Source organism: Folsomia candida, unplaced genomic scaffold, assembly GCF_002217175.1.
Source record: "Folsomia candida strain VU population unplaced genomic scaffold, ASM221717v1 Fcan01_Sc004, whole genome shotgun sequence".
NCBI lineage: Eukaryota > Metazoa > Arthropoda > Collembola > Entomobryomorpha > Isotomidae > Folsomia > Folsomia candida.
This window is the reverse complement of record NW_019091196.1, coordinates 8,634,568-8,758,015: the sequence shown is the minus strand read 5'-3', so window position 1 is coordinate 8,758,015 and position 123,448 is coordinate 8,634,568. Positions and strand designations below refer to the sequence as shown.

At 37.6% G+C, this 123,448-nt stretch overlaps 17 protein-coding genes and 3 long non-coding RNA genes across 28 annotated transcripts; 12 read left to right on the top strand and 8 right to left on the bottom strand.

The window, feature by feature from the left end:
- The first annotated feature begins 3,359 nt into the window (after positions 1–3,359).
- LOC110849086 lies at positions 3,360–11,153 on the top strand. Its single transcript, XM_022096462.2, has 5 exons — positions 3,360–3,945; positions 4,061–4,096; positions 9,366–9,653; positions 9,736–9,823; positions 9,902–11,153. Exons 1-5 carry the CDS (start codon positions 3,822–3,824, stop codon positions 10,017–10,019), a joined length of 654 nt encoding a protein of 217 aa, XP_021952154.1. The 5' UTR covers positions 3,360–3,821; the 3' UTR covers positions 10,020–11,153.
- Positions 11,154–14,523: 3,370 nt separating this feature from the next.
- LOC110848595 (probable ATP-dependent RNA helicase DDX46) lies at positions 14,524–19,094 on the bottom strand. The gene is made up of 15 exons (XM_022095841.2): positions 18,922–19,094; positions 18,442–18,846; positions 18,051–18,361; positions 17,843–17,970; positions 17,618–17,780; positions 17,362–17,544; positions 16,897–17,268; positions 16,727–16,834; positions 16,315–16,639; positions 16,117–16,221; positions 15,754–16,016; positions 15,394–15,690; positions 15,176–15,261; positions 14,989–15,083; positions 14,524–14,904 (listed from the first exon to the last, which is right to left on the bottom strand). The coding sequence occupies exons 2-15, from the start codon at positions 18,819–18,821 to the stop codon at positions 14,640–14,642; spliced, it is 3,081 nt and encodes a 1,026-aa protein (XP_021951533.1). The 5' UTR covers positions 18,822–18,846; positions 18,922–19,094; the 3' UTR covers positions 14,524–14,639.
- Positions 19,095–19,241: 147 nt separating this feature from the next.
- Positions 19,242–22,490, top strand: LOC110848366 (DNA polymerase delta catalytic subunit). Its single transcript, XM_022095568.2, has 9 exons — positions 19,242–19,390; positions 19,459–19,908; positions 20,002–20,424; positions 20,506–20,672; positions 20,733–20,972; positions 21,036–21,211; positions 21,280–21,392; positions 21,478–21,949; positions 22,040–22,490. The coding sequence occupies exons 2-9, from the start codon at positions 19,511–19,513 to the stop codon at positions 22,238–22,240; spliced, it is 2,190 nt and encodes a 729-aa protein (XP_021951260.1). The 5' UTR covers positions 19,242–19,390; positions 19,459–19,510; the 3' UTR covers positions 22,241–22,490.
- A 165-nt stretch (positions 22,491–22,655) lies between these two features.
- LOC110848164 (SEC14-like protein 3) lies at positions 22,656–28,860 on the top strand. Of its 4 annotated transcripts, none has more exons than XM_035850640.1 (9): positions 22,656–22,922; positions 22,997–23,281; positions 23,459–23,826; positions 23,888–25,916; positions 26,002–26,077; positions 26,945–27,464; positions 27,543–27,736; positions 27,805–27,963; positions 28,033–28,860. In XM_035850640.1, the coding sequence occupies exons 6-9, from the start codon at positions 26,971–26,973 to the stop codon at positions 28,461–28,463; spliced, it is 1,278 nt and encodes a 425-aa protein (XP_035706533.1). In that variant the 5' UTR covers positions 22,656–22,922; positions 22,997–23,281; positions 23,459–23,826; positions 23,888–25,916; positions 26,002–26,077; positions 26,945–26,970; the 3' UTR covers positions 28,464–28,860. The 4 variants fall into 4 exon arrangements, with proteins under 4 accessions (XP_035706533.1, XP_021950997.1, XP_021950995.1 ...); XM_022095305.2 differs by having other exon boundaries at positions 22,997–23,320; XM_022095306.2 differs by lacking the exons at positions 22,656–22,922; positions 22,997–23,281; positions 23,459–23,826; positions 23,888–25,916; positions 26,002–26,077 and adding an exon at positions 26,533–26,682 and having other exon boundaries at positions 28,033–28,858.
- Positions 28,861–31,245: 2,385 nt separating this feature from the next.
- LOC118435216 lies at positions 31,246–31,632 on the bottom strand. The gene is made up of 2 exons (XR_004834614.1): positions 31,522–31,632; positions 31,246–31,460 (listed from the first exon to the last, which is right to left on the bottom strand). It is a non-coding gene; the product is annotated as an uncharacterized LOC118435216 (long non-coding RNA).
- A 121-nt stretch (positions 31,633–31,753) lies between these two features.
- Positions 31,754–58,356, top strand: LOC110848139 (mucin-5AC). The gene is made up of 8 exons (XM_022095275.2): positions 31,754–32,706; positions 47,878–48,381; positions 50,455–50,540; positions 50,619–50,656; positions 55,733–55,786; positions 55,861–55,890; positions 55,975–57,389; positions 57,463–58,356. Exons 2-8 carry the CDS (start codon positions 47,881–47,883, stop codon positions 57,742–57,744), a joined length of 2,406 nt encoding a protein of 801 aa, XP_021950967.2. The 5' UTR covers positions 31,754–32,706; positions 47,878–47,880; the 3' UTR covers positions 57,745–58,356.
- On the bottom strand, positions 54,695–55,414 carry LOC118435215. Its single transcript, XM_035850834.1, has 2 exons — positions 55,227–55,414; positions 54,695–55,163 (listed from the first exon to the last, which is right to left on the bottom strand). Exons 1-2 carry the CDS (start codon positions 55,296–55,298, stop codon positions 54,882–54,884), a joined length of 354 nt encoding a protein of 117 aa, XP_035706727.1. The 5' UTR covers positions 55,299–55,414; the 3' UTR covers positions 54,695–54,881.
- A 1-nt stretch (position 58,357) lies between the features above and the next one.
- On the bottom strand, positions 58,358–61,059 carry LOC110848140 (VIP36-like protein). The gene is made up of 10 exons (XM_022095278.2): positions 60,574–61,059; positions 60,388–60,472; positions 60,288–60,318; positions 59,995–60,219; positions 59,875–59,932; positions 59,723–59,800; positions 59,579–59,650; positions 59,476–59,512; positions 59,342–59,405; positions 58,358–59,263 (listed from the first exon to the last, which is right to left on the bottom strand). The coding sequence occupies exons 1-10, from the start codon at positions 60,776–60,778 to the stop codon at positions 59,063–59,065; spliced, it is 1,056 nt and encodes a 351-aa protein (XP_021950970.1). The 5' UTR covers positions 60,779–61,059; the 3' UTR covers positions 58,358–59,062.
- Positions 61,060–61,597: 538 nt separating this feature from the next.
- On the top strand, positions 61,598–62,885 carry LOC118435336. The gene is made up of 3 exons (XM_035851282.1): positions 61,598–62,356; positions 62,429–62,668; positions 62,746–62,885. Exons 1-3 carry the CDS (start codon positions 61,856–61,858, stop codon positions 62,773–62,775), a joined length of 771 nt encoding a protein of 256 aa, XP_035707175.1. The 5' UTR covers positions 61,598–61,855; the 3' UTR covers positions 62,776–62,885.
- Positions 62,886–63,002: 117 nt separating this feature from the next.
- LOC118435335 lies at positions 63,003–65,093 on the bottom strand. The gene is made up of 6 exons (XM_035851281.1): positions 64,169–65,093; positions 63,890–64,078; positions 63,708–63,818; positions 63,542–63,601; positions 63,235–63,450; positions 63,003–63,171 (listed from the first exon to the last, which is right to left on the bottom strand). Exons 1-6 carry the CDS (start codon positions 64,361–64,363, stop codon positions 63,010–63,012), a joined length of 933 nt encoding a protein of 310 aa, XP_035707174.1. The 5' UTR covers positions 64,364–65,093; the 3' UTR covers positions 63,003–63,009.
- A 5,013-nt stretch (positions 65,094–70,106) lies between these two features.
- On the top strand, positions 70,107–72,394 carry LOC110849085 (ATP-dependent DNA helicase PIF1). Its single transcript, XM_035851392.1, has 3 exons — positions 70,107–70,182; positions 70,305–70,441; positions 70,562–72,394. Exons 1-3 carry the CDS (start codon positions 70,107–70,109, stop codon positions 72,392–72,394), a joined length of 2,046 nt encoding a protein of 681 aa, XP_035707285.1.
- A 1,677-nt stretch (positions 72,395–74,071) lies between these two features.
- Positions 74,072–79,540, top strand: LOC110848679. Of its 4 annotated transcripts, none has more exons than XM_022095947.2 (11): positions 74,072–74,153; positions 74,696–74,834; positions 74,914–75,123; positions 75,189–75,234; positions 75,299–77,104; positions 77,196–77,321; positions 77,390–77,486; positions 77,577–77,690; positions 77,774–78,059; positions 78,164–78,382; positions 78,449–79,540. In XM_022095947.2, exons 3-11 carry the CDS (start codon positions 74,921–74,923, stop codon positions 79,284–79,286), a joined length of 3,735 nt encoding a protein of 1,244 aa, XP_021951639.1. In that variant the 5' UTR covers positions 74,072–74,153; positions 74,696–74,834; positions 74,914–74,920; the 3' UTR covers positions 79,287–79,540. The 4 variants fall into 4 exon arrangements, with proteins under 4 accessions (XP_021951639.1, XP_035706825.1, XP_035706826.1 ...); XM_035850932.1 differs by having other exon boundaries at positions 74,102–74,578; XM_035850933.1 differs by having other exon boundaries at positions 74,102–74,587.
- Positions 79,541–79,600: 60 nt separating this feature from the next.
- Positions 79,601–81,908, bottom strand: LOC110849495. The gene is made up of 6 exons (XM_022096907.2): positions 81,681–81,908; positions 81,396–81,593; positions 81,172–81,324; positions 80,281–81,095; positions 79,790–80,207; positions 79,601–79,716 (listed from the first exon to the last, which is right to left on the bottom strand). The coding sequence occupies exons 1-4, from the start codon at positions 81,876–81,878 to the stop codon at positions 80,691–80,693; spliced, it is 954 nt and encodes a 317-aa protein (XP_021952599.2). The 5' UTR covers positions 81,879–81,908; the 3' UTR covers positions 79,601–79,716; positions 79,790–80,207; positions 80,281–80,690.
- A 114-nt stretch (positions 81,909–82,022) lies between these two features.
- On the bottom strand, positions 82,023–85,447 carry LOC110848736 (casein kinase 1-like protein 6). 3 transcript variants are annotated; one of them, XM_035850936.1, is made up of 7 exons: positions 85,430–85,447; positions 83,298–83,447; positions 83,090–83,226; positions 82,775–83,030; positions 82,558–82,694; positions 82,330–82,486; positions 82,023–82,254 (listed from the first exon to the last, which is right to left on the bottom strand). In XM_035850936.1, exons 2-7 carry the CDS (start codon positions 83,421–83,423, stop codon positions 82,141–82,143), a joined length of 927 nt encoding a protein of 308 aa, XP_035706829.1. In that variant the 5' UTR covers positions 83,424–83,447; positions 85,430–85,447; the 3' UTR covers positions 82,023–82,140. The 3 variants fall into 3 exon arrangements, with proteins under 3 accessions (XP_035706829.1, XP_021951720.1, XP_021951722.1); XM_022096028.2 differs by lacking the exon at positions 85,430–85,447 and adding an exon at positions 83,528–83,589; XM_022096030.2 differs by lacking the exon at positions 85,430–85,447 and adding an exon at positions 83,528–83,589 and having other exon boundaries at positions 82,408–82,486.
- LOC110848738 lies at positions 84,538–85,239 on the top strand. Its single transcript, XR_002547762.2, has 2 exons — positions 84,538–84,803; positions 84,864–85,239. It is a non-coding gene; the product is annotated as an uncharacterized LOC110848738 (long non-coding RNA).
- A 6-nt stretch (positions 85,448–85,453) lies between the features above and the next one.
- On the top strand, positions 85,454–87,715 carry LOC118435240. The gene is made up of 4 exons (XM_035850935.1): positions 85,454–85,592; positions 85,659–86,147; positions 86,215–87,183; positions 87,259–87,715. The coding sequence occupies exons 1-4, from the start codon at positions 85,565–85,567 to the stop codon at positions 87,528–87,530; spliced, it is 1,758 nt and encodes a 585-aa protein (XP_035706828.1). The 5' UTR covers positions 85,454–85,564; the 3' UTR covers positions 87,531–87,715.
- Positions 87,716–96,198: 8,483 nt separating this feature from the next.
- On the top strand, positions 96,199–103,882 carry LOC110849084 (serine/threonine-protein kinase pakD). The gene is made up of 5 exons (XM_035851430.1): positions 96,199–96,659; positions 99,258–99,477; positions 100,597–100,730; positions 100,960–103,020; positions 103,330–103,882. The coding sequence occupies exons 1-5, from the start codon at positions 96,623–96,625 to the stop codon at positions 103,485–103,487; spliced, it is 2,610 nt and encodes an 869-aa protein (XP_035707323.1). The 5' UTR covers positions 96,199–96,622; the 3' UTR covers positions 103,488–103,882.
- Positions 103,883–108,744: 4,862 nt separating this feature from the next.
- Positions 108,745–110,107, bottom strand: LOC118435413. The gene is made up of 3 exons (XR_004834737.1): positions 109,608–110,107; positions 109,188–109,281; positions 108,745–109,105 (listed from the first exon to the last, which is right to left on the bottom strand). It is a non-coding gene; the product is annotated as an uncharacterized LOC118435413 (long non-coding RNA).
- A 549-nt stretch (positions 110,108–110,656) lies between these two features.
- Positions 110,657–112,678, top strand: LOC110848540. Its single transcript, XM_022095789.2, has 5 exons — positions 110,657–111,308; positions 111,367–111,644; positions 111,713–111,927; positions 111,989–112,171; positions 112,252–112,678. The coding sequence occupies exons 1-5, from the start codon at positions 110,700–110,702 to the stop codon at positions 112,638–112,640; spliced, it is 1,674 nt and encodes a 557-aa protein (XP_021951481.1). The 5' UTR covers positions 110,657–110,699; the 3' UTR covers positions 112,641–112,678.
- Positions 112,679–116,058: 3,380 nt separating this feature from the next.
- LOC110848871 lies at positions 116,059–119,050 on the top strand. Its single transcript, XM_022096209.2, has 4 exons — positions 116,059–116,436; positions 116,505–116,656; positions 116,739–116,882; positions 116,978–119,050. The coding sequence occupies exons 1-4, from the start codon at positions 116,316–116,318 to the stop codon at positions 118,574–118,576; spliced, it is 2,016 nt and encodes a 671-aa protein (XP_021951901.1). The 5' UTR covers positions 116,059–116,315; the 3' UTR covers positions 118,577–119,050.
- Positions 119,051–123,448: the final 4,398 nt, after the last annotated feature.

Genomic DNA, 123,448 nt, shown 5'->3' with positions numbered 1-123,448 from the left:
TTAATACTTGTTTAGTGTGCCACATACATATTATGCCACCTTTACAATTCGCCTGTCAGGCTGAATTATGAAAGAGTAGTAAATTGTGAAGGGACATGATTTATGCGAAGCTGAGTGAAAGCAAGGAAAATAAAGTTAGTTGTCTTCTCATTTTATATAATAAAATGCGAAACTTAATGAAATTAAGGAGTAGGAAAGACTATGTTGCTTGCTTCTGTGTCCTTATATGCACATACATACATATGTACATACGTGCTCTAATTTTATGTGCTCTAATTTTATGATCCTTCCTGCCCCAAAGAAATTGCCAACTAAGTAAGTTAATAGATTAGATTGGATTATAAGATTAGAATAAAATAAGTAGAAGAAAGCTGGACAGTGAAATGAATACAGATAGTGGTCGTTGGTGGTGGGTAACGTATTTCCTACGTAGATACACAAGTTAGTCGATATGGTGTAATTATTCTTGTTGGTCTTTTGGTATTACGCATCCAAGTCAGTCATTTAATCGTAAGATCAAAGATTCGATGTACATAAGGCTGAAATGGAGCTCGACTAATAAACAGAATGCGGCAATAACGGATTAATTTGTCGGTTGTAAACGCAAATCAAAAAGGTTGATCTGCGCAAATCTTGGGTAAACTTTATAGGTTTGACATTTACCTTAAATTCCTTCACCTTTAATTGGCAGCAGTACATATTTCGAGGACTTTTATTGCCGTTAGATGACCGTGGGTAAGATTAGAGGTAAAGATTAAGCCAGGCAAGTTTAATTGACGGACCCTCCATTACAAGTTATTTAGTGAAGGTTATATATGACAATACCGTTAATGCTGAAACATATTTCGGGAATATTCATTAAAGATTTCTATTTGTAAAGCAACATCCCATTTTATGAGCAAATACGACACTTTCCTATAAAAATTGTGTATGTAAAAGGTGCATGAGGGGAATTTGAGACAAATCGTGAATCCGTTCACATTCTGCTCGGATAAATTGAGATGAATATGTCTGCAAAAAAGTACATCCGACAACCTTCTACCCATAACAATTGTATACATGCCTCTATTGTTGTAAGATATTTCTATTGTTTTGTTTATTTATTTGCCAACTTGCTTTCATCTCCAGTCTGAATAACATACCATTGACCAGACCAAACCATCAGTGGGGGTTATTACGAAAGAGGGATGTTTGTTGTCTCTCAAATCCCATGACCGAATTGCCCTTGCCCTTTTTGCTACGTATTAACCACAACAATTTTGCAATTATTAAATCCGAGTTATACAAAAAAGCCATGGTACAGTCCTGCCAGCCAAGGGCACATGCTGGGGTTGGAATTTTTTCATTTCAGGAAGTGAACAGCACGTCATACTCACGAATGTGAGGCTGGTTTCTAGCGTAAGGATCTGCTTATTTATGGCTCAACAGATTTATGAAATCCTTATAGGAAACAACCCTTGAAAAATGGGCATGGTTTATTGCAGGAGAAAGATCTTGTGACATCATTGCTTTCTCCGGGCCGTCTCAATCTGCCTCGTGTCGCACTGCCCACGCCTATAAAAAAATGTCGTGCATCATTTCCCGTTCCGTAATTTATTAATAGCAATCTTCACCTGGGTTTGGTAAGCCGTGATCAAGAAGACGTTGAGCTATGGTGCATAGTGGTTTGATAGTAAGTGTGTTCAAATATGGTCGTCATTAATAAAGTGATGACATCATCGCCACCGGATCTTCATCGCCTACTATTGTGTATATACAAGTTTATATTTATGGGCTATTAAATCCCGAGATGAGATTGTAAATATGGCAAATCCTAAATCATGACGGCCGTTTGGGTGGATTTCGTCACTGTTTTGTTGCCATAAAAAATTGGGGAAGTGTGCAATTTTTACAATTTCATGGAAGAATACTCCCACTTTCTAGCCACACATAACACAATAATTTTTTGATGGGGGTGTGGGTCAAGGTGATTTGGCAAATTTGGTGTTACATAGCAAGAATTGAATTAGAGCTAGATATCATTTTATCAGTAAATTAACAATTTCTTTAGCAGTTTGAAATTGAAAAGAATATCAGACGAAATTTGAGCGTATATCCACGAATCCACTTTCACTCTAGTCTTTCAACACGTCTAGAGATATTATTTTTCCTGAATCAATTGATACAAAATTTTCAAAATTAAATCAACAAGTCAAACTTACCATTTCATTGACCTATTTAAAAGGCCAACAATAATTTCATTATCCGTCCACCTCTCTAAACTACGTAGTTGTTCATAACATTTCATAAGTTTTATTTACCAAATTTCTTATACATAATAAAAGCGAATAAATAAAGAGGCAATTCACGCCCTCCTTCGTAACTACGTAAACAGCGTAAAATCCGTAAACTTACAAACGTTTACAAACTTTTACAAAAATTGTCAAGGAAAATCAGTTTACAAACTTTTGTAAACTTACGCAGCTCACAGGCGTCTTTTAATTTTGTAAAGTATTTTGTAAACTCAATTTGGGGAAGAAAAAAAATTGTTCGATACAGAAATTTGGCATAGAGGTTGCTAATGGCTCCTAATGAAAGAATATGAAGTGAAATTGGAAAATTTTTCATCTGGAGGTACCCGAAGGGGTGACCCATACCGATTTTTCAAAATCATCCAATCGAGCTGAAATTTGGTATAGAGGCTGCTAAAGGCTCCTAATGGAAGAATATGAAGTGGAATTGGTAAAAAATCACATCCGGGACCCGTTGGGGTGACCCATACCGATTTTCATAACTTGTCTCAAAAAGCTAACTTGTCTCAAAAAGCTGACGGTGATAGCTTCTCATGAACGAATATGAAGTCAAAGATGAACAAAAAATAACCAGATGGGCAATAAGGGAGGGGCACCGATACCGATTTCTAAGAAGTTATATATTCAGCTAAGATTTAGTGTGATTTAGGATTAGAATTTAGGAGGGTTGAATTTCGAAATTTTTATAGGAACAGCCTTCGTGGTATTTATTATATCAATAAATGCAGCTCCACAAATTTCTTCCATTAATTTCCGTTTTCTGGAAATGATCGGCATTTTGTTTCAATTATCAGATAAATTTTTACGAAAATAATTGCGAAAGTGAATTCACGGGAAGCTGTTTGTAAACGTTTGTAAGTTTACGGATTTTACGCTGTTTACGTAGTTACCAAGGGTGCGTGAATACCCTCAAAGTTAGTTAAATACTTAAGTAAGTATATCATCGACGGAGAAAAACTTTTGCGTAAGAGAAGTTTTCCGTCGTAATAGTGAGAAAGTTGGCGTCGGTTGCAGTGGTGTTAGAGCTGTCAGCCTGTTGCACGTCCGGTCGGCGGAGCGGAGAGAGGGGAGAGGAGAGAAAGTGGATAAAAAGCTACAGCCTCAGATTCACCTTCAATCAGTGCTCGTCCGGAAGCATACCTGATCACGCCACGTCTCAAATTCACGTCAAACTCACCACGCCACGCCACGCCGTCATCCAACTTTTGTCGTCTTTGGTCCGATAGCTTTGTGTATCTTGCTTGGTAATCCGATCCTGTACAAACTTTAGGTAAAAAGGGTCGCAAAGAATTCAGAGTCATTTCCATATTCTGTCTGTGAAATTTGAAACCTTTTCACTAATTACGCGACGTTTTATATAATTGTTGACAAAGTACGGATATTTGCCTACGCAAATTCTTCTCACTTCCAGAAGCATAATTGCTATGCCTTGTTGTTGACGGTATTTTCCAGTGAAGTTGTTTCGTTTGCGGAGAAAATAAAATAAGATAAACGTTGAAAAGAGAAAGTTCTAGGAGGAAAATTTGGAAAATGAAGAACTTGAGACTTTCCCTGGTGAAAGGAGGTGGTGGTGGCACTCCTCGAGTCCTGGGCTGCCTGTTGCTCGTCGCGATGCTACTTTCTCTCCTTGCCACATTTACAGAAGCTAAACGAAGTAAGTGTAAATTTCTAGGTTCTAATTTTACCTGGGAAAGTATTGAATTTCATATTTTCTAATTAATTTTGAAACTTGCGTCATGAGTAAAATGTGACAATTTCGTTTTTTACAGGCGCTTGTTGGAGATATGGACATTCGTGTTGGGGAGGTAAGTACAAGTTTGATTGGATTAACTTACATGGCTTAATTTACATATGAAAGTATACCTTGATTGGTTGCGCAACTATTTTTCATGAATAAAATTCGATACTAATCAAAAATTTCGGTGGGGAATACATGTGGAAATGAAAAAGTAGATTTTTAAATTAATTCATGCCCAACAAAAAAGTTGATGATTCTAAGAATGGACCAAAATTTATTAGCATTTCGTTACCTATTGACCTTTCTTCTATTTCATCGTCTCACTTTGCCTCCCACTCACGAAACAAACTCACTGCTCACCACGCTTACTTTTTATGGATGTCAAAAATTTAGATGAAAAAACTAAAATTGTTACAATCGATTTAATAAGCAGGGAAAAGTTGTAAAGTAAATACAACTTGAGAAGCAAAGTATTTAGAGCAAAAAAGGAATAAGAAATCGCGATGAATTATTCATCATGAAGCTAGAAATGAGCCTTATTAAATGGTCCTTATTAAGATAAATAATTTCAACTGCAAATTTTTAGGTGGCTCATTTTCATTTAGTTCATACGGACCACAGTTTAAAAATTCTTCATAATATTAATTATTTCATTTATCGGAAACCAAAAAGCTATTTCTGAATAGCTATTTTTTTCAATAATCCATTTTTAAACAAACTTTCGCCCTTGTCGTCTGTCGAAATGCATCCTTGAGAACGTTCCTTGACGATACATACATTGTTATAAAACCACTCTGACCAGAAAGTACAGAATTATGAGACAACCAAACTGCACTAAAACCATAATTTTATTATTGTTCCTGTTCATGATTTGATTTTGTGCTCCTACGCAAATCTCGGTGGACGTTTCCTTCCTCTGTTATTATCCTGCGAGAGAAAGTATCCAAGTGAGGATGACGATGAGGTTTATCTGAAATGTGATTAAAACCCAAAGCACCACTCTTTAGCACTAAACTAATAAAGTGCCTCTGTAACCGTTCGATCGATCAAGTTTCTGGTGTGATGGCCATTATGCACACCGCCTTAAAAACCGTTATTAGCTCTGCTACTAACATTATTTATAAAACTATGTATATTTTGCCCCCTGAAATTTGGCTAATTTAATTGCAAGCTTTACGAGTAGTGCCCATTCAAAAACAAGCTATATTTAACTTTGATCTTTACACAATTCAATATTTACATATCTACAACGCAAAAAAAAGAACAATGTTCTTAAATCTTGTTACAAAGTACATTCACTTTCTCCGATTTCGGATGATGATCTGGTTATGCTCGAAAACTTTTAAAGGGTCAAAGTATCCCAGGGCAAAGTTCGAAATACATAAATTAGCCAAGAAGATTCTAAATTTGGACGAAAAAAGTCGATTGTGTGTTACATATTGTCTCATGTCATTGTTTTTGAGACTTTAAGCTCAGCTTTTGTCCCCATATTGTATTATCTGGCCTATGTACATACATATGTAGGTATGTGCGTAAATAAATCTCACTTTTTTCTCCAAGATGATGATTATGATCCCACTGCTGCTCCACATTTTTCATTCCTTATTCCTTCCATCCATCCACTCCATGCAACAAATCTAACCTTTAACAAGACTCATTTTTTATCTCTTTCTCTCCTCTCACGTCATCCGGCATTACTATTTAAAACCATGCCAAATCGTAAACCACAGTTTTATGGTGACAGTTAAAATTATATATGAAAATCTTTCGCCAGACACATATTTTTTTGTAAATCTGCCGATTTCACTTTAATATTTTAACGGATTTGGCAATAGTATAATCGCATTTCGCAAGAAAAACAGGGCAAGTGAAAGTAAACGCGTAGGTGGCGGGTGATTGTATTTCTTCGTATTTATTTCATGGCGTCGTGTCAATACGACTTTTAAATGTAATAATAATAATCCTTTTTTGGTCGGAATCCTTTGCATAATAAAATACATACATATCTTTCTTGGGGTATGAAACCGACCTGTTTTTGTCAGCCAGCTTTCTCCAGGATTTTGCCAAGGTTTTGTGGGGATGTGGTTGTGCAACCGTTTTATTTTCCGGTGGTGGTGGTGGTGGTTTTAGCCTGACTGGGATTGATTTACAGGTGGAGATATTGTTTTGTTGGCGTGCTGAGAGATGTGATTTATACCCCATTTCGCTCCCTTTATGGCGTCATCTTTAGTGTCCAGTACATGGGTGGAAATGTCAAAGTGGGTGCTTTCTCCTCCTCTTAAAAAATATCTTCACCATCATCGCCACCAAACCAGGGCTAGACTATAGACTGAAGGTTATTGTTGTTCATGGGTCGGTTTCTACCTACACACACCCTTTTACTTACTTTTACCTTTTCGACGAGATAAAAATTTAAGCTGAGCTGATCCCATTCATCCTTCGACAATGGAAAAAGTACATATTTATGATTTTCTTTTCTGGGGATAGTTTTGATGATGATACTTCGATGTTAAATAGACAGGCAAGTAGGCGTCTAAACTAAATGACATTTGGAAAAACCGATAATTTTGTAGTTGGCAACGTGCCGACGAATGATTTTAACATTTGAAACGTTGTATTTTTCCGTAAGACGTAACAAACTTGGCATGTTCGTCGAGAACGGTAATGAGTAAGCACCTACGACGTTACGAAACTATGCTGACCTACGGAAAAATTTAGCACAACGCAAAATTATCCAACGTTCCAGATACAATTACTTAACATGAACGTAACGTTTTTGATTTTGGCAATTAATAAGTATGGACACACAACACGGTGTGTCAGGTCAGAGAATATTAGTATACGATCAAAATGAGACGGGTAGGGTCATTCCAGTCATAATAACACAGCTCCAAAATAATAAGCACATTGGTGAAAGTACTTTAGTGTAAATATGGGAAGTACTACATACATGGGCGGAAGTGCAGGGTGACCATATACACGTACGACATGACTATTACTATACGGTTATGGGTGTACTTCACCCTTTGTTTCATGTTCATCATCATTTTATTTATGCCGCAACCCGACCTGTGTCTTCCTTTATAATGCGGAAAGCTAGACACCAGGCCAAAAGCTATGTACATACTTATTTCCAGTTATTAATGCACATTTACTCATTCGGTAAATATTTGGAAAGGGGAGGACGATGGACCTCAAAAAAATGTAGGACAGGCTAAAGCAGTGCAGTAGAACATGACAGAAGTAACAAAACATGTGTCTGTCGATCAAAATGTGACCCCATTTTAGGATACAAAATATGAAACAATTCCTGAATTTTAAGATTTATAATGCCAATCCTAATTTTTTGGATGGATTATTCGATGACAAGTACAAAGTATTACATAACTTTAACATGCTATCTACATATTTGCCTATATTACACTAAAGTTCCCCTCGGCCCCAAAACATCGGGACGTGTTTCACATAAATCATGATTTATTTGATCTCGTGACATTTACCTTCTTATTTACATACATATTTACCTCCCATTTCCGCCTCAAGGTAAAATTGACTTTATATAAACCAAAATCTTGAAATATTTAAAATTGATTTATACCCAAGAGTCTCATTTTTTCTCCGTATGAAGGACGCCTCATGTCCCTAAATACGCCTACATGGTCTAAAATACCACGAGCACAACCCACACAAAACTATTTACTTGTAATTCTTTATCGAATTATAAATTTCCAATGTAATAATTGATCACATTTGGACTACTTTAGGAATATATGTTTTTATATTAAAAATAGCGTAAATATTGAAAATCTTATTTAATATGTTGATTTATTAAACGAGAAGGTTCCCGAGAAAGAAAGTTTCTCTGTTTTGAGAATTTTAGTCTAGACCAGACCAAATTATGCAACGATAAAACTGATGTTGCTTTATGTACAGATGCAAAGAAAGGGTGGAATAAATAATACTGGTTAAAAACAACATTTTATAACGTACTAACGTACCCTACATTCTTAACCAAATTAACTATCTTTAGCAAGATATGAATTTATTAATGTTGAAAACATTGGAAAACATTGTTAGGAATAAATTCAATTATTTTTCCGTACATTTTAAACATCGTCTTAAAATAATTGGAAATATATTTATGCTGGAAAACACGAACAATAGTCATTCCTATTTCACCTTTATCCACCACCATAAGTAACTAACTGACACCAATTTAGTTTAAAAATAGCCCCAGCATGTCAAACTGTTACAAAATAGGTTGAACTTTCTTCCTAGAAGACTCATTAAATCCGACTAATAATATCCAACCATGTACTTACTTATTATTGACCCAGCTCCGCAACCCGCCTGCCCACCTGAAATAAGTGAAAGTAACGTCAAGTATTGTCTAATAAGTGGAAATCATTACGAGAAAGAGAGAGAGAGAAAGCATGTAAAGTGTTGTCACGCTATGAATCCATTGAACTAGTGACTTTCCATCCTTCCCTGTAATAATGTAAACGCGATAGGATCACACCCACCCAATTTACTCATCCATGTTAACAGTTGTGAAGTGATTCTGGGAAAAAGAGCTCATCCAATCCAATCCACCCAATTAGTCACGAGGAAAACGAATCAGCAAATTATTTCATAACTTCGTCATCACGATAGAACTTTGTTGTTGAGTCCATTCTTTCAGGAAAGAAGGTGGAAAAAGCCTGGGAGCAATGGGACATGAGACGGGTCACGAGTCCTGCACAAATTGATGATTGATGGATTTATTGATTAGAACGAATATGTCGACAGGAGATGCACGATTCAAGAGACATGTTGTCCTTAATTGGTGATAATACGCAAAATATTGGGGCAGGTTAACTAAAGAAATTGTGGAAAAAGTTGAGCAGAATATTTAGAGCGAGACGAAATGCCAATTCGTTTAATTTCCGTTGTCTCTATAATGTCAGGATGCATATCGTTTGTTCCTGTAACATGGCAGTGTGGGTGGGTTTGTCCGATTAGATTTGGTGAAAGTAAGCAAGCATCCCGTGAAAGTGAGAAAGATTACATAAAGGAAATAAGAAAGGGCAAATAAATTGAGACAAAATGTGCTCTTGATGATGCAACTACCTACTGAGTTGGTTGAGCTAAGTGAGACTCGTAATGATGTTCACACGACAAAATAATATACCCGGGTAGTAGTAGGACATAGATGATTATGATGTTTTTCTACCAGGGTGAAAGGTCGTTCTCATCTCATGAACGTTTTGTGAACCACTTTCACCTCTCTGGACAAAAGAATCTTTTGCATTTTTTGTCCAACTTTCTCTTTTCAAGTGTCACTTTTGTTTATGCAGGTCATGGAAAGCGGAATGGAGGTGGTGGTGCCATTGGACAAGAGTTTTCTTCCCTTTCGGGCGACGGTATCTCAAATGTCGACGTCACGGGGGGTCCCTCTTCACCCCCGGCGTGGTTGATGGGCCTCTTGGATCGCAATTCTGGTCGCATTCTCCCACTCAGAATGGTAACCCAACTGTTAAGGGGAAGAAATAGCAACTACGTCAACGGAAACAAGGTTTTGATGCGATCTTCTGCAATGCACAAGGTCAAACGGGAACAAGACGATGAGGGGGTGGAAGGGCTTGGTGGGTTGGAAAATTCTGGCGTTGCAATTAATTTTATTGTGGTAAATTCGCTAACTCTTTTGTTGAACTGATTTTTGCACAGGTCAGAAATTAAAAAGTGGAGAAAGTGAGTCAGAACTGGACAATTCGTTTTCAGCAGATAGCTCGGTTTTCGTGAGGGACAGAAGATCGTAAGATTTAATTTCTGTTATAATTCTGTTCATATATTATTTAAGTAATTTTAAATCTTTTAAATATTTCAAATGTAGATTGAATCCGGAAGATTTCTCAGCTTCTTCTTCTGCAGAGCAACAGCATCCTCCCTTACAATCAGTTCATGGAAAGGTTCTCTTCTCAAAGTTGAACGGAAATCAACACCAGGAATAATTTGGATTTTGGAGATATAACATTATTTCGAAATTTTTCCTATTTTGATGACATAATTAATTAGTTTTGAACTGACATAATAACTACCTTCAATAAATATAATAAAATATGTTGAGTTGATGAGAGAATTTTTCCCACATTTGACCCTACTTTAGTACTTCAATAAAAGAGAAAGTATTATTAGCATTATTAGACATTTAATGGAAAAATGGTCGTAAAGTTGTCAAAATTAAACTATCGTAAGAGTATAAAAGACAGAATTTAATGGTCCCATGTAGTAATTATTTAAATATAATAACTGTACGTGTAATTAATTATTTAGTTGCTTACAAATAATTATGGATGAGCATTTGTGTGATGATTAAATAATTAGGTGTATGTAAATATATTAGACTTAACATGTTGATCTGCTATGTATTTTGGCTGTCCTTTCTCCAATACTTTTACCATGTCATAAATTAGCAGATTGTAACAGATAAACCTGCCCTAGATCAGAGGTCAATGTATTACTTGGCATGTTCGAAAATCGAGGAAATTGCGAGTTTTTGTGCATACCTATTAATTCTTCACTGAGAATTGAGTTATGCCATAACATGTAATTATTTATAATGTAATAATTAATTAACTAGGAATAAGAAAGTTGTTTTGGGGAAGGCAAAAATACGTTAAGAAATTTACTCTCACAGTCGTTGATGATTGATGGTACGCTATTTGTGTTTTCTCTGTTGTAGGATGGTAGGAAATTTAATAAAATTGATTATTATCTTACAATCCTTGTTCTCCCTTTTAGTAAATGTAACCGATCTTCAGTAAATATAAAATAAAATTGTATTGAAGTTGAATTTTAGTTAAAATTGTTAAATATAGAATGGTAAGGAATTCAAGAATGACAAGAAATACGTAGCTTTATAAATAAATACATTGTAGTTTTAATTGAAAAGAAGAAAATTATTAATTGCTCTCCTGATATTTAATGTGATGTCTGAAGAACAAATCTGTAATCTACATACGTTAAATTTTGTTAAATTACTCCCTTGAAATTTTGAACCTATCTTAATTAAATGTAGTAGAGTTTGACTAGATTGAATAAGATTGGTTTGTAAAAAAATGTAAATAAAAATTTTGATTTTGTAATTGCAATGGACTAAATATGATTTTTGCCTTTACATGTCATCAATAATGAGAACTTGCACCACTTTATCGTATAAATAGCTAGGATTTTGACCAATTTTAAAAGCTCTCAATAAATAATTTATTTTTGTCGCGATTCTTCAATCATAATTTTGTTCAATGATAAATTCGAGTAATCATCTCGAATGTGAATCGTTGCGTAATTCTACATATAATTTTCTGTATGTTTTGACCTCCCAACAATCAATCTATGCTGATTTTTAGCGTATACGTTAAATGTCCTTCGTCATCCTCTACTGCCACCCATCTTGACCTTTTGGCATCAACGGCTTGAATGTCAATCACCCCATCGAGTATGAATCCGAGTTGAATATTGTTCAGGTTAGCATTTCCAGCCACGGGTCCCAACATCCCCAACATTTCTTGGAGATCATTCTCATTTTGAAGATTTAAAATGAGTTGAACATTATCTTGACCTCCCGCTGCGATTTGTGCCTCTGCAACCTGCTCAAGAACGTCCAAGTTCAATTCGTCCAGGTCGAGATCGTAGACACCCTCGTCGTCCGAGTCTATAAGGGAATAGGTAGCATCGGATTCGAGGTCTTCCCAATCTCCGTCCTCTCCCTCATCGTCTAACTCAGAAGCAGCGTCATCATCAGTCTCCCAGTCGTTCGTGCTGTCCGTGACGGGTTCAATTTGGCTGGTTGAATCGACGTTATCCAAATTGTCGTTCTCGTCAAAGGATGGTTGTGGTGGAGGAGGAGCGTCATCTTTATCAGTTGGAGGAGGAGGTGAGAGAGGTTGTAATTCGTTAACCGTTGTGACCCCACTACTTCCTGTGATTTTACTTTTCTCGTCAATTTCTGGAAGCAGGTTGGGTTCCACATTGGTAATTTCGGGAAATTGTTTGGCATCATCATTATTGGAAATAGGTCGAAGATTGTTGCTTCTCTGTTGAACCCAAGGGTCAAAGTTATTAGGGACCGTTTCATCAGCAGAAATGACGGTAGGTGAAGTTGCTTCATCCAATTTAGCATTCGAAATATCTTGCGTTGGTGTGGATGTACCAGGTTGAGCAGTAGCATCATCACTGTCTAAAATGGCCTCCCCTTTTGCGTCATCTTTAACTTTTTTGCTAAATGAAGACGAAGAAGCAGTCTCTTCTACTGAATTTAATGATGGCGACTCTATCAGAGGTGGGGGTTCATCATCAGCATCCCAGACTAGAAAATCATCTCCTTCCTGCACTGGTAACAGATGTCCAACCTCTCCTCCTACGTTCACTTCTCGGTGAATTTGACCATCGTTCATGGCTTGCAGAATGGCCTAGTCATGTATTAAACAATGGTTCCGTAAAATATATTAATGCACCATTACTTTCTACCAAATGATTTTGCAATCTCACCACTAATTCGGCAGCCTCGATGGGATTCGGGGCGACAAATCGTACCAAGAGGACTGACTCCAGGGTTCGGCATCTATATACATGTTCATATTCAGAAAGGGATAATTAATGGGATTTTTAAACATGTTATTCTATGTTTATGACAAATATAACATACGTAAAAATTAGTTTAAGGCATTCCACATTGAGTCCCGTTTCACCTGCATTATTTCCCGTCTTGAACAATACCAACGTTTTCAATTTCAACTTCCTCACAGCCGCAAGGATCTCATCCGACCGAGTTATTAACTAGGGATTCCAGCCCGTCCGGAATTGTTCCCATGTTGACTGCATGTAAATCCGTACTCATCGTTTGTTCATTCGGTTCAATATTGTGGAGGCAGATTTCTTTTAAATTGTGACAATCTTCAAGCCACCCAAAATCAAAGGAGGTCAGAAATTTCCCTCTGAGAATAAACTGACTAAGAGAATGGCGACTCGGACGAAACATATCAGCCCTGAAGATGCCCTCCACTAGATCCACCGTAAATGAGACGTGAACCAAGTGATGTTGACGTCGGAGAAACTCTTTCCACAAAATCATTCCACTGCTTTGCGTCGAAATCCCAAACTTTTGAACTTTCACGAGATCCCCAGCAATTCTGAGCTTCTCTTGAATAAATTCCTCCAGTTTTGCGTCTTTTTCAGAAATGGGGGAATCATCGTCAATCAAATGTTCGTAAATGACTCCGAAAAAGAAGGATTCTAGGTGAGACAATTGCTTAATATTGACAATCAGTTGTTGTACAAATAAAGTATTTGTTACCTATTCTGGGATTTCTTTCCAGAAATTCGGCCGCTGTCAGGGTCAGTCTTGAGACGGAGAAGCGTTCAGAAATCCAGCCTTGGATGACAGCACGTTGGAGGAATGGAGACCGAATAGACTTCATCAAGGACAAGACTGCTTCGCAATTCAGGTCTGACGACTCAGAAGAGTCTTGATTCAGTAAAAGCTTGACCCAGCGACATTTTTGTAGATAATATTTTTCTGGGGAAGTGGCTGACATGATGTCAATTTCGGGTAGGACGTGCCTTTTATGCTTGTTGGACTTTGAGGTTCCAGATTTTTTGGCAACAATATTGCTCCCAGGACAGAGTTCCAGAGATTTTAGGGCAACGCAGAATCTAATCAACTCATTGAAGAGGTTGACATCAATGTCACCTTTTATGGTGATTTCCTGTATGAATTGAGGGTACAAAAATATCTCGCCAAAGACGAGTGGTCTTTTGGATTTATGACACGTCAAATTTTGAATGAAAAGTTTTCTGATTGCGAGGCCGGATACGAAATCAAATTTTGTGGAGGCATCCTCCTTATCCAAGGTCACTTTGAACCCGATGTAATCATCGAACAAACCTCGAAAATAGGGATGCACCTCGCGGAGACGAAGTTTGTCTTGATGTGGAATATAGTTGTCCAATAAGTTCCCCAAGAGCTACGTTTACAACAGAATAATATTTACATGTTGCTTGAGAGGTTGACACAATTGGCATCAAAATGGATTAGCATATTATGAAACCTCTAACGGAATTTCAAAAATGGATGAGGTTTCATTTTCAGAATTTGGCATGCTGGTGGACAGGATCTTTTTGATGGTCACATTTTGTGGTGACTGTGTCATCGCTTCTGATTGTTGAGATTTCTGCATGACATAGAGAAAATTATATATATTTAGTAGTGTGTATTTATCTATGTACTTATCTAGCAAAACGACGTGTTAGAAAAATTCCAAATGTTTCCAAAGCAAATTTGAATTATTTTTGGAAGAATTTTGAGTTTTTAGCTGAGGCAGGGCTTATGGAAGCGTCGGATCTGTACGATTTTCTAATAATAATGCATAATAATGATGCCACTTTTCGAAAGTAAGACGCAAACAAAATTGTACCGTATTGAATATTAAATATTATTAAATAAGTAGCTTCAAATCATTTAAGTCACGACTCATATAAAACAGTACTTTATTCTTGTCTTGCAAACTTGATTGGAAAAATTTTAGTTATAAATTATGTCATAACATTAATACGTCATCTACAAAACTCGGACATTAGACAACCTTATATCTGCTCTTGCTTCCAATACTTTGATGAGCAGAGGCTTGAATTCGAAGCATTTCTTCCTTCAATATCCTCCTGACCTCATTGACAGCTTTACTCACGGCTAATTCTGACATTGACTCAATTGCAAGGTATAGTTTACGTTCTCCTTCGGGTGCTTGTTTTCCAGTTTGGACGAATGTACCTCGAACAGTGATGCCAGCTTCGGAGTATTCTCCTATTTGTGCTAAGGTTTCTTTGGATGTTATCCTCCATCTAGTTAAAAAAAATAAAGGATTTATTAGATGATTAAAATTAAAGGCAGATGGAAAAAGTATGGATAAATAACAAAAATTGTACCTGGCTTGTTGAGGAAAGTCGTTAATCTCGAGTTCTTCTTCATATTTCTTTTGTACTTGAGGATTCGTGGATTCAATGGAGAATGGGAGTCCGTCCTAGGGAACAAAGATTAGATAGTATAGAGCATTGTTGCATAAATCACCAAGTCTCAAACACTATAAAACTGTAACATAAAATAAATGTTTACCATTCCGACTCCAGATCCTTCCTCTGGCCTTTGATAATTCAATCTGTCATTCAATTTGGCAGCGAGCTGTTCAGCGACATTTTTAGCTGTAAAAAGTAAACCCCATTTATAAAATACTTTGTCAAATAAACCAACTATCGAAGATTAGCTTTTACTAAAATTTTGAAAAAGTATTCGATATAAAAATTGTGCAGAAAGGTTCGAAAGCGATAACCAACCTGTAACTTTGGGAGTCAAGTTCATAATTCCACCCTTCATTACTGCTTCGGCAGTCATTTGTGCTTTGGAATCAGCTCCCAAATTCTTGGAAGAAGTCAATTTGAGTGCCACCCTCTTGGCAAGTTCCAGCTTATCCGTTGATGGAACGCTGCTACCTGCAGCGCCAGGAGTAGCAATGGACGAAGGAGTAGGAGCTCCAGCAATGACCTCTTTAACAGACTTTTTCGATGCAATCAACATATCAATTTGTTGGTCAATTTCTCCCTCGATATCTTCATCATCGGAATCTTGAAGTCCTAAAAATAATGATTGACGAATATTATAAATTTGATTGAAATAAGAATCGTCGTTGGACTTACCTAAAGCGTGCTTTTGGAATTTTCTCATTTCAGTAGCTTGTTGAGCTTCTGACTCATCAAACTTGAATCCTTTACCAGAAAATCCTCCCCCAGTTTTAACCTTTTTCCCTTCTAATTCTTGCTGAGATTTATATGTGTCCCACAATTCGGTAAGTTCAGGAGGAACGTCGGCACCAGACAATTCCAATGCTCTGGTTATGTCTCCAGCATATCTGCCTTGCTCAGGTGTTAAAAATGTATAGGCCCACCCTTTATTTCCGGCTCTGCAAGAAACAAGCACCGCCATGATTAGTAACCTTTATTTTAGCTAGAAATACAGGACACTATATGATAAATGATAAAATGCTGTTAAAATTATAGTACCTGGCAGTTCTACCGCATCGATGAACGTAATCTTCATAATGGTTCGGACAGTCGTAATTAACCACCAAAATTAAATCCTTGACATCTAAACCCCTTGCCGCGACACTGCGTGATACCAGAAAATTATGGGATAATTATGGTTAAGTAGACAATAGCGTCAGAAATATCATAGGATATGATCTACGTATATTCACTTACCTCGTTGCTACAAGTAATCGTACTTTGCCACTTTTAAAATCTGTAATTGTAGAGTCACGATCATACTGATCTATTCCTCCATGTAGACTCATGCACGGATACCCCGCTTTCATCAAGTCTTTTAAAAGAGAATCTGCATTTTCCTGCTTGTCCACAAAAACAATAATACTGCCCTGTTCTTGATACACTCCCAGGACTTCTAAGAGTTTATAGAATTTCATGTCATCTTCCAGAACTACAATGTGCTGATCGATATCTTTACACACTACGGATCTTCCACCTACTTGAACTTCGATTGGTTTATTTAAAATTCGACGAGCAAGGGCTGAAAGTAAAGAAAATCAATTCATTAGCATGATCTGAGGAACTCTTACACAATAGTATAAACTGAATACAAATTTTTGCTATTCACCTTCCATTTGACGGGGGAAAGTTGCAGAGAACATAACGGTTTGTCGGTCAGGGCGGACGTTGTCAACTATTCGCATCACTTGTGGCTCAAAACCCATGTCGAACATTCCTAAAAAACAAGATATAAATCTAGTGAATGTGAAAAAAATAACGTTAACTTTTATAACTTACTGTCTGCCTCGTCCAGTACTATGTAAGTTACTCGTCGTAAATTAGTTACGCGTCCCGAATTTGCAGCCAACATGTCAATCATTCGTCCTGGTGTGCACACAATTATTTCCGCTCCTCTCTTTAATTCTGCAATTTGTTCCGATATTCCAGTTCCTCCATACACACAGACAACAGTAAGTCCCAAGGATTTGCTAAACTTTTTAGCATCACGTCCAATCTGCATGCAAAGTTCTCTGGTAGGAGCCATAATTATGGCAATTGGTCCATCTGTCTCTTCCAAGCTTGGCTGATCCAGAATATGTCTGAACATGGGGAGCAGAAACGCCAGCGTTTTCCCCGAACCAGTTTTAGCAATTCCAATTAAATCCCTTCCTGATTAAAATACACGAATACAAATAAAAATCACTATTTTTCAAAGCATCGAACATGGGAATTTCAAGTTACACAAATTTATTAAAAACTTACCCGACATTATAGCAGGAACAGCTTGAGCTTGAATAGGTGTCGGCTTTTCAAACGCTAGTTTTTGTAGGACGGACATTTCCTTCTTAGAAAGGCCTGCATGAGCCCAAACTTTGATAGGTTTTGGACAACCTTTACCCTTAACTCGAATTCCTTCTAGTTCACATCGATAAGCGTCTACTTCTCCTGCAGGCATAAAACAAATAAATATTGTTAAATTTAGCTACATGCCATGTAGTAATCATATGCTTTCAATTACCTGGAGTCAATCGTGCAAGTTCAGGTACCTCGACATAAAAGCTTTTCGTGAAGGATTCATACTCAATTGCATTGTGGTCAACTTTCATGAGATCTTTTTTGCCTTTGGCTGCAATGTTGGTAGAAATGGAATCCAAATCCTCAGTTTCTTCCTCGGAAGAGTACTAAGAGAAAACATAAATAACAATTAAATATTAAATCCAACCAAGCCATAACTTTATCTTACCTCCAATCCATCCTGATTCTGTTCCATAAGTTCACCCTTGTTTTTATTTTCTGCCGTTTTCTTTGCTGGAGCTGCTTTCACGATGACAATTTTCTGGACGATGGCTTTTCCATCTTGAGAAGTTGTGACTAATTAAAAATATATATATTTAATTAAGTTAGTGATAAATAGCGTATCAAAACAAAACAATTACAAAGAGCTTCCTCACCTCCATTGTTAACATTGACATTAACTTTTCTAACTTCAGCTTGCACACTCTTCATAAAAGCATCCAATGGGTCTTCCTCATCCTCATCCACCTCCATTTTTTTAGGTGGTGGTTCCTTTTCGACCTCATCGCCCACACCAGGAGGAGGATTATTAAGAGTCTCTTCGATGTCAGGTTCTGCTGGAGCGCTGGGTTCTTCGTCGTCATCCCCGTCTTCATCAAGTGTCCACTTTTTCCTGGAATTGGTCAAGAATTCTTTCTTGACTAATATTTCCTTTTTCAAATCGGCTTCTCGTCTTTCTGCTCTCCACCTGCAATCATAAAATAAAATGTTGGTTACATATTTCAATGTACGCAAGTAACATAACGTGAAGTTAACACTGAGTCTTACTTTTCAATTCGTTCTTTCCTTTTTTGCATCTCCATTTCCAGCTTCTTTTGGGCGGACTCCTTATCATCAACCTTATCACTGCTGCCCGCTGCGGCTGCAAATGCGGCAATATTGTCTCGAACCTTATCCTTTGCAGGTGGTGGGGACCGAGATCGTGACCTCCCAAGTGGTGATCGGTCACCTCTATCTTTTCGTGACGATTTACTGCTCCTCTTACTACCGATTTCCCTACTGTTATCAAAAGGACTTCGTGACCGGGAACGACTTCTTCTTGTGCGACGTTCTTGTCGTTCTCTGTCGCGGTCTCCTCCTCGCGATTCGCGTTCACCCCGATCGTCCTTAGATCGCGATCTGTAATTTCGCTTCTTTTCCTTTCCCATGATTTATTGCTTAATTAATGGTCACCTAAATTTAAAAGACCAATTCAGTGTAATTAAAGTACAACAATGACAAATTTATTAGTTTTAAATCTTTCTTTACCGACGAGGTAGTGACTCAAAGTGATGATAAACAAACGCAAAAACTATAAAACTATGTAAACTTCACATACACTGGACTTGATGGTTATCTAGCTTCATGAGATAAATGAGATAATGGCGAAATTGTTTTTGAAATTTTTTTAAAACGGTTAAAAATTAAACTGAATAAACCGACAGAAACTTTGTTGATTTTTAGACGAGATTTCCTTCTCCCGGCGGCCTCAACTGGCCCCAATGTACGATTTTGTATCCTAAATTCGTATGAGACCCATACGAATGATCTTGAGATCAACAAAAACAACGTTTAGAGTATTTCCTAGTTTATCTTAAATTAGTTAGTTAATTATCATGAATTTTACAATTTATTAAAATAGCTTTAGTAATAATAATCATGTGTTTCAAACTCACAATACACAATATATAATAATAATACACAAAAGTTAATTAAAATTTAAATCGCAATGTAAAAGGTAAATAAGTTTGTGTAGTTAGTTTAGAAAATTGCAATTTCTAATTATTTGTAAATTAATTTCTTTAGAATCGCCATGTTCTGGTAACTTAAAACAAGATCCAACCTCGACAAGGGTAGGATGGAGGTTCATAACCTGTCAATTGACGATAATGAAGCTGACACGTCTGGGGACGATTTTGACGACGAAGAACATGATTTGCTATTTGAAGCTTTCTTGAAGGAGGGTAACGAGAACGCACCAACCACGTCAGCGTCCCTTAGACCTGAGAAGGGCGTAAATTCAGCAACGACGACAATCTTCACAACTCCGAAAGACTTTCAACGTAAATTCTGCGCGTGGGAGAGACCTTCAGTCCCACTGGATACCTTTTTCTACTCATCATCTGTGCTGCAAGAACAGCCAGATCCGTTCCAGTTCTTTGTACTGGACGCCGTGTCAACCGTCAGTTCTGTTAAACATCCTATGATAAAGTTGGACTCATCTGTGCAGCAATTTCCTCTCCATAATGTGATGCGGTATGAATGAACAATACACAATAACACGATAAAGAAATGCACATGTTTAAAGTTTAATCAATGCCTGATCTTGTCTATTTATTCGTTGTGTAGACTATTTGGAGTGACGACCAAACCGAAAACTCTGGAATTATCTCATAACGATGATGAATGTGCAGAGTTTGACAAAACCAGCAGTATTTCAGTTTGTTGTAACGTCCATGGATTCTTGCCATATTTTTACATTCTTCCCATATCTACGACATTGGACGACGTAAACGAGGAAGAATATTGGAGGTCGGAGACGGAGAAGAAAGAATTTGAACAGTTGTTGAACGAAAAAATTAGGAACATTATTCTAGACGACATTTCTTGTATTGAGTACCACGATTTTGTATCAGAGTGCGGAAAATGTGTGGCACGCGTTGAAACGGTGACGGCTTCCGAAGAGGATGGAATTTATCATTTTTTCGAAAGCAAACTCCATGGAACAAAAGGAAATACGATACTATTGAAAGTTTACTGCTCACTGCCACGGTACGTGCAGAATAATAAAATTTGCATATGTAAACTGGTATAACTTTATACTTGATTGGTTAAAATAATTTTATTTTATAGATTTATTTGGCCTACAAATTCTACCGATTTGATACAAATGAGATTCAAAGACTGGAAATTCCAATACTTTGAAACAAATATAAACAACACTATTAGATTTTTGACGGACAGAAACATGACGGGGTCTTCGTGGTACGAATTAAAGGGAGCCCAATATTTTGTGAGAAGTATGAGATCATCGCAATGACTGTGCTACAGCAATATTTATGTAATGTCGTTTATTTCAGATTGTGTTGAATCCCCTCTGAAGGAGAGCTATTCACAGATTGAAATTGACGTTCATTATGACAACATTTTTCAACTTGAAGATTTTCATTCAAGATACAAGTTTAACCCAGCCGTGCGAGTATTATCTTTTGACATTGAAGTGATGACCTCGTCTAACGAAGATGCTTCACCTTCGTACAGTGGGAGTAGACAAGTTATCCAAATTGGTGCTGTATTAGGGAATTATTATGCTGGAGCAGGTACACATTAATATAAAAATCATTCTAGCGATGAAATGAAGAAATACAAATAACAACTTACAGATGCCAAAGATTGCATTATTGGAAAAGCAGTATTTGTCCTTGGGACTTGTGACGATATTCCAGATGCTCAAGTTGTTCAGTTTTATGTTAAAGAAGAACCTGAAGCAACGGGGGAGAAGTACTTGGAGGACGCGGAAGATATGCTACTGGGTGCATGGAGAGACTTTATTGTGCATGTATGGCAAATGTACCTCAAATTTTTCATAATTGAACCCCTAAATAAATTACCAACCTTATTTTACAGATGGACCCAGACATTATTACTGGATATAATATCAAGAAATTTGACTTTCCATATCTATTTGATAGAGCATTTGGGTTGGAAGGATTTGGTTATAATGCGTCCGCGGTGCTTCCGTAAGTTTCTCTAATTCTGATTTAGATTGACCTAAAGGCTAAGGTAATAAATATGTACTAATTTGATTACTCTCTTTGACCTTAGGTTCATGGGGCGTTTGAAGAAAATAAAATCGCAAATGCGAAATGTGCAAAGCGAGCTAAAGAAAGTTCACCAGTACGACGATAAGTATATAAGCATTCAAGGACGCATTGTTTTCGACCTATATCCAATAGTTGCCCGACATGATAAGTTGCACTATGGTCGAGGTTATTATAAACTTGCTAGCGTAGCGAAGCGTTACCTGAACAAGAAGGAGGAGAAACAGGACGTTCATTACACAGAGATTGAGAGCTTACAACATGGGACTTCCGCGACGAGAAATCGTATGGCTCGTTATTGTCTGCAAGATTCCATGATTCCGTACCTCCTTCTCTTCGAACCTGTGCCCTGTCGTCGCGAATCTGTCCGATATCTGGACCACTATTTTGCAAAGTCCCGTGATGGTGGTGCTCCCGTGAGATATCTGTTAAATAAGTCACTGCCGTATAATGAATACTTCAAGCAAATTCGTGTAGTAAGTGAACTTTGTTTCCAATAATCATCATGCAGAATTTTATACTGTAGTATAATGCTAAATGAATAATCAATTGTCTTATTCTATTAGCAAAAGAATCCAGGACGAGCGAAATATATACCGGAAACGCCAAGTCCAACAAAACCACTTTCACGGCTTCGAAGAAACATGAGTATGAGTCCTGGGAGTCCTAATTGCAAATATTACAATATGTCGACGCCACCCAGAAATCGAAACCAGTCACCAGTTGCAGTTGGGCGAAACCCAAGCAAAATACTCTTTGCAGATTAAAAATCTACAAATCTCATTATATAATTTATCATGACCACATCGTCTTATGACTGAAAACACAAAGTGATATCTTAATTGTTGATAACATATATATAGATAGAATTTTTATTATATTAAGTGTTTCACTTATTAACAGATGAATCTATGTAGAATAATATTCATTTACAGAACTTATACTATTTCCCGGTTGTTATTTATATAAATAGCTTTGAATTGTAACTTCAAATAAATTAATTGTGTAGTAAATGAGGATAATGTGGTTATTTTCGATCATTCATATTTGCATGGACGTGAAGGTGGTTGTAGAGAAAGGTGAGATGAGATTTTCATGGTGTTTCTCCATCAAGCACGACAAAGACAAAGATTTACCTACCACGTCTGACGTCACACGTGATATTTATTTGGTAGGCAAACACACGCAGGCAGGCAGACGACAAAAAAACAGCAAACTGAAAAAAATGATAAATTATTAAACGTAATTAATTAATTAGTCATTAGTAGAAATTCCTTTTTTCGCGATGTGGTAGAAATTGTATCATCGCTTTTCTCCTTTTATTTCGTAGTTGGGTTTTGATTTTTCATTTTAATTATTTGAATTTGATAAATTTGATAAATTTGATTGCTGAAAATAACAAAACTAAACTTGCCATTTGCCAATTCTTGGTTTTTGAAGTTTGATCAGGTATTACAAGTTCATAGCAAACGAGGAATTGAGAAAACTGTTTCTTATTCTTTTAAAATTTTAAATATTTCTAGGTTTGGTGTAAATTACAGCGTGTAATCAAAAATACAGCAAAATGTTGTCACCAAAACCAAACAAAGTCCCAGATGTTCGTCGAACCAGTAGCAGCAGCAGGGGAAAGAACGATGGTCGGAGAAATCGTAGCAGTGACCGCAGTCTTGATTCTAACCGTGGTCGTAGAAATCAAATAAGATCTCCACCTTCGCAATTACAGCGCAACCGGCCTGCAACTGTCCCATTCCATTCATCGACGAAATTAAAACGTCAACCGTTTCCAGCACTGAGGCGATTGAGCGGTGGTAATTCTACACCTGTGCAAAATCGGCGACAGGATTCGGGTTCGTCGTCAGCATCTTCTACTATGTTGATGTCGACAAGTGCTGCAGCATCTGCCGCTTTTGCACCACTACTGTCGAAATATGGTTCCCCAGGGCTCTTACCAACACCAACTGAGGTTCCTTGTATTACAATTACAGGAAGTGAGACGAAAACTGAGAAGGGTGGAATTTGGAAAAGACTTGGCGAAAGGCCCCGCCTTGGTTCAGATAGCAGCACTTCACCCACTTCTCCAAAAGATGTGAATGGGCATAACAGCAAGTTTTTAGAGTTTCGACAAAAATGGGAAGCAAATGTGACCAAGGAAAAGAATATGCCATCATCACGGCCTTCAGCAGTCGTGGCAGCAAAAGATAAGGTGGCGGAGAAGGTCTTGCGAGCAGGATCGGGGGGAACGGGATCGAAAATCCAGACATCAACCACAGCAACATGTTCAAAGGAAAAAGTAAAGACGGGTCAATTTGAGGATCCGATCAAGGTGGAAATTAAGCAAGTTTCTCGAATTTCGGTTAGTTATTTTGTATCTCAATCTATATGAACGTTGCCGTTAATAATTTTCATGTTTACAGGTGTCGACTCGGGAGTCATATCCACCAGTTTCAAGAGTTGCAAGGAGCAGGGTCGTAAACGAAACTTTTTTGAAACCTGAACGGAAACTATCACTACCTTTTCCTCCACACGTTGTGCCATTATCATGGAAGAAGAGTGTACAAAACCACACTGCAACTTCTAATAAGCCTCGCAACCCCATACAGAATGTTCCTTCACCACCTGTCCTAAACTTTACTACTTACAGTAACAACTCTACAGACCAGTACACGTCACTGGGTGCCTTTCCGATGACCTACCCTTTTGGCCATTCTGCTATTCAACCGCTAGAAAAATTAGCTTGGGATGCGAAAAAGCAATCGCAGTCTAGCTTTGGATGGTACAATCCAACGTCTTCGTTGCTGAATCCGATCCTTCCTGTGCTTCCACGACTGAAGAAACCGGATAACCTAAAAATTGTGGATGAACCATCTCTTCTTACTGTTGGAGATCTTACACCACACAAGATTGAAGATAATAGTGATAGCTTCTCGCTGACTTCACTAAGGTACATTTCAAACTCGACAATTGTCGAAGGAATTCTGTCCGATGATTCTGAAAATGAAGATGCATTTTTATGATTTTCAGCAATGTTCAATATTCTTAACTTTTACAGTTTCACGACATGTATTATGTATGTATTCAGAGAGGAGTAATCTTTATTTGTTAATTAATACTTCATTTATTATTAAGTAGCTGCATAATATTAATATTAGAGTTTGTTTAGTGAACGCCTGCCTCCTTCTTCTTCCTTCAACAACTACTTAGGTCTTGGCTTTGAGTTTCACATAGAGAAGTTTCAAGTTTAAATTTGTTCAATCTATTAGTTTATGTTGCTCTTATATAAGTCACTAATTTCTAATTTGTCATACATTTCTATTTATCCACCGTAGGAGAGAAATTATTTCAAGTAAGAGGTTTAGTTTTGATGACTCATACATCACGTACATAGGTCCGGTTTCAGCAGTGGCTCTTTGTTGGTCGACATTATGATTCACAAGTTTTTGAGTTTAGCAAAAAATAGCCTCGTGCTATGCAAGCTAAAGTTTTCTAACAGGTGGTAATTATATTAGGCAACATGTGATGTGGTGCATGTTTAGCCAACCACCTTACATTTAAGTAATTTAAGTTTCATTTAGACTTTTTTGTCCTTGGCTTTGAATTTAAATTCAGGATGCTGTGTAGTGTATTTATAGGAACATTTTATCTGCATGATGATTTAGTGGAATGACATGCAGAATAGATGATCATCATTATTCACTATTATTCGCTTTGTTGCGTTCATCTCTCTGTCCAGTATTATTATTACACATATTCAACTCTGCCAGTAACCAACAATCTGATGAAATACATAAATTGACAGTGCAGCTTTCCTCCCCGTAATTTTCCCAGAGGTAGTAAAAAATTAATGCCCACATACTTTTAAGGTCATCGGGCAGAACTCTATGCCAAGGTTGCCAACTGAATACGTGTTATTCAGCTCTATGTTATAAAGTTACATAAAGTTACTTTTACTCAACTGACATGAAGAGGCTGTTAGTTTATGGTATGTGGAAGTTGTTGAAAAGTTGAGAAAAATTGTAGCACTTGTCCAGTAATATACCATCCTTCCAATTTAACTGTTCATAAATTTTGGACTTTTATTCAGATAAGAATAAGTTTATTTTAAGTGATAAATGCTTGGTTATGTATTTAGCTTAATCAGACTGTGTTAAGTTGATCCTTGTTCTTGTTTAAAATAAATTGTCTTGCAGTCAATGCATCCTTGTTAAAAATGAAGTAATAAAAACAACCGTCAACACGGTTATTGTGTCGAATTTTAAGAAAAAAAGATACGCAGTTATCAAACTAACTTGTGGTCAAAGTCTTCCCATTATATTTCTCCAAGAGTGCTAAAGTGTGACGTTCTTACTTTATTAAATCACTAATTAAGGAAATAAATTCATACAAAACTGACATTAAGAGGATACCGCTCTCTCGATACTGGATTCATAAAAACAACAACAATCTGTAAGTTCATGTCTTAATATTGTACACATGATCATAAAGCATTGCCATTCAGACATCCTGTTAAACTCTGTTAATATTTATCTAGGGTCAAAGCTTCATAAAGCACCAGCAGCATTTTCTCTAGTGCACAATTCATACCCCACTTCAACAACAGTAAATAAGTAAGTGCATGTCAAATAATGAATCATATTCGTTTACAGATTCTGTCTGTTTGATATTGATGCTTGTATTTTAATTGTCCATTTTTTTACTGGATTTATATATCGTTCCTATTTGTGTAGGTATGTATCCTGTGATTTGATGAATATGTTATGATGACCTCTGGGATAGGGCTGTTTTTGTTGATGAAATTGCGCTGTGAATGGGACATGTGCGTCATCACCGCATGAAATTTTCTATTGCATTGCATCTTCTCTATCTTTTCGACGAACCAGTTCGTGAGTGGGTGAATCACTGCAAAGTGAAGCGGTCTGCGGTGGTACGGTCTGGTACAGCGCATCTACACATGCATGTAAATACATCTTCTGTACAATAATTGTGCACATGGAGTAGTGTTTTTGTTAAATAATTATACATACGTGTCAGACTTGCTGAACAAAACATTGCGAAAGCGATATATAGCTGTAGTCAGTTGCATTTTGCATAGTTGGAAACCAACAACAGGCGTCAAAATACATGCCTAAGTACGCAAATAATTGAGTAAACTTTGTGCACTTGGAATTGGAACTTTGGAATTTTTACTTACATTGATTTAGCGTAGTTTTTGGTGAGTACTCTTTTGTCCTGTATGCATTCATTTGGATGTACGAAAATGTATAGCACTTGAAACGTTGAGTTTGGTATTGATTTTCGAGTAACAAGTGTCGAGTTGAGCTGAGGCGATCCGGTTATGTGTACATACTACATTTTCACTTCTATTTATACATCTACCATCATGAAACACATGGTGAAAGTGTGAAGCATTTATCTCCATGCATTCGCGTATTTGCAATCATTTCATAATCCTAACCCGTCTTGTGAACTTTCAGATAAAGATTTAAAAACCGAACACATTATGGACGCCAGAAGAACCTCCACGCTACCGGCATCAGACGACTACTCGGACGTGGAAAAACAGAAACTTGCAGAATTTCGAAAAAAGGTTGACTATATTTTGGAAACAGAAGACCAAAAGGACGACTCATTCCTTATTCGATGGCTGAGAGCTAGAAATTTAGACGTGACCAAGGCTGAAGAAATGTTGAGATTTTCAATGAAGTGGCGCAAGGAAAATGACGTTGACACCATTTTGGAAAGACATGAAATGCCAGAAGATTTACGGTCCATGGCTCCAATTGCATATTGTGGGGTCTCAAAGGAAGGTTATGCCGTTTTTGTCGTTCCGTTTGGAAGACATGACGCGAGATATGGTATTGAAAAGTACGGAATGGAAGCAATGGAACGCTATCAAACGATGAATATGGAGGCGGTTACAAAATTATTGCACGACGAGGGCATAAAACACGGAAGGAAAGTTACACAAATGATTGAAATTGCGGATTGTGAAGGGTTAGTTAAATATCAAGATTCGTTATGTAAGATAAAAAATGTTCATCTAAAATACGTATGAATTATTATTTTTGACAGGTATTCATATCGACAAATGTCAAATAGACTATGTCGTGAATTTATGACAAAAATGCAGCACCAAATGGACCTGCACTATCCGGAATTTCTTCGATATGCAATGATAGTTAATGCTCCAAAAATCTTTGTCACGCTTTTCAACATGTTCAAACCACTCATCCCCAAAAACACATTGGAGAAGATCGAGATTTTTGGTAAATTGTTGCTGCAATGTTATTGTCTTCTGCCCTCTACTTAACTCTTTCAATACAATTTACTTCAGGACCTGACCCTGAAAAGTGGAAGGCTGTCGTCCGACAAAAGTTTCCTGTAGAAAATATTCCCGCTCACTGGGGTGGAACACTGGAAGGTGTGGACGAGTATTGTTCTGGGCACGAGATGTGGATGCAGGGACCTAAAGATATGAGAGCAGTTATGCGAGGTAACTAATAATTAGTAATTTTAGAGTTACATCACTTAAATATTATCTAAATCTCATAATTTGGCACAGGTCTCACCGAAGCAGACGCCGACTTTCACAAAACCATCGTTAACGCAAGGGACAAGTTTGTGAAAACAGTTGAAGTTACCGAGAAAAGTACAATTCTAGAGTGGAAATTCAAGACGGACAATCACGACATTGCATTTCAACTCAACGTTGCTCCTGATAATAATTCTAATAACAAAATCAATAATAATATTGCAAATGGAAAGAGTAAAGATCTTGATACAATTGACATCGTCCCGTACGCCCGAGTTGACGCTCACAATCAAGTACAGGAAGGATCCCACTGTTGCGAACTCACTGGAACGTATTCCTTCATTTTTGACAACTCGTTCAGTATGATGAAAACAAAGACTTTGCTCTATCAAGTTAACGCTGTTGATCCCGACCATCAAGATCATCCCGAAAAGTTTGAAGATTGTCCCGAAATATTATAACGAGATTATGCCCGAAATTATACAATATCTATTTTGTCACATTTCTATACACACAAATTTTAAAACTTTTACCATGTTTTAGCTAGAAGTTCAGGTTCAGGGTATCACCTTTCACTTTAAGATTTTAACAAAATCTATTCTTTTGATTGATGAACCGGCATGATGTAATTCCTACGGTTAAATGTGTCATGTTCTTAATTCCTTTATAATTATTGAGCATATTATTATAGATTAATAAAGGAAACGTTGCTCAACCAAATCGGCACGACTGGAAGAAGAATATCACATAAAACAATGAACAACATAGCAATTAAAATCTAATAAGCAACAACAAAACAATAGCTTCAAATTGGCAGAATAAATATGAATACTCACAGACCTTCATTTAATCCGTATACATACATAACTCCTCTTCTACCTTATTTTATTATCAGTCCTCGGAGCCATGTATTTATTATTAATCTGCGCTGCTGTACAGTCTCTCGGGCTATTTGTTACGTAACGTAAGCAGTAAGATTTCACGAATTATGAATCTCATCCACCACAATCCGACAATCTACGTATTGACCAACTTGCATTGTTCTAATCTTATTTGTGTAACCAATTACGTAGCTACCTCGTCGTATGTGGTGATTAATAACATTAATTACAGAATCAATATTCAATACTTCAATTATAATGTGATGTCTAATACGCAAGCGACCAATAATGTTCACCATGCAGGATTCAGATTCTGCATGGTGATGAACATGGTGATTTCCTGTGTATAACTATGAAAAGATAATATGCTTCGAATTAATCGACCACGAACCGTCGTTACATTTTCCAAGACAAATCTTTTCTCATCTCGAAAAAGAGTGAGCAAGAATTATTGGACTCGAATCCATAAAACAATGAAGAACAATCAGCTCATTTATTCAAAAGTGAAGGAAGATGCTCATTGCATTGCACACACTTGATGGTAATAATTTTTGTCTCCATTGTTCCCAGAGGAGGATGGATGATTCAACGGATATCGTATTACTCGACTCAATATTAAAAAGTACTCGTATGCATGTCATTAATAATCCGTTGAAATTTTCCAAATTTGTCGTATTACAAGTGGAAATTGCCTCCTCTTAATCAAATACTTTACGTAATGAAATTGAACAGTGTCGTTTTATTGGAGAGGCAAATTTTTTATGTTAACTTTCTAAATCAATCATGAAGAAATAAATTCGATAGTGATTTAAATTGATAAACTTTTACTTGCAAAATTGGATAAATTTGCCAAACTAAATGTCACACATTGCTTGACATACTTTACTCTATTTGTGAAAATATAATGTGCTTATTTGCTTATTTTTTTTAGTACGGACAAAAACTATAAAAAGACCCCTGACGAAAATGAGACTATTTTTCAACCCTACTATTTACTTATTAACGACGAACAAAACCTTGCCTAGTATTATCTGATCCTCTGTCATCTTCCGTATTACATATCCAACTGCTAACAACAAATACATTTGTATGAAAAAAAGTAGATAAAGCATCTCAAAAATACAACAAGAAGAGGTCGTCTCCTATTTATTATTGCTGGACTGGACTAAATAACTTTAACCCTTTTTTACACCTGGGTAAAAATATGAAAGCAACGATACGAAGGCAACAGGCAAGGTCACACCCATTGTGTGAGAACTCGTCGAAATTATGTAGTGCCTTTTTACTGTAATTATTGTCTTTCCTGTTGCATTTCATTACGTAGTATGTACTCGTCTCATGTTCAGTAGGGGCCACCGTGGAAGAAGAAGGGTAATGGATTTTGTTTATGCATTTTCTTGTTCATTACTTAACAAAATTGGTGAGTGTGAGACTTTTGTTCTTTTCTGCTAGCTGGCTGGCTTGGTGAACGTCTTCATCTCACATTTACTTTCAAGCCCTTTTAAGTACCAAACTGCTACCGTGTTACATAGCAATGTGTGACATTGCCATTACCATCACTCATTATTCTTCATAATATTGATGAGGTTGCTATATTTTTAATGGTGTAACACGTGGAGGCAAATTCATTCATGGTGACTGGCTGAATATGAATGTGGAAATTGCAAAAGTAGTAGAAATTGCATTGTTTGTATGTATGTACCATCTTCTCCTCTCTTGAAAAACTGGCTAGATCAGTCAGTGTGTGAAGGTTAATAAGTAAAAGGATAGAAAAAAGTTTAGCCCTAAAAATAAAACTGCATTTAAATTTGCAAAAATATTGATTGCTTTATATTGTGTAGTTTCGTGTCCTTGTCGGCTTGTTAAATTATCCACTGTTCTAAAAGATGCGATAATAGGGTCCCCCGGTAGTAGTGAAAATTGCCATATTATTAAGATTCGCATAAATAATTTATTGTAACGACTTATGCAAGACGACGACGACGCCGCAAATAAATTGATGAAGTCTTCGCACTTTTTTCTCCTAATTATCCGAGTTGACACTTGCATGACAAACCTTTCTTATGAATTTCGCTCCGCTTAATAATGACGCAAGATTGTTACAATTAAGATAATTGGAGACGATGGATTAAATAAGTAAAAGGCAGACATAATTCGTTACTGAATGAAGGAATGCATACAAAATTTGTGGCATTATTCTCATTCATGAGAATTCTGAAACGGCGGTGTCTCATATTTACCTCTAATTATATCAATTCCTAATTTAAATAAAAGAAATATAACGATTTAATTACCTGATTAAATACCTTGTTAGAAACTGGAGGACTGAAAATGAGTGCGAAAAAGTTGACATTGAATACAATTGTGTATACCTACATCGCCTAACATGTTTATTTAGCATTCTAGAATTCTACATTTTTACACGAATCGCGATAATAAATAACAATAAACAATTTTAATTAAGACAACACAACTAATAATCTCATTTAATATCGCTGGTTGCTTATCATCCTCTCCTCAATAGCAATGCCATACTCTGACATTTAATAGTTGCATTTAATCTTATGCCAGGCCAGTCTGTAAGAAATGCATAAAATCCTTTCAGTTCATCTCTCAATATTATTACTTACTTACTTACTACGAGTGCAACTATCCCGTCCGTCCATTTGCCCAGTGCAGTGCAGTTAAGGTAAAAATAATGGAAGAGTTAAGTGTAACGTGTATAATAAAATAACATGCAGCAGAACAACTTCAAACTTATACGACGACGACGGTATAAAGTTCCTTTCGATTTCTTGTAGAACTTTTGCTTTCCACAAAACAACTCAACTTACTCAACCACATCATTTGCTGTTGGGCTGTTGAACCATGCACGCATCTTCTGTCTGCGCAAACTATAACTGAACCCAGGCATGAAAATGCAGAAGGAATTTTCTTAGTGGTTCATCATGGAGTTTTTCAAGTTTTCAATTTTTCGAGTATTTTAAAATAGTGTAAATTGGACAAATTTAAGGGTAAAGTTGTTCTCAAAGTGCCAAGTAAAATTTCCTCTTGAACGAAGAAAAATTCAAATAAGAATCTGCATAATCTAATATAAATTTCAACATTCGAAAATTCTATTTATCGGGTACGTGACCTCGCCAAAATTATAATTATTGAAACTATAAACAACTTTCAAAGTAAGAGAATATTCCCAAATATCGTGCGTACTATTAACAGTGTCTGTTGAACTTGTCAAATCGAAGAAGTGAGAATTTTGTGAAGAAGACGAATCATAAAGAAAACTTTCATTTGTTGGGGTTATTTTTCTATTTACTTCTCTCTGCAGATTAGTTATACATAAGTTTATTTAAAAAGTTGTGGTAATTTGACTGACTTCAACACATAACGTATCTCGAGTAACCACATGTGAATTCGAAATAAAGAATTAAAAAGTTATTAAACGAAACTGCATTGAGTTCGCATAGCAGGAGGAATAAGTGCGAGGATGCCGATGGATGTATGTCTAATTAGTAATTGCCTGCATTTTACTCTATAATAATACGAACACTTAACTATTTGTATCTACTTATATGTAAGTAGAATTACTTATAAAAGCTTCTCGAGGAACAACCAACTCGTCAAGAATCAAAAGTGATGTCCATCATTATAAACTTTTTCGAGTAATTAGCGAAAACTTTTTTTAATTATGATGATGGCGTATTCATCTCCGAGATGATTGGATTCTGTCCACGGGAATAATAATGTAAAGAAATGCAAGCAATTATTGAACTGACCTCTGAGGAGTAGTTGAACTCTTATTAATTTGGAGTTGCGGATTCCGGTAAGATTTTTTATATAATAATTTTTTCTTCAATTTGTTGCCTGAAAATTATGTAAGTAACAAATTGACATTACTTACTTACTTTTCCACTATTGCATTATTTTTCATCAATCAACAGCACTTTATTCATGTGTATGTATGTACGTATCATGATAATGAATGACCACAGGTTGACTTGACATCTTTGGTGGTACATAAACTGATATGCATATGAGGGTAGAAAACATTTATATAACGCGTCATTCGTTTGGTATTAATTTGCACATTTTATTTTTAGTTTGCACCTTTTGCAGGCAATCTTAAATATTTACAAAGTTTCATTAAGTTCATAAGTATTAGTAAAATCGCGTGTCACATGACACGAGTTGATTAAAAATAACTGCATGCTAGATCTTCAGATATTGTCGTTATATTTGTCTATTAATGTTTTAACTTTTCTTTTCCAAAATAAATTTGCATATCATTAAATTACAATCATTATTGATTCGGCTACATTAGAGCTAAATTGTATGCTTTTTATTTTTACCCTATAATTAAATTATTCATGATCAAGACACAATTTGTGGGTAAAAGTGAATTGGCTAAATATTTGCAATTTTTGCACATGTAAAATCCTTGAGTCTAGATAAATCAATTTATTATTATTTGTTTTAATACAAATTTAGCAACAAATGAAAATATAAAAACTAGTCTATTAAATATTTGGAGAGAGAGAATATTTGATCTCGGGGTGCTAAGTGCTCACAAAAATAGCAATGTTTCAATTACTTGCATGGGAAACGATGCACTATTTTACATATGTACAATAGCGAAAAGGTGTCAAAAGTAGGGATGATATTTATGATCACGAAGAACAAAGTCTGATGCATTTGTTTTATATTTGGCTATTGGCTACGACGGCCAATAATGCATTCTCGATAACTAAATGAGGTTTATGTCCCTTTTGGCACAAACTCACAAAGTTGGAATGCATTCTCAAGTTGTAAAAATATTCGTCCATAAGTTGTCCCAATGTCGCAATGAAGTGCAACATGATGCAGTTTCTACAATTGGATTTGTTATCTATGCATATGTTTTTTTACGGCGAAATAATACAACTACAACCTGTGTGCAGATGCATGTACCTATTTTTAGAAGAATTTATCACTTACACTTCAACAATTATTCCTGACAGTTATTAAAACTGTTAATGAACAAAGTGTAAAAATATGCCTTCATTAAAGATATTTTTGGTCTAATTTCGTGCTGCAATTGTGCAATGTCAAACCATTTTGCAGGAGACATTGAGCATATGCAAATTCGGTCAGGAAATCCATAAAGTTGAGCGACATTGTTGTCATCATGCAATGCAATACTAATTATTCTAGTAAATCTTTTGCAGAACAATCCTTAAAACTTATTATTTACTGGTCCAGTCCATTGCCAAAAGGAGAGATAAAAATATAAAAATAGTTGACCCTGTTACTTAAAAAGGCCATGCAAAGTTCCATAATCATTTCTGGTTATTGGTCTACATCCAGTCAAACTTAATCATAATTACGAACATCAGTGAGCAAACGACCAAGTAGTCAATGAAAGAAAAACTGGATCATAAATTGCAATGCTCCAAATTTCTAGGAAGATGGTCAACTATCTTATGATGATTGGCAATGAAAATATTGGAGTACACTGAATCTTGCATTTATTAAGAAATGTGCGAGTTAGTTAACTCATCACATCTCAACAAAGGCAAATCCTTCACAATACACCTTGCTAGAGATTCAAGTTTGAAGACATGGATATGCCGTGGATTCATGCATATATACACTTTATGAAGAAGGGTTTTGACCACAAATTTCAAGAAACGACCAAAAACAACTTTCATGTCCTTCAAATGTATTAAACGAGGGGAACGAACATACACAAATGAAGAAGTGCTTTGCCTACTTATACAAGTTTGAGGAAGGGTTGAGCGATTGCTATATAGATTTAAGTCGAGTTAAGGGTTTTGTTGTTCGATCTCGACCTTTGCAACCTTCGCATTTATTTTTGTTCCTTCCCTTGGATTTGTCCAATACGAATTCATTCAGTCATAATAAATAAATAACATTGCCCATTTGTGATGATGAATCACATGCACACGTCACTTTGTTCAATAGATGTGTAGTAAATCGTATTTGCAAAGTTACAAAGTCACTTGCACAACACACTGAATTTTCTACATTCTTAAGCCCGACCCCGGCGTGCCGATTATTCCGCTGGGAGGGCAAGATATGTAAGTAGCCAGCAGGTATGTAGATTGGTGGTTTCTATTGCACTAAAGGTCAACCAGTTTAATGGCTGCATGACTCTTATTGAGAAAAAGGGGCATGTTTAATGATTCGGTTTGTTAGCCTATTGTGTTTGAGATGAATATCACGAGGTATTTGTCCTCCAAGGGTAAAGTTGGTTCAATCACCGAATCCATCCGCACTGGAGATGGTCATCATGTCTTCCTTCAGACGAGCACGATGTCACGGTGTGATCAGTCTCATTATTGTGGCATTGGAGGATAACAAATAAATAACAACTGTCGATCATATAATCCGATATCCCAAGAAGTACTAAATACTACCTTGAAAGAGAACTTCCTAAAAACATTGAAATTTACAATACAACTTGATTATGTACATAAGTATGCATGTAAGATCTTAATTGAGTAAAAATTTTACTTTTATATATTTATACATATATGGTGACAATAAATAAATGGCGACAATGCGACAATATTTTTTGTGTAACTTGAGACCAGACAGATTAAGTAGTTGAATTGGTGTGGTCAAAAAGAGGAATAGTGACCTTGCTCTGGATAATAGCTAACATTTCCTCCATATTTCACGACAAATTTAGTCATCGTAGAACTTTACAACTTTACGTAAATGCTAATTACTTGACAGATATTTACGAGCATTACACAAACTATTTAAAACCACGACGAGGAAATGCACTCAATTCAGCTATTGTACTTTACATGCATATGTAGTTATTTACGCAAGAAATGTCACAAGAAGTGCAGCTCAATTAATTGTACATTTGTAGTGCACAATTATGACATTTTTCAATTCTCATCAACACTTTATCCACAAAATTACTCCTTATTTTATTGCGCCCCGCTTTACTTGAAGAATTTATACATAACAATTAATGAATTATGATGCAACAGGATCATTTTTCAAATGCTTTTACAATGCATGTATACTCATACACAGACAGGGCAAATCTGCATATCTGACTTATACTTGGGTGTTTCCGGTTATCATACATTTTTGCACGACGCAAAAAAAACATTTCAATTCGAGATTTTACATCAAAGTGGTCCAACCAGACGCAAAAAGATATCACACCCAAGATCCATTAATTTTATAGCCGGCTGGGTGGTATCATTTACCAAAATCGTAAAAAATACCATACATTTCACCAAACCGACGACCTACCCACAATTTATGTTACACTGTACGGACGAAGGTAATTATTATTTTGTTTTAGCAAACATTGTCTTGCTTGAATAGATATGCAGAAAACATACGTCTAGTAAATATCTTGTGGAAGTTGTAACCAAGTTGTTTGACATTTGGAAGTTTACACTGCGACGAAGGAAGGAAGGAAGTTGTCTCTTTCGCTTAATGTTTCTTTCGTGGGTGTGTAAATTGTAACAATGAACTGAACATTAATTTCATTATGTCGAAGAAATGGTGCACAATCCAAAAAGAAATTGTTATACATGGCGCAACGATTATGAATTAAATATGAGCAGAGGTACCTTTATTTTAATTATGACACTGCTACTAGCAAAAACTACACAACCCACAACAAATATTATGACTACTGAATGACAAAATCGTACTACAAGCTAATAAAAATATGTATCTGTAAATGTAGTTACGCTGACAATTTATTTGTAAAGGAGATTCGACAAATAGTAAACAGAAAATCATTTACACATACATATTTTTATTAGCTTGTAGTACGATTTTGTCATTCAGTACTCATAATATTTGTTGTGGGTTGAATTCATATTTTAACGAGAAGATAGATCATGTAAATGGCAATTGACACTGACCAGCCCAGCAGACAAGTCAAGACCACTTCACCAGACCACCGACAATGAAACGGCCGATTGTCACTTACCAATACATAGCACACAAAGGGGAAATTAGGTGTTAATTAAACATCAAGGACTATGACACCATCCAAATGCCGAGTAATTTGGACTGATTGCCAGAACAGAAGTTGGAAGTCATGCTACATATTTTAAACGCGTTTCCTTAAAAGTCATTCTCCTCGACCGTTTCATACATAATTATGATTACTCATTCTATTTGACAACAATTCCGACCAACTTATCATAAGTAGTCGTCAACACCCCGTCATTATTGGTTTGATTGTTGACAATGGGAAACCTAATATGTCGCCCATCCTACCAAAACTTTAGACATGATATCTAATACTTTTTTTTGCAATTTTGTAAGACCACTACTACTTTCGGCAATAATTACTTGTCGCATTTTGCAAACACGAGACTTCATCCAACGCACTAAAAAATCAATCAATGTTACCGTTGTCCCTAAATCCCTGCCCACCTACATAATTAGAGAGAGAGACAACAAGAGGTTGATTTGTCAATGAAAATCGTGTCTGATTAAATTAGGCTGGATCGAAGGAGAGTATTATTTTAAGTGAAATGTAATTTAGTACAAGAAAGCAAAAAAGAATTCCTTGTTCGAGAATCTTTTATTTATTTATCTCAACAATCAGAGAGAGAGAAGAGCATTTAAACAACTTCCGTAATTAAAGTCAAGGTTTTAAAGCCCCAAATTTAGGTAGGGATCGAAGACTGTAACTGATCGAGCTCAATTAAGGTGTAGATTACTTACATTCCGTGGATAATGGATGAAGGAAAGAAGAATGTACCACAATTCTTGTAGAATTCTGAGCGATTAATAACAAAATATGTATTTGTGGTTATAATTTGTACCTGATTGTTTCTGGAATTGCCTTTTTTCTCCGTCTTTGAAAAAAATTTGTGGTACTTGTTCGAGCATTTCATTGATTTGTGAACTCGTTGATTTGCCTCTCTCTGGGAATGTGGTTGAGTTGATTGCATTGCATTGCACCCAATTATTTAGCCAGGATTGTATAGTTTTTTTGTCAAAAGTGCATCAAAATTATCAGACTGAAAAATTGGATTGCATCGATTTTTGTATTCCAAGACAAACAAAAAATACTTTTAAAAATCCACTTGTACTAAATTTCATTTCCTTCGTATTTATTTATTTACTTAGGAAAATTAGGCATTGAACACTTTACAACCTTACATAGAGATTCAGATAATATAAAAATCTCAACTTTTCGTGAACTTCTACTTGCCTCGAGTCAAGACCTAGCTCTTTAAAATCGGATCATCATCCTTGAGTATTAAAATTTAGTAATTGCATAAATATCTCTGTTCAATTTATCTCCCCATTTAATTTCAAGTCGTTGTTATCAAGTGATATACAAAATTTAAGCTTATTTCACTCATTGGCTGCAAGTAAAATATCATTTACATACAATCGACATGAGAATCCATCTACGATACACACACTCAATCGTTTTTCTTCACTTATACGCGACCTTCCCTTCCGAAGTGGTGAATGAAAATTATGTAGGTGATGGTTTAAAGTCAGGCAAGTATTTAAATATGGTATGTGCATTAAAATTAAAGACACTTCTGCGTAAGAAATATGTACAAAAATTTGTTTAATTTTAATGCATAGACCATAGCTGTTTGCATGACTGACTGGATGACTCAGGGAAATTTTTGAAATTGAAAATGATTTGAAGGGCGAAAAACTCATGTCATTCTTGAACCAAAGTAGGCGTTGGTTTATTAGTTAGTTTTATTAACCGTATGAAAATATGATGAATGATTGATACTCATGTTTAATAATTAATTGTCTCGTATATATTAAAATTGTGCAACCTGTATATTTTAATGAAATGGCACATGCTTCCCGAATGGTAGAAAAAAAAACTTGCAAAAAATAAATGCAATTTCATAGAATAAATTCCTATTCAGCTTTGGAAGATATTTCGTAGAATTAAATATTTTATTGGAAAATTAAATAATTAGCAACCTTCTTAATTAACATTATTAATTATTTATTAGCCACGCTTGGTTGAGAAGAAGTGTTTTAATTTTCAATTTTTCATCATTTTCATCCTTCGAAAGTAGTAAGTATTACAAACAATTACGGTAGTAAATGTCAATGTGATTTATTGTTCATTTTCATTTTGTGAGCTCTGACGTGCATCTTTCTGATATTTTTGATGTGTGGTATGGTAAAAACTGGGTTGTAAAATTAGTGAGGAAATGGAAATTTACCAAATTTTTCTATTAGTTTAGTGAACTTGGTTAGATAACTAAAAAATATGTTATTGCAAGCCAAGTTTGCTGCACTGCACTTTTTCATCCATTTCACATTATCAGATTATAATTTTAGTTTATTCTACCTTAATTTAATATCATTTGGTGCAAAATTTTGTTAATTGTTGCCTTTTACCCACGATGTACATATTTAAGCAACACTTCATCACACCCCCACCACAAGGAATCATTCGCTCATCCAACTGTATATGTAACAGTTACCAAGGATTAGTTCAGTTAGTGCTAAACACATTATGAAGTACGCAGAGAAGAGTGAGTAATACGAGGGCAATGTGCAGTATAAAGGAAATAAAGGCGATTTCTAATTCTAATTTTTCATAATCTTTTAAAATCTCTTATCCAATCTGAATATCAAATCTGAGAAAAGAAATCGAATTTGTTTCATTTCATTTTGTAGGCTTAGGTTTAACTTTATTGTGGAGGGTGGCTTTTTAAACTCGTATATCCAACAAATAACAACAACTCTCCTTAATCACGTATGTATAGGAATGCTTGCACTTTACGTTGGTGGAAGGAGAATATCTTTTATTTTATCGAGATAGCACAGAAACTATTACACATTTTGTCATGTAGCATTAAAATTTATGATTATTGCTGGCTGGCAAGTAATTTACACTTTCATAGCATTTTGCGGTATAGATAAAAGCCGATCGACAAGGACCGACCGCCGGAAACAATGTGTTATCCAATCTTGTACCTGCGTACTACATGAATTTCGTTGTTACTCTCGCATGCCAATTTATGTGCTACGTATGCATGCAGGACCTTGCTTATGGCTTTTGTTAATGTGTGGTTTATATTATTCATCTTAACACTTTTTTATGCACGTATTTATGCACACGTATTTAAACACCTTCAAGATTTCAATTTCAATTTCGTCAATAAACAAAAAATTGACTTGCAATCTTGCATTAACTTTTTCTCTGCATGCAAGTATAAGCTTGAATAACGCCAAAAGCTACGTACGTACATATATGCATTTAAAAAGAGCGTTTTGCTCACTGCAGATAATCACAGCGGTATCAGAAGCGCGGAGGCAAAAGTAAAGTGAGAATGTCGAATGTGTTGCAAATTGTGAAATTCTACCCATCTTTATTCAGCCAAGATTTCAGATTAGCTTCCGATATGCTCTACTTGCTTCGTGCAATCACGGATTTACTATAATTTAGCAATTCTTCCAAAATGACTTTGTGTGAGAATTTGTACATAAATACACAAGTCAACAATTTTATTTTTGTTAAAAAATTATTTGCAGATTGAAATTCTGTCACAAAATCTATATGTACATCTTCTTATCTGTGACTTGAAAGTTTATTGCTCACAGGTAGATGGTTTCGCGTCGTAAAAAAATCTCTGCTTGTGTTTCTATTAGAAGAATGTTTTCCGACTTGTTCGTGGTGGTTGAGAATGTGAAATTTCTTCACATTCTTACCCCTCGTACAGACCTTGACATGAAACTGAGCAAGTAAAAATTATAGTTTGCATGGCATTTGCAGCAGAGGATATTGAGACATCGACGTGAGAGTTCACCTGACACTAGGTCATCTTTTTGTGTCTAAGAGTGATAATTAGTTTAGTGAAACAATGATATCGTCGTCGTCGTCATCGCCCATCTCATCCTCAAAAAACACGTATGTACACATAACATAACTCGTAAATACAAATTTATAGAGCGATTATTGTTCAATAACTATTGAATAACCTATTACTGACCGTAATGGGTGATCGATATTAAACTTATTAATGGGAATATTAACGTTGATGATGCAGCCGAGTCAGTTTTTTTGTGATTTTACAAGAGCAATTTATGTATTGTTGATGTTGCAGGAAAGTTTTATGCGTCAAGATGGACAAAGCTTTGCAATCTGATTTTCACTGAAATAATATCTAACACGAGATCTATTCTCTATTAGTGCCAATTTAATTTAAGAGCAGCCACCTCTCGGTCCGCCTCTACCTCGTAAAATTACAAATTAGCCGAAATATGGTTTAAATGAGACCAGTTTTTGTAGCAAAGATTTCAATTTCATTCAACTTATTTGCCTTGATCCTTCCATAAATCAGCAGTCTCATCTTGTCTCATCCGACGACGGACTCGCATCGTCCACTTTCCATTTACGCACAATAAAAGGTTAATAAATTCGCATGTTCAACATTTTACGTAGAGTTTTTGTACAAATTTCTTCTTCCTTTTTCACAACATTCTCTCCCATGGGATCGGCCATTATAAGTATTATAAATATAAATATAAGTGTGGTTGTGTGCAGGGCTCAGCACTTGGGTTGATAATGATTTGACGCAATGTATGCAACAATTACGCAGCGTAATAATACTTCGTCTGCCACAAAGTCATAAAGTAATCGTCCAATTATCTATGTCAAGAAGAAGTGCAAATGGAAAAGTTAACGAGAACAGGAACACATGTACATCCATCCACCAAGTGTCACGATCTTTTCAATCCTGCAGTAAATAAATATAAGATTTTCGACTTTTACAATTTATGCAATTTTATATAACATCATAATAACTTGGGAAGAAGAAGAATGCATCTCTTCAGTTAAAGTTCTCTATTGAATTTTTGCCCATTTTCCTTTACACACAAATTGGTAATTGAGCAAATGCAATCTTATGACTTGAATGGCATCACTTGAACATCACACCACTTGACTCAACGTAAAGTAAAATGTGTTCTATTACACGGGTCAGAGATCAATAATATGAGTGAGTGCATTTTGCAGTATTATTGCATTATTTTACAAACTTGCCTGCACCGTAATTTGCAATTAAATTATACCCCTAACAATAATCCATATGAGTGAATGCGATGCAAGTATACCTAAATATGTAGCTGCATGAAATTAAACAAGTTATTTATGTATTAGAAATTATATAATTGTCCAACTTTTTAAGGCACGAGTGCTGCTCAAATCAAAAGATGGGATTGGTCCATGCTCAAATTTGAATTTAGTAATAGTAATAATTGTTGTGAAATATAATACAGCGTTATCCGATAACAAGGCGATGCACACAAGCGCCTTCCTTATATTGCATCTTTCCAATCGAATCAGAGCTATTTATGGAGCAATGGAAAGATAATCTCAATTCTCATGAGATTACTGATTCTGTATCATTTTTATGTATATGGGCAACACTGCACCACCAGCAATACTTATTTATTACGGAACAGTCTAATTAGTGGTTTGGCCAATTTTCATAATTTCACAAATCTATTGTTGTCCTCTCATCTTCACTCGCTGACCTAAAATCTATTTAAGTGAACATATTTTTATTAGTACTTTTATGACAGTTCAAATGTCATGAGGCAGTGTCAACTCGAATGTTCGTATAATTAACGTCAAGTAGGCAGGCATGATAATGTACAATAGGAATTGTTTTGTTGGGGATGACCTGAAATTAAATAGTAGAAAAAAATAGTGAATGTCAGTGATTGTTGGCTGACTACGGGTCGAATTTTTTTAACTTCAGTTTTTCTAATCGTTTGTAAGATTTTAAACAGAAAAAACGAAAGCATTTTTAGCAATTTTCGAAATGACAAGAACACTCTAAACATGTCATACACCAAAATATTTACGTAAATCAACCTTCACAAACCATAGCACACAATGAAACGTCACGAACGCAGCAATTCTTTTCATTTCATATTTTTGATTGTCACTAAAACAACCAATCGCAATTACTCGTAATAATTATTATGTATTGATATCTGATAAAGATTATTGTACGTAAAGGTTGGAATGCCGTCCAGGTCTGCTTTTGCTTCATTAAAAATTGCAACCTGTACTGTCATTCTGTTGCATGATTAATTACGACGTGGCTCATTAGCCGTCTATTAACAATGCCTTCGTGTTCGTATGTTGCACCTTCTTCAGAGCTAATTACCATGTTACGCAATGCCTACATATTTTTATACACGGTGTATAAGCTCCATTGTAAAGTTTGGAATTTTGACGGGGTGACAATAATGCAAAAAAATCTTTTACTACCACTTTTTTTCTATTTGTCAACTGGAAATTCAATTGAATATTATTCTTCGATATTAACTTTGTCGGCCGTAGGCTTAAAAAACTTTTTTTTCCTACAAAATTATTACAATTTTCGATTCGTTGCAATGATTAATCTCTTCCTGATTCTTCCAAGTTAATGATAACGTAAAATTGCATCAGTTTTGTGTTTAACAATCCAACCAACAACTTCTTCTGCACAGTTTAATAGGTTTTATGCGACACGATTTTCCATAATATGGTTCGCGATCTCTGCTGTTACTGATGATGATCTCTTCCTCTCTGTTGTCCCCAGACGTTACATGCGTGCGTAGAAGTACTTGGATATAAATATTCTTGGCTTGGGTGAATTGCAGTCTACTAAACTGTTGTTTTGTTTATGGGATAAAAATGCCTAATTTTTCAATGAATATTACTTATATGAATGGACCATTTCCATTATGAACGAGTCTTCTTAATGGCATGTTTACCCATGTCGTGAGTCGAGTGGCAAGTCCCATTGCACTTTTTAGTTTTGGCTTCACATAACACGGCCAATGTTTCAATTTGTGTAGAGAAGAATTGCATAATGTTGCTCATTTTTGTTGCATATCATATGAAGCATATGTACATATGTAGGTATGATAAGATGCAAAATGAAGACGAAGGGGCTGCATATGTATGTATGTACATATGCAAATTGCTGCCAGTTTGAGCTATAGGCTGCGAGTAATGATAGCAACAAGGGAGATATTTCAATTGTTTTTTATTGGACGTGGGCATGCGAATATTTAAATTATTAGGTATGTATGGCACTCCATTTTATGAATTATGCTGCTAGAAAAACATAAAGGTTAACACGATTCCTTTATTTATATGCAATGCAGCAGTGTTGTAATACGACAATAATTTTGTAGTTGATCTATTTGCCGTTGAACAATATTTTCTCACCCTGATTCTCTCCTACTCCATGACTAAAATATAAATCCACTAAAAAAACCCAGCGACAATTTCTACCCAATACATATTTGTTTAATTAAATCTTGATGCGAATCGGCAACCAATTTGAACCATACAAAGAGATCTCTCCCCATGACTGATTTTGTCGAATGACGAAATAAGAAAATATGTACAGTCTCCTGGATTGGATTTGAAACGCAGTGTTGTTATTTTTACGGCACATACAAGAACCAAACCAAATTCGTCAACTTACTTGTATCTAGCTGCCTGAGTGAGTAATGACTTTGTGAATTTTTCAATTGTGTCGATGGGAATCGATTGAAGCATGAATAAAAATTGCGTGTATGTGTGTGTGTACATGGTCATATTAAAAGTTGCGTATGTCATTAATTCGAGGAACGAAGGGAAGAAGAAGAGGCGGCGGTGGAGGAGATGATGAGAGCATAATCCATCCCAAATAGGAGAGACGATAAAAAGTAATTAATGACAAAACTTTTAAACACATGACAATCACTTGCAGCGAGCTGTACATAAGGTATGCACATAAATATGCTACATGCTTAGGTACACACATGATAATCATGTGTCGTGACTTTGCACCATTATCCAAAATGAAACAGAGAGTGATTATTGTCAACGTGTAGTATTATTTTGTCTAAACAATTCAAGTGTCTCTTTTTCTCTGTATGTATTTGTTTTTAGGTCCCATAATAGTAATTTTGTGTGATAAACTAGTCGTGACTTTGGAATCGATTACCTTTGGGAACTTTGGGTGATGACACATGAGATGACACATTAGGAAAGAGGAGGCTTTGTTTTGAAAGTTTTTTTTGGACAGACAGGCACTTATCTTTTCAGACGGATGGTTTAGTCGGGGACGTTATTTACTTTTGTGCGTCCTTATATGTAAAGTCGTGATTTAGGTTAAGACGTGGATTTTCTGAGAGGGTAGGTAAAATTAGGACTAAAATTGTCAAAATTTGGCAACAATTACCATCTTCTTCGTAAAGAATATTGCTAAATTACTAATAAGTGGACATGTGTACATACTTCCTGTCGTCGTTGTCCTGCGACATACAGAAAAATTAGTATCTTGATTATTAAAAGCAAATGTATAACACCTTATCATCATGACTCATTCTTCTTCTTCTTCGCCGCTACTAAATAAATATCTGTAATCATGATTCATTTCATAGAATAACAGACAAGGAACTGTTGGTTGCTTGGTAGGATTGGGCAATCGCGAAATTATCGATAGGGAATTTGGGATAGGCTGATGCCCTGCACAACATCATTTGCAGATTGTGATCAAGTTACTCTGACGAATAGCAAAATAATAATAGCACATTATTTATGCGTACCACTAACTAAAAGAAGGCAGTAATATCTTCTCATAAACTCGGACATGGTGTGAAATACACCTTTGTCTTTTATTATTGTGATGATGATGCGATCCATCCATCTCATCTTGCCTCCTTCCTCTGCGTTCATACATAAGCTATGTTGGAGGAATAAGTTGGTTCGTTGTTGTTACGAGAATTGATTGTTGATTGCTTTGTTAAATAATATAATGACGAGAAGAACGCAGCATGGTTGGTCGAATTGAATGGCATAAATAGAGTTGCAGCTGGTTTCTTCTTGTTAATAAATTAGAATACAAATTACACTCTGCTCTGCTATCAGAAAGAGGATCACTATTGCGTTGTGTTGCATTATGCTTCGTCTAAATTGGCAATATATCTTTTCAAAATGGATCATCGTGATGGAAATTAGGCTGGAATTATTGGCTGACCAGAACTTTTGAAGTCAGAGATCAGGAAACTGTATCAAATGTCTAATTGGATGATTTGCCAACGAAATTGGCACAGAAATAAATATTTTCCCGTCAATAAATATGTACAAGTTTAACATATTTTATTTGGCAGCGATCCACACCACCACAAATTCGAGTGATATATATTTTTCAATTTTACTCTCCTCTTAATCTTAAATTATGGCTGTAGCTGCATAAGCTTGGAGTAATTTGAGCATATATTTATGGCTACATAGGAATATAAATATACGATTCCAAGCCAAGTGTATTATTCAAATACAATACGAGTCAATCCCGAGTGCCACACATAAGTTGTAAGCCAAATGTTAAACGCAGACCGTAAAATTGTGATTGTCTTACTTCCATTTTAAATGTTGATCTGGTTGTTCGAGGTGCACTTTTTTCCTAATGATGCCCAAATATATTATTAAACCGACTAATTTGCTGTTGATCCCGTTCCCCTTAATTTTATTAATAGAGATATTTTGCACCACCATAGAGATATTTGGCAAGAGATGAATCAAAGTAGTTTAAAAGTATGTACAACTGTCTGACCTGGCAGAAGGAATTAAAAATTATATACATTTTATCCGCCAGAAAGTTGGATGCAGGTACTTACATCAACTAAAAGATGATTCTTCCAACAATCAAGGAATGAATGGGATACTGATATTGTATAATGATACGTAAATGTGGCTAATAAATATTTTATGAGAAAAAACCTTGATGAACTGACTGCTCTAATTTTGAAGATGATCGGCAGAAGTTGCCTAATTTTACCTGTTATTTATGTATATGGGCGAATAATCGAGATCTGGTGACACTACTTAAATATGCATAAGATTTTTTAAATAAATGAGTCAATCAGTAATGTTTCTTCTTCTTTTTTTGCAAGTAATTAAAGATGAGAGAAGACCACTAAAATGTGACATTCTTGCAGTGCCACAATTACAACTAATCGATCAATAAGTTGTAGAAAGTCGAACTAATTACAAATTGTTGAGAATCTTTGATCCACAATCTTATTAAACAAGTTGTCCATTGTAGATTGGGGCAGATTCGAGATAATAAATAATTTGCAATTCAACACATGTGCCACATTAATGACTAGCCGAGTATCAATGTCCACTTGCATACAGACATCTTCAACTCAACTACTTATGCTAACATTATGTAGTATTGCTTCAGATTAATTAAGTAATTATTATGTAGTCAATCTCTGCCAGATGACCGTGACTATTAAGTATGGGACCATGGTTTGGTTCTAATAAGTTTATACACTTATAATAATTGGAAAAAAGGATTCAAGTATGTATCAAAAAACTTGAGTAATTTAGTAATTTAATTTGCGCATCAATCTAAACAATGAAACATATTATCCATTATGACAATCCTGTATTGAATATTAATTTTAAAATGGTCAATTTCCAATATAGTACGATATAAATAATGACATTATAATAATGTGCATGTACAACCTCATAAATTGTAAAATCTCCTCTCGAATGAAAAGGTCATGATGTTGTTAAACTTGTTGTCATAATTGGTAAATTGTGGTATGAAAACAACCCACCTGTCCGCCAAGATTGTATCATTATGTCAATACTTTAATTATATCGAGTAATGTAGAGTTAGTTATTAGGTGGACGTGAGCAAAATGTAATCATAAAATTGAATTAAGCAGCTTAAAACCATCCGTCGGTGCACTATTAGGAATGCATTGTTACAAATTTGATACATAATCGTGTAATGCGAGAAGATTTGCACTACATTTTTACAACTTTGACTTTTACCATCGTTTCTTAATTGATCACCATTTAAGGACAGTTTTATGGTCGATTTGGTTCAAAAAATTGCACCTTTGTAATAAAGATTTCACATAATGTTGAACAATAATTTTGGTCCTATTATGTGCAAACATGCAATTTATGAGGCTATTTTAATTTTTACAGAAAATGTACCACCCTCATCACCACCACAAAATAAAGAAGAAAAGGGGTCGCAGAATTTTACAGAAGAAAGAAGAACTCTCCGAAGTGCAAGGGGATACTTGTAAAAACTTTATGGGATCATTGTCAGATGGAGAAAATTTATCGCACCGTGATCAAGAAGACCTAGTGAAAAACTGTATTAATCAAGAAGAAAATAGTTGCAGTGAATCTGATATTAGTGAAAAAAGATCTCCAGCAAAGTGGGAGTATTTTTTCCAAAACTCGATAAATTATGCCTTCACCGAGATGACGCGAAAATGTGGCTGCACCTTTGCCAATTTTAGGAGGTGCACTGGACAAAAAACGTTGTTAAACATGTCGACGCAAAAAAAATTGCCAAATAAGAAAACCATCGCATCTTGTCTAAATAATGTAATTTTGTTAGGCATATTTTTAACTGTTTTCTTCTCATCGTCGCCACTCCTTGTACAAGGACAACCACCACCTCCACTCCCTCCCGCAGGGGTAAGATCGCATCTTCCATTTTCCTACCAAAAGCATAATTTCATACTTATTTGTACTCGAATTTCTAAATTACAGGGTTGCAAATTATTAGAAATTATTACGAGCTTGGAGCCAATAATTATTACATTTTTTAAGCGTTATATTACTTACACGGCAGACTGCGGATGCTGACTGGAATTAAAATGAACTAATTATGTACTGGACACTGCAGAATATAATTTTCACTTGCATCATGCATGATCAACTCGTTTTGTATTCAAAAGGTTGACCATGTTGCTCAAATATTGAACGTTGGACTTGATCCAGAATGCATTTTTTCTTCCTCTGTTGATAATCAATTTTGCCTTTTATCATCACCCCACCGCATAATAATCAGTGTGGCTTAGCTGGAGGCGATTCATGTAAATATGAAACCGATACTTGGTAGGTAGGATACCTACCTTACGACATTGATACTTCAATCAAAACGGAATTTCTGTGTGCGAGTCTCTTGAATTAATTAAGTCTGAATAGACATGGAACAATTATTTATTTATTATAGGGTTAATTTCGATTAATTTTCATACTCACTCACTGACTGTCACTTCCTATTGGAGAGAAGTAGTGCATTAATTGTTGGTTGGTGTTGCTAAATCTGTCTGTACAAAAAAAGTTTGCATGTTTACCAGTTGTTATCAATCAGTCGAGTCAAAATCAATTAAAATATATTAAACGGTAGCAATTAAGTTTGTAGGTGCAATTTAAGTGTAATTTTTAATATCGACCAGCAAACTGATTGATTTTCTGCATGTCCACGCAAAGAGTTTTATCAACTATCGTGTCCACGTCACAATTTCCATGAAAAATTTTGTATTCATGCAAGGACTTCAAGAATTAATGCATAATATGATTGGCAAGTTGAAGTGTACAATTAGAAATTACAAATAATTTTGTTCCATTAGTTGTTGACAAGTGGCTACAAATTGTTCCAAGTTAACAGTCTACATAATAATTTAGCTACTCAAACATATCATCATCGATTTATTAATATTAATAAAGACCTTGATCCTGATCCTTGACAAATGACAATTCCGTGTTGTTATTGCGAATGTGTGATATTGACACGATCGAGTGCGTAAAAAATTGGAGCAACTTTTACTGAATACTAATCAATACAATTTTTAACGGATATGATTACGCAAACACTTCCGATTTGAATATCTAGAAGTTGTACCAGGAATAAATTAAAATAGGGAATTGTTTATTGTACCCCGTTACAGATTGATTAGATGAGATTATGCATGTTAATCATTAATCACAGCGGCTGTGTACATACACATTTACCAGGAATCGAAATCGGCAATTTTTTTATCCACAAAGCCAGCCAACAATACGTTTATTAATCTATTATCCAACCTGATTGACAATTGACAGTGAAATGAGATAATTGGTATCGCTTCGTTTCGCAAATGATTCAATGAGACGGGAAAATTTATGATTTTCTAAATTCATATTCTAATTCAATTCATAAATCACTGCATAGAGTCCAATAAGTGGCAAAGTTGACAGAAATTAGTTGGCAGCATTCAATCTTTAGCAAACTCTTGAATGAAGTTAACCTGGTGGAAGTATTGACACTTTAATTAGTTCAACAATGTCGCTGACTGACGTTCAAACTTCTTTATCCCACACACACCCATTTATTCCATGCACAATTGTTGTTGTTTCTATGCATGAATACAGATAATAAATGGTCAAATTCAATAAGACTGACTAAAAATGCGTGGGCTGTAATAAATAAATAGATAAGTTGACATAATGGAGGGTAAGGTTGTTGCTAACTGCGTGTGTCAACTCGACCATTATTGCTCCCTGTCTGTCTGCCGTGATCAATTAAGAATTTGAAAAGATAATTTATGATCCTTTTCCAAGAATCTTATTCTACGCATGATTGCTAATTACTTTGCCATCCCTGATAAATAATTAGTTAATGCGACGACAAATAATGCATGCCAATGATGAATTGAATGTTGAGATTAATTGATTTTTATCATTGTTTTACACTCTTGATTAATTGCTGGATTTGTTTTTCAGTTCATAGACTACGATCATTTGCCTATGACGAGTTTTTCCTGTGAGGGGAAAGTTATTGGGGGCTATTATGCTGATGTTCAAACGGGGTAAGGTTTCTTGGAATTAATAATACAAATATTATTATTTTTTAGTTTGAAATTAATCTTCATTAATTATTTTAAAAGGTGTCAGATGTTCCACGTGTGTACAACACCAAGACCAAGTGAGTTATTTAACTTATCTTAAATTTATTGCAGGTGGATTGGATTATCAAATTTTTATTATGTAATAACTGGCAGAACTACAAACTAAATAAGTAAAAACAAAGATACACTAGGATGACCCTGAATAAATATCGAGTTTCGATTTCATTTCATAAGTATTATAAGTATCTGATGGATTTACGAGGTGTGATAAAGCCCTGAAATGAAATTCTGACGTGACTATTATTATTGGATCGAAGTCAACCGGACAGAATTTCTTCGCGCCAAAATCACGTGCCCATTTGATTAAGATTGGAGGCGGGCCGAAATTCAAATCAAATCCATCCGGTTGACTTCGATGCACCGCAATATATTGATCAATATAATATTTCATTGATTTATTGCTCACACTGATTTGTATAATAATATTCATGCACCATTATAAAAGTGTCAGGTTATATGTACGTACATAAGTTCCGTCGTGTGCATGCTCATTTTTCTCGGATGAGTTATTTATTCCGTTGTGCAGACATAATATACGTTTTTTGACCTCACCAACCCCACGACCCCACCCCGTCTGACAATGTAAGACTCGATTTTTTTTACAAAGTGTGATAAATTGTCACGCATCAGAATTTTATTGTACACGAGTCAAAACGTACTTAAAAGTGGGGCATATCCATGCATGAAATGGGATGAATGAATGTAATCCTAAAGATTGATCGGTGATTTTTTGGCATGTGCGATTAGTACGATTTACCGAGTCAATGTAATGTATGCGAAGTATATTTATGTATGTATGCAGATGGAATTGGTTTGGTGACTGGTCAATCCATGTGTGGTACACAGTTGTTTATTGATTTATTCGCAGATTAGGTTCATTATTGATGATGAAGTGAGAATTTATCACGTGCTGCTGCACGAGACAGAAGCACTACACGGAATGGTTTGGTTATGTATGTATTTGGCCTTTATTTCACTGTCAACTTGTGGTATTATTTCAGAACAATAATTGCACCAGAGGCTGGCCTTTGTAGTAGTTTGAAATTTATAACAATAAAATGAATAGATAAGACGGACAGGAGGGTAACAGACAAAAGCAGTGATAGCAGCGAGTTGTCACAATAAATGGGGTAATACAAAATCAGGGTCCTTACCCCACCCTTAAATTTGGACTCGAAAATATGCAAAGCGTATTATGTAGGATTTTGAATTGAAGGCATCTTGAAAAGAATCAATTGCCTGAAGAAATAGCATTTACGTCAAATTCTTTAGTGTCGAAAATTCTTTAGTATCAAATTTTTTCTGATTTTTTTAAAATCTCGGACAAATTTGCACCTCTTTGATTACATTTTACCAAAATTTGATCCACGTACCGGTCATTATTTTTACCATGTTTTGACCATTGCATTGCCAAACTTAATGAGCCCTCAGCTATCAATCGGTCAATCAAATAAAGTCAGAAACAAGGGACTCATGCTGTGTGTCAGTTGTCCAACGGCTTTTTATTTCAACACATTCATATGCATGAGTACGGTGCAAATGGCATCCCTGATTTTTTATTCCAAATAACAAGTAACCCCACAACAGGGACCATTCTTCTCTTGTCAGCAAAGCATATACTTCATGCCAAGCAAATGTCACTTTAAAATGATAGATTAATAACAGCAATAAACGCGACCCTTTATTGTAAACTAATCAAACCACCACATTTCATAAAACCCATAAAATTTATTACAGGGATGAATCCAGAGATACTTACATATCAAGATTTAGTAGGAATTTCTTCTTGAAAAGGGTTGGATTTTAAGAGAAATTATACAAGTTGAGTCAAAATCTGTGACATTTGTCCTCAACATTTTGGTTTCCATTTAGTTACCACCTGTGTATCTCTCGTCGCCTCACCTTGATCTGCAGACCAAGTGAACTGCGTTACTTTTTATGCAAGTATTTGGATAAACTTGCATATTATTAGTTCAGGCTTTTTGCTGTCTACGCGTAACGTTAAATTTGTAACTACTGTACTGCGGCTTATTTGTAAGGTCTTTTGTTATGCAATTCCGTTGAAGTGCAGTTACACTTTTTACATACGACGATGGCATCCTTGAATTGAATTGTAAATCGATGATGTATTGAGCACGATACAAATTCTCGATTTGTGGAGTAACCAAACTTTTATTATTGCAGTGTAGTAGAGACACAAGGGTGAGAAAAATGATGGTAATCTCGAAATGCAATAGTCGTGTCATATCTGTCCATCCATGAAATTCTGAAATAGACACAATAATGACATAATTAGGATTTTCTTTCTAATTCGTTTGTTAAAATGGAAAACTTGCAGTTGGAGACAGACAATTGTAGTAAGTTTGTTAGACGAGATAAGGCTTTTACATCGAATTTTTACTATTATTCGCCAATTTCAAGAGGCAGGGCGTCTCCATGTATTTTTAGAAGTGTGTATGTATGTATGCACAGATAAATTTTGTGGAACAAGGGCCAAATTATTGCAAAAATGCCACTCTTATTTTCCTAACTGTGTCGAATCATCAATCATGCAAAAATTGTATGGCACTGTTTTCACGAATGTTAAAAATGTCAAGCGTTCAGACAATCAAAGTCAATTCGTAATAGAGCAATTATTTTATTTTTATGATTATTGTATACAGCACACCCATTTTTCTGAGTGATGTGTATGTAAAATGGACAGAGTTTAGAATTTGAATGCAAATATATAATTTTATGGGAAAATGAATTAGGTTCAGATGTGGCGATCAATTATAATGCTACATATTTGATGACAGGAGCTTGGAGTGGGTGTAATAATTGCAAAAGTGTTTATTTGTTTTTGAAAATACGCCAAAATTTATACAAGCATTTTGATCAGTCCAAATCATCTACAAACATATCTGGCAAAGGTTCCCTCGGAATTGGTTCATAATATCCTTGCGGGTTCAGTTTGAGCTCCAACATTCCGTAATATCGCACATTTATTCTGACTTCGTTATCCGGATTTCCGTTTGGTATCCCGTCTTCGGGTATCGCCCCGTTTACGCAGCCATACAACGTTATGAACGTGATCTTTCTGTCCCTGATGACTTGTTTAATGGTTTCGACCTCGACTCCAAAATCCCCCTGGTGTCCGATGTCTCCCAAAAATACGTTTCTCATGTTTGGAAATTCTGTCAGGAGACGACGTGAATCTTGAATGTACATGGGCAACGAGCCAAGCTCAACTTTCTCCAAAGTTTTGGGTAACTTGAACACGTTTATGATTCCTGGATCAACCGTGTTGGCTGGAATCCCTTCGAGAAAAAGGCTCTTTAGGAGAGAACAGGTCTCAAAGACGGTACAATCGATGGGCAGAGATCGACCCTCTTCACTCAGGACGAGCCTTGTCAGTCCGATGGAGACAAGCGTTTTGAAATTCTGTTCACAAATTCGGCGCATAACGTTCTGTTCGAGGCGAAAAGTCATCACGCTCACGGAATCAAGACTGTTTTGCGCTTCTACGAAAGCGTTCCAAATTTTGGCGAGGCGAACTTTGTAAATGCTGCAAATATTTAAGTCCATTTGTTTGAGTTTGATAAGTTTCGAGGCAGCTTTCGCTTTCGAGACCCAGTTCCGATCTTCGGCAGAATCCCAGTCGTTGGGTTCCTCAGTTATGAAGAGGTTGACACAGAGCTTGAATTTGGTGATGGTTTTTTGATGTTTTATGAGAAATTCGAGCAGGGAGTCGGTCACTTTGGAGGCATTTTCTTTAAGGTCGAAAGGATACTCCATAGCGAGATTGTGCAAGGAGGGGAACTGATTGTGGGCTAAAAGGACCAGAAGATTTCCGACAATTTGAGAACTGCTGTAAAATTGTGTGAAGAGGCCTTGCGTTAATTTGTGACCCTGTAAATTTTCAAAAAATCTGTAATTTGTATCTGCTATAGTCTGTGTTACTATAATTATTACCCAAATATTTAGCGTTTCCAGCCTGTTAAAAGGGGGAAAGTCCATGTTGGCTGGATTTAAGGAACACAATGCACTCCAGTGAATATCTAATCTTTCCAGGTTTTGCAGGGGGCGAACAATACTGTCAAAGTATCGAGAAAGGAGCGGTCCATCAAAGAATATGTGCTTCAGCAAGTGCGGATACTTAAATTTTGGAAGCGTAGGACCAAACAGCGTGTCCCTATTTCATAACCCTCATTAGAAACTTATCAATTTAAAGCATAGTTTTACACAAATATTTCTTTGAGATTACTTTAATTTAGTCCAGTAGTACACCAAACTGCTCATGGATTTCGTGTTATCCACGACTTCGCCAACATAACAAGTGTTGACTCCCAATTTCCCCATATTTGTGATTGGTACATAATTATGGCGATAACGTTCCTCATCATCCGGTGTAAACTGACACGCCCTTCCAACGAATAACTTTCTTCCCAAAAGTTCGTCCACGATTTGATGCCATCGGATCGAAACTTCTGTGGCCTTGACCATGTCCTTGTACGGCAACAGCTTCACGATGGGTTCCAACACCTGCACAGTTTTACCCAGACTTGTAGATCGTAAATAAAGTGATTATTCTATGAGTTGTGATACCTCCAAGGGTAACCTGTCCAATGTGGTGGCATCAGTGATGACATCATCATCATCTGAACTGCCTATGTCCATTTTTTTCAATTTAGTCGGATCGAATTAGATTAAACGAACAATTTATCTATTGGGTTCCACCACCCAACAAATTTCATGTAACTTTTCATCATTAAATTGGGATCAATATTATTTGACACTTTATCATTCTATAGAATGATAAAGTGTTTCTATGGGGCACCACCCCATAGAAACGATGTCAGTTAATCGTGAATTGGGATTGCAAACTATGGGGAAGTTTGACGTCCCTGGAAACTTTGTCAGTGAATTTTAAAACGCTACGAAATTATTATAGATTACAAATTTTTGCATGATCTATATTTGGATTTTTGAATTGGCTCATATTTTATGAAATATTGTTTTGTTGGTACAGCAAGTTATGTACAAATTATGATCAAAAGTGATCGTATTTTTACCTTGCTTCATTCTACAAAGGTTTTTTTACCTTATTCCAGATGAAGTCCAGGACATAAAATTCCTTTGTCTCAATGGGACCGTCTTCGACCAAGGTATGTTGCATGCAGTAAAAATGAGATGCATTTGCATATAAATCATTGAAATAATTGTATTTAATTTTATCAAGAAACTCGAGTCTGTGAACGCGTAGACGAAGGTATTGCTATTTCTCTACTTGAATTAAATTATAAAATGACATAAGAAAATGTTAGGCTAACTTTTCATGAATTAATTTATACAGTCGACTGTTCTAAAGCGGAGCAATTTTACGATTTAAATCTCGACCTTTACGTCCCTCACGTGGCCACACCGAAACCTCCCGTAGAACCCGACCTTGTCGAAGAAGATGATTTTATTCACCCCGTTTCCACCCACAAACCTCCCCCTTCAACAACGACCACTGTCCGAACGACCCCTCCCTCGACAAGCACGGCGGCACCAAGAACGACCACGACTCCACCTCGAATATCTGCCCCTCTACCTTCCCCATCTTCCACGAAATCATCGCCATCCTCCTCAAATCCAAACACCAAGGGCTTCTCGTCTTTCAATTACTATCTGAAAACGCCACACTCGCACGTAGCTTCCGGATACAACTCGCAATCTCAGCAGTCCTACATTTTCAACCACAATCCAGCCAGCGGGGAGAAAGATGAAGGAAGTTACACGGTGAGCGAGAGTGAAAGCGAGCAACAAGGAAGTGAAAGTACGGGGAGGAAAATCCCATCCGGTCCAAAAACCATCGTTTACGCGGTCTCATCCTCCTCCACAGCGAGACCAAGGTCTCCCCCATCTCCGACGACAACCACGATCAGAAGCACCACCCAGCATCTTAGGGCCCCACCCAAACCGGAACAAGAGTATGAGGAACAATATGCGGACGAATATTATGACGACGAGGACTACGATATTTCCTCCAGCACGACAGGGTCACAGGCTCAAGAACTCAAAAGTTATGCTCTACCACCACAACAGCAGCAACAACAACGCATCAGTCCTGTCAATAATAAGAACTTGTACCAACCTCAAGGGTCGTCTTACTCTCGGGGAAAGATTACACATTCAAACTCTTACGACTATCGTGATGGACGAAGTACGTCAAGTTCTAAATCTGATCGAGGCGGACGAGGAGGATCTAATTCCAATTCCAATAACAATAAAGGTAGCGAAACTAAATCCCACGTCTCTGTCGCCATTTCCAGCAGCAGCAAATCCACGCGATCCCCACCGGCTGTAGTTACGAGTAGTTCTAAAATAACGAGCAGACCGACCCCACCAAGAACCAGAGCTACTACAACTACTAGAGCTACGACAACGACGACGACAACGACACGAAAACCACTCCAAAGAACCACACCAGAAACATACTACTATGACGATGACTATCCCGATGACACGGAACTCCAACAGGAACAAGAGCAACAAGAACAACCAATGATCATTGTGAGGATGCCGACATCTTCGACATCGACGCTGCGTAGCGTATCTCCATCCTCATCGCAACAATCTAAACATAATGCACTCCAGAAAGCAGGACCGACAGCGCCCACTGGGGGTGGCACAGGTCCAAGTGGATTATCCGATAACATCCCCGAATATTATGACGAAGGGGATGGGACAGAACCTGTGAATGTTAATGATCACCATTTCAGTCATGTAAGGAAATTAAATAATTTAATTTATATTTTAGATTTCACAAATTAAATCTTGCAAAATTTTTGTCATTTAGGTTGATGTGCCTCGCATTCCATTTGCTAAACCAAATGTCCCTAGAATTACGGTCACTAACGGAAAGCCATTCTTACCTCGATTAACACGCCACATCCCACACCATCATTTCTCAAAAGAGTTGTTACAACGAAGAAAAGGTTATCATTTCGTACCAAAAGAATATTCTAGACCTGTCGTATGGGACTCATTCTTGGAGGAGGATGCACTCCGAAGAAAGCGAAGGAGCGTTACAAAACGACACCATCATAAACAAAAGAACAAAATATTTCATGCAAAATAATGTTTAGAGTTCATAAATAGAAGAGTTTTTTTGTGACATCGACCCATAATTAGCATATTATTATTATTGGTGGATATTAATTTTATAGGTTCATCAATAGATTATAGTCTGCTGTAATTTAATAATCATCCCTGCATTCTTTTATCAATTGCCCAAAAAATCGCCTTATTTTATGTGATGGACTGCGACCTTTATGAAATGTGCCACACCATGTATTTTTTTGTACTTATTAACTAACTACATAATTGTTAAAATTATTGAACTTCTTCATCTTCACTGTAATATCTTTTTTCATGGTTTTTATATATTTTTTGTAAATTGAAAACTCTTATGTAAATAGTCTTTCAGTATCACTTCATATGTCAACAAGTTACCTGAGGAGGAGGAGGGCCAACAGAGAAATTATTATTGACAGGCCAAAAAATAAACTATTTCATTTAAAAAATAATAATTATCAACTTTAACAACTGACTTACAGAACTGAATAGTTTTTTTAAAGTAAAAAAATAATATTATATGTCGACGGCTTCTTTATTACAAAATTGTGTATGTACATCTTTATGGGTGAATTAGTATAGGAAAAAATAAACAATGCAAATTCCATAAATTGAAATAAGGTCATAGTTTAGCAAGTTTTATTGTTATTACATATTTCTCACTCAAAATCCAGTTCCAAGACACAGATCACAATATAAACTCTCATATTTTGTAGTATTACTTATTTTATAGGAAATGCTGCAAAGCACGCATTCGCACGATGAATGAATGGCATTCACTCAGCTCACGAAAGATAACACAATACTCATAAATGAATCATTCCAAAAACAATTTGTGGGACTTATTATATTTTAAGGAATCAGTCAAAAAATCACTAGAATAAGCCTTGAGAACTTTAAATAGCCGCTAAATAGTTAAATAACCTAAAATACCTTAATCCTTGAAATAACTATAACTTATAAAAACGTAATGGTTGTTGGAACTGGTACTTAATTTTTTTCTGGCATCAAGATCCAAATAATTTTAAAAGAACAGCGGGATAATTGGCAAAACTTTGGCTGTAGAATGACAAGAATACTCAACGACCAACAACAAAAGATAATGAATACGAGAATTTCATCTACTGCAAAACTTTAAGAACTAATTGATTATTACTATACGATTAATTATTGGTCTTGGTAGCTTATTCAGCACACGGGGGAGTCTCCAAGTTTCTATAAGTTTATGCACAATGTGAATAAAATAGGCGTCATTATAAAAATTCTGATGCGACTTTGTAGCTGGAGCTGAGCAGGAGGTATTTTCTTCTGTTGAGTTGTTTTTAATAAAACCGTTTTCTGGAGTTTTGTTGATGATTTTGGTAGACCATGACTCCAACGACGACGAGAACAACCGTTCCCAAAATTCCGAAGAGAGTCACAAAGAATATTTTGATGCCAGACCATCCTGCTGGTTTATCTTCAATACGCTCACGGGGTTGTTCGAAAAGCTTTGCTGCTGGAATGATTTGATCTCGTGAACCCTGAAATATGGAGAAATTAATACAACACTGTACTCATTCCACATATAATTAAGGAAAATTAATTAATATTATTATTACCTGAACTCCAGGGCCAGCATCAAGCTCATAAGTTTTAATAGCAATGACGTCATGGTTGTCGGTTCTATTGCAGCGATTTAGATAATGATTACAACTGGATCATGTTAAAAGATAATAATAATGATATTACGTACAAGTCTCCAGTGGCAGATGAAACACCAAAGTGATAGCCTGTGAAAAACAAAAGTGAAATTGACAATTGAAATCACTTATTTTTTTATTCTCCATTGCCCTTACCCGTGGGAAGTTGAACTCCTTCGACTCTGAGACAAGGTGCCCAAGCATTCTTGCCCAGGATATCGGTAGAAACTAGAACGCCATTAACAATTTATTGGATAGTTCTCAGCACTACTATACATGCACTTATTGGTTATGTTGTACCTGACAAGACATCATTTTCATAACGAATTGCAACCCAAGAGTCATGTTGAAGATTTCTTATTTTTACTTCACATCCAGCTGAAATTGAATATACACAAATTATTGTAGTTTTATGCATTGATTAATTATTTATGTTATTCAATTGAACATACCCAGCTGAGTGTGTGTCCCATCCTTATCATGATCATAGTGAAGACTTCCATTATTTACCTGCCATTAAAACCTATTAAAATCCAGTGCATTATTATAAATGAATCATTTATCTTATTTACCATCGCTGAAATGTAAGGATGTTGGTGGTTATGAGGCCCATTGTGATTACTGTACGTATCCAAGAAAATTGCCATCCCCATAAAATAATCCTTCGATCCAAACACGGGTCCAGGTATCATCCTATCTTTGGCGTACCAGAACACCATCCCATCGCCAAACAAGTCCTTGCCTTTCCCATGAATTTGAAACTGCATTTGAACCTCCCAATTCCTCATTTGAATTCCCTGAAAAATACATGATAGAATTACATAAAAATTTGCATATGTGCAGCACAATTTAAGTGGTTATTTACCACGGAGTTCCAGAGCGCGCCTTGCATGGATCTAAAAAAAATAAATAATTAATCAGAAATAATTTATCGACACTTTGCAGAATTGATCATTTGTCTCTACCTAGAATCTGGCGTTAGTCTGATATATTGATTTGTAACAATTGTACTTCCATGAAAATCCCAGTATGGAATCTGCCACCCAGTTCCTGCAATCCAAATAAAATTGACCAATCAATGCCTGCATTTCCTTCATTCAACACACAACTAACTTTAAATTAGTTAGTTATATATAACTAATGCTTTTCACCTTGATACGGTCTACCCAACGAATGTTCCCGTTTATAATAGTCTGCCGTATTCCAGGCCGTTTCACCTTCATTTTGCATCTCCACAGGACAAAAGTTTATGAACAAAATTGGCAGTCCCAACATAATTAAAGAGGATAAACCTCCCCTGGACGACGTCATATTCCAACCCTTTCTCGAAATCCTCTGTTGGCGAGGCGGTGACATTATGTGTAATAATTATTAATGAAATTGTCACCTAAAATTGGATCGAACACTTGACACCAGGAAAAACCACTTGCAAATTACTGCGTCTCCAAGAAAAGATTTGTGTACCCACTGTAAACAGAAAGGAAAGCTGCCCTGGACCGTATAAACTTGTGTAAAATGTTAAAAAACGATAACTTTTGTCGGGACAAAGAAAATTGAAATTGAGCCGTTTCGATAAAACTCTGGACCGAGGAGCAATGTTGTTCTGTTGAGTTGGCGATGAGATGGAAGGTTCAGGAAAATTTAATAAACCCGACTCCCACGAACACCGGGCAGGGTTTAGGCTTATGAAGCTTTTATTATGAGACTTTTCGAATCGAACAAAGTAAATTCTGCTGTACTTTTGAAGTGCATATACATGAATTTTTAGCTAAAAGGAATACAACATTTTTATTTTCATGCGACATATTATTCTTTCTTTTGAGACACATGGCACATTGGGCAACCTCCAATTTAAGTCGGATGTGACCTCCCGAGATTTATGACTGACAACTACAAAATAATTTTGTTGTATGAATCATGAATCGAAATATACACGTTTACATTGTTAGTAATATTTATTCAACAAAGCAACATACATATTATATATGTATCCCTCTCTACATTCTCTCGCAATATATACATTAACATCTAATGTCGCAATTTGACTGAATATTGTTATCAATCAGCACACGATAAGAGGAAATGCAGTATGTCTTGTACTTAATAAAATCCGTTTGTTGTAAGCACAGAACTATACTATTCTATCGTTGTAAGTTAGCGTTGTAAGTTACAATTTGTAACACCAAGTTGGTCTTAAAAATCTATGCAGTCGTGGACTAAAAATAAATTTTAAGTATGAAATCGCCGGTCGTCAGGGCACGGCATCAATTTCAAGTAATTTTATTCCGAAGCCAGACAATTTGTAGTGAAATTTTTGTGCTTCATTTGTCATATTCACACCGTGACTGAGCATTATCTGACTTTTGGTCTCAAAATTTAAACCCAAACACATTGTCAAAATATAAAATACACTTTATCTGGCCAAAGTAAACCATGGAACCTGTCAGTCTTGATGGTCCACCTCGTCCTGAAGGTCACCGTCCTGGAACTCACCGTCTACCAGCACGCCCAGCAAACCCAAGGACTTCGCAACTCATTCCATTAGTCGCACTTGTTCCAGAAGCTCTCGACAAAGTCACGACAGTGGTGGGTGGTCCTGTGTGGACAAATTTTTTGGCAAATGTCTACGCCCCACCACGACCGAAAAGAGTTGGAAAGCAGTACAATCAAGTACAACCCTGCCCTGCACCGAGGGCCCCTCTCATTCCGCTTGCTGCTAAACAAACCTTGGAAGACATGCTTTTGAATCGAAACGCGAGCCGAGTTAATTGCAAAAATTTGAAAATTTCATCAATTCCAAATATTGATGAATTGAACAGAATCACAAAAGGCGGAACATGTATGGTCAACAATTTCATCGTGACTCATGAAGATCTAGGCAATATGACTTTCTGTGGAAATGCTGACGTGTATGGGATAGATTTAGATAACCTGGTAAGTTCTGTTGCAATTTAAAACTTGAGAGTATCCTAAAGTAGATAGTTAAAATTAAATATGCTAATTTAGTGGGATGCTGACAAGGGCACGGTAAACTTTGATTTCAACTTTCCCGTCCCCACACGAGTTGTAAACAAGAACATTTGGCCGAAGGACAGGACTGGTCGAATTCTCACGGATAATCGCGATACCCGCGTCTTCAATTACTGGACCTCTGTACAGAGAGCGTGTGAACTAAAGAAGGGGTGCACATACATTGGATATGATCACATTCACGGCGTTGCCCAGTTCAATATCGGCGAAATACAGGTGAAGGAATAGTTTATGAAACGTGACAAAGGCTAAAGATTGTAATATGTATTTTTGTTTGAATCCAAAACTTTAAGGACTTTGACAGGGAACAGGAGCCAGCATAAATAATCATCATCATGTCTTCATCTTATGGATGTCACTGGTTATCGGACTTCGTCACCATCAAAGATAATCGTTGAGCAATCGCCACATGCCTGTCTAACCATTGAAAGCAACTAATATGAATACGAATAAGAATTCCAATTTACACAAGAAATGTCCGCAGTGACTTGTTGTTTGTTATAAATAGTCGATGCGACTTATCTTAACAGAAATAATATTTAATCGTAAATATAAGATTATTTTTTATCATTATTAATATCACCAATCCCTTGAGGTACACTGGACGGAAGTACATCGACAAGAACGAACGGTCCTTGATTTGCATTTTCATCTATTGGTTGTTGATCACTTCGAGGATAGTGTGCAAAATATGGCTTTTGTTGCATGTTACTAGCTTCCTATTGAAATCAAATCGAATGGCTAAATCATACATATTTTCTTTGTAAATTTTAAAGTATTACCTCCCACGTTCTGTAAATCGATGACAACTTTTGTCTTCTACGGCTTTTTCGCATATCTCTCAATTGACCGCTGTTGCTTATATCGGGGTGCACGGGAGTTGGGCGTCGACAGAGCACTATTCGCCAGGCGAGTAAGAGGAATCCGAAGAGGACTAAAGTACTCCAAAATATGTTGCCCATTTTATTTACATCGCTGCAGAATCCAATGTATGCTCTCTGCAATAATAAATATTTTAAAATCCCTACCCTTTCTCCCGATATGCAATCAATGATATAATACATAGATGATCTAGTTCTTATGCAATACCTTTCGTTCATATTGGCTGGTATCGCTGACTTCGCGACAAGCCCAATACTCCACAGGGAACTATTTTGTCATGATAATTAGTGTATTGAATTCAAATATATGGCAATATTTATTAACACGGAGACGTAAAAATTGACGAAATAATTGACGAAATATGAAATTCTACCTGATGTCGTGTAGGTTTCGCATCTTTCCGAATGTGGCGTCGATCGGGTAGAAATTCATAGACGGGGACAAACATGTGAATGACGATTCCAATGAACATCGTGGCATGAAGCTACATATGTTCGAAAATAATAAATATCATGTTAAACCATCATCGCATGCATATAAATTTTGCTACTTCACCAAGAATAGTTTTCCTGGAGAAACAATCGCATTATTCAAAACGTTCAGGCCAATTACGGACGCTAATCCGTCAATGAGACAGAGAAGAAAACTGAGCAAAATTCCCATTTCGATGTCAAGGTCGTCGATGATGACACGATGACGAATAATCATGAAAACGTAGCCCAGACCCAGAATGATTGATGTCAACTACATATAATTTAGATGCAAATTAAATCATTATTTCAATATTGATTAAGTCCAAAATTTTGAATAGATATGCAAGCTGAATTTTTGTACAAGTAACAAGGACAGGGGGATGAAGGTGAACCGTTTCGTGGCATATCCAATGTAAGCTTGTGGGAGTCGTGGAATTTTAAAGGACCTCCTTCGATCCGGAAATTCTTCGCCTTGTGAAATTGCAGAGGTCGGATCTGTACCGATCGGATAGTTTTTGACATTGACGACATTGTAATTGGTTGCTGTCCCCTCCATGACTGATTGTGATTCACAATTTGTGAGTGTGGTCGTGGTGCAAAATTATCATATGCATTGAACCAACCTTGTACTTCAAGTCCATCGTAATCCGAAGTTGCTTGACAACTTCAGTAATAATTACAAGGTTGCGACAATTACTTCAACGCCTAAAAAACTTCAATTTTCGAAAACCCTGGTACCTTTTGGAACCAGTGTGCGTCGCACAAACTGTCGCCCGGAAACAAACCGCACAAAAATTGTCAACACTCACATTTCGTGCTCTCGATTCTAGAATTAATTTTTTAATCATGGATGTATTATGATAAATTGTCAAGCAATCTTGCACTCAAAGTTAGTGAGGAGAAAAGACCAAAATGTATTTTCTCCTCACTGAAAGACTGCTGGAAGAAAATGAGAAAACTGCATTTTCTAATTAAAAAAACCTACAGTGCAGACTCTATATAGCCCGAGTCAGGGACAGAGTCCCTGACTCGTTAAGTCAGGCTCCGCTTCTAAATTTTCAGTTAGGAACTAATTTTCTAAATCCAGAAGTGGTTGTTGGCCTCCATGGCAAATTTCGGATGGAAATAACAAGTTTTAACGGTATGGGTCAGCCTTCAGGGTCACTCTGGTTGCAATTTACTCACTTTTAACTTCATATTATTTAATACGAAGCCTTTAACTATCACCGTGCCGGAGTTCATCTTTTTAAAACAATTTCTAAAAATCGGTATGGGTCATCCCATAGGGTCGCTCCAGATATGAATTTTACCAATTTCATGTCATATTCTTCTATTAAGACCCATTAGCAACCTCTCTACCAAATTTCGGCTTGTTATGGCGATTTTGAAAAATCCGTATGGGTCACCCCCTAGGGTCCCTCAAGATAAAAATTTTTCCAACTTGAAGTCATTTTTATCTATTAGGAGCCACTAGCAACCTCTGTACCCAATTTCAGCCTTCTACGACAATTTTGAAATTTTGGTGCATAATACCCCACCCACCTAGATGACCCCCACTGGTCAACCACTTGACCGATTTCGCCCATCTACGAACTCGTTTCCTAACTTTGTCCAATAAGCATATGGTAAAAATTTCAAGTCAATCGGTTCAGCCGTTTTCGCTCTATCGTGCCGGACAGACGGACGGACGGACGGACGGACGGACATGACGGTTCCATAAGCCCTGACTCGGGCTAAAAATGATTATCGAAGGGTTTTTACGAGCCTGTCGACAAAAAATTGAAGGAACATAAAACTTGATTTGTTAGGGAAGGAAGAAAATAATACGCGGTAGGTGGATCAAAAGGTCAAGTTGTCTTTGATAGTTTAACTTTAACACTTTATCATAATGCTAAAAAATAATTCTTCAGTTTGTAACTGGAGTTAAATATCACCATTTCTTTTCTTTCTTGTTTTAGCAACGACGACTGATTACTGAAATGTTGCTTGATAAGGATCATGGTGCTATCCGGATCGTCCATAGATGATCAATAGGAAGTACTCGTACAAATTGCTCAATATGCACAGCCCGGACAATTTTTCAATCATAGTGGTGGATCAGATTAGACGACTTCAGTGGTGATTCAAAGGCAGATTAAGGAGACAATGGATCTTTATCTGCACAACATTGCCGGTTGTGCACCGATTGACGTTGCTTGTCTGAAGGATAGACTTCCTGTACCTGTCAATTTGAGGATGGGTATGATCATGAATGGGACCTTGTCGACAACACCAATAAGAACCATTGTTCCAAATTTCATGCAAATCGGACGAGAAATGGCGAAATTATGGCATGGCGACGAAATTTGGCGAAAACAAGGTGGTGGCTCTGGTTGGGGCATTGCGACATGTCGATAACACCAAAAAGAAGTGTTGTGCCAAATTTCATGCAAATCGGACGAGAAATGGCGAAATTACGACATGGCGACGAAATTTGTCGAAAACAAGGTGGTGGCGGCGGGTGTGACTTTGCGACATGTCGATACCACCAAAAAGAAGTCTCTGTCGAAGTTTGATGGAAATCGGACGAAAAATGGCGAAGTTATGGCATGGCGACGAAATTTGGCGAAAACAAGGTGGTGGCGATGAGTGTGACCTTGCGACATGTCGATACCACCAAAAAGAAGTCTCTGTCGAAGTTTGATGGAAATCGGACAAAAAATGGCGAAGTTATGGCATGGCGACGAAATTTGGCGAAAACAAGGTGGTGGCGATGAGTGTGACCTTGCGACATGTCGATACCACCAAAAAGAAGTCTCTGTCGAAGTTTGATGGAAATCGGACAAAAAATGGCGAAGTTATGGCATGGCGACGCAATTTGGCGAAAACAAGGTGGTGGCGATGAGTGTGACCTTGCGACATGTCGATAACACCAAAAAGAAGTCTCGATATTTGGCGAAAAGAAGGGGGTGGCTTTTTTTGGAGCATTGCGACGTGTCGACAACACCAATTAGAATCGTCTGTCTAAATTTGATGGAAATCGGACGAGAAATGGCGAAATTATGGCATGGCGACGAAATCTGTCGAAAACAAGGGGGTGGGGGCGGGTGGGACATTGCGACATGTCAACAACACCAATAAGCAGCATTGTTCCAAATTTCATGCAAATCGGACGATAAATGGCGAAATTATGGCATGGCGACAAAGATTGTCGCCAAGCCATTCATTTATAAGGAGGGGGAGCTGTTAGCCGCCCTAAGAAGGGCGTTTCCAGAGCACACGACGAGGACGTCGCTCCCTTGTGCTCCACGCGGGTCGGCCCCCGCGGACGCCCGAATGCGTCCGCGGACGTCTACCTCCACCGGCCGGGAAAGCCCTGCCCACGTCGCCGCCTCTGCAACCGCGTTCCCCTAGGGGGCCCGTCTGACCCTCGCCTTACGAGGTGGGAGCGCACCCGTAAATCGGCCCCCATTAAGGCTTCGAACTCGGGAACCCGGCCGGCCCCAAGGGGAGTGCAAGCTAAAGAGCTCGGTCACCCAAGGGTTGGAGGTAGAGAGCCCCTCTCACTTGCCAAGCGCCACCCGCACTTTTGGCAAGCCCCATCGGCTCCCCACCCGGTGAGCCTGCTTGGTGGGAGGAGCTTGGAGGGGGGACCTTCCCGTAAGGCTCTCCCCTTGCAGCGTTGCTCCCCCGGTCCACCCCTCCAACGGGAAGAGAGTCGGGGCTGTGGGACAAACCACGGGTGGACCCGACTCCCCAGAGAGGCAGGGCGGTCCAGGGGCGCAGCTGTAATGGGGAGCTCACCCAGGGATTCGTCCGTCCCCCACGAGCGCCTCCCGCAGACTGACAAAAATTTCTGGTGCAGCTCCTTTTATACCCTCTGGAGGGCGGTGAAAGTTCTGCTATAAATAGCACCCAGTCATAATGTATGACTGGATGCTATTAATAGCATATGTATATTAATATCACCTGAGATAAGCGGCCTCACATGTTCCGTGTTTACAATTGTTACAAATAATTCATCATTAATAATTAATTATTTCAACGTTGTTGAGGTTGGGTAAATGTCGATTCTTATAGTTTTTGGTCGCTGATTTCGAATCTGAGGTCAGTTTTTCGATTGCGGGCATCATGGTAAGGGACACAGGGCCAATTAATTATGTTAAAATAACATGTAAAATTATAAAGCTGCAAATATAAGGCTGGGTTTAGTAGTAATTTATGAATAAATTAAAAGTTGACATAAATTCATGTACTTAACTCTTGTCAATCAGAGAGTGAAGCGTTTGGGAACCCATCGCTACTGCCACTATGTGATAATCACTAATAATAAAGTGTTAGTATGATCCCTGGGTCCGTCTTCCAGCAATGCAACTCGCCCCACCACTGAACCATCGTGACTGGCCACCGCGGTACTCTCTTCTTCTCGCTCAGTCGGATCTGATCAACAGACCGACAACAACACATTTATCCACAAGTCCTCCAAGTTTCACGCCCACCTCCTCCTCCCACTTAAAACCAACCACAACCCAACAAAATAAATAACTACATACATACATACATTATACATACATACACGCATACATTATATATACATACATTATACATACATACACGCATACATTATATATACATACATTATACATACATACACGCATACATTATATATACATACATTATACATACATACACGCATACATTATATATACACACATATACATTGTACATTTACAAACATATTACCCCTCGGGGTAGTATTGTTTACGCCGATAAAGGCCAAAGTGCCGTAAAATAAAGGCCAAAGTGCCGTAAAATAAAGGCCAAAGTGCCGTAAATCAAGGCCAAAGTGCCGTAAATCAAGGCCAAAGTGCCGTAAATCAAGGCCAAAGTGCCGTAAAATAAAGGCCAAAGTGCCGTAACATCAAGGCCAAAGTGCCGTAAAATAAAGGCCAAAGTGTCAATAAATTACGCGCTGTCGTAGTAAATTACGGGGTACCGTAAGAAATTACTGTAATATGTTATATGCTATAGGGTGCCGTATTAAATTGTAACAAATTGAACAATGCCACCAAAAGGGCAAAGGACTCAAGAAGAAGAGGCTGAAGCGAAAAAACGAAATACTGAAAATAAGCGCAGGTGGCGTGCAAACCGTTCAGAAGAACAACGTTTAGAAGAGCAAGAAAGGAATGCAGAAAATAAGAGAAACCGAATTGCAGGTCTCTCGGAAGAACAACGTTCCCTTGAACGAAGGAAGAATGCAGAGAATGAGCGAAACCGAGTTGCAAGTCTATCTGAAGAGCAACGATCACTTGAACGAGAAAATAATGTAATAAATAAGAGAAACCGAATCGCAAATCTCTCAGATGAACAACGTTCCCATGAGCGAGCAAAAAATGCAGAAAATGAGCGAAACCGAGTTGCAAGTCTATCTGAAGGGCAACGTTCCCTTGAACGAGAAAGAAATAGTCAAAATAAGAGAAGTAAAATTGCAAATAACGTCAAGAGTCGCAAGGAGACTTCAAACGTGCGGAACAATATGCTGGGCTCATGGATTATATCCATAATGCAGCCAATGACCAAGGACTAATACCTGGAAGAGCGGTTATACTGCCTTCTTCTTTCATAGGAAGTCCAAGAAATATGGCCCAAAATTACCAAGATGCTATGGCAATTGTGAGGAAATTTGGAAAGCCTGATTTCTTTGTAACTATGACCCGAAATAACAGATAACCTTCAATATGGCCAAAGAGCGGAATTTAGACCCGATTTAGTAACCAGGGTCTTTAACCTAAAGCTAAAAGAATTGTTGGATGATATTTCCAAGAAACATATACTTGGCATTTTAACAGCAAAAGTTCATGTAATTGAATTTCAAAAGAGGGGACTTCCGCATGCCCACATTCTTTTAATGGTTAAAAATGACGGTCCTGTGGATGCCGAAAAACTTGATCAGCTTATATCCGCTGAAATACCAGATATTAATGAATATCCTCGGTTACATGCAGTTGTAGCAAAGCATATGGTACACGGCCCATGTGGTTCGGCAAATCTAAACTCACCATGTACGGGACCTGACGGAAAATGTACAAAAAAATTTCCAAAGCCATTCCAAAATGAAACTTTGGTAAACTGCGATGGTTATCCAAAATATCGTAGACGAAATACTGGCCAAACTGATGTAAATGGCAGACAGATTGACAACTCTTGGATTGTCCCATATAATCCATATATGAGCTTGAAATATAATTGTCACATTAATGTAGAAAGCTGTGCATCTGTAAAAAGTGTCAAGTACCTTTTCAAATACGTGTATAAAGGACATGACTGTGCAAATATTGCTATCTCTGAACAAGACGTCCTTAATCATGATGAAATTAAAACTTTTATGGACTCAAGGTACATAAGTGCTCCAGAAGCTGCCTGGCGACTTTTTGGCAATTCTATGCATGAGCAGTCACATACAATCTATAGACTGCCAGTACATCTTCCGAGTGAACAAACTGTGTACTTCAATGCAGATAATGTAGAAGCTGCGGCCGAAAGGGCTGGATCAAAAGAAACTATGCTGACGGCTTGGTTTAAATTAAACGATACAGATGAAGATGCAAGGCTTTATTTATATGCCGATATCCCTGAACATTATGTCTTTAATAAAGTAAGTGGAGTCTGGAAACCACGTCAAAGAGAGACAAATAATACAATCGGTAGAATGTATCCTGTTAATTTATCTACCGACGCAGAAAAATATTGCCTAAGACTACTGTTGCTTCATAAGCGAGGGGTTACTTCCTTTGAAGATCTTAGAACTGTGGAAGATGTAATCTATCCAACCTTCAAAGAAGCAGCCCAAAAAAGTGGCATATTTAGTGATGATGCTACTTGGGACTTTGCATTAACCGATGCAGCAATTTGGAAAATGCCTTGGCAAATGAGAGACTTATTTGCGTATATCTGCGTGTTTGCAGTTCCTCCTAACGCTTTGGAACTTTTTGAAAAATACAAATCCGATTTGTATGAAGATTTTGCAAGAGATGCAAGGCACAATCACACAGATAATTGCCAGCATTGTACAAATCTTGCTATAGTAGAAATTCAAGCAATTCTTATCTTGAGCTACAAGAAATGCGTAGACTTTGGCTTGCCGTCTCCACCAGCCAATATGCGTGCGGCTGCGGACGAGTATTTTGATGTACTTGCAGAGAAACAAAAAGGTGACGCATTGCAAGATACTCTTAACGATGAGCAACGAAATGCTTTCGATACAGTATTAAATGTTGCCGAAAATGAAAACCTTCCCCATAGAATATTCTTTATGGATGGGGTTGGTGGAAGTGGGAAAACACACGTATACAAGACTATACTTTCCACAGTGCGTGGTGAAGGAAATATTGCATTACCTATGGCATCAACCGGAATTGCAGCCAATTTGCTGGATGGTGGACGAACTTACCATTCGCAGTTTAAATTCCGCATTCCTATAGATGACACAACAACATCACCAATTCGATCGAACTCAGCAGATGCTGAGTTATTTCGACAAGCAAAATTGCTCATCTGGGATGAAGCTACAATGGCCCCAAGTCTTGCATTAGCAGCAGTTGACAAATTTCTAAAAGAAGTCATGAATAATCAAAAGCCACTTGGCGGTAAAGTCCTTCTATTAGGAGGAGACTTTCGACAAACGTTACCCGTAGTTCCTCATGCAAGTAGATCTGCCATTGTAGAAGCGAGTTTGAAATTTAACAGCTTATGGCGAAAAGTCAAAATTCTACACTTACTGAGTAATGTAAGGTCTGTAGACAAAAGCTATAGTGATTGGCTACTAAAATTGGGAGATGGCACATTAGAAACTCCTCTTGGCCTCCCTAAGTATACAATTGAAATCCCAGAACAACTTATTTGTCGGGAATCAATAATTTATGAAATATACGGAGAACGTCTTACGGTTGCCAATGTTGCCAACTTTTCAAAAATGGCAATTTTGTGTCCAAAAAACACGGACGTTGACAACATAAATGAAGAAATTTTAAATATTCTAGAAGGAAATTCGGTAACTTATTTCAGTACGGATTCCGTGGATGATGAAAGTGCAGAGGATAGACAACATTATCCTGTTGAATTTCTAAATGGTTTAACGCCATCTGGAATGCCTGTCCACAAGTTAAATCTTAAAAAGGGCAGCAATATTATGCTCCTTAGAAACTTAAATACTAAACGAGGACTATGTAATGGCACCCGTCTAATTGTTGAAGACTTGAAGCCCAATTTAATAATTGCAAAAGTGCTTACAGGGTCTGCACAGCAACAAATTGTATTCATTCCAAGAATTGATTTGTCCACTGCAAATGCAGATTTTCCATTCGTTTTACGAAGGAGGCAGTTCCCAATTAAATTGGCGTTTGCAATGACAATTAATAAATCTCAAGGGCAAACTTTAGACAAGGTCGGAGTATATCTCCCTGAACCAGTTTTTAGCCATGGTCAATTATATGTTGCCTTATCAAGAGTGCGACGCTTTGCAGATGCAAAAATTAAGATAATAGACGGCCCAGAACAGGGAAAATTAATTGAGGGCTCAGATAGTTTTTACCAAAAATGTGGTCTATGAAGAAATATTTGCAAAGCAATTAGACCCGGATTGTCAATAATTCAAGTCAATTTGAGCTAGCGGTGGCTCAGACAAATGTACCGTCCGTGCTTTCTTAATAAAACAAAGAAAGCCTGTGGGGCAGCACGCAGAAGGGGGTCCCCGTCCCCTGCCCTGGGAGGATATGATATCCTGCAAACGCTTCTGCAAAAATTACTTATAAAATAATACCGACAACAAAGACGTTTTATGTATGTAGATACATTCTAGGACCCGTCCTTGGACGGGCTATACGCTAGTTTTTGTAATAATCTGCATGCCAACTGCAACTTCAGGTGCATTTATGCTTCACGTCATCGTTACGTCCTCCTCCAAATCCGATTTTTTGATTGGTTAAAATTTTTAATTGTCGTAGTGATAATTTGGTTCAGCCAATCAAAAAATCGGATTTGAAGGAGGACGTGACGATGACGTGAAGCATAAACACCCAAGATTCCTAGACTTTTTAGTATGTTTCCGTGGAGTGAATGTATTCGAATTATGTAATGAGGTTGTCCAAGGATAGACCGTGTTTTAAAAATTATTAAAAATTTGCGAGTTGGGGACAGGCACACATTTTTTGGCGTTGTCACCCGTTGTTGGGTGAGTGAGAAATTATTTTTCTGTTGAGTTTTTCATTTCTAACTCGATTGCACATGTGATCTTGACCACTTGTGACCTCCACAATTTAGTATATTTCCAAATTTTTAGAAGAAAATCGTTTCAGAAAGTTGTATGTAGTCCAGTGCATGCAGATTTCAGATTTGAAAAATTTTTACATCAGGAGTATCTTTTCGGAAAAATCAAAATTTTAAAAAAGTCGAGCTTGATATTCGGCTAAGAAAACTATCTGGGAGTATAGTGGTGCAAGAATTCCCATAATCCGAGTAAAATTGGATTTTTGGTGAGGGTTTGAACGAGTCAAAACAGGCTTTTTTCGTGGTCAATGGCAGAAATTCATAGCTTCGAAATGGCATTAATGGCATTAATTAATTAATGGCAGAAATGGTCATCAATATCACATACATATGGGTTCGAGTTAGAAATGAAAAACTCCACAGAAAAATAATTTCTCACTCACCCAACAACGGGTGACAACGCCAAAAAATGTGTACCTGTCCCCAACTCGCAAATTTTTAATAATTTTTAAAACACGGCCCGTCCTTGGACAACCTCATTACATTATCCTAATACATTTCTTCCACGGAAACAAGCTAAAAAGTTTAGGAATCTTGATAAACACCACTTTCGTCTCTTCACAGTCAAATAAAGTTCTGTTAGAAATTTTTGTGCTTTAATTACCGTTAGCGACGGCCCAAATAATTAGCACTTCAAAAATGGAGGTTTTTGAGGCTATCGAAGCAACTGTCGTACCCTTGTATTATGATAAATTGTCAAGCAATCTTGAATGACGGCAAAGTGTCATCGCAATTATTCGCGATCATGATAAGATCTTGAGACTCAAGATTGCAGCCTGCGATCCAGTGTAATGCTAAAGGTTACCTCACTAATTGTACGAGATATAAAGATTTGAAAGTCATCCAAGTAATTTGGTCATTTTATAAGCGAAAATACCTATGCTAATTATTATATGCCAAATATTTATTATGCACAGTCAAAATTCCTCTGTCTCACATTTCTCGCTCCTACTTTAGTTTAGGAGTCCTAAACTAAAGTCATAAAGATGCTCCCGTTTTCCCTTCAACTTGTCAGCAGTCAGCAGCTGTCCTTAAATTTAATTGTTGAGTAATAAATATAAAATAATCTTTCATCAAATAATCAGTAGTGGAGACTGTCAATTTCTAAATATAAAATAATCTTTCATCAAATAATCAGTAGTGGAGACTGTCAATTTCTAAATATAAAATAATCTTTCATCAAATAATCAGTAGTGGAGACTGTCAATTTCTAAATATAAAATAATCTTTCATCAAATAATCAGTAGTGGAGACTGTCAATTTCTTGGTTTTAATATTTTTCAAAAATTTTACAAATGCCTGCTGGTATTTGTTCTTGGCAAACAAGAATACAATTCTTGAAGAATTGTATTTGTATATTTAATGAATGTGTTTGCTTGCGTAGAACAAAATATAACAAGCAAGCAAACTCAATTTGACAACCAGCCATTACACATTACATACAACTAACTAGACTCTAGTTACTAAAGTAAACTTGGTGAAATTTATTATATTTAATACTACCATACATTTTATTTAATGACAGTTTAACAAATGTAAATGTAATCAAATTTGTCCGTTACATACAATATATATTTTCTTCCAGTCCGGTCCGACACATATTTGTATATGTACTACTGAAGTTGTCTAGCAACTTTGAAAGCAATAGAATTTTCTTAGAAAACTAAAGAAAATATTTGGAATCGGAGCAATACGGAATCAAGATCGTCATTCTTTTGATTCTGGTAAGTAAAAAGTCGATGAGAAGTGTTCATCATATAAATAAACTTTGAATTATATTACTTTTAACTTTATTTGTTCCAGGCGTTTGATGGAAGCAATGGAGGTGGACGACACGATTGACGTCGACAAAGATGGACAACAATCCACCAATAATTTGCACATTTCAACTGAATGCAAGTACAGTTTGGAAGAGATGTACAAACAAATAAGGGAACTCTCAGGGAACGACTGCGACATGGATGAAGAAGAAATTAAGGTCTTCCTGCAATCTGAAATGTGCCGGCTAGCTTGGTATCTACCTTTAAAATAAAAATTTGAAATTAAAAAACCTAAAATAATAATAAATTAACAATTAGTCCAGATTTATTTGAGGCATTTAAACGAATGGAAATTCCACAGCAAGTACGTGATCTTTACTATTTTTGAATACTATTACTATATTTTTCACTATTTAAATATAACGTAGGTAGTACGTCACGATGTACATCATCAGGATCCGAGCAGTTCCATCGAGAAGAAGGAGAATGAAGACTCAAAGCAAGACACGGCTGATCTTCATGAAACTCTGACTGAACAAAATGATAAGTCAAAACAGTATTCCTCGAAAGATAACCATCCATTTTCATCTGAGGTCGAGAAAGAAAAAAATACAAAGAAAACACACGGTCATAAGAAAAGACGACGCGTCGTTAGTTCCGGTAGTAGCAGTGATTCGGATGCTCCTCATACATCAACCGCCACTAAACGTGTTCATCCCTCTCAAAACAACAATCCTGAAATCGATGAAATCAAAATGAATCAAATTGAGAAAAAGACGCCCAAAGACGATGGGAACCTTTTGACCGAAAAAAGCGATCCAAAGGTTCACCCATATTATCTCGGACAAATGGGACCAGTATTTCCCCAAAAAGGGAAAGTGTTCAAAAGTAATAATGAGGGTGGTGACTCAGCACAACAGAAAAAGAAAAAAATATTCGATACGAAAGACGATTCGACTCGTCCGCCACATCAAACATCGTCGAACCACCGCAATTCCAAAATAAAACCGTTTAGTTTCTACAATAGCGCAAATGCAAATGTTGAACCAGGAAAAAAATTGAAACCTCCAGAGAATTTTAACTTTATACAAAATGGAAAGAAATTTATAATGAGCAATGTCTCAGTCCTCTGCGTGGATCTTGTCGGATTGAAAACAGTTTTCTCTGATCCGTCTAAAGGCCATTCATCCAAATCGGATGTTATTCCACTAGAACGACAAATTACAATACCAAAACAGAAACGAGAGGAAATCGCGAGTCAGGAGAAACTCAAACGCAAAAAGTTGTTTAAACCTGTCTTGAAAAAGCTCTACTCTAAAAACCGAAAGAGAGATGAGAGAGATAAGAGAGATGATAAATCTAAAAAACGAGCTAAGTACGAAGCTGGACGTGAAGTCACAAGTGATCCTGTTATTCCAAACAGGAGTGCACAACAAACGCACATCAACAAGCTTATTACAAAATCTCACAACACAAAACTTGAAAATACGGTATTGAAGAAAGATCAACGCCAAAAAAGTTTTCAGCAACTTGGGGAAAAGAATGAGCAGAAAAATCAAATGACTAAGGATCTTAGTAAATCGAAAAATTCTGGTCCTAATACTGCATTAAAGAATACGGGTAGTACTAATAATCAAAAGGTCAGTCACAAACCTGAAGTTATTGTTACAAAAATTATTCCAAGACCACATGCACCTGCTCCTACTCTAAAGTTCAAAGCTCCTACTCCCACTCCAGCCCCTTTGCTGCAACAAATTAAGCATGCTCCTACTCAAAATTTGCTGCAACAAATTAAGCCTGCTCAGCCAAAATTATTGGCTGAACCAAATGTTGAGCAGAAAATACCAAAATTTTCCGAGACTCCATATTCATACAACAATAGGCAGCAAACAACAGTAGACCAAGGACTGGTTGCACAGGAAGTAGATAAATTGTTACGATCAAATACGGCAGTCCAATATCCTGCAAGCGTGGCATCAGAATTGACCGAGTATACCATTCGAAAAATCGGCTGGTGGTTGCTTAAAGAAGAAGAGGACCCTCCCGACGAAATGAAGTATCACCCGGAACATTACGACCACAAAATCTATGAAGATTGGTACAATCCTAAAGACCATCAGGACGACGATGCATGTTCCATCGGATGTGTCAGTGATCCTGACGGCACTCAAACCGAAACTCGTCCTCAGAAGGAGCCTAAATTCTTGGATGCTGATAAATTGGATGAATATGCGGCAAGTTTGCTCCTTTTTTGTCGATTACTCGATTGAAAATAAAAGCTCAAATGCGAAAATAATCCTATCACTTTTATTGCTCTATTGACAGGGTTCTGCAACATTAGAAGCAAAAATTCGGCGAGTATCTGAGTATGAAAATAGTGGCGACAAATATTTCTTCAAAAATTTTATAGTTGCAACACCTGGTTGCAATTACGACAAGTCCAACTTTGAGGTTTATTTCATTGTCTTAATCACTCTTAATAAATTTATTAACATTTTGGTAATCAATCAAAATTTCAGGGAAAGTGCCATATCTGCAAAAAAAGGTTGGAAGGAAATCGCGCATTGGGAAAACATATTCGTGGGAAGGCTCACAAGAATGAATTACGCAACTACTGTGCGTCCAATAACAAATATTATGTCCAACCTGAAACATACCTTTGATTGATTTAGTCATTTAATTAAAATTGTTTCAAATTTACTATAGCTCTAAATTTTGCAAAATACGAAGAAAGTATAGTAAAGGTTCAGCCCAAAAAAATATTTGTAGCAAAGTTAACCAAGTACTCTACTGGCGACAATCTTATAATCCCAACTCTAGGTAATTGAAAATTCATTACTTTTAGTTCAATAATAAAAAATAAAATAATTTAGTAAAATAGTGCAAATTTTATTTCTCTACAGATGTTGCGAAGGATCCAAGAAGCTCCAAGCTTGTTAACCAAGAAATTAGTGCCGGAATAAACGACATCGACGGATCAGATGGTCCTAGGGCAGTTATCAATATGAACCACCCAGAAGTAATTCAACTTCAGGATATTGATGATAAGTTGAGCTTGCCAAGTTTGGCTGTGTTTGATTTGGAGCCAGATAATCAACAACTGCGGGCTAGGATTTGTCTCAGGACGAATGGTTTTTGGACACCCGAATTGGAAAGGAAGTGGTTACAAATGCGACAAAATGAAACCCGGTATTTATTTACAATTCTTTTCTCTATCAATTAGTCAATGATTAATGGTCATAACGTACAATGTTTTAAGTGCTTCAATTTTAATCCATATTTTACTAAATTAGAATTACAGGACAATATAATGCAGATCGTGATAAATATATAAATTCCCCGGATTCTCACCCTTCAAAAAAAGTTGAGTGGATAAAATTTTGGGAACAAAGATGTATCGAAGTTGAAGCTGAAGGGAAAAATCCTGACGACTATGATTATGCTGGCGAATGGGTTCCATTCTGGTTGAAACGTGTCCAGGAAATTATGAAAGCTGAATTTGAAATGAAAATGTATGAAAATTTGTATTAAAAAGATCATGATTATACAATTAATTACGCTATTATTGTGTATGACAGGCTATCGATGCAAAAGGAATTTGGTCTGGATGCAGATACTCTGATTAGACGATGTCAAAAACACAATTTATCACTAGACTCTGTCGACATTGTTACAGAGAACAATAATAACCAACATAACCCCGATTCCAACTCTGATATTCGAGCTAATCAAGCACCCCATCTTCCGAACTATAGATTCAATAATACAGCGCCAAGTCGTACCCAGTATCGACAACCTTTTCCAGGTCGTCGTGGTCAAGCTCGGTTTGCTCAAAATTCTAGAATGTCTCGACCAAACGGACAGATACATAATAGCACTGCATTTCGTGGCACCGGTCAGCCTTCACAACCTAGAAATACATCAACAGAGATGAATCGCCAAGAGAGACCCGTCAGTGTGCCATACAAATATAAAAATAATTTCAGAGGTAATAGAAGAGGTTATCGAGGTTTTGGTCGTAATACTTTTGGACGACCAAGATCTAGATCCCCTCATCGAGGCCACTACAGCCGTAACGATGATTGTAGAAATGATAGAAGAAGACAATTTAGGCAAAGTTCACCAAGACATGAACGGAGGTCTTGGAATAAGTCGACTAAGCCACACTTTTTCTCAAAAGTATCCAATCGAACAGAGAAACCACACGAACAGGTTACAAGCTTAGGGGCTGCCCCTTCGTCAGAATTTACAGCCAATGCGGTTGAAAGCACAAGTCGGTCTTTAAATCCAAATCAGCAAAGCGGAAATGGATCTAACGAGGAAAGGCCACGGGACTTCAGGAACGACATTACATATCGCGAATCTAAACACTACCACCAAACACACCTTAATTCCAAACCTGAACGACGGAACTAATGATACTATTGATCAGATGCACCACCCGAATGAGTTCCAAATTCGAAACATTATTAATTAGACTGTTTTACTCTCATCATCACCCTTGGATCAATCGATAGGAGTAGAGAATGTAATACCTTATTTAAATGACTTCAGGTAATTCTTGATTTTTCACTCTTTTATATATTTTGGTTTTCTTGTATACATACATACATTACAGTAATTTATAAAAATCCGTAAAATAAATAGTCTTAGATCATTCTTCAAGTCAATCTATTCAATTATTTCTAAATAAATTTTAATATTTCTCGATATTTAATCAATATCGTTGTCGTCGACGTTTTCGAACAATAGTAACAATTCCATAAATAATTAGTGGTCTCGGCAAAAGAAGTAGATACATGCACCAGATCGATGTTCTAATTGATCTCACAACTCCGCACTTAATCTGAAACAAAGCATGTACCATTTTAGCAAATTTTATAGAAAAATTCCCAAATCGGTTAACTGAACAATAGTACCCCAGGAGCTTCAGTACAATCTTCAGGGACCGTATCAGAACTTCCTTCAACAGGTGAGGATGACCCCGAACTTGGATGTTCTAGTGTGAGTTGGTAGGAAATTAGAACACAAGCTGGGGCAACGACATTTACGAAGAAATCAGCGACAAAAATGAGACCTGCCTAGAAAATAAAATAGCATTAATTAACATGATGTGAAAAACTAATAGGAAAAAAATATAGTCCTCACCAAATAAACTAAACACCATGTCGTCTCGCCCCCTACGACTGCAAACCTTATGATAAAATACATTACAATATCGACAAGGCAAACTAACATGAAGGCGCCATAGACCCAGCGAATGTGTGCCATTCCGAGGGCGATTTCGTAAAATAGATAGAGGATTACATACACCAGTAGGAAGACAATGGTTGCAATCTACATTTCATACAATGGGAAAACACATCACTTTCACCGACAAAGTAAGCAAGTTTATCATATTTCAACTAACCAATAACCAATCACTAACGTCGTGAAGAAATTGATTCATCTTTGGTGTTGAGGTTTCCTGAATTTCAATTCCTCCTTCCTCGTCGTCATCATCGTCGTCATACGACATATTTTGAGAATATGGATAAATCCGTGTAAAAAGTAAAATGCAAGAGCGTTGGCCAAAGAAATGTAGTAGTATGCATTAGTGTTTTCATGAAAAACTAATATTGATTAGACGCCACAGGATAGACTGCCTTGTTTTTTAACACCCTGGGAAACGAGCTTTAATAGTAGTTGTGCGACTGATTTTATTCAATTTTATATAAACCCGATGAAGAATGATAAGCAAGTAGCCCTAAACTTGCAGCTAACTACCACAGTCTGTCAAATAATAACGATCATATTATATGCACATAGTTATCCCTCTCATTATACTTTTCTTTTCTCCACCGTCGGAGCGCTTTGAGTCTTGATAACTGGACCTTCTGGTCTTCCCATCGTCGCCACTGGGCCGGGGGCCCAGTAGATCTGTGAAACCCCATGTTTTGTTTTTAGCTGGACTGGACATTGCGTCGGAATAATTGTTACAATGTCCCCAGAGGTGATCAGGGGAGCATTGCTTTCTTCTCCAATAATCTTATTCATCACTGTATCGTCATCATCGTCGTCCTCATCGCCATTGTACGAATTTAACGTGTCCTCATTATCATCAAACTCCTTCTGTTGTTGACGTTTGAGATAACCATATGAAATAAGGACGATCAATTCCACCAGAATTAAGGGGTACATAAGGTAGAGACAAAGTGCTGCGTCTTCATAATGGTCACATTCAGGCTTTAATTTAAATCAAACACACGTATGCCAAACTGATAACTTTAAAATGGTAAAAATTATTAAGATGCATGCTCACCACAGAAATGTCCTTCAAGTCTTGTTTGAGACTGTAACAATCTAGAATGGGAACCAGTAACATTCTTTTTCGACTGTCAATTTCACGTGGCATCAGACCGCATGTGGGAGACAGGAGTGTGAAAAAAATGTTGCCCACGAGAAGCATGCATACCTTGAAATATATGCAATTAGTATTAGTTAAGTAATTTCATAGTGTTAACTGAGTCACATTAAAGTTAATACCGCGGTGGAGTGACCTGGATCCATTCGATTTCCTTCGTTTTCTGAGAAAGTCGAAAGTCCACAAACACATGCGATAATATTTAGCACGGTGGCGACGACAAAGCCAAAAAATGCAGAGTACATATTCGTCAATTGATTAAGCTCTGGCCATTGGAGCCATAAAATGATTCCAGTGATGCCATAGGCGAAAGAGCAGATCTGTGTTGTGACATGACACCAAAGAGAATATTAGCAAGCATTGAATTAAGAAAGATTCAAATGTGGTTTTAATGAAGTTGCTCGTACCATTAAAGTTATAAAGGCTAAAATAGTAAATTTTTTAAGTCTGTCTAGAAATAGCTGAGTTAGACGAATATTTGCTTGAGTCTTAGTTTCCGGGTTGAGAGGTGGAGACAACGCGGAAGGTGGTTCCTGGGGAGGTGGATCCATCATTTTGAGTAAAATTATTTGACGAGATTTGTGGAAATTGTATTTTATATTCATATGAAATGCAATTGCAATTTCAATCTTTAATTATTGAGGCTTGAAACCCAGGAAATATTGATGTGAACAAAAGTCGCTGTCCTCTGAATGATGAAATACGTGCGAGGTTTGAAGTAAATTAAATTGTTGACTACAACTGAAAAATTGAAAACTAATTAAAAACAGCACTTTATTCACCGAATCTGATCTGAGCAACATCATGCCTGTTAAAATAGTAGGACTGAATAGTTTAAGTGCATAAACTCATTCTGTGAGTAACGTTTTAGACAAGCTCCAAAAATTTCGATCTCCAACGAGTGTAATCGGGGTCTTGATCAAAGTGTAAATGTTGACAATATTCCACAAATTTATAAAACACGTTGGGAAGCTTGCGTCTCTGAAATTTATAATAATGCTGTCAGTAATGTGAACACCAGATACAATGGGACGCATAATTTAGCTATGAACTCGCTTTGCACGAATCTTTCAACATTGTAAATCGGCTCGTTTCCATTATTGCCAATCGTTCTTTTCGAGTTCCTTTCTTCACCTTCGCTTGACGACAAGGCAGACGACCTCCTCTTAGTTCAATTAACATCAGTCCGACCATTTCTAAATCATGTTTTCGGCTGTTACGAAAAATCAAGCAAATTATAATTCAAGAAATATCTATCTTCCGTTGGGAATATTAGCAGGATACCTTTGGGTTAATCCGTAAATGTTGGATGAACAGTATGATCTGTACGAGTTCTCGTCACGATCTAGATAAATTTCAGCAATGTGATCTTCTCCTCTCTTATATCGTCCGCCATTTTTGAACTCGATTAAGGTAATCCTCTAACAATAAGACAAATATATTCACAAGAAACCTACAATCAATAAATAATGAATAAGAAACTTCGAGTCGAACGTCGTACATAATCATCCGTTCTTAGATCTCCTGCTACAACAACATTTCTGGCATGGATATCTCCATGAATAAGTCCTGTATGATGAACATATTCCAAAATGTCAATGAGGTGGACGGCCAATTTGCTCATTTCCGATATAGTAAATGTCATTTTCTCTTGATCATGCAGTATCTCCAAAGATTTGCCTGCATTTTTTAGAACAAGGTAATTCACAGTCTCTCCCGATGCAGACGCTGTCCTCTGCCTCACAGTTTTATAATCCCTATAATCACAAAATTAATTTCGCCTAGTTTACCAAATCGTCTTTTTATTGAAACTTACAGTATCTCAGGAAGTCCAATATGCGTATGTTGGAAGAACTTGTTTGTTTTATCACTAGTTAACTTCAATAGAATATTCTTCTCTTTCCTCACCTTGGTCATACGACACTCACGAGTTGCGATATTGATGAAGACGACCTGCAACAAAAAGTAAATAAGCAATTCAACCAGAGTATTGATAGTTCACATATCTTATAAAGCCAACAAACCGAATTGTTTTTCGTGTCTAATGCCATCGCCGATGAGTAGGACGGGCCCCAAACTAATATTTTGTACCGTTTCAAAAGTGGTTCTTCTCTTGGCACTATTTCCATTATTCGTCTTGATAACGCCATTACGAATCTTCGAATGATTCTGACCTGAGTGTGAGGTTAAGTCAAATGAATTGATAAATTATATCGAGTAGAAATTGTCACCACAACAAAACAACTCGTCATACCTTTTAACCTTTTAAAAACGGATTCCACCAATAAGGTGGAGGGCGATTTCGATCTCTTGGCGACGGACTACACCAATAAGGTGTAGGCCAAATTTTTCGCCTTGGCGACGGACTACACCAATAAGGTGTAGGCCAACTTTTTCTCGTTGACGACGGATTCCACCAATAAGGTGTATGGTTACAGAATTCCGTTGAGACCGGGCTACATCAATAAGGTGTAGGAAAAAAATAAAAATAAAGTGACGGAGAAAATTTTCTCAGCTGCTCCATTCTTTCCTCCTTATTTATCGTTGGACTTTCTTCACGCTTGAACTGCAATTTTTGAGGGGAGAGCTGTAATTGGGGGAGTAATTGCATCGTGCTGAACATACAGCCAGCCAAAATTCCAGAAAAGATAGGAAAATATCCAGTAAGTGTTGTATATTTTGTTGTAATATGTATGTGCATAAATGTTAAATATTCCTCGAATATCGACTCAAATTTATTTCACGTTTCAACAGGTACTCTCAACTTTTGGAAATCATGGCTATGCAAATATCGGAAGGTGATGACGACGACCTCTACTACGACGCTGCTTCAGAAGATGATTTTGAAGCTGAGGACGAGTCTGACAGCGATATTGACGAGGTTTAATATTCTTTTCGTTTGTGACCATTCCTCGGATTATGACTTTGCTCTACTTATTAGGATGAAACCATAAACTGGGATGAAGAATTTCGTCCACCCGTGCAGAATTTCCAAGGTCCAGATGATCAAATAAAGGATGATTTTCGCCACCACTTTGGAACATCTCTAGACATTCTCAGAAAATTCATTGATGACTCCATGGTCGAAAAGATAGCTGTGGAGTCGAACAGATACGCTGAGCAAGTGAAGCGAACCTCTCCCCGTGCATTTATTGGTTGGACCCCAGTCACTGCTGCTGATATCTGGCGCTTTCTATCTCTTATTTTGGCCATGACGCTTGTTAAAAAATCATCTTATAAAGAATACTGGTCAATAATCAATAATCCACAACATTCTCACGAAGTTCCCCGTAGCACGGAAGCCAAGAGGAAGACCTTCCCAAAGCCGTGTCTCAGTACCCTTAGCGAATATGCATATTCCAGAACGAGTTATGAAAGAAAACGGTTACCCAAGCAAATCCGATTGTTTCCACTGCAAAACAAAATTGGGGAAGAGGACGATTACGCAGTTCAAGTGCCTTGCTTGCGAGAAACGTTTGTGCATTGGTAGCAGCGTCTTCAACTGTTTCAAATTTTATCATGACGAAATGGTAAGTCGAGAACATGCTGTTTATCTTTGCTGAGAATTTATGTAGTGTATTCACAAATAGTTGCAGTTATCGCAGCAGCAGGTATCGCAGCAAGTAGTGCCACTAGCGGATCGCAACGAGTCACAGAACACTGGACAAAATTCACCACGTTACGATTACAATAACTTGTTTGAAATATATAATGCATCCCAAAATCATGATAGTAATGTCATCAATGATGATGATTTACTGTTCGTTTAGTTAATTGTTGTACTACTATGAAAATCAAATCCCACTGTCATGTCAAAAATTTATAGTGTGTGCCATTTGGCTCAGTTATATTGTTGATTTATAATTGAAATTTCATGTTCAAAAAGTGTATAATGTTCTAATTATTGTTCGCGAATCAGTTCTTGGTTCGTAATAAATCAAAACTGCATAAACAGAATATTCAAAATCGGTTTGCATTAATTCAGTCCCCAACTGATTTTATCACCGCCCCACAACTCGGTCTCAATGGTATTTTGCACCCCAGAAAGTCCGCCCTCAAGAGCAATAGAAACCATTTTAAATTCCGTTTTTAAATGGTATCCAGGTCAAAATTAATTAGTTTTTATAAGGTTAATTGTCAAGAAAAATGCAATGACTTCAATTAAAATTTCGAATTGATTTTATTAAACGACAATTTTATGAAATTGCTTTCAGTGTAGAATTTTTTCGAATGTTTGCCTCTTAAATTTTAGTTGTTCAACAGTCTCATTTTCCACCCATCCAATTCCAAAATGTTCAGCTCAACTCCCACTCCACAATGTAATGCTGCAAAAATTGACAATTTTATGACCACAATTTTTACATGATTTTCTTTTAAATCCGCAGTTTTTGCCCAACCATGCACCCCCAATCCGACTTTCAGTACACTATTCGGCCAGCAACAACCCTCTTCTCCACCGATATTCGGCCAAAGTCAAATATTACCTTGGGGTCAGGCTCAATCTGCACCAATGACACAGCCATCGCAAGTGGGTTTCAATTTCAATAATCTACAGCAGCAGACGCAACCACTCTTCCAAGGTAACTTTGGTGGTCAACCTAACGTTTTCGAACAGCAAGTAGTTCAGCAGCAACCTGCTTTTGTACAACAACCGTTTCAGACGCAACAACAACCTCAACAAATTCAGTACCAATTCGGTCAACAGCAACAACAACCTTTTCTCCTGCAACCTCAGCAGCCGATTATACAAACGGTTCTACCGGTAACATACCAACAACAACTTTCCCCAGAAATTGTTTTTGTACCGTACGTGTTGGATGAAAGTGGGCGGATAAGTCCTAAAAGGGAGTGTTCCACTTCTTGGGACAGTGATAGTATGTCATGAGAAAAATATTAATCACAGATAACTACAAATTCATCTTATAATAAATATAAATATAGTGGCTTCATTTCCTGAAAAGTACACTCGGACGTCCATCCTACAGAAAGAAGGAAGAGGTCCCTCCATCCTATCGACAGATCCGAAATATCAAAGTCCTGTATTCGACTGGGGCAGGAACCTATATTCTGGTCAGATCAGTGCTATAGGATACAACAGAGACTTGCAACCCACCGTGACAAAACTCCCTGGAGAGCAAACGGCCGAAAATGGGAGGAGATTTCTATCAATGTCAGACAAAATGGAGTTGGATATGCTTCGAAATGAAGTCGAAATCCTCAAGGCGGGAGACTTCAATAACACGATTAACCTCCGAAAGAAAATGAACCAGCCGCCACCCAAAGTCGGTTTATTTGACCAACCTGTCAACGATGACGCTTGGTACGATGCCTGGAATAAGTGTGAGCGTGGTCCACCAAAATATAATGACGATATTGACCCCATAACTGGAAGGACGTTGCTCGAGAAACTCACAAGTCCAGTCAATCCAAGGTGGACGAAAAGACCTGTGGGAGACAATTCTTATCCATCTCGCAGATTCATAGACACATCATTTGACATCCACTCGTCATCGCCTAGACTAAATTATCGCGAAAGACAAGCACCTTCGACTTCAACCAGCAATCCGTTAGTAACTCTACACAGAAATAGTCCGTCCCCTGGTTTGATGCGACTCGGTCTTAGTCAGCGACTCCTCTCAGAAGATATGCTTCCTGTATATCGACCACCTCGGCGAATCGGGGGTGGTGACAATAACTACGCAACCAATTTTGGTCATGGTTCAGCGTGTGGAGTGATATTGAGGAGTGCAAAATGCTACTGCATTCCATCGTTACAAGAACTTGACGACTTGTACTCTCCCATCACAAGAAAAACTGTCGTGCGTGACTTCAAAGTTGGTCATATGGACCATGGAGAAGTCACATTTCCTGGCGAACTGAACGTTACTGGACTTAATCTCGATGCAATTCGTGAGCTGACATGAAACAAATATGCAAATTGCGTAAAGTCTAAAATTTATGACTTTTTCTCTGTAAATAAAACAGTACATTTCTCCCACAAACAACTCGAAGTTTATCCAAACAACCATAACAAGCCTGCTCATGGTCACGGACTAAATCGGAGGGCGATCGTGTCCCTGAGAAACGTCTTCCCCAAGCAGGCGACTCATCTGACCGGAGAGAATTTCATACCGGATCAAAATTATGAACAGGTTCTCAAACGTGCCTGCGAACGATTCAAGGGAAAGTTTTTGAACTACAATCGATTCACGGGTTACTGGGTGTTTGAGATTCAGAACGAACCCGATGATAATTAATACGTGATTCGTATCAAGTGAATTATCCTAAATTCTAAAAAGATTACTTTACATTCACGTATATTTTGTACCGTAAATCCACTATTTTATCCAACCAAACGAGGAATATTGATTGTCTGCATGCAAATTCAAGTGATAAAAAATCTAGTCGAAACGAAATCTCAAATTTCCTAATAAAACAGAAAAAAGTTAGCATCGTAAACGGAATTTTCTTTTTAAACCTTATTACTAATCTAAATGCATACATACGTCTTCATCCAGCTATGATTTTATATTTGTACTAGTCCATCAATATTCTCCCCAAAAACTGAACTATGTACATACGGCGACATTTCCCCTAAAAAAGGATTACACAAAATGTAAAAAAAATCATCTCAGCATTTGCATTTTTATTCGGTAAGAACACTTCACTCCGACGACACAGGAAAAAGTTGAAAAAGCCATAAACTGAAATAAGTTTGCTCTCATTTCCTACCCATTTCGTCTTTGCTTTGGTCTAAAAGCCAAAACCAATCCGACCCGACCAACCAACTATCCATCCATCCATCCACCAAGGGTAGTAAAAGAAGAAAGGAATTACCCTCATTTCTCTGACAGAGATCATTCGTCACGACGAAGAAGGGGGAAAGCTGAGCGAGTAAATGAAGGCAGATTCTTCTTCCTGTCAATGCCAGGAGAGATAATTGGAAAATCATGGAAGTAAATGAGAAGGCGGAGCTCCCTCGTATTCTTTCTTGTCCTTAATCCACTATATTTTGGAGGAGAAAGCATCACCACGTAAAGTAAATGATAGCACAGGAGAAGAAGAAAGCAAGAAAAGAAAGCTGGAGTCGCTCAATGCCTATTCATTCATTATTGAGGCGGATTGACGACTCGAGAGCCCGACACCACAATAAAGCATTGGTGACAAATTGGTAACTGTAAACAAACGGAGAAAGCAGTTTGTTACGTCAAATTGATTTTAGCTTTCACTTACTTTCACGGGTAAAAATTGTCTCATATTTCAGTTTTGTTGTCCATTTCGTACAATTTGGGGTGTATCTGAGCTCATATGTTATGAGCTCTTAGTGTCTACCGTGTCAGGAGGGAGAAAAGGGTAATAATAAAATGTAACGTTGTCACAATATCCACTTTTTTGACAGAGCGCGTCGTCGTTGCCTCAAGTGTGACATTACAATGCAAAACCTGCTGGTATGAGGTGATAGTGAAAGAAGTTAGCTTTTTTTGCTGGTGGGGAAGAAAAAATCATGTCAAAAGCAAATTTCCGGTTGGTGGCAACATAAAAATGAGGGATTTAAAGGGTAGGTAAATATCTACGTTGCAAGTTTGGAAGGTTGCGAGAGGTGTTGATTTTTTCGTAAGAATTTTCCATATTCCAAAAAAAACCGTAAAATAAAACTGTGACGAATATTCGCTACTTTATTTATGTCAAGCATGAATTTTACTTTAAGAATTGATCTCAATAAGGCAACCAATCAGAACAAATCCTCTTTTTTATTCGTACATACATACACTGGATGAAATGCATATTTTTATGAAACTTGTAAAATTTTGAGTACTTTCTTCCCTGAACCAGACAAAAAATCGGCAACCAAAGGAGCAAACCACACCTAACACGCTGTACAGACGCGCATTTACCGAATTACCGTTTTGTCGCCTTATGGAGACAACCATTATTATCTGCTCTTTCCTAGCTGCTTGAGGTTTATTTTGTGGATGGTGTTTGGTTGTTGGGAGGAGAGTTGAGTGTTGCTTAATGTGAAATCCCACTAATAATGGTTTAATGCAGTTTGCTGTTGTTGCTCTGCGTTATCAGACCATCCCACACCACTCGATCCACCAAATTCAGGGCTTGGCTGGTGGCGAAAGTGTCACAAGACCTCACTGCTGCTGGGACGAAAGGATTTTCTAAATAGCTAAACATAATCATAATTTTGGCCGTTTGTAAGGATGAAAATGTAAACACTTTGAATAGATGCTCTCTATTAGCTGGGTGGGTTGGGTTGGAAAATCACAATCAGATAGTTTTCAGGGAAGGATATACATACCGCAATTTATCAGGATTGTCCCACCACCAGCGTCAGGATCTAGGTGCATATTTTGTAAAAATTTTGCAAAATACACTTTCCAACTATTGATAATTGCATCTTCCGTGCTAATCTAATATTGCACAAAATGGTTAATCACTGCCTAACTTAATCCCAGCTTTGTGCAAGCCCCCGGGCCTCTAATGGGAGAACTAAGGATCTCACGACGTTTGAGCTCACCCCGAGAAAGTACAATGTGATGTAATCTTTGTCACGGCAAAGCCTTCGTTCATTTCTGCTACGTGTAATCCTTAATGAACATTTGAGCTCTTTGAAAGCAACAAAGCTATTTGGACTCTCCTCCATCGGAGCAGAGAGAGTTGGAAGGTAAGTGGGATACACATTAAGAGATGAAAGATAACCTTTTGTCTGCCACAGAATTCGTAACAGTGCCCAAATTATTGGCTGTATGTATTACTATGAATGTATTGTTAGGTATATGTATGCCTACGTAGATATGTATATGTAATTAGTTCTGAATCTGTACATCACTCCTGCTTTAACTCTCTTCTAATAAATACTCTCCTCTGTCTCCTCTCACTGTGTACCACTTATTTATGTATAATCATATATACATAACATTGGTGGACCGTCGAGTACTTTCTTTCGCTCCTCCCACTCACAATGGATTTTAAAATTTTCAAAATTCTTCGCAAGACATATCACCTACCAAATTTGCTACGACTGCGACGACTAAGCAGCTTGACCACCGCCCCTTAGAGCTTGTCATTTTGCTTCCGATAGGGAAACTTCCCAAATCTCTCTTCTCAAAACCTTGCGTGAACTGTGTGATTTTCCTGTGAAACTTTTTTTGTGAATTTTCGTCACCTGGTCTGTAAATTGGATTATCCTCCCGGATGCTATCAGGTCTGTAAATTGGTTCTAAAGCACCCTGAAAATATTCCCCCATTCTTAAAATTTCCAAATCTCCAGTCCAAAATTTACATTTCATAATTCGAGCAAATATGCTAAATTCAAAATTCCGTTATTTGTTTTAAACACGTCAAAAAAAATATATGCAAAATTGTCCTTCAAAATTGTTAAAAAATCGTAAAAATATTGTAAAAAAAATTCCGTTTAATTTCTGAAAAATTTTGATCAAAATTCGTTCAAAATTTATCAAAATTTCTGCAAAATATTTGCAAAAATGTCATTTTATTCATTTTGTCTGGAAAATTGTCCCAATTCTTTATCAAATTTTGTTGCAAAAATGTAATCTGATTCACCTTGTCTCAAAATTCTGCTGAACTTTTATGCTCGATCTGCGTTGTCACCACTTTCCCAGGCTGAGAATGAAATATAACGCCTTGAGATTAATGTTTGTAATGAGCAACGTCTACATATTATTTGCGTGTTCAAGTATGGAAATCCACATTGTACATAGTTCCCCTTTTTTAACGAGTCACGGTTATGGGTCACCCACACAAAACCCTGCGTCTTCGAGTTGTCCGGTTATGGGTCACCCCCACAAAACCCTCACAAGTCTGCGTATTCCTCCGATGTCCCGATGGACCACATACCAAGACCACAACAATTTATTTCTCTTTGTTCATCGTTTTGTCCTAATCTGCAAGTTTTATATGAGTCAGCCACCACCACGCCTGAGACGATACAATTCTACCACCGATTGCGAGCCATACCATCTTCTCAAGTTCCAGCCCTGCATAACTACTACGTCATTCGATATGTGTATATTTATTGAATTGTTCCATGTGTTATTCATGCAAAATCTTTGTTAATGTTTGTTTTCCGGAGTCATTTCATTTTTCATTTTTCCATGAATTTTTCATATGTAAACCATCAAAATTTCTAATTCAAATTGTGACTACTGAAATTTTTAGTTTGCAGACCTACACACTCTTTCAGACTATTTTTCAGGAGAAAAATTTTTTCGTGAGAGGGTAGTGTTAGGTATATGTATGCCTACGTAGATATGTATATGTAATTAGTTATGAATCTGTACTCACTCCAGCTTTAACTCTCTACTAATAAATACTCTCCTCTGTCTCCTCTCACTGTGTACCACTTATTTATGTATAATCATATATACATAACAGTATGAGAGTAATCTATAATTTGCCGTTGTCGTGATTATCTAGATCGACCTCCATAATTCTTCAATTTGATCATACACACAACAATTACTTGCTTCTCATCAAAGCAAAAAATGAGAAAAAAATCTTGTCGAATAATAAGTAGATAACAAGAAATTGTCATTTTTTTCGTAATTTCGTGCAATTTTGCAAATAACCCTCTCATTGCAAAATATCTGGCAGGAGAAGAGAGCCCCATAAAAAAAATGATAAGTTCATTAAGATAGGAGAAAGCAAAGTAATGGGTTCTCTCATCTCGCCTCCGTTCAAATAGCTTACATAACACTCGCCTCATTTAACTCGTCTCGTGGCGTGTTCTTTCTCCTCTTTCTGAAGCCAATAATCTCGCCCCAAGGATGAAGGGGCAGGCTCACTTTGTCAGACAGCAGTTAACTTTATGGATGGATCAATGGATGAACGAGGAAGTGACATTTGCTCGATGCACAACAAAAATTGGCGCCGTGGGCGATCTCTAATTTCGTAATTCATTAAAGTGCAATTTCATGTATTTAGTAGCAAAATCAGTGTTATGTGGGTTTCCTTAATTGGAAACTGTACAAATTCAAGACTTGCATAAGGTTTGAAGTATAAAATATAATCCTGGATGGATTTATGCATGCGAGATAAGCAGGTCACCAACCACACACTCACTCTGAGCGTCTGTCACACCAAATATAACTCAAATTGAATTGAGGGAAATAAGTTTTGAAAATAAGGTATGTACATCTTTCAGATCGACGGATTCACCGTCCCCAGCATTAAATTGTTCATATGGATGGATGGCAGAGAGGATAATAATGATAATAATGATACCGCTGTCTTATACGGTCTCGGTCCATCACCTCATTTTCTCTCCTCCTAAACTTACGATGAATTTGATGTCTGTCGATAGATTTAGGTTTCGGCTTGGGTTTAGTTTAATGTCGTGTTGGCAGCTTGGTAGTCGTGGCGAAGCCGTGTTCGAGGAGGTTTATGGAAGCACTGTGGGCGAAATCGGTAAAATTTTGGCCAATCCTTACATTTTGGGGCAACATCCAGTCAAATCCAGGCTAGTGAGATGCCTCAAAAATTCAAGCAAATATAGATTATGGCAAAAAAAATTAGCTGCTATAACCTACTCCCGGCCGAGAAATTAAGGGTCAAAGTTTTAGCAATTTTCCAAGATCTGTCAAAAATGAAATTTGGAAAGATTTTAATTTAATTGAAGGATTTAGCCGCTAATTCTTTTTTTGCTAGGTTTCTTGCTTGATTTTTTGAAAATCTCACTAGAATATATTCGGCTGAATATTTTATATTCGTGCTGGCCACATTTTCAGCGATTTGGCCAAGCCGACATATCAACTTGAAGTTGATTTACTTCCTTCATGCCGTGGTGGCCGTGTAATAATGATGGGAATAGGAGACGTTGGTCAAATCGATACTACGCCTGGTGTGTGTGTGTGCCATGCCATACTTATCATGATCATGAAGAAATTTCCTGGATTTTACGAGACTGACTGGTTGTGGTTGAGGTGACGCTGGTTCTATAAAGCGTGTGGTTTTGGAGGGTTACGCTACGTAACGTACGTAGGTGCACAAGGTGTGCTATGGCATGATGAAGATCATTACGAAGTTGTGGTTGGATGGAAAGCAAGAATAATTGGGAACTGAAATGGAGCGGAAGGAAGTAAATGATTCGTTCTCAGGTCATTCATTTTAGGGCAATGTTCTAATGAAGACTTGGAGTCAGGAGAGGATTGGTTAGTTGCCAATTAAGTTGAAGTTGTGCGATAACCGTGTATGTGCAAGAATTAGGAGTGTAGTGTGTCGTCCAAGAGTGAAAGTTGTTTGTTGGCCAAAGTCAATGTCTGAAAGGTAAACCATTTTTGTTTGGTTTCATTTGATCGTTTCCAATCATTGGGGAATTGGTCAAGCCAAAAATTAATTGCGATCAATGCTGCGACATTTTATCTCTTCAGATTCTCGTTTTTTACTACTACGTAGTACGTGGCGTGGAGAAAGCAAACATCAAATTACGTGTTCAAACAGAGAGACACGAACGACTTATTATTATTGTTGATGTAACGTACACAACACACATGATATGACACCAGACAGCAATAGGTTATTAAGCACGTCATGATTAACATCAACACCACCACCACACTTTTTTCTCTCATATAACGTATGAAATAGATAGAAAGCGTCAAGATGGAAACTGACAATACGAGGCGCTCTTGGTAAAAAAAATGTCAGTGAGTGAGAGAGAAAGAGAGAGTGAAAGTAAATAAAGAAAGTGTGGAGAAAATCATCCCGATCTGAGAGAAGATAGTCCAGTCCAGTAGGAACGTCCATCCATCCATCCAGGCAAGGAAACCAACCATGAAACTAAATCTACCACCACAGAGAAAGGATTAATCCCCGATTCGGATAAATGTCCAGCAGCAACAGCAGCAGCAGGACGGACAGAGAGGGAGCGAAACCAAACCACACACGAGATAAGCCAACCCATCAGACAGACATCATTGGTTGAAACGTGTCATTCTGATTGACATAACTTCATAAATCCTTTCGGACTTTTGATAAGTACTCGCTCACTCGGCGGAGTAATTCAATTCACTTTTCAGCTTTTCTATAAGATTACTGCTGAAGCTGAAGCGTTCGCAACGAAGGGGAAGAGATTCTTGAAGGGAAAGTGAGTGAAAGTAGATCAGGCTGAATTCTCGTGTAAAATAATTTGTAGTGTCCACAATTCCGCGTCGTCATTTTTTTCACTTTTATGTAATTAAGGAATATATAAGATACATGACTGAAGTGAATTTCTATTTTTAAGTCAGCATTTCATAAAAATTCATACATAAATTCATAAAAAGTCAATAATAGCTAAGACGTAGTTTGACACGTCTTTTATGCCAGGCTTTTCTTTTTCATCTCGTCACCACTACTTTCACTTTCACCCTCGTACCTACCACAAACCACACTAGCCGACTAACCCCCACACGCCACGCCACGCCACGCCAAGATATTCCCAACCAAGCAACTCTTTCACGTGTCAAATAATGCAAACCCAAGCAGCAAACTTTTCTGCCCTCGTGTCACCGCACTGCTGACGATATAGCAATACATAATAACTCCCAACACGTATACCTTAAACATAATTTGACTTGTGGGTCGAACGTGTGGTGGTCTGCTTGGTGTTACTTTCTCCAAAGTCCTCCAGGGCTTACTTCCCCAAAGAAGAGGAGGAGAAGAAACAAGTCCGTTAAATCTTCATTGAGCTCGCGTTATATGAATTGCACAATAGTTTTACACATTGTACAGGGACGTGGGTTTGGTGGGTAGATATAGCGGGGCTGTTGCATTAGTTGAGAAAAGTGACTCTTGGGAATATGGAGAGATTCACCTCGAGCAGATGCACGACCAAGAAATCGTTGTTAACTTGAACCACCACCAGATTTGGGAGGAATCCTCGACCAGAAAGAAAATATTATTGCGGTGGTGGAGCACTTTCTCTCCTCTCGAAATCCTATTCATCTATTACCTTAAGTGTTTTGTAAATATTTTATACCACTTGGAGAATTATAGTCGTTTTTTTCTACCACCATCATTGTTGGGCTGCTGGTGGTTGGTTTGGAAGTGTTTAAGAAATATTTAAAAAGTAATTCGTACCTTGTCTAGACTTGAAATCCTCAAGTTATTTCTCCTTCTGAGATTACGATACTTTTGGGAATAATATTTTGTTTTTTGGGGACTCTATTTTTGCGATGCGATGCACTTTTAATAAATATTGGAACATGGTTTATATGCATGCGTACTTATCCAGATGGGGACTGAAACGCCCTGGAGGACAAAGTGGTTTACCATGTTGTTTATTTATTTATTCTGCCCAAAATCTTGTGTAATGGGGAAAGAAAGCTAATTCGCCAGATGCGATTCAGAAAGTGAATTCGGGTGAGACATCAAGTCGGTTTGAATGACAGGTAGCGATGCAGGAACGTAATTTGCAATGTGTTCCAATCTAATTTTATTTCCCCGTATTTTGCACGACACAAACACACACGTGGAAGATATTGATCTTTAAAACCTGTAACAAGTATGCGTGTCTCGTGAAACAGCAATTAGTCAATTTCTTACGTTTGGCTTGGATCTTGATACTGACGTTGTATGCATGCCAAAAGTTAATAAAAAAAACTCGTTACACAAAATAAAATTTGATGCTAACATGCCACAATTGTTCTCCTGTTTTGTTGGAAAAATAAATAAAAACTTTCAAGCTAAGTACTAAACTCTCTTTGTCTTGTAAGTAGCATGATTCCGAATACATGTATCTCATTTCTTGGACAGAAACAAAACAGAGTTGCTTACCAGACTTGGATAACCGTCCTACGGAAAAAAAGTAGTGTGGCCTGTGAAACCGTGTAGGTTTTAAGCAGCAAGCAACTCCTTTCTCGGGTTGCTCATCATAAAACACCCGGATTCTCACATGATATGACCAGTCTGCATCCGATTTCCCTCGTGGATGCATCTCTTCCTTCCTCTCGCACAGAGTCAACGTCCACTTCCTAATCACGTCACACAAGTCGGAGCAAAGATAGTTTGTCTTGTCCTGCCCGCTGTTCTGACCGTGTACAATTCACATACATACATATGAAAGTCTGGTCCGGTTACGTATCAAGGTTTGGAAACAGTGCACTTTGTGAGATACAAAGAAAAAGTTGTGAAACGTAGCATATGAGAAAGTTGAGAAGAGTGATAATTTTTTGAGAAAAAAGTAGCTTATGCAATAGCAAAATCGTGACTTGTGTACAGACTTTCAAATGGAAAGTGAATGTGACGAAATCAATCTGAAAAGTTTAGCTTAATGAATTAGTTCTTCATTTCTTAAAAGTGTTTTCAGTCTGAAACTTGTTGATTTCGTGTACACCGTTAAAAAATGCCGTACCCCGGATTAGCGCATGAGGATCATCGAAGTAAGATATTAAGCAATCTATTTATCCTCCAGTAAATTTGCACAATGACATAACAAGTAATTTAGTTAAGAAATATGGATTTTGTATTACGAAATGTTTCACTTTTACCCAAAATATCTCTCAACACCTGCATAACGAGGCATTACGCAAGGTTCCTTCCTTCCTATTATCTGATTCCTCATTATTTAGGCCTGTTCCGACCATTTGTAAATCTGTCAGTAAGCAAATGTCCGTAACTCTCTGTATTATTTAACGGGATTTGTGACATGTACAACTTTTTGGCTCAACGCAAGTAAACATTTCCTCATTTCTTCTTTCTTCTCGGGGGGAGACTGCATAAACCAATTTTGTTTTTGTAAATGAAGTCGGGGGTAAAAAAGTGCAAACGTCTTAATGTAACGTGACTATTGACTGTCTGGGGTGACTGACTAGCTCGCGTTACGTTAATGGAAAGCTGAGAATCGTGTATGTTTCATGGTGGGTTTTGATCTTTAGCCAAATCGGTTGAAAGGTTGTGAATGTCTTTTTTATATTTTCTCCTCTCCCTCGGTGTGGCGGGTGGAGATCAGCGTTCGTGATTTTTTGGCAGAAACCTCACAGAAATAGAGAGTTACAGCTTCTTCAAGGTGTTTATGCGGTGATTGACTTATGCGAGTATTAATAGTTTCTGAGGAAATTTAGGGAGACGTGATGATGATGATGATGTGTGCGAGGAGACTGATTTTTTGGGAAAGTTGTTCCCCATAAGTTTCCGACTGAAGATGATGACAAATTATGATGGGTGATATGTGACAAGTTTTATACTGCGACTTAAAATATGCAGATCCGTATAAGTAAGTAACTGTCTTATATCAAGAATCAAGAATTTCCAACTATGCGAATAATCAACCCGTCAAACTCTAGGTGGCAATTATGTCACTCAATCTCACCGGAGAAAATCCCAGCTTGAGATGAGCCAAAAAGAGGAAAAGTGGTGGATTAAGCACGAAAAATATGTTGGCTGTCGTTCATCAAAATGTGACAGAAAGTCATCAGAATCATGTATATAGCTCGTCTACTTAATAGATTTTGGCGTATGAGGAAAGAAAGAAAGTAATCGTAAGTGACAGTAAAAGATGGCATTTAAGAGGAATCCGTCATAATTACGAACTTTGGTGTACCACTTAACAAATTGCAATTTTTGTGGGAATTATTACGTCAGAAAATTGTAATTTGAGAAATATTTCTCTAATTTTATGAAACTATGCAGAAATTTTATTAGTTTATTTAATCCTTTAATCGAAATTTGTTCTATCAGTTTACAAGAAATATTTAGAACATTGTTCCAACCCATCCTTCTAAATAACATTTATTACTTCTCCCATCTAGCCGAATTATCTCGAGAAACCACATTGACGAAATTCTCCGCATTTTACCATCAAGTTAAAAAAATCCTTGTGGATTTTCTTGTCAAGTACATTCCCAAATTCAAATTACTTTCTGAAGCAGACTAATCGGTACAATCTGTTTCACAGGGAGCGGAATAATATGACTTCTTCTCCGCTAAACTAATGGGCTACAAAAGGGTTTCTTCCTTCTCCTAAATATGCGAATGTATCCCTGTAACGCTTTATTTAGTCAGAGACGTGCCCAACACGACCATCAAATTGATTGATGTGAGATGCGTTTGGCAAGGGTAACCTGCATCCGGTTTTACTTTCCATCCGTGACATTATTGTTATTATTACCTTCCTTTACATACCAGAAAATGGTTGATTGAATTTTTAGAGGCATAATTCAAATACAAATACTAGATTAAACATATGCAATCGTCAGTATTATTGAGCGCAATACTACAATCGTGTCCTGCTCCCATCATAATTTTCTGTCCTGGCGACATTCGCTTTTTATTGATGACGGTAGAAGATATCTACAAGTCCCCAGAGCATCCTGTCACAACAAAATCTAATCTCACAAAGGGAAAGGCAGCGAGAGAAGCAACAAGCTGCTTCGGTCTGCATTTTTCATATCCGACTTTGTCCACGACGGGATTCTTTTTATTTTATTTCAGTCATTCCAACCTTGTGTTGCAGTACCATCACATTACACGCTAGACTCTGTCCCAGTTATACGGGTGGACAATGGACAATGGTTTTGCAACAGGCGGGCTACATTAACGACGCCATAGCCGACAATTTCAACATGGAGACTTGCAATTTGGGATCTAAAATGCATGAACGATAGCTATTTGATGTAATGGTGGTCCCTGTTTTTTTGTCCCATTACATTTATGACGATTTGGTCGTTTGTGTATAATAATGATATTACGTTGTACAATGTGTAACAGCTTTTGATAGGAATATATCGATTCTGGTATAAATTGTGATATAGTAGAGATCCCAGAATCATAGTTAATGTCACAAGGTACCCAATTAATACGGAGTTCAACTGTCAGTGTCCCTCTTGCCACGCTAATTAGTCTAATTGTCATGTAATTGACAGTCACACAAATGAAACTAAACACTTTTCCGTCTTATCATGTCATGTTGATATTTGTCTAGATATCATATTCGTAACAATTGTAAGCAATGTACCCTTTCTTTTTGTATAAACTTGCAGTTTTGGGGAGCGACTTTTGTTCCGGTTTTGTCGATATTTACGGGAAATGGAACACAGGATTCTACTGTCCTCAGAACACTCCCACGATTCCAGTATTTTGTTGCGGAACGACGTATTATAAATACTGTTGCGTCGCACGGGCCAATTCTCTAAATGGGAGAGCACCGGAAGTTGAGGTTGACGAGGACAATCCGGCCGATGTTACACCTTTCACTGTGCGGTAAGTGTAAATTTTTATGCACAAAATCCGACACAATTTATGGATTTATGTATGTACACGAATTTATTGCTCATCTAAACATCCTGCCACGTACGTAATTACACTCTCTGCATACATCCCGGCACTAAAACATTTTGACAAATAAGCCAGATCACTCACATCGTCCTTGTCATCCCGTATTTATCACGCTTAATTAAAAAGGCTGCAATTTATTAGCTAGATTTACATCCTCCCATCCAATCCACCCAACTTTTACTCTTCCCATACAAACATGTGTCTCTGTCCAACTCAGAAGAGATATGTGGGTGAAAAACCGGCGAAAGTCTGCCATGGACTGGCCCTCATTTGTCTCCACGAACCAGTAAATAAGTAGCAACAATTCTGTTTTAGTCACAATGAACAAACGACCTGCATGTCCCTAATCCATTCAATTAGTATACTCCCACAGCCAACCTAACTAATACCACCGCATAAGTGAGTAAACTCGCCCAAAAAGTTGGACCTAAATGTGACAGTGTTTCACGGGAAGATTGTATTCATGGAATTGTGGTACTTTCCTTATTGTTATTTAGTGGGGAGAAAGTCCATGAGAAGTGAAACTGACTTTCCCCCAGCAAGATAAACTCCGTGTCGACTGTTGATGCCAGGCTAGCAATAAACCTTCATTTCAAATTGCTATATACTAAACAAACAAAGTTTCCTCATGCCACTTTCACCAGCCGAGGAAGAAGTTGACTCGGCATTCTCGCACAATTAGGTAAAGAAGCAAGGTACACATCAGGACCGGTGTGTTTGTCGTCCCCTTGTAACATTAGGGGTTGGTTTGGTTATGTACATACATAACCAACCAACAAATGTAAACAAAGGTGAAAGCAGGAGGTCGAGACACTAACTAATTTGTCGGCCAGGGTAATCCCATACTTTCTCCTTTGCAGTTTTATTACATCACTACTTTCACTCTGGTATAATCAGAGAATGAATTCCTGTCCTGCTTTATAGCTTAGCAAGTTTTGCATGATTTCCAATTAATTTATACACACGCAAGTAAAAGTAAAATACGGGGTGAATCCTCCTCTTAATGAATTTAATTCCAAAGTTTTTTTTTTCCTTACGTTACAGCGTTCCCGTCGTGTTTGCTATATTTTGTGGCGTCGTGGCGGTCGTTATTCTCCTCGTGACGGCGATTTGCTTCTTCTGTTCGTGTTGCGTCGTATACAAGAAAAGGAGGAGTCGTGATAATGGACCTTTTTCTGGTAAATATGTTTTTCTTCTAGGCGAAATTATTGTGATAGTAGCCTTAAAAAATTGGCAACGTTAGCAAAAAGTTGGTCATGACTTGAATGATGACTCTTTATACGCATTCCCTGTCAGTCAAGATTTGATTCCAGATTGAATGAATGACCGCAGGATGATGAGGAAAAAAACGACATAAATTGCGCACCAGGTCATATCATAATGATCCCTTTGTTATTTGGTACGTAGGTCTCTACCATATTCAAGGTTCTTCCTCCACGACGAGTGCGTTAGCCTCGATCTATTCCACCCAGAACAGTAACAACTCTGTGGTATGCACCCCACTGGATTGTGCTGATTGGGGTGCACTTTCTCCAGGAGGGTCCTTCACCTATATTCCATATCCGCTGCCCTCGTCGTCACACTCGTCGGCGACCGGTCCTAATCATCATCATCATTACGCCACGCCAAGCACGCTGTCCACCACGTCCTCCGCGTACCCCTCGACCCTAACCATTCCAAATTTGAGGGGTGGTTTTCTCAACAATAATCATATCTTTGGTCCACAAGGCAATAACAATCTCTCGTATTACAATAACCTCAACAACAATAACCAACCGAACAGGAGGAATCAGAACAACGTGGCTGGCATTTATTCTCAGCAGTATCACACGGGTGGGAGACCGGCCTCAGTTTTGTCGACGTACTCATCATCACAATCCAGCATTTCAACCTTGCCCACTCCAAGTAATGGGAGGGGTTCAATTTCTTCGTCGACAGGGCTTTACCACGTCACGAATTTGAGAACGCCACCACCACCGGCAGGAGTGGGACCTCCTCCAGCCTACAGTTTCCGACCACCACCACCACCACGACCAGAAAGTGTCGAACTGCAGACCCAGCTCCAACAATTATTGTCCTTACAATCAAACACAGCAGGAAGTAGGACCCGTTCACCAAACGTACAACAACAAACCCGCTTTATTAGCACCACCACCAATCCACGCAGTGGTACTGGTGGCAATAATATTTCCAATCCATCAAACAACAGAAACAACCCGAGTAGTAATCAAGCTCCCGTCAGAATTCTAAATTTGAGACAACTCCTCCTCGAAAGAGAGCAATATAGACAACAACAAAGATCAAGTAGTTGTAATAACAACAGGAATTCGCTGACAAGACCTGCAACACGAAACACGACACAAAATAATACCAGTCTCGACGAGCATGACAGGCTGAGTCTGGCCACGATACAAAGTCTTATCAATGCTTATCGAACCAATTGTGGTTCACAACAAGAGCTACAATCACTACCACTTCAATCTTCAGCAGCTGCGGGGAACCCTTCATTAACACCGGCGGATGTCAATCGTCTCAACGCAATCAACCTCCTCGTCTCCACCGTATTGAATCAGCGTCAAGGCGGTGGTGGTGGTGAAAGTGGGAGAAGAGCTCTTAACAATTGCTCGTCCTCAGAAAGTGCCCAGAATCGTCCTCTCCTCCTCTTGCTTGATAGAGTGATAAGAGCATCTTCTTCATTCTCGTCGTCTTCCGGTTCCGGGGGAGAAAGTGTGACAAGTAACACAACGACCTCAATTGGCGGAGGAGACGACGTCACCACCACAATCATCACTTCAGGCATTGGAAGCAGTATTACGGGCGGAGGCAGTAGCAGTAGTGGTGGAGAAGGAAGTGATGATATCACTCTGACCGGGGGGAAGAACAGTGGAGAAGAAAATGGCCTCAAAAGTGTCATCATCACCACCACCACCACCACCGCTCCTTTAAAGATCAAGGAGGTGAAATGTAAAAACTCTTCAGATAAAAAAATTCCTGCCGGCGATGAGAACATAAACATGCATGATGAAGAAGACGTTGGAATCCTGTATGACGAAATTGTACAAGAAGAACAAGGGGAAGAAAATCAAAGTCAAAGACAAAACCAAATCATTCAAATTATTGAGACAAGCGTGCCTTTAAAAGAAGAAGAAGATTCGGACGAAGTGCAGAAATGCTTTGATGTTGACGGAGATAAGATCCAGGGCCAAGATTACATTTCCAGTCTTGACGAACAACATGAGGGAGTGGGAAAAGAGGAACTGGCAGAGCCAAAGATTTCAGAGAGCACAAATGAGAATAATACACAATCAGAATTGAGTTTGGTTGAGGAGGAGACCAATCTGAAACTGGGATCTAAACTGGATTCTTCCTCCTGCTGCTATGAGGACGTGAAGATGGATGTGAGTTTCAAATCTGATCTGAACGACATGCATTGTGATGTTGGGGATGGAAAATTAGGTTTAAAACAAGGTAATACAATATTATTATTCCTTTGTGCAATTTTCATAGGATTGAAGATTGCAAGGAAATCCTGTCAAGAGCAAAATTTGCACTCGCGATTCGCAAAGTATTTCTTTTACGTGATCAAAAGTAATCAATAAATCTGAGAAATTCTCTAAAATTTTTTTTATCCGTGTCGTTCAAACACTAATTCATTTTCAATTTGATCTCTTCGAGTCGCGAGATTTCATTCTTCTTCCAACTCAAACTGAAAAGTTGTCTCAGAAACTTTGGCACACACGCGTAATGAGTTTTTGATGCGATTTCTTCTACTTTCAGAAACATCTGTAATCATTGATGAATTGCAATCGGAAGACGAAAACCAACATGATGACGACGACAACACGGGGAAAAGTTGTGTCATCACGAGCACCCCGCTCGAGACGACCAACTGCAGGCTGCTTTCCCTCAAAATCGAAAGTGTAGAAGAAACTTAGAGGAATCTTAAGTAGGAAATAATTATCCTCATCAACTTTCGAGCAAAATGACAATCACAACCTTTCTACATACATATTATTATAAGGATGCAATTTTACTTTTCAAAATTCATTAAGAAAAATTATATCGATCAGAAGATCCTGGTGTACATAAATAAAGTGATATCTAGTCAAATCCTATTTCTAAAAGTAGAATTGCTATACCTGCTATAAAAGCTATTACACATTTAATATATGTAGATTTTAGTGGGCGAAAGATGAGATTCAAAAATAAATATTAAATAAAAATAGAATTTACAATGAATTATTTTACATGCTTTACATTTCACAAGTTATAAATAGAGGAGTTCGTAAAGCTGCAGACAAAATCCGGATTTTGCAATTTGCCATCTATAATAAAATACAATAAATGCTTCAACTTCTTTATCCTGTGTATATTCACACATTCATAATTAAATTCCATCCACGAGACCAAAGCGTTTCCTGCGAATATTCGAAATATTTGGAATTTTGACGCGATATTTATTATGTCATATTCATCCAGTTACATATTTATTGCCAGTTTTCACATTATTTACTGTACGTTCGGGCCAATGGGTGCGGACGAACCTTGATTAAATGTCGTATTTATATCATATCGACTAACGATAAGCAGACATGAAATACTTTCCCCACTCGTGAGAGACTATTCTTCATGGCAAACTCATAAATTGTGAATAGTCAATAGTAATAAGGTCCTTCCTCGTCTTATTACTATTGACTGGGGGGCGGAAAATGATGACAAGTTAAGAAACAGGACAATGTAGGAGTATCTTGGTTCGTAGTCCAATAATGGGAATGAAATGATCTTCTGCTCGGAAGCAGGATAGTCTTGGCTTGATCTAATTCCACTTTAAGGAGAAATTCCTCCACTTCTCGCGATGGTGGAAAGGAATGCGCCTTAATTCTGGGAAATACCTCCTTCGGCCATCTTTTTCAGCATCACACACATTTTCCAGACCCTCCATTCCTCGCCAGCTCTGGTCGTGAGAGAACAGATTTTTTCACACATTTTTTTGCACCCCTAAATAAAACTAGTTTTGCCATATTGTACAAAAATGGTGGCTGCAAACAATCAGTTTTTTTCCAAATTTCAATAAAAAAATTTAAAAGTGTAAGAAATCTTTTGCCTGATTTATCTCCTTCTCCACAACAATGCTGCAATCATCAACAATTTCCAACAATTTATCACCTTGCCCCATAATAAATCGACCTCTGCGAAACTTTACACGATTAAATTATTGCCATCCGTTCCGACAATTTAACACCATAACTTTCCTCCTCTAAATGTGAAATTATTACAATGCAATTCAAACTTTGGATGGGAATTCGCAGCGTGTGGTTCAATTTTGTAAATTGTAATCATCGTTCAAATTTTGAAAGATGTATACGTTCCTTCTCTTCAGAGAGTCATGAGTTTGGGAATAATAAAGCTGTTTGCTTTGCTTTGACTTTCTCTTTTGTAAACATGGGACCCAGAAACTAGACGAATTTAGTTGGAACGCATCTTGCTTGCGCCTTTCTGCTTCCTCTCCCACGGAACAAGTTCTCAATTCAAAATTCATTAAAATTCATTTTAATTTTCTCAACTCATCTCATTTCATTCCAGAATGGCACTTGAGGAAAGAGAGGGAGAAAGTTAGCCGAATTTGCTTAAACTAATCAGACAGAAGACAGAAGAGTTACTTGTTATTTAGTTCTTTAGCCAGACACTTTGTTTCGGGTATGCATGAGACGTAGGAGGATGAAGTAGTAGAACTATGGATATAGTGCATGAATATGACCAAGTTGAAGAAAAAGTGGTGGAAAATATAATGATGACAGTCATCCCCCTTCTCCCAGAACGTGGCATGCCAGCCGCATCATCATCAATACTTTCCTAACTAATTTGCATAGTTATTATGAGGGAGAAACTTTACTAAAATGACTGGAGGGAGTTTTTTACCCCATTGTTGAAAAGCCTGTAGAACAAAAAGTGGAGAAAATTTTTGAAATTTTTATATAAAAAATAATTTATCGTAGTCACAAATATGGAAATCAACTTCGTGAAAAAAAGAATCAGTTACATAAATACGTCTCAACGTAATAATAAAATCGCTGATCGTATAATGAATCCGCTTTGTCCGTGACAACTTTCACCAACCAAACCACAGCCGTCACGTGTTTATTTCTCTTTACGGTTATCAAAGAGAACCCCGCTTGGAGCACGTAGATATAAGCTTGAAAGAAACGTATAATTAACCCGTAAAACCATAATTTTGTAAATTAACCAGAGTTGGGTTCGTGATTAATTGGAATAGAAGCACCAGCAGAAACTACACTTTCTCTTTACAGACATTGATTCACCAGCCATCTGTCCTACTTTCATAACCTTGGAACGTATGCGTGTATGCTCATAATTATACCGCAGATAAATGAATAACAAAGTGAAATAATGAGGTAAGAGAGAACACTTGTATTTTTCCCCGTATTAATCGACTCCCCAATTTATATGGGCAACAGATAATAATGAAACCAATAATGGCAAAGGATTTAAACACAAAAACAACTTTACAATCGGATGGATGGAGCTTATCCTTAGTCGACTAAACAAAAATAATAAATGCGATTCAATTTCATTTCATCTGTGTCCGAAATCTCCTCCTATTCAACAACCCTCAATCAGAAGCAAGCCACTGCCACCACTGACCACTCTCACTGATGAAATTTGGACGATTTTCTATGTAAATCTGCTCCTCTCTCAAAGCTCAGTGGACGGATTGATGGAACTCTTCTGCTGATCTGGACACCCTATTGAATTTAGATTTCGGCATTCTTCTCCCCTCTCTTTTCGGCAGCGTCAACAGAAATCGGGCAGCTGCAAAAGCTCCAAATACGTATATACGTACTTTCACACACAGACACACATGTTGTGCGATTTTATATATTCTGCAAACAAAACCCACCGAGGGAGGGATACACAAGAGTGAAAGAACAAATAGATGGGATGAGTCTGCATTGAATTACATTATGTTTGTGTTGTGTATTTTGCACTACATTTGGTCCGCATTACTTTACTTACTTCTGGTTCATTTCCATGATTGACTGCTGGCTGGCTGGACTCTGCTGAAGTTGCTGAGAGCGAGAGAGAGGTTGATCAAGTCAGAGGTCGAGCACAAATCAAATCACTAAATAAAACCTGCACATTCGTTTCTTGTTGTTTGTTGGGATGAGATTGCTTTCATGTTTCGAGTACTTTCGCATTTTCATGCAGAAAACAAAGTGGGACAATTGATTGAATTGTGATAGAAAAAAAGGTTTGGACAATAAAATTTTTGAATGGGTGAATTAAATTAAATATTTCAAAAATTAATAATGCGAACAAAAAAGCTGCTTGTATGGAGTTAAAAACGATAGAAAAATCAACATTTTCTCAAAACCCAACTTTTCAACCGTACAAAATTAATCTGCAACTGATGAGGAGAAAGTAGCCTCTCTCCTACCAAAGCACACGCACACCTAATCCTAGCTCACCACGAAACCGACTTTTCACTTTTCTTCCTTATTGTATCCATATAACAGGCTTCCCAGGTTCTTCTTCTGGTGAAAGGAGACGAGAAAAAGTTGGCTTGCCTTGTCAGACGAGGTGGTGGTGGTGGGTGCAGGATGAGTGGACTTAAGCACGCCAATCTTCATCTCATATCCGCCAAAGTAAGTTTATGTAGTGCTAATATAATTTGCTCCTCCATTCGCTCACTCACTACTTCCACTTGTTTGCTAATTCTATGCCAAACCTGCCACCGCTCTGCAACTCTTCAAATTTTCAAACGTTTCATCATCGCAACTTTCTTTCGTCAAGTTTTGATTGAAGCGAAAAGAAGGAAGGAAGGCGAAGCATAAGCCGATATCTTTTCTCAAGGAAAAGTCTATCGGTCTCTAATTGGTTGATTCAATCTCTTGAAAAGTTGTACGACATGGATTGAAAAGGGAGTTTAAAATTGAATTAGAAATCGGGCCAAATGCTTAATAACGCACTGAACGCACACTTTTGGGCAGGCAGACATATGTATTCAAAGAATGGTATATATGTATATCGTGTGGTGAAAGGTATGCGGATTAAATCCACATCAAGCAGGCTATCCATCTCAAACAAAACGTGGTTTCCACTCAGGCAGGCAGAGAAATGTCCAATTTGTTAATCCTGGCCCTTCATCCTCATTTATTTCTTGGGATGAGATGAAAGCTTAACTATATGTGAGTCTAGTTTGCGAACTTTCACCTCTGCTGTATAGATATATGTACTTAGGTATGTTGGTTGGTGGTGGTAGTAGTAGATTTTGCTCGCATTTATACCATCTCCACCCTAATTTGTACTTTCTTCGTCTTCTTCCGAAGTGAAGTGAATGAAGCCCACGCACGGAAAAGAACACAACACGAAAAGGGAAAGTATGTACCAATTCCAGTTCGAAAAGTTGATTACTTTAAATTAGGATTTAGTAAGGGGCGCCGCCTTTATTTGGCCAACTCTTGGATGTAAATACTTACTTAAATCCAACTTTGACTGCTAAAAAAAGATATTTTATTCAAAGTTTTCCTTGAAAGGGAATGTTCAGTTCCAAATTTTGTTGCTTCTGATAATTCAATATTTAGCCTCGCCAAAATCAAGTGCCGAGAGAAAGCATTAGTTTAATTACTCGAAACCGCTTAATTTGTTAAACATATTGCAACGCGCTATGCAAGAGTGCATACTCATGTTCACATTTTGTACATTTATTTCTACAACCAACACTTTAGAACTGCTCTGATAATGTGGTTATGCCCAAAGAAAGGGCCATTTTAATTTTCTCCCAATTTCATAAACATGCAGCTGTCCAGAATGGTGAAGGGAGGTGGTTCACCAAGATATAAACATAATTTATTCTGTGCAGTTAAATGAATAAAATGAAGGAATAATGAAATGGCTCTTTCTCAGCCAGTGAGCCAAGCCAGGCAGGAGACGCTTCTATTATTCTCTTCAAATCCTGAATGTCTTTTCTCGCTTTGCTCCAGGGCAGGAGAAAGACACAAAGGTTCTCCTTTCCGGGGGTGGAACAGAACGCGTGTGTGCCGGCTGACCACAAAATAAATCTGGAGATTTCTGACGAAAATTCATATTTTCAGAAATTTCGGGGTGAAATTGATATCGCAATTTCAAATGTGATACTGGACGAAATAGAAATACATAGTTTTTTATTTATTTAAACTTGGTCATGAATTATTAGTCCAATAAGTGTCAAATATGTGCAAAAACCACAATTTCACCACGATCAAGGTGCAAAACCCTGTGTAAAAGGCATAAGCTGAATGAAATGAAGTGGCATTTTGAGCCCGGCTCAGCTCACGCTTTTTCCCCCTCCTTTCTTCAAGAAGAAGGCTTTCTCTATTCATTTCATAACTAAATCCACTTCTTCATTTAATTTTAACGGTTCATTCCATGGGTTAGCAAGGCAGCCAACCTTATACTTTATTATGTAGTTGGACTATATCATAAAATGTATTGCCCCCCGTTCTGCACAGTCCAGGTATTGTATTTCGGGTTTCTTCGGTTCTCTATTATTTATCTTTTTAAAGAAAAGATTCATTTTTCAGAAATATATACGTCGGTTGACAATAATATGTTATTTTTTTATAGGATTTTCTAACCAACTTTCCATTTATCTCGTATTTGGTCTGGGAGAAAGAAAGGCAGAAAAAGGATCCGAATTCATCCAGTTTTGTCTTATTTTTAGCCCTGTGTCTGCCCGCATATGGAGAAAAAGTTGAGAAAAGCGGACGTTGAGAAGAAAGAAATAAGAAAAAGGTGTATCCGCTGCTGGTGGTAGTACTACGACTACTTGAGGAAATTAAATTAAATGCTTTCTTTTGTACTCGGCATAATACCGAGCACAATAGAAGAACAATATGGCACACACGTTCCCCAAGAGTTACGCAATGTGCAGTGAAAACTCGAAAACTTTTGAAATGAAGTTACTCTAAATATTGAAAATTTTCGAAATATTTCGTAACTTTCGTGTCTCGCGGACGATTAGTGGATGGATTACGTAATGGATTATGTGTACATACCTAAAACTCACTCAGAGATCAAGAGGAAATTCGGATAAAAAGCCACAGAAGGCTTGACTCCCCGTCAGTAGAAACGTCAGACTCAAAAGTTGGAAGAAGTGCTCGCCTTGCATGCTTTTCTCGCGTGGACGACTTGACTTGACAATAAAATCCTTTATTTATGAACTATGAATTGGATGTGTAGTGTCATCATCTTTGCATCCCATATCATCCGACGAACGACTGACTACTTTACGACCTCGGTTTTGAATTATGAAATAAAACGGGGCCTTTATTACCTCCTCCGTGTGCAGAAGGAGATGAGACCACGAGAAGAAAGGCGACTTCAGCAGATTCCCACTTGACGGGTTGGGCTCTCCTTTTGATTGGAGAAAGTTGTGGAAAATGGTGGTTCAAAATATGCACTTGTCCGGATTCTATTCTTGACTTTGACTTACTTTCAAGCAGGTTTGTTTTGTTGGTGCTGCTCATTTGCAACAGAATCAAAATTATGATCCTGAAATAGATTAATGACATTCAGCACAGTTTATGAAAATAAAACGACGTTTTTATTTTTGTAGCTTGCTGAGTAATCATAATACTTTACATAAACAGTTCATTGTTTCATTCATAAAAATACCGATGACCAAACCATATAAATACCTGCATTGTACGCATTACGTGATGGAACGGTCTATTTCGGCTGCCAGAATTTCCTACGGCATGTCATATGTACAGAAGTATGTATCGCTTGTCATAAACAAAGATAATGTCCATCATTTCTACCCAATGCACAGTTTATTACGCAACGGAGTGAGATATATGAATTATTGTTGCATTACATCACCACTCACTTGATCGAAAACAAGTCATAACACAAAAAACACAGATACACGTACAAACTGTGTGTTACTCAGGACATGGACCGTGTTCATTTGATTTCTGGGATTAATTAATGCAACTTTAATAATCATTTAAGTATGATGAATGAACAATAAGATATGAAATGATAATTCGATAAGGTCAATTTACAACTTATGCAAGGTATTAAAATTCTCATTGTTAGTCGAACCAGTGACATTGGTATGACAAGGTGATATATTTTTTTCCAAAATGATCCTCCCAAGCTTATTCATTTTCCTCGTCGCCACAACACTCGTCCAATCTGTGGACGAGACCTTAGAGGAAAAAACAAAAGGTGCCGATGTCGCGGATGCCGTAATTCGTCGGATTGTTCGCACCGGAATTTTTCCCGATGATCAAAACCTATTTCGCCGCATAGCATTCACAGAAACGCGATTCGGTGAAGATCCAAAAACATATCGGGATGGATATCTTGGGGGAATTTGGCAAGTGGACGAGGCGTACTTTAATCGGACGAAAAACGTCACATTTCCGGAAAATATTTATGACGAAATTCAGACCAGATGGGGCATTAACTGGAGGACGTCGGTGACCTGGAATGATTTGTTGAAACCTTTTTACTCTGGACTCGCGGCAAGATTGTTTATCCAGCAATTGGTCAATGAGAACAAACCGATTCCTGGAACGGTAGCTGCCCAAGCGCAATATTGGGTAAGCAACTATCGCCCGACGCAGACCGTGGAGGTATTCATCAGGGAGGTGAGGGCGTTAGAGAGTGATTTCGTTTGCGAGGGGATGATGGATATTTGCATAGTGCTTGATGGTTCTAACAGTATTGGGGTTGCTGACTTTGAAAAGGTATCAGAATAACGCCAAATGCCAGAATTCTTGTCTTATCAATACTGCTTATGCGTAGGCTAAAGGTTTCGTAGCTGACTTGGTCAAGACATTCTCAATGGACACGAGTAGAGTGGCGTTCATCACGTATGCGGACATTGCCTACGAAATATTCGACTTCCAACACAGCCTGACTAATGAACAGATGGACGCCGTCATTAAAAACGCAAGTTATCCAAATGCAAACACAAATACGCCTGCAGGACTCCTCATGGGTGTCGACTTTTACAATGCGATCGGAACTCGTGGTGGGGTTCCACAGGTCATCACCACTTTTACAGATGGACTTTACAACCGGTAGGTTATAACGAAATATGGAACAATACGTTAGTAAAACTATGCTAAAATTGTGATTATAATTTTAGAGGGAACTTGCCAGAAGCTTTGATGGCTGTGAGGGCGAGAGGCTTGGTATCATTTTCTGTCGGAATTGGGAGCGACATCGACTACCCAGAACTATTGCAAATCGCTCTTCTTGACCCAAAACGTGTCTTCATGGTGAATGATTATGACGCTTTGGCCGAGTTTTTCTATCACATGAATTCAGCTACGTGCGAAGTGCCTCAACAACCAGCACTTGGTGAGACATATAATTTAGTAAATTTTTTGCCGATTTGTAATTCAGCCTCATAATGAATCAGGAACAAATCAAACTGGAAGGTTAAACCCAGAAGAACGGCGATACTTTCAATACTCGTTCCCTGCAATTAACATTGGTCTTAGCATTAACATTCGGTCCACCGGACAAGGTGTCCTTACCGGGTGGTTCTCGTACTCTGAGCCCACGCCTAATTCTGCAGTGAACGATGGAGTGATTCAACCAGGTATTGATTCAACCACACTTGGATTTCCAGTACCAGTACCAGAGAGTTTTAAATAAATTATGGATGTATGCGCTTTCTAGGGTCAATATCAATTCCACCACCACCACCAAGGGCAAGACAGGAGGGCGAGGAAGCGGTCGTGTACCTAACTTTGGAGAACGGGCCTGGCGAAAACTTGGGTGAATATGTCATTTTGGCGGAGGAAGGTTCTCAAGTTACGGATGAACCCACAACTGCACCCACAACTACAACCCCACCCACAACTGCACCACCAACTACAACCCCACCCACAACTGCACCACCAACTACAACCCCACCCACAACTGCACCACCAACTACAACCCCACCCACAACTGCACCACCAACTACGACCGAACCTACAACTACAACTGCAGGCAGTAGTTATTCGAGTCCCATCTCTGTCCCCATTATTATGACTCTGGCTATTATATTTTTTGCGTTTCAATAAATAACTACAACTTTTAAAGTGTTTATGAAAACTTAAAATTGCATATGGATCATTATCTTTATTAAATTGCAGGTCGTAGTAAAGTTTTAGCACCAACCTTACTTATTCCAGCAGCTCTCTGAGTTTCCAAGATTCTCAAAATAATAATAAGTTTCGCCCCCTTTTCGTCTCTCCTAGTCTTTTTTTCTATTCCGCAAATTTCAACTCTATACATAAACCGGGCGGCGTTATATAATTTCATACCTCACTAAAATTTCCATACGACACGATATACGACGTGATTGTGAGATGATGGGTCATGTCATAAAAATGCAAAATAAAGTACATCGCATTTTAACTGCACACACTCTTCCCATCCGACCCATTTAATATACACATCTCAAACTTTGGCCGCTGGCTGCTTATTTATGCTAATGCTAATGTGCAATGTAATGTAAATGAATGTTTTAAGAAGACATTTGCTATTAGCATAAAGAGTTATCATCATCATCATCACTACTGCTGTGCTGTGTCTCTTGCCTAAATATGTAATGAAACAGGGCAAAAATTATGCGCCAGCCAAAACCTGACATTGCAGAGACGATGTATATTGCCAGAAAATAATGTATAGTTTAGGTTGATGTTGCAGATAAATTTATGCATACGAGTCTCGCTAAGATTTCCTTGGGGCAAAAATTTCCCAACTTATAACTTGTGGAATGCAATTGAGGAAGAGATAGCATAAATTAAGGGGCCAAAGGTAGACAGAAAATGTTATCGAATTAATTCAATGGACGGAGGAAGAAATAAGTAAGTTACGCGTAAAAAAAGTGCTTTGACAGGAAACTAAACATTTTCTAAAATTCAGTCCCCCATTCCATCAATTTCTTTAAAATGATTACTGAAAACGGGTGGTGAAATTGAAAACAACTTGTCCTGAATAGAACCAATTTGAATAGATGGATTCAAATCATTATGCGAATGAATGATTGAACAAGTGCCCAATTGTGTTGTAGACTTGGAATGAATGAATGAAATTGAAGGTTGAAGAGCAGTCAAGAGTTGGCATTTGTGGTGTTGGTTGGTGGGTTGAATTGGCAATAAAGAAAGTACGAACGAAATGGTGTTCCAATCGACTTGAACATACATATATTTACGTTCCCACTTTCTCTCACACTTGATGACCAATAACTACAGAGTGTAGGTTGTACTAGTTAAATAATAGTGATTTTTGTATGTGTACATACATGTCGTCTGAAGATAAGTGCAGTAACAACAGCAATCGTTCCCATTCAAAATTTGAAATTGCTCTTCACCCAAACCACACATCCGAACGAAACTCTGGAACGTGGCACATGTACAAAAATTACGACGGGGGAACTAAATTAGGTTATCTCATTGCATTGGTTGTTGTCCGTGAGGAGAAAGGTTGGCTTGGCCGGCTTTATGCAGAAGGAGGATGCATGAGTGGAGAAAGTGCGAGACGGGATGTGACCCAACTACGAAATGTGGATGATGAGCAGAGGAATCTAAACCTATTTGTGCACATGGCTTTCTAGCCTTCTTTCCAGAAAGGAGGGGAGATCATTTGACTTACAGAAAAGATGCAAACAGTCTGCTCTCTTCCGTGGTATGTGTTAAACAATGGGGTTGATGATGCTGATTTGATAGTGATCATCAAAGGCAGCAGCTAAACTCTATACCAAAGAAAACCTTCTGTTTTTCTCGCTTCGTGGTTTAGTTTACCTCGTCGAGTCGTAAAACATATCTTTTCACAATCAGCTCTTCTTCTCCTCCCAAAAAATAAAGTGCATCAACAGACAACCAAGAATGGAGGGGGAGAACGGACAGATGTGGAGGAGGATGATCCGCTGCCGGTTTATATATTTAGACGATATATGGGAGAGAAAGTTTTCCAACTTTCTACATCCCTTTCCTCTCCAAAAGAAGACTCGAGGAAGCACCCGCACCAGCCATGCCGTCATCATCACTCAGTCACTACTATATAAACCATCATATAAAATTAGAATTCTCGAGATGAGCCGGTCTTCTCTGGTATCAATCAATGAGCGCAGAGACGGAACAATGCGGTTAATTAACGGGATTGCGTCCCTCGTCCCGGCAAAAGTTTTATGGTTAAGTATTCTCTCTTCATTCATATTAATAATTGTGCCCATCTCATTACTAGAAGTCTCTCCGCAGTATTACATAAAACCGTATCATTACTGACCAACAAACCAAACCACGATGAGCTATAGTCTCCTTTGATTCCTGAATATGAGCCATCCTGACAATAATGTAAATGTCACGACTGAATCAAAATGAGACAACACAAAGAACATCACAACACTGCTGGTGTGATGACCTATGTGACCAGACCAGACCACCACCAGTGCTAAAAGCTAAGAGATGCTCACCAAAAATTTTTAAGTGAACCCCTTCAACTTCTGCCCTACCAGAGTGAAGCTTTCTCCATGAGATTGAAGGACGAAGATCTCTTCGAACAAAACTAAAAGCCCTTTTCATCACACGGTCTTCTTTCTTCCTCCTTTTGTCACACGTTTGCACTTCATCCATCCATCCATCCAAGTCCGGCGAAGGACACCAGAAGACTTCACACACTCACTCACCAGCCCAAAATCTAATTTCCTATCGGGGATATAAAACCACAAAAGAGAGAAAAATAAAGCCAAAGCGTGATGGTAAGTAAAGCCTTCGTCCGTATACTTCTTTTGGTTGGTTGATGTGTTCGTGAGGAGAAAGTCGCACGACATCCAGACCAGCAGGACCAGGAACCAGGCACTATTTCTGTTTATATGAGAGAGAGGAGAGGACAACCATCAAACCCGATACTCTTCTGATCTCTCTATGGAATACAGAGATGACTTTAGTATATTTTCCCAAGTAATAAAATTGGGTGAGAGAAATCCTTTGACAATTCTGAATCAGCTTATCGGCTTGACTAGACTCTCTCACTGTGGGATGGAATGATGATGATGTGTGGGTCCAAAAAAATGATTGAAAATCCCTTTTTAATGAAGCCAACGAACTAGTAGCTGGTGCCGGCGACATGACAAAATGGATCGTCTATATATAAGGTACACATAATAATAATAATAATAATAAATGTAGTCTCGTATATCATTTTAGGGCCAGATTTTACATAAAAGCTGTAAATTTTTCCATGTCCTTTGTCTCCAATTGCATTTACATGCAAGGGGCCGTTCATGATTTCTTGACTTCAAAAACTTGGGTTTACTCTAGAATAAATATATTCGGTAAATTTCGTAAGTCAAATTAAGCGTAAATTTTGGACATGAAAAGTAATAGTTGACAATTTTGTAGTTAAATTAAAAAATCAGATATAAACGGTCCGTGATGTGTCATCACTGATGACACATCAAAAATCGGGCATGCGTAGCAGTGAGCGCCGTGAGTGGTGGAATTTTGGAATGTTTCTTTTTCTGGAACTTTTTTCTTGGAATTTGGACAAATTTTTGTAGGCAGGTGCAGTGCAGGTAGATTGATTAGTTTAGTCGAGTTAACTTCAAGCTTTTGTCCAGGTTGTTTCTCTTTTGACTTGACAAACTGAAAAATTATTATCAAAGCCCAAAGTTATGAGATTTAATTGATTTGATTGAGTTTTGTCCTTTTTTATTGGAAGCAAGCAGTTTAAATTCCCTATTTTGAGATAAGATGGTATTTAATAGAAGGCCCCGAAATGAAAAACAAGAACGATTGTTTAAACAATGGAAACAGGACGTTCTCAGTGTCCTAGTTGCTAGCAAGACTGGAATTGATACTCGGAAACTTCAAGGTAAGTGCTTCGCTTGGATAAGGACAGGTTTGAATTTATAATGAGATTTATCTTTCGTTGTTAATTAGCCGATCTGGAAGAGAATGTTGGAAAAGTTCCAATTGAAGAAATGGGGTACGACAGGTGGGGAGAATTTTTGTACGAGATTCGGGATTTGTTCTTCGTTGGACATAATTATGGCGAAAATCCATCAAACCCACGAACCAGATTGTTTCTTTTTGTAAGTTTGCCTAATCTATTAAATTAAGGTTAAATTATGGTTTAGTAATTTCTGGATTGATTCAAAGTTTTGAGTTTTGCAGCTCAATACCAATGCGGTGCATGGTGCGAATGAGAGTTTGTCCGGTATCCTTAGCCTTGTCCGCGGCCAGGCGAAAGGGAAGACGCCCAAACGAAGGGATGGGACTACCAACGCGCCTACCATGCACCAAGTATCGCGTTGTGAGGTGAGCCACTTATATTGCTTAATATAATTATATTGTAATTGATAAGTTGAGAGTGTTTCAGATTAGGTTGAGTTGCAATTTTTGATTGTTTTTAGGCTAAATATCTTCTTGGCAAAACTGAGGCACCACAGATTACTCCGGCTCCAGGTCGTGGGGGGAGCAGGGGATACCGTGGAAAATCTGGTGGCGGTGGCCGTGGTGGAGGTGGGTTTCGGTCTTCAAATTCCTTTGGTTCGAATTCCAAAAATAGTTACAACCGGGTTGCACCTCCTCAATCATATAAATCGTATAATGGAAATGGAAACTCTTTACGGGACGACTATAAGGATGTGAGTTCAGAGACCATGCTTCGACGCTACGCGAACGTTTTGCCATCTGGATTTGATGACGATGGTGATTCGGATGATTTGGACGACGTTTTCGACTACTGTGGAGGAACATCGAGGATTCGACCGAAACCAATCCCTGAATCCGAGTGGAGTGGTACGGAAGGAAGTGGAAGCGATTGTGTGGATAATTTATGTCGTCCCCTTTCTCAGCTTGCTGTTAGTAAATGTGACGATGCTGTTGCAAAACCAAAGCCTTTGATGACGGCTTTGCCCACTATCTCCTCCTCCAAGCCTAATATGCAATCTTCATTGCAAAGTCAGACCAGAGCTCCTGTTCAAACAAATAAACCTCCGGTTTTCACCAGACCTATTATTCAACCAGCACCAAAACCATATACGCCGTCAAGCAGCAGACCAAAATTTAAGTTCCAACTACCAACTCCTGAAGAAAAGACTCCTGAAGTGCCCGCTGAAGAAACTTTGCTAGACGTCCCCTCTTCGAAAATTCAGCCAGTCACGCTTCCTCCTAAAGTTCAACCAGTACCCCAAGTTGCACCCCGTCTGAAACTTCAACCTAGTGCTGCATTCTTGTCCCCTCCAAAAGTTCATATCCCTGTCGTCCCGGTAGCCCTTCCAAAAGCTTATCCTCCAGACCTTGAATCGCCTCCTCATACATTCTCATCGCTTCCACAATTAATTTGCAACATGCCCTCAGAAATGCAAAATCACTTTGGCAGTCGTGTCACTGGACAATCTTCTTCCCGTTCTTCTTCTTCGGATGAAGATTATGAAATTTCGATGGAGCTGCATCGTCCCGTTCCCGTTCCTTGCCGTCTACAAAACCATAAAACTCAGGAACAAAATGACAAACCTACGACAACGGCTCCTCGACGAAACATTTCCATTTCCAATTTGTGTAATGACGACGACAAGGATAAAGCTGTCTACTACCAACCCAAGCTTGACACCAATACGATGAAATTGTGGAAACCAGAAGGTGCTATTTTGAAAACTCGCAATCCATTCGATTGGCCTTCAACTAACTCAAAGCCTAAACTAGACGAGAAGAAAATAGAAGAACCCGATCGTGTCCTTCGTATCAATTTAGACAACATGGGACCAAGTGCCTTCAAGGGCTCAAGGGGTTGGGATTCACCAGTCCTTCGAATTAATTTGGACCCTAATGCGGCTGATGTGCAGCCCACGATTGGACGACGTCCTGTTGGGCGTGGCCGTGGTCGTGCGTGGGATCGTCGTCGATCAAGCGATTCTTCGGATGATGATGATAATGTGGAGTTTGAGCCGCCAAGAGTGTACGAACCAGTGACCCAAGTACGACGCCTAAACTTGGAGGACATGGATTAAATAATAAATTATTGAAGGTTTCCTTTGTAAGCATGATTTGAGTTTTCCAATATATACGTAGTATTTTTAAATCTTTGAAATTTGTTAATGTAACCGGTTGACTCGTAATGAATTAGTTAGTATTAATTAGCTAGACAAAAAAAATCGTACTTAACGTAATCAAGTTATCTTAAACTATGTTAGCTGTAGTCAATTGTGCTCTGAACAACAGACATATATGTTACTCAACATTATTAATTATCTTCCCATACATGTAATTTATCAACTAATTACTCATTATGTCCTTGATCTATCATTTGTAATAGCAGTGTTAAGGTTATTACATATATATTATTATTCAGCTATTATTAATCAACTATTACATACGAGACTACATTTTAATTTAGTTTCATAATCTATCCGGTCTTTTAATTCGAATGTTTGCGCTTGTTTCGTATTTTGGATAAACTTTACAGTTTAGACACGTTTAATCAATACTTGTTGTCCATTTCTTATAGCCTGTAAGTTTGAATCCATCATCATCCGTTTACTTGCACAGGCCATAAAAAGTTGAAAGTTATGTAAAGGGCATTCACATTGATCGGTCCATTCCTCTCAGAAAATGTATTCACTCGAGAAACAAGATAAATGCAGTAACACATTTGTAGTGTCCAGTTCTACATAAAATGGGTATGCAATGCAGATGAGAGGAGAATACAGTGGCCGCGGAAGCTGTGGGGACATTTGGGGACATTAACATTGTTGGGGAGGGAGGGGTTTGTATAACATGGGCAAATGATGGGACATCAAACGACCGTGGGACATTGTCCATTCCGCGGCCACTGGAGGAGAATATGATCATGCAAGCATGTAAAACTGAATTGGATAGGGATCACCTCGTTTCGCAGGAATAAAAGAGAGCTGTCAGAAAATGTAGTGTCCAGAATATCTCTTTTTATATATTGTTTCGTACCGAAAATAATAATGGGAGATCCTTGTCTTCAAACGACGCGAACCCGATTTTACATTATTGTGTCCCGTCCATTTCGTGATGGTCGATTGCAAATGGTCGATCTTGTTCTTTCTGAGTGACAAATGTCCGATTCCGTTTTACTGCAAATTGCTTCACTTTCACTCTCAAACCGAATTCAAGAAAGGACACGACGATGCGTGAGACGATGCGTTCGATACCCTTCGATTGACAATTTGTTACCTTACCGCATAGCAATAATAATCATGTAGCTTGGATTTTGTAGGTCAAAAGGTCAAATATTAAGTAATGACTTTAACAGAAATCTCGACCACTTTTTTTATTTATTAACAAGTTTATAAATACAGGTGTATATAAATAGAAAGGTTATCAAAAGATGACGATAAGATGTTACCTATCTCACAGTTTGACTTTTATCATCCCTTCCCTTTTATCCCACCCAACAATCAATATCTCTCAGATCTCAGAAAGTATAAAAGGAAAAAAAATCTAGTTTGTGTCTTGTTTAGATTTGAACCACCACATTCCATCTTCCTTCGATTTTCTTCGATAAGTCATCGATTATTACTTGGCATTTAGCTTTGATCTCCAAAATCTCAAAGGGTAACAAGAACAAACTTCTTTGAGGTTAGACTAACACAATATTTATTTAATAACGACGTAAAAGTAATACGTACACAGTTTCATTTTACCGTTTTTCAAGTATGTAGGTACAAGCAAACAATATTTCATCAGATTTCTTTGAGTTTGTTCATGGAAAAAATTTTATCTGAAATTTTTAAGTCACAACACAATACTCGAAATATAATAAAAATACAAACTTTTTTTTATCAATATGTCAAACCAAGCTGAAAAAGTTGAAGGGATGGTTGAATAAGTGAAAGCAAACCGGTGGTGAAAGTCTCAATTCATTTTTATTCTCATGCGCCGAGTGCCGATTGTTCCCTCGTGGTATTCTTTGCCTCCATGCTTTCACTACTTGCTTCGCCCATTGGTATTCATTCTTCAACCCAGTGACTTTCCAAAGGCTAAGCTTCTTGTCAATTCCAGTCTTTACTCAATTTTGCACAATTTTGTCAGTCGGGCATGATGTTCAGTCAGAGAGAGAGTTCTTTCGATGGATAGATGGATGATATTATATTGGATTGGAGTATTATTGGTTAAGGATTGCACCGGGAAATGATGGTCTGTGTAACGTAAAACGCGCTATTATTGAGGAGAAAGCAGTACTTGGAGTGGTGGTGAATTTCTTTCCACGTTTATATAGCGGAGTTTGTGCATCATGTCATTTTTGAGATTTTTATCGAAATTTTACGGAAAGCTTATAAATTTTATTTGTCTATGTATTAAATTATGTTGATGATTTTGCTTGTTTTTTTATGGGGGGAGGAAATCGTGTAAAATTGTGGAATATAATCTATGTTTGTCCTCGTCAGTGGACTATCGAGAAGAGTCAAATGGTTCTGGATGGAAACATCCTCCAACCAGGCTTTGGTTGGTTGTTAAGTTAAATGAAGCGAGACATATACTACTCGTCCAGATGGATTTAAGTGGACGGAAGTTGGATTTTCCAAGTGGATTTGAGTGAGGGGAGAAAGCACTACGGGTTGGTCGGGTGGTGAAAGAAGTCACTCGTGTCATCATCATGCACTGAACTTACATCGGCCATGACGCCAAGTTTTGTGGCTTCGTGTGTGACCAACAACCAACAGAAGCGAAAATAATGCAGAGGTTTTAATAGTCCTAGTATTTCATGTCGTTAAATGAGTATTTTGGCATTTTTTAAATGAGTGAGTACGACTAGAATAAGTTCAAAATTTGTAATTTATTTACGTACTGCGATTAGAAATCTAGAGATCTTATTCGTTTAGCTGATGAGAACGAATTTGTATGTTCATTCCGTCTTCACTTCAATTGTACCTTCTACATCTCCCGTTTAGGTAAAAAGTGGGGGAATTAACTCGTAAAGTGAAGTCAGATCATGTCGCTGTCTTCACGAAATCCGCATGGGCAAGATTATGCTAAACGTGGCATCGACTTACATACACGATTTTCTGCTGCTCGTCTCATCTATCCATCGTCCTATAAGATATCCCATAAACGAGTCGTTGCCAAGTCCCACGGCCACATGGATTTAGGGATTTGGATGATGGGTGAATACCAAGTCTCAATCAAATTCCTTGTTCGTGCTAATAATGGACTCACTAAGGCTTACCTTACGCCCAATTTTATTACAATCTCATGAATTTGGGAGCATTTAATGGTCCTTTCTGGATACGTACGCCGCCACGGATTCCTTGTGTTGCATATTCGGCAGGCTGTTAGTACCTACACACTGATCGCAGTTATGTATGCTCGAGATCTTAAAATACTTTATGATCTAGCTCGCCATAAATCTGTCTCCCGTCTTTCCTACACATTAGTTTCCTGGCTCTTTCGGGCAGTAAACGGTGTGCAGAATCAACCAAGTTTACATGAGCAGAATGATAATTATTGATTGTGCTTTGGTGTTTTAGTGATACGAGAAAGTTATCGTAATCATAATCCCAAATTTATTGGCGTGGCTGCTGAGCAGAGCAGAGGAAATGGTTATGTGCATGGGTAGTGATATCATCAAGTATGTGGAAAATGTGTCCTATTAAAATTTGTTAACTGCTTTGGCTGTGTTGTAGTTCTTGGAAATTGAAACTATTCAGTACAACGTATAATATTGTTATGATTTCGCAATTAATTCCAACTTTAATACTCTCTCTATTCCTCCTCTGAATTCGAATTTTGAAAACTTGCACAAATTTTCAATTCAGACTTTGAATTTCAAATTCTCACCACAAAATTTGGAAATGTCACTCTTCCAGAGTTTTACAATTTCGCCTGGTCCCTCATTTGTATTCAGGTCCGAGTTTGGGCTGATTGCAAACTAAGTCGAGTTTACCAGACTGGGAACTGGACCACAGCAGCAAGGCCCTTGGCTGAACTGGATGATCCATATCCCCCTATTTACTTGGTGGACATGTCGTCGTAGTCGTCTTGCCAAACAGAAAAAAAGACAATCCATTTTCATTTGTATCCCAAATGTCCAAAGTTTAACTGTAGTTGTCTCAACAAAGCCCTCAGGACAGAAAGTAAAAGGGTTGCTGAATTCACTAGAGTATTTTACGTGCATTTTTACGTTGTTGCTTTCTCCCAAGTGATGAGTTCACATGCATAACAAGCGTGACTACGTATGTATTTGTATGTACGGCTGGCAGGGTAACACAAACTGGTGAAATATTGGCATGTCGTGTCGTTTTTTGACTTTGCACTTTTTCCCAGCCAAAAACCAGACAGGACGACGAGGGAAGAAAGTGAAGAAAATTTGAATGCTGGATGGATTAGACCATCTTCATAAATCACGAGGCACGTCCAGCCCCAATTTTTCGGATATTATATTATACCCTAAAATCGGCCACTCTAAATTCCATGCTCACCCTTTCCCATTTACTTACAAATTGCTTTCTCTTTCCAGTCTTGACCATCATGCGGAGGAACAAACCGGCTGCTGGTTGGCAGAAGCAGAATGGACTGCCTGGGAAATAATGATTTTTTTCTCTCTCTCTCTCTCGGTAAACCGCAGAAAATATTATTATGCATGCATCTACTAAAAATTTGACGTAGACATATTGGTATTTTTCTCCTAGTCGAGTCATCAGGGTGACAGTTTGTCCTGGGATAAGGTTGAGTTGACCATTGGAAATCAGAAACCTGTAATTATGTAAGAGAATTCTTTCCCTGGAAGTCTACATCAACTTTCAATTTGCTGCTTGACATATATCCCCGCAAAAATATTAGAGAATAAGGCAATTTGTCCACATAATTTATGAAACCAATGCCAGTCGGGCTTGGAGAGAAGCGGCAGCAGCAGC

Excerpts from the sequence above, each read along its gene's own strand:
- LOC110848871 (XM_022096209.2), top strand. The coding sequence starts at position 116,316 with ATGGTATTTAATAGAAGGCCCCGAAATGAAAAACAAGAACGATTGTTT. Across the intron at positions 116,437-116,504 it reads TGATACTCGGAAACTTCAAG|CCGATCTGGAAGAGAATGTT; the intron begins GTAAGTGCTTCG and ends GTTGTTAATTAG. Across the intron at positions 116,657-116,738 it reads GAACCAGATTGTTTCTTTTT|CTCAATACCAATGCGGTGCA; the intron begins GTAAGTTTGCCT and ends TGAGTTTTGCAG.
- LOC110849495 (XM_022096907.2), bottom strand. The coding sequence starts at position 81,878 with ATGAATATAAAATACAATTTCCACAAATCTCGTCAAATAATTTTACTC. Across the intron at positions 81,594-81,680 it reads TAGCCTTTATAACTTTAATG|ATCTGCTCTTTCGCCTATGG; the intron begins GTACGAGCAACT and ends GTCACAACACAG. Across the intron at positions 81,325-81,395 it reads ATCCAGGTCACTCCACCGCG|GTATGCATGCTTCTCGTGGG; the intron begins GTATTAACTTTA and ends ATATATTTCAAG.
- LOC118435240 (XM_035850935.1), top strand. The coding sequence starts at position 85,565 with ATGTTCAGCTCAACTCCCACTCCACAAT. Across the intron at positions 85,593-85,658 it reads CTCAACTCCCACTCCACAAT|TTTTTGCCCAACCATGCACC; the intron begins GTAATGCTGCAA and ends TTAAATCCGCAG. Across the intron at positions 87,184-87,258 it reads ACTTAATCTCGATGCAATTC|TACATTTCTCCCACAAACAA; the intron begins GTGAGCTGACAT and ends TAAATAAAACAG.
- LOC110848736 (XM_035850936.1), bottom strand. The coding sequence starts at position 83,423 with ATGGCGTTATCAAGACGAATAATGGAAATAGTGCCAAGAGAAGAACCA. Across the intron at positions 83,031-83,089 it reads ATTGGACTTCCTGAGATACT|GGATTATAAAACTGTGAGGC; the intron begins GTAAGTTTCAAT and ends TTGTGATTATAG. Across the intron at positions 82,255-82,329 it reads TGTTGAAAGATTCGTGCAAA|AGACGCAAGCTTCCCAACGT; the intron begins GCGAGTTCATAG and ends TATAAATTTCAG.
- LOC110848164 (XM_022095303.2), top strand. The coding sequence starts at position 23,038 with ATGTTGTCACCAAAACCAAACAAAGTCCCAGATGTTCGTCGAACCAGT. Across the intron at positions 23,827-23,887 it reads AGCAAGTTTCTCGAATTTCG|GTGTCGACTCGGGAGTCATA; the intron begins GTTAGTTATTTT and ends TCATGTTTACAG.
- LOC118435215 (XM_035850834.1), bottom strand. The coding sequence starts at position 55,298 with ATGGACATAGGCAGTTCAGATGATGATGATGTCATCACTGATGCCACC. Across the intron at positions 55,164-55,226 it reads TGGACAGGTTACCCTTGGAG|GTGTTGGAACCCATCGTGAA; the intron begins GTATCACAACTC and ends AAAACTGTGCAG.
- LOC110849085 (XM_035851392.1), top strand. The coding sequence starts at position 70,107 with ATGACTGTGCAAATATTGCTATCTCTGAACAAGACGTCCTTAATCATG. Across the intron at positions 70,183-70,304 it reads AAAACTTTTATGGACTCAAG|ATAATGTAGAAGCTGCGGCC; the intron begins GTACATAAGTGC and ends ACTTCAATGCAG. Across the intron at positions 70,442-70,561 it reads AACATTATGTCTTTAATAAA|CGAGGGGTTACTTCCTTTGA; the intron begins GTAAGTGGAGTC and ends TTGCTTCATAAG.
- LOC110848366 (XM_022095568.2), top strand. The coding sequence starts at position 19,511 with ATGGAGGTTCATAACCTGTCAATTGACGATAATGAAGCTGACACGTCT. Across the intron at positions 19,909-20,001 it reads CCTCTCCATAATGTGATGCG|ACTATTTGGAGTGACGACCA; the intron begins GTATGAATGAAC and ends TTCGTTGTGTAG. Across the intron at positions 20,673-20,732 it reads AGCCCAATATTTTGTGAGAA|ATTGTGTTGAATCCCCTCTG; the intron begins GTATGAGATCAT and ends CGTTTATTTCAG.
- LOC110849084 (XM_035851430.1), top strand. The coding sequence starts at position 96,623 with ATGCCGTACCCCGGATTAGCGCATGAGGATCATCGAA. Across the intron at positions 99,478-100,596 it reads GTTACACCTTTCACTGTGCG|CGTTCCCGTCGTGTTTGCTA; the intron begins GTAAGTGTAAAT and ends CTTACGTTACAG. Across the intron at positions 103,021-103,329 it reads AAAATTAGGTTTAAAACAAG|AAACATCTGTAATCATTGAT; the intron begins GTAATACAATAT and ends TTCTACTTTCAG.
- LOC110848540 (XM_022095789.2), top strand. The coding sequence starts at position 110,700 with ATGATCCTCCCAAGCTTATTCATTTTCCTCGTCGCCACAACACTCGTC. Across the intron at positions 111,309-111,366 it reads GGGTTGCTGACTTTGAAAAG|GCTAAAGGTTTCGTAGCTGA; the intron begins GTATCAGAATAA and ends GCTTATGCGTAG. Across the intron at positions 111,645-111,712 it reads ACAGATGGACTTTACAACCG|AGGGAACTTGCCAGAAGCTT; the intron begins GTAGGTTATAAC and ends TTATAATTTTAG.
- LOC110849086 (XM_022096462.2), top strand. The coding sequence starts at position 3,822 with ATGAAGAACTTGAGACTTTCCCTGGTGAAAGGAGGTGGTGGTGGCACT. Across the intron at positions 4,097-9,365 it reads TGGACATTCGTGTTGGGGAG|GTCATGGAAAGCGGAATGGA; the intron begins GTAAGTACAAGT and ends TTGTTTATGCAG. Across the intron at positions 9,654-9,735 it reads TGAGGGGGTGGAAGGGCTTG|GTCAGAAATTAAAAAGTGGA; the intron begins GTGGGTTGGAAA and ends ATTTTTGCACAG.
- LOC118435336 (XM_035851282.1), top strand. The coding sequence starts at position 61,856 with ATGGAACCTGTCAGTCTTGATGGTCCACCTCGTCCTGAAGGTCACCGT. Across the intron at positions 62,357-62,428 it reads GGATAGATTTAGATAACCTG|TGGGATGCTGACAAGGGCAC; the intron begins GTAAGTTCTGTT and ends ATGCTAATTTAG. Across the intron at positions 62,669-62,745 it reads TCAATATCGGCGAAATACAG|GACTTTGACAGGGAACAGGA; the intron begins GTGAAGGAATAG and ends CAAAACTTTAAG.
- LOC110848140 (XM_022095278.2), bottom strand. The coding sequence starts at position 60,778 with ATGTCACCGCCTCGCCAACAGAGGATTTCGAGAAAGGGTTGGAATATG. Across the intron at positions 60,319-60,387 it reads AGACTAACGCCAGATTCTAG|ATCCATGCAAGGCGCGCTCT; the intron begins GTAGAGACAAAT and ends TATTTTTTTTAG. Across the intron at positions 59,801-59,874 it reads TGGGACACACACTCAGCTGG|CTGGATGTGAAGTAAAAATA; the intron begins GTATGTTCAATT and ends ATTCAATTTCAG.
- LOC110848679 (XM_022095947.2), top strand. The coding sequence starts at position 74,921 with ATGGAAGCAATGGAGGTGGACGACACGATTGACGTCGACAAAGATGGA. Across the intron at positions 77,105-77,195 it reads ATAAATTGGATGAATATGCG|GGTTCTGCAACATTAGAAGC; the intron begins GCAAGTTTGCTC and ends CTCTATTGACAG. Across the intron at positions 77,691-77,773 it reads TCTTATAATCCCAACTCTAG|ATGTTGCGAAGGATCCAAGA; the intron begins GTAATTGAAAAT and ends ATTTCTCTACAG.
- LOC118435335 (XM_035851281.1), bottom strand. The coding sequence starts at position 64,363 with ATGGAGGGGACAGCAACCAATTACAATGTCGTCAATGTCAAAAACTAT. Across the intron at positions 63,819-63,889 it reads CTCCAGGAAAACTATTCTTG|CTTCATGCCACGATGTTCAT; the intron begins GTGAAGTAGCAA and ends GAACATATGTAG. Across the intron at positions 63,451-63,541 it reads CCAGCCAATATGAACGAAAG|AGAGCATACATTGGATTCTG; the intron begins GTATTGCATAAG and ends TTATTATTGCAG.
- LOC110848139 (XM_022095275.2), top strand. The coding sequence starts at position 47,881 with ATGTACCACCCTCATCACCACCACAAAATAAAGAAGAAAAGGGGTCGC. Across the intron at positions 48,382-50,454 it reads CTCCACTCCCTCCCGCAGGG|TTCATAGACTACGATCATTT; the intron begins GTAAGATCGCAT and ends TTTGTTTTTCAG. Across the intron at positions 50,541-50,618 it reads TATGCTGATGTTCAAACGGG|GTGTCAGATGTTCCACGTGT; the intron begins GTAAGGTTTCTT and ends TTATTTTAAAAG.
- LOC110848595 (XM_022095841.2), bottom strand. The coding sequence starts at position 18,821 with ATGGGAAAGGAAAAGAAGCGAAATTACAGATCGCGATCTAAGGACGAT. Across the intron at positions 17,781-17,842 it reads AGAATCAGGATGGATTGGAG|TACTCTTCCGAGGAAGAAAC; the intron begins GTAAGATAAAGT and ends GTTTTCTCTTAG. Across the intron at positions 15,084-15,175 it reads AAGGATCTGGAGTCGGAATG|GACGGACTCCCATTCTCCAT; the intron begins GTAAACATTTAT and ends TTTGTTCCCTAG.